Below are 124,957 nucleotides of genomic sequence, written 5' to 3' on the forward strand. Positions count from 1 at the left end.
AACGGTACCAAGATACGTTCTATTTCTGCTCCGTTGACTAAGTTGACACGGAAGAAAGTTAAGTTCCAATGGTTAGATGCTTGTGAGCGAAGCTTTGAGGAGTTGAAGAAAAGATTGACTTCTGCTCTAGTTTTGACTTTGCCAGAGGGAACTGAAGGATTCGTGGTTTACTGTGATGCTTCGGGAATTGGTCTCGGATGTGTCTTAATGCAGCATGGTAAGGTTGTAGCTTATGCATCTCGTCAGCTCAAGGTTCACGAAAAGAATTATCCGACTCATGACTTAGAGTTAGCAGCTGTAGTTTTTGCACTTAAGATATGGCGTCATTATTTGTATGGAGTGCACGTTGATATTTTCACAGATTATAAAAGTTTGCAGTATATCTTCAAGCAAAGGGAGCTAAATCTTAGACAGAGGAGATGGCTCGAATTGCTTAAGGATTATGATGTGGACATTCTTTATCATCCGGGGAAAGCAAATGTTGTAGCTGATGCTCTTAGTCGGTATTCCATGGGAAGTTTAGCCCACGTGGACGTGGATAAGAGAGTTATGACAAAGGAAGTTCACCGTTTGGCCAATCTTGGAGTTCGACTTTTGGACTCCGAGGATGGTGGTGTGGTTGTTCAGAATAGTGTTCTTTCCTCTTTAGTCGTTGAAGTCAAGGAGAAACAATTTAGTGATCCCTATTTATTGCAGCTGAAGGAGGGGATTCACAAGCATAAGACAACGACTTTTGAACAGGGGGGAGATGATGGTACCTTGAGGTACCACGGCAGATTATGTGTCCCAGATGTAGATGGACTCAGAGAGCAAATTATGTCAGAAGCTCACAATTCCAGGTATTCCATTCACCCAGGTTCCACTAAGATGTATCACGATCTCAAAGAGATTTACTGGTGGAACGATATGAAAAAGAATGTGGCTGATTTTGTAGCTAAGTGTCCGAATTGTCAGCAGGTGAAAGCCGAACACCAGAGGTCTGGTGGCTTGGCTCAGAATATTGATATTCCTGTCTGGAAATGGGAAATGATCAATATGGATTTTGTATCAGGTTTACCTCGTTCAGCTAGGAGACATGACTCTATTTGGGTGATCGTTGACCGGCTTTCTAAGTCAGCACACTTTTTGCCAGTCAAGACCACATATTCAGCAGAAGATTATGCCAAGCTGTATGTTAATGAGATTGTCAGATTGCATGGGACACCAGTGTCCATTATTTCAGATCGTGGTGCTCAGTTTACAGCAAACTTTTGGAAATCTTTTCAGAAAGGATTGGGTACCAAGGTGAACCTCAGCACAGCTTTTCATCCACAAACAGATGGCCAGGCAGAGCGTACTATTCAGACTCTGGAGGATATGTTGAGAGCATGTGTCTTGGACTTCAAAGGTAATTGGGATGATCACTTGCCACTCATTGAGTTTTCTTATAATAACAGTTATCATGCTAGTATTGGGATGGCACCATTTGAAGCTCTGTATGGGCGAAGGTGCAGATCACCAATTGGTTGGTTCGAAGTTGGTGAAGCAGAGTTGTTAGGACCAGATTTGGTTTATCAAGCTATGGAGAAAGTCAAGTTGATACAGGAGCGTTTGAAAACAGCTCAGAGTCGCCAGAAGTCTTATACAGATGTGAGACGAAGGGATTTAGAATTTTCAGTTGATGATTGGGTGTTCCTTAAAGTCTCACCCATGAAAGGTGTTATGAGGTTTGGCAAGAAAGGGAAGCTAAGTCCCAAGTATATTGGGCCTTACAGAATTTACGAAAGGTCGGTCTAGTGGCCTATGAACTTGAGCTGCCACAAGACTTGGCTACTGTACATCCTGTGTTTCATGTGTCCATGTTAAGAAAGTGTGTAGGAGACCCATCGTTGGTTGTTCCTACTGATACTATAACAGTTCAGGATGGGTTGACTTATGAGGAGATCCCTATAGCCATTCTTGATCGTCAAGTTCGCAAGTTGAGAACTAAGGAAGTAGCCTCAGTAAAGGTCTTGTGGAGGAGCCAGAAGGTTGAAGAGGCCACATGGGAAGCCGAAAAGGACATGAAATCCAGATATCCGCACTTGTTTGAAGAGCGGGCGGATAGACTTCAAGGTAAATACCTTTAGTTTTCATGTCATGTCCCTTATGTATTCATGCCGCACGTCTCACGTTCAAGTTCATGTATTCACTATTCATGTCCCATGTCATGTTAGGTCTTAAGTTCCACGCTCATGTCAGCTATCCAGTGCCCATGTTCATGCCTCAGTATTCAAGTTTCCATGTAAACATGTCATGTTTCCTTTACATTCATGTAGTCAAGCCATGTCCAGCCATATTCTTAATCATTACCCATCATTCGAGGACGAATGATCCCAAGGGGGAGATATTGTAACACCCCGCATCTGGACTGAGTTTATGCTCATATCATTAGAGTTCTAGTGGAAACACTGAAGGTTTGAGCGTTTGCGAAATGGTTGATAGGCCTATTTCGGGCAGCGATTAACTCCTTGATCCGTTTAGAATCTGGAAGAACTTCCTTGATGAAAGTTGTAGCCCTATTAAATAGCTTTCCAACGGTATATTATGGGGATTAAACGGACATCAGTGCAAAGAGTTATGCCCATTTGACTGGAGCCTGTTCGCTGGAAAATTCGTCTGCGTTACGGTGACGATACGGTCCGTCCTTCGTGTTACGGACCGTAACAGTGAGCCGTAACACAGAGAAAATTTCCAGAACCTCACTGGAAATTTCCTCCAAGATACGGTCCGTCCTTCGTGTTACGGACCGTAACAGTGAGCCGTAACACAGAGAAAATTTCCAGAACCTTACTGGAAATTTTCACCAAGGTACGACACCAAGTTACGGTCCATCCCTTGTGTTACGGGACCGTAACGTGGGGCGTATCTTGGTCCGCAATTACGTTTCGGGTCACCTGACTTCTGGAGGCCATAACCCTATCATAACTTGGGAATTTGGGAAAACTCAAAGAACGAAAGTTGTAGATAATTGGAATACCTTTCCAACCATAGGTTGTGGGTTCACAGGCGACATCGGGATAGGGAGATATGGACGTTTTAAGACAGAAAGGTACCAACCCATTTTCAAGTTGGGTCAACCCATTTCCCTCTTAGTATTTAAGGGAAATGAAAACCCTAGCAGCCTCCATTTCCCTCAAATTTCAGATTTTTAGAGAGAGGAAGTGAGAGATAGGAGAGCTAGAGAGAGAAAGTAGAAAATCAACCAAGTTTAAGGCCCCAAACCCCGAAGCTCGTGAAGGATAAAGTGTAGTACAAGTTGTTGCCGTCATTTTTAAGCTAAAGATCGGACTTAGGGGTGTTGATTTCGTGGTGACTACCCAAAAAGGTAATGTTTCTACTCCCTAATCATTTATAGTTGTGAATTGATGAATTCTTGGGAGAATAATAATTGGGTTAGTTGATGAGAATTATATGAACTATGCTAGAGTTGTTGGATTGTTGATTTGGGATTGTTGTATTCATATGGATGATGAAGAATGATGTTAATTACATCTAATTGAGATTGTAGTATTAGCTAGAAGTAAAAGAATGGGGATTTGGTGAAGAAAACACCATTAATGAGGGTTATAGAGCTTCATGCCCACTAAGTATTTGATAAAATGCTTAGATGAACAAAACATGGATATTGTTGCTAATATGGAATCCCTATGACTTGTATTGCTATAGATTGAAGTTGAAGGGGTTGAAGAACATTGGGATACGCTCAAAAGCGGGAAGTTAAGGTATGTAGAACTTCCATCCACATGTGGGAACCTCTACGTTCTTCCCCATGATCCGTTTCGTAAAATCTATGAAGTTCAAATCCTAGGACATTAAACCCAACATATTGGTAGCCCGTGATTATGTATGTATGTACATGAATCCCGTATATATGTTCGTTATTGTATTCCTAACCTTCCATTACGGACATTAGGAATCCTAGCTTAAATCCATGAATCATGAATTCTTCCTCATGTGTTCTCATTATGTTCATATGAAACTGCATGAGTTATTTTGCAAGTTATAAACATGTTTTCAAGTCAACTACAAATATATGATTATGAACTATGGTATTACTCATAAATCAAGAACATGTTTACAAGCTATTTCATGAAACCATGTTTATAAGTTAATTCGTGAGATCATGATTTCAAGACAAGTACAAGTAAATTCACGAAAGTCATGGGTTTCTTAGCCAACTATATTATATTCATGTTTTTGGGAGTTGCACGAATTACCGAGAAGACTGAGATAGCCTGAAACTATGTAGCCACCATAGGACAAGGATCGCTCCGCCAGTTAGGACGATACCTTAATTTCACACTGAATGGTTCCATCAGGTACGTTATTACCTTATACCCTGGCAAGGTATAGGGGCTCTGCTGGTCCGGCGAGGTACCAGACTCCACGTATCCACGTGGTGATATTATGTGTCGGTTTATGAAATGCTCTCCCTACTTATCATGTTTTACTCATGTCATATATATATATATATGTACTCATGCTCATGCTCATGTTCCTGTCCAAGTTTTCAGTTTCAGTTCTTATCATGTTATCTCATGTTCCATGTTGTTCTTCCGGTTGCTTTACATACCAGTACATTCAATGTGCTGACGTCCCCTATCATTTCCCGGGGGCCTGTATTTCACGATGCAGGTACGGATTTACAGGAGGACGCTTCTGATCATTAGGATTTGTACGTATCAGCGTATTGGTGAGCCCCATCTCATTCGGGGTTTAGACATTGTATTTCTTTAATTAATTATGCATCTAAAGGTATGCTGGGGCCTTGTCCCAGCAAGTATGTTTTCCAGTCAGACTCATGATAGAGGTTTCATAGACTAGACAAGTCAGTTATGTCATGTCAGACATTTGGAGTTGTATAGCCATTTTGGCTCAATCATGTTTAAACAAGTATTTTATTAAGTATTATGACCTACCATGTTTTATAAAGGCTCATCATGCATTCACGTTATATTTCCGCTCATGTATGCATCATGATGATTCAGCAAGTCATGTGGTTCGCTCGGTCACATGCAGTCAGGCACCGAGTGCCGTGTTACGTCCAGGCCATGGTTCGGGGCGTGACAGTATGGCTTAAAACAAGCCCCAAGACAATGGAATGCTAAGTTGACTGAAGCATTGGTAAGAGATCAATTTCAACAGAGTCAATATGATTATTCTCTTTTCTTCACAAAATCTACTGAGGGCATCACTATAGTCCTAATATATATGGATGACATGCTCATCACTGGTGATAGTTTGAAGTTGATTGAAGAAACCAAAACAGCATTACAAAAAGCCTTCAAAATGAAAGACTTAGGTGAGCTGAAATTTTTCCTTGGAATTGAGTTTGCCAGAACTGAACAAGGCATCTTGATGCATCAAAGGAAATATGCCCTAGAAATCATATCTGAAACAGGCCTAAGTGCAGCAAAACCTGCAATTACACCTTTGGACTACAATGTGAAGTTAACATCTAAGGAGTATGATGATTCATAGCTAGCAATGACCAAACTATGATCACTAATAATGAAGAGTTATCTGATCAGAGTACTTATCAGAGGTTGATTGGTAAACTGATATACCTTACAATGACCAGACCTGATATATCATTCAGTGTACAGAATTTAAGTCAGTTCCTACAAAGGCCAAAAGAGTCACACATGGAAGCAACTATTAGGATTGTAAGATACCTTAAGAATCAACCTGGCCAAGGTATCTTACTATCAAGCAAAGAAAACAGCACTATCACAGACTACTGTGATGCAGATTGGGCTGCTTGCCCATTGACAAGAAAATCAGTCTCAAGTTACTTAGTAAAGATGGGTGAATCCCTGATAACTTGGAAAGCTAAGAAGCAGACCACAGTGTCTAGAAGCTCAGCTGAGGCTGAGTATAGAAGCCTTGCCAACACTGTTACTGAGCTGGTATGGATACTAGGATTACTTAAAGAAATTGGCAGGGAAGTTGCAACACCTGTCAAGATATACAGTGACAGCAAAGCTGCATTACAAATAGTAGCAATCCAGTTTACCACGAGAGAACTAAACACATAAAAGTTGATTGTCACTACATAAGAGAGAAGATCTTGCAAGGGTTGATTGCCACATAATACATTTCAACACATGATCAGCCTGCTGATATTCTAACAAAAGGATTGAATCGAGTACAACATGAATACCTTTGTTCCAAGCTAGGATTGTATAACATCTTTGCAATGCCTAGCTTGAGGGGTAGTGTAAAGAAAGGTGTCACATCAGTAAAGGGGCAAAAGAGTCTTTTCACAATTATTGTTAGGAAGTCCAAATTACAGTTAGTTAGTTAAAGTGTCATTAGTTAGTTAGGAGTATAAAGGTGAAGATAACAAACAATTTGTATTCATTCGTTTTTTCCTTGAATAATGAAAGGATCATCTTCTCTTCTCTCATCCGTATATCTTTCTTTCTTTTAGGGATTAATACCCAATAATTCTTCCACAATTACAAATACATTAAAATTAAAGTAACAATCAAAATAAATATTATATTTAAACTAACAATACACTATAATATAACAAACATGCCAACAAGCTTTACTATATTTGCGGGATTATATTTTCATACTCAATGCTCGAACGAAACTCGGATCAAAGAGGGATAAATCCTACAAGATTTTTCTCTTTTAATATAAAATAAGTGATGCTATATAAAATATGATAAACTAATTTCCTATACTCTTCCTCCGATGATGACCACGGAAGGCTCACTAGACTCTTTTTCGGAACCTAAACAGCCGCAAAGCACAGTGTGATTAGTGTAAAATCAAAACTCTAGTTCTTGTAGCCAATAAAGATACAGAACCTATTCACATCAAATCTGCTGAGGTTTGTCCTAATTTCCTAGTACTATTTTTGCTGAAACTCCATTAATCAATCCTTTTTAGCTTTCTTTATAAAACTTCATCAAGATCCAATCTTTTCTTCAAATCCTGTCCTTGTTCCCTCAGATAATATCAATATACAATTTTTCCTAGCTACCCTTTGTTCCTTTCGATTTCATCTATGTTCTTCTCTGCAGCCAGACATTCTTTTTGGTTACTCATCAACTTCAAGATTCAATTTTTATTTGTTACTTAAGGGTAAATCTCAGATCAGAGGTGCGTGAACCCTAATATTAGTTCTCTCCTATTTTTTCACTTTCACTTCCAAATTTAGCTTCTTGTTATTAATTGTATACATGAAGGAATTGAATTCAACAACAGACCCAATTGGGCAAAACTTAATAAAGAGTATAAGCAATGTGTGCTTCTCAGTTTTTGTTTTCTCAGTGCTTATATTTACTATAGTTGCTATCACATATCAACCTCCTGATCCATGGGAATCATCTAGAGCCCTAACTATGGTCTTCACTCAAGTTGAAAATGCCACTTTCAAAGGTGACAATTCTGTCCTCAAAACCGGTGAGGATGTTGATAATGCTCCACCTGTAGGGGCTTTTTCTTTAGTGCCAATAACTGAAGCTTCTATTGAGAAATCTGAAGAGAAGCTGCCAGCTGAGATTCTAAAATCAGGATGTGATGAGAATTTAGTTGTTAATTGTTCAGATCCAAGGGTGTTGATCACCATTGAGAGATTCAATTTGAGGGCTTTCAAGTCCATTGCCTTTTTGGATTATCAAACTCCCGTGAATGGGTCAAAACGCGATGAGTGTGATGTGGCATGGAGGTTTAGAAACAAGAAAGAGAAATCTTGGAGGAAGTACAGGGATTTCAGGAGGTTTAGGATTGGGTTTACTGATGATTGTAGTTACAAAGTAGTTCATGCAGGTCGTTGGCATTCAGGGGTAAATGCACGGCGTCCAAGAATCCGAGTTAACAGAATTGCTCCACCCGTTCGAGACGAGGATATCAATGATACACTTCCAGTCATCGGATCAGATTCAGCTTTTAGAGACGGGAGATACTTATACTATTCTCGTGGTGGTGATTACTGTAAAGGAATGAACCAATATCTATGGAGTTTTTTATGTGCTTTGGGTGAGGCTCAGTACTTGAATCGGACGTTTGTGATGGACTTGAGTGTGTGTTTGGCATCCTCATACACTCAGAGTCATACGGATGAGGAAGGGAAGGACTTTAGATTCTATTTTGATTTTGAGCATTTGAAAGAGGTTGCATCCATTGTCGAGGAAGAAGACTTCATTAAAGATTGGAAGAGATGGGATAAAACTCATAAGAAGAGAATCTCTGTAAGAAAAGTTGCAAACTATAAAGTGTCACCCATGCAACTAAGGAAGGACAAGAGCACAATTATATGGAGGCAGTTTGATGGCCCTGAGCCAGAGAACTATTGGTATCGTGTTTGTGAAGGGCCTGCTGGTAAATACATCCAGAGGCCATGGCACTCTTTATGGAAATCAAAGAGATTGATGAATATAGTTACTGAGATTAGTGGAAGTATGGACTGGGATTATGACGCTGTTCATGTTGTTCGTGGAGAGAAAGCTCAGAATAAGGAGTTATGGCCCAATCTGGATGCTGATACATCTCCAGATTCCCTTGCCACAAAGCTTCAAGGAATGATAACACCTTGGAGGATCTTGTATGTTGCCACAAATGAACCCTTCTATAATTATTTTGATAAACTTAGATCTCACTACAAGGTACATTTGCTTGACGATTACAAGTATTTATGGAGTAATACAAGTGAGTGGTACAATGAAACAACACAACTGAATAGCGGACGCCCTGTTGAATTCGACGGATATATGAGGGTTGAAGTGGACACCGAGGTCCTCTATAGAGCAAAGACTCAGGTGGAGACATTTTATAACTTGACAAAGGACTGTAAGGATGGGATTAACACGTGTTAAACAACTTAAGATATTTACTGCGGTTTATACGTTGATTCAAACATCTTTTTGCCTGTCTTTTTACAATTTATTCAGTTCTGAAGAAGTGCATCCTCCTTTTGTCTCCGAAATCTCACTATTCTTCTATATTTCCTTTTTCATTGTGGAGTCCGTAAGGGCAGGAGATTAAAGTTTTTCTTGTTAGAACAATGATTCAGGAAATGCAGCAGTGAAAAATAAAATTATTTGTCTCCCAAACCTAAAATGAATGAGTTCTTGCAATTACCAGCTTGGGATTCCCAAAAGATGATATTATCTTGGAAAGGGAGCCTAATGTTCATCTTTCATGGAATATATATGTGTATGTATATATGTGTCAAAGTTTCAACTGTATGTTTAGAGTTTAATCTGAAGATAGATGGTATTATCATTGCGAGAATTCTAACGAACTGGTTTACCAGCAGATAACTTTTTCCCTTTACCTACCGTTTTGCTTCAAGTATTATCTTGTGGTGTAACTGTGCCTTCAGGCCCTGAAGTCGTAAGTTTTCCGGATGATTTTTCTAAAATAAGTTCGAGCTGTGGTGGGCATGTCCCAATGGCTTAAGGGGCAGTGCAAAGCTAAGCTTAGAGCCCGTTTGGATTGGCTTACAGCTTAAAGCTGTTTGCAGCTTATAAGCTGAAAAAAATAAGTTGGGGTAGTCCAACTTATTTTTTTTGGCTTATAAGCTGTTTTCAGCTTATAAGCTGCTTTAGATAAACTAAGTCAAATGGGTCCAATTATTTTTTTGAGCTTATTTTAAGCATAAAATGACTTTAAGCTGGCCAGCCAAACACTCAAAAAAGCTGAAAACAACTTATAAGTCAACTTATAAGCCAATCCAAACGGGCTCTTAATCTCATCCTAATTCAGATGAATATATGATCAGTACTAATACAGGCGTCGTGGAATCAACATTTCTTGTTCTTCCAAAACCAAAGTACTTCTCCAGTGTGTTTTCCTTCACTTACATCTCTCATTTGAGGAATACTGACAAAGTGTTTGCAAACAATGCAAAATACAATCTTCAACACTTGGGGGCAATCTGGCTAAGGATCACGAATCATTGTTCTTCCTACCATACTTCTTCCTACTATAAGCAAAAGAAAACTACATTATGCACTATAAATAAGGTCTTTCAAATGCATTATATCTGAATTTAAATCTTTAGCTTAACTTTACAGGTAAATCATCGAGATTTTGTTTTTTCCTGTAACGTTACCATAAACGTTATTTTGCAACGGCCTAAAAGGAGATATGAATATTCAAATTTTGACGCAGCAAGAGAGAGAAAATATTGAAAATGCATGTGAAGGGAACACCTCCATTTTCGTAAAAGCTCCCTGGCTGTTGAAATTGATATGACGCTGTTTCTACCAAAGGGCCTGATGAAGAATTCTTACTACAACTTTGTCAAATGAACAATCATAATATCCATCAATGTCCAAGAGCCCAAACTGTGTCATACAATGCATCTCTTTCACTTACAGATCGCAACTTATTTTTTCTGTTTGAGTTATTTGTAATCTTTCCAGAAAGGATTGCTGGAAACAGTACAATGCTGCAGACACATAAGCATCTCATACAAGAAGCAATCAAGTGTAAGCACTAATAATGCAGCAGCCTCTCCATAATCTTTGATCAAGTAAAAAATAGTCTTCCCCAAATTTTCATCCAAGATTCTTGAAATTTTCATATCCTGGATATTGTACATGATAAGTAATAAAATGTGCGACTGGTGAGAAATCTCTGTAGTCAATAATATATCATCCTGGCTGACCTCCTCAAACCAAGAATGAGCATTAGCAAGGGAGACATCAGTAAAACAGGTATATAGATACAGACATCCTTTCTAATAAACAGCCACTAAAATTTCTTCTAGGAGCGGCAGGGGATGCAGGAGGGTTATAGTTGGTACAGGAGATTACGCTTGCAGTATGCAAGTTTAATCTATAAAGGAAAACATCAAGACCATATTAGAGAATCAGGAGAGATGGGAACAGTTGAGATTCCTGCATCCCAGCAATCACTATGGGCCAGGTCAACTTTGACCTTCCACTTGAGCAGAATCATCTTCTATCTGTTGCAAGCCCAGTACAGTCACCTAAACAGTATATTTACAATAGAATCTCCGGCGGCGGTTGCTTAGGCAAAATGATCTGCCATGGATTTTGGTATGTGATTACACCTGACTTCTTTGAAGCGTTAAAGAGGAAAGGCTAGTTATTTTGAGTAAAGGGATGCATCGATGGCTATGGAACGCCCAGCTGCACACCAATCCAAACACCCACAAGTTAGCTAATTAGTTTAGGAGCTTACAATTAACAGACCTTGTGCATGAAAATTAAAGTAGCAGAAGGGAAATCACTGGCGAAGAAAGTGATGCTATTGTGGATTTTATGAGTGGCATCAAAATCACATCACACCAACTAGAGTTAGGTAGTTCCAACTTCCAAATATTCCTTATTTCACTTTATCATGGATATTGATCTTACGAGCACTAGGCAGCTAGGTCTAATTGCTTCTTGTGTCCAAGTACAAGTGATTCCGCTGGAGCAAAAGCAACAGGAAAGCTTGAACAATAAACATAACTGCCAGCTCTTTGCAGACTGCAGGCATGAAATAGTTCAAGACAGCATACTCTGAAGTAGCATACTATTGGTTGCGGGGGATGGGGTCATGAAATGTTCATTCACTTATGTTAGCTAATAAGAATGGTCACAGTAGAGACACTTTTTCTTTTTTAATTTAAGCAATCAACGGAAACTAAAAGAAGACACAGCAACAACAAGATCTAGAAACCTTGAAGCATAACGTCATGTTGGCAATGTCTGCAATCTTATGTGCTTGTACTTCTGCGTTGTATTGAAGCATTTAGAACTTTCGGAGAAGCCTTTGGATAAGACTTGCTCCAATGCATGTGCTCCTTCCCGTAATGCAGCATCAATCTGCAAGTATAATGTATGAATCTTCAACAACTCAAAGTTGGAATTCCTTCATTGATGTCAATTTTCAAATATATTAGTTTATCAAGCGAAGATCTCTCCAATACTAATGTGGCTTCAGTGTCTGGAGCATGGGTACTTCTAAAACGATGTGGTATTTCCATCTGATATGACATACATTTGACTCTAGGGAACATGTCTACCAAAATTTTGACTGGGTTCAAATATTTTTTCATTGGTTGAATTCTACAAAACATGTCATATGCATGTCTTTGACGTGTTTCAACATGTCTAATGAACTTTTCTTTTTTGCCACAATTAAATTGACAAAAGGAAGATGAAAATTATCCAAATTGATTAAGAAAAATACAAAAGGAAAAAGGTTGATCAAAGATGCGTAAGAACAAAACAACCTATGCCTATCAGAACAGATTGTACATTTGTAATAGTGAACAAATAACTCTATTGATAGCTATTTTATACTGAACATCTACTCTTAAACTTTATCCAAATCATATATAGCAAAAACAGTTGACCTTAATTTATACTCCCTCCGTTTCAATTTGTTTGTGTTAATTACTATTTGGACAGTTAAAGGATATTTTCTTTGACCATAATTTTTTCAAATACTTTCTAAAATATTATGAATTATTAACTACTATAACTTACAGTACTTTTTATGTAGTAGTTTCACGTGTATGACTCTGTTATATCTAATCAACATAAGCTTACTTGACTAGTTTCACGTGTATGAATTTCATGTATATACATCTGTTTACATTATAGTTATGGTCCTTATTTCTGAATAATTTTGGAATTGACTGAGTAATGCCACTAAGCCTCAAAGGGCTACTCAAAATTTGGTAGACACGGAGCATCAACAAGAGATTGAAGAAGATTTGGGAGACAATTCCTTTAAGTATTGCATTGTCAATTTGGCTAGAAAGAAGTCGAAGATGATTTGATCGGAAGAAGGAGATCATAGCTGTTGTGAAGTTCAAATGCGTTCAGAATTTACTGTTCTGGCATAGAGGTTTTTTGGCTGCTGATATGTTGGTTTTTGTGGACTTGCAAGAATCTTTATGCGTGTAACCTTGACAAGTCCAGTTTTCTGTAACTTTTACACTAGCCTCTTAGTACTGATATTTGAATAAAAAAATTTATACCATTGTCAAAAAGATATTCAAGAAAAGCTCGTAGAACAGAAAATAAGACGCCTATACTGTTCTAATACACAATGAGCCGTTCCTGCAAAACTCAGAGGCTGTACAAGTTCATTATACCAGTAAAGAAGTTCAATAACAAGAACAGGAACATTAAAAAGCCAATTTTATGTAAGAACTCAATGAGATAAACTTACTCGTTCTCTTGCAGTTGAATTAAACTTTTGAAGCTTGAATGCTTTGGGATCCATCTGACCAGGAGGTCTTCCAATACCTAGCAAGAGAACTATGTTAAATCTTCTGTACTGAAACTCAAATCGCCAAAAAGAGAACATTTAGGTATTTCAGACTTTCCACAAACCTATCCTTAACCGAGGAAACTCTCGATTTCCACGAAAATGACAAATCATACTCTTCAACCTATAAACACAGAGAACTGGATCATATACAGTTTAACAGCGACTGAAACTGCACAATACATGAAGAGACACAGAAGTCTTCTGGTACTAAATAACTAGCAAAAACATGAAAACCCTGACATAGCAAACTGTGACGGATACTCTATTCACAAGTCAAAAAGAGGTCTGGACGCATGTCATGGTCTTCCGAACAAAATATTATGCTTAGATTCATGTAAGAAATTACTTGATATGTTTTGTTTTAGGTACTTTGACATAGCCATCAATTTTCAATATTTTCATTACAATTCCAGCTATGAACCTATATAGACATTATTAGACAATTCACAGGATTGAAAATGAACAGATGGATAGTTTCAAGGTACAGGATTAGAGGGTTTTTTAAGTAGATTTATATAGAGCAGAATTCTGTTCATACCCGTTATGTCTGTGATGACCTCCCTTGGGGTGAAGACGAAGAATTCCACATGGTAAATCCATGTCATCATGAAACTGGAGAAAAAGACATTTGTTGAAAAGCAATAACAAAACATAATCACCATGTCCAATTAGATCCTTAAAAATATGAACAGCTAGTATATTGTACCGCAACCACGCGATTGAGAGGGAGCTTGTAATATGCTGCAAGTGGGCCAGTCTGGGAAATAGAAAAGGGAGTGCATCAGAGGTATTGATCAGCTTAGATCAAAGTATCAATGAAAAGCACGATACATCTCCATTCCTCATTAAAAACATCAGAAAACATCCCTCATTAAAAACATCAGAAAACATCAAGTAGAAATTTACTGAAGTTTTCACATGTAAACTAGAGTTTGAATGATATAAGTTGAGCAAAGCCATGTGCTATTTTCCATTTTTAAGAGTTCTCAAATAAAAGTTCACTTATTTAAGCAGAGGGAATAATCAGTTTAACTTGTCTGATGAGAGTCTAATAACCTGCCTTGAAAACTAGGGGAAGCAATGGCTGGGCCATGCCCTTAACCTGATTGTAGGGGAACTAAACCTGGATAAAACAACGTAACCACTGACCAGGTTTGCATTTTCATTTAAATGGTGAAAGGTCAATTCTTGACAAATAGCCAAACATGTTGCACAAAGATGATAGATATTTCCATTCAAAAACATGCTCCCTTAGTCCATAGGAAAAGCTAATCCAGTGTGTGCTAAGGTCCTTGAATAATATCATTTTTCCATTTGAATGCTTGCTTATGAATTACCACTACTTTCTGGCAGAACAAGGCTGCTATCTGGGTTGCTTTAGTTCATGGAACAAAAATGACCTGCAATTCACTACCTAACTACATAGACAAATTGCTTGGAAACTTCTTTTAGATTATTTCAGTAATAAAATTACAAGAATCTTAGCTAAAAGATAGTTTTATCTCAATTTTTCAAAGAAACTTACAAAAAATAACAATTAAAAGAACAAATGCACAAGAGTTTTATCAGGTGAGGATAGTTTTGGCAAGAGTTTGGTTAGATAAATCATGAGACAAAGCTACTAATTGGGCTTCCATTTAGTGTCTCTTGTTCACTTTTGACAAAAATCCTACCAATTTGCAATGTCACTGCTGGACTTCCATTCCATGGTAACTATTCGGTGGTCAGAGGCTGACTATAACCAGTAATAACAAACTTCATGCCCTTACTGTTATTGAAACTAACAGAGAAAGCTAATCCAAAATTATTCAAGGTTAACAGAGAGAAATATGAGCGAAGACTTGAAAACAGCAGGGTTAGCATCTTACTTCTCACAGACAAATAGCTGGCACTAGAAGCTTCCAGTAGTAAAAACTTTTTTAGTGATCTACAGCTTCACCGCCCACCATTAACCATTTCCCCCACACAACATATCGCTATATATGGCTGGATGAATATATCTAGAACAGCCAATATAACCACCAATTCAAAGAGAGGAGTTAAGTGTTAACTCTGGGCAATTTATAAACAAGATCAGCTAGATCCTTCTCAGGCGAAATGAAAAATTTACAAGTAACCCCACTTTCACTATGCGACGGAATACAGTCATTTAGAATACCAGTTTTCATTCAGACACATCCTTCTTTAAGATAGAATACAAGCAGCAACCATCATAAGCATAAAAAAGAAAAGCTTTACTACATAAGTTAGAAGTATTTAATTGCTTACAGATTCACCACTCAAATTCATGTAAGTTAGTGGCTTTGCAAGAAGAACTGGAATGCCATTGACAAAACCTGAGAAGTGGTATGTATCAACAAAATTTTAGACAAGAGTATAAACAAGTGAACATGAAGATGTAATTGAACACTTAAAAGGCAGAAATCAAAGTTTAACTAAAGAGACCTTTCCCAAACATAGCTTTACAATGTACTGTCTCCATATGAATTCCTTGCGACTCTGCGAATGCATCAAGCATTTCAAAGCCAACCTATAGTTGAAACAAAATATAAAGCTCTTAATGAAGAACGCTTGAGTGAGATGGAACCCGTAATAGATTAGGTTTATAGCAATGTTTCTAAGAAATTAATTTTAGTCCAGAAATAAAAGTTACATTGTGTCTCGTTCCGCAGTATTTATCCCCAGGATTGCCCAACCCAACAAAGAGCCACGGCCGAGGAGAACAGGTGCAGAAGTTGCGCCTACAAATCCTTCTAAGCACCCCGTTCATCTACAATAAACATCAACAAGGCTAGATAAAGAAAAAGGACAGCACAAACATTTGAGGCGGAATTCGGGATTTTTAGTTTCAGATCATAATAAAAATACTCAAGCACTTCATTATTTCCATAATCCCTCCTATGCAAAAACAAGTTCAATTTAAATTCAAAAACTTTAGCAATGTTAACTGTTTAAGGAACTCACTTAAAATTTAAAAACTTTAGCTATGCAGACATTTATATTATTGAGGAACATAAGAGACAGCTGAATGAGCAAGTTGATTTAAGTTATACTCTGAAAGAGTACAAAAACTATTATCCGTGAGAAGTAGGATTAAAGTCCATGTTAAGTAAAGCCATAAGAAGGTAAAATAAATCCAAGTTCATGGATTAGCTATAGACCCTATTTTGCATGTGCTGTAGGATTAGAACTTGTGCTATTAAAGAAACCTGAAGACAAATTGGGAAGATATAAACATTGGGTGCTGATTTCTTCTGTCTTTTCTTTTAATCAGAAAATAATGGGTGCTGATTTCTGCAATTCATTTTAGCCCCAGTTGCACTCCACTAGTTTAATTTTCTGTTTTACCCACTTGCAGTTTAAATCTAAGCGTCTGCCCATATTTACCCCCTGCTGTTTGTGTACAAATGACATGCATTCCTCGTCCAAGATACCTTCTTGGCTACCCCATCAATCTCACACCCCACCTAAGACAGATTGTTTTGTAATGTCAATTCTCCATTTATAGGTAAGAAATTTCGTTAGAAAAAGAGCATCAAGCAGATGCTAAAAGTTGCAAAGAATTGTCAATTCTCCATTTTCATATCAACCATAGAAAAGAGAAAAAAGAGATATGTAGCATGAAAGTAGCATATGCCCTATGAAATACTGTTATTCTAGTCCAAAACAGACATAGGATTTTCCAGCTTTATGCATTTTTAAATATGAATTAATTTTCTTAATATATGGAAAGTAATATCAATTCAAAAGGGAGGGGAAACTTCAGTATGGAAGTAAGTAGCATATTCTGTCGAAAAGCAAAAGGTTTACCATGTTCATGTTGTTGGCCGTTTATACTAATGTTTTCCCATGGTTTTCAACTATATGTTGACAATTGAAGCAGCGACCTACGAGAACATAATAGGAAAAAACATCTACGTAAGGTGAGTGGTAGAAACCACAAAACTTATTTCGAATACGTAAAATAAAAGAGAATACTAACCAGTTGACAGAAGATTTCAATCGGTCAAATTCCTAATTCGAGGAAGAAATACAGAGACTATAGGAACAAGAGGATGACGGCTACATGAGGTGGTTAAAGTTTAACGGGTCAACCCCAATTATCACATTACGACCCGACCCGCCAGTGTGTCAGTCAGAATAAGTTGGGTCAACATACCCATGATTCAATCTGCAAAACAATAATCCAATGAAATAGAGGCTTTCTAGTCAAAAGAAATGTTTACCATCCCATCCCTTCCATGTAAAGCTCAAATACTCACAGAGCCCGTTTGGATGGGCTTATGCGTATAAGTTAGTTGCTGTTTTCAGCTTATAAGCTGATAAGCTAAGTTAAATGAGTCTAATTATTTTTTTGAATTTATTTTAAGCATAAAATGACTTTAATAAGTTGGTCAGTCAAACACTCAAAAAAACTAAAAACACTTATAAGCCAATCCAAACGGGCTCTATTACTTTCTACCAAGGTTTTGTTTTGAATAATTAAATAAGCATCATTTTTTTCCATGCGAATTTTCTAAGATTTAAACTATGAACCCGTTTGAATTAGCTTATTTTAGATATTTTTAAGTCAATATAATTTTAAAGTACTTTTACGGTGTTTGAATAAGATAAAAAATGCTTTAAATATTTATTTTTAAGCCAAAAGCTAGAAGGCTTATGATTTATACTTATAAGTCATGTGTTATAAGCTCGTCCAAGTAAGCTCTATGTTATCTTTAGCTCCTTTCAATAAAGAAAGAAAATACTCCATCAAATATATTAGAGGTGTGTAAAAACCAGTTGAACCAATAAAAACGCTATTGATTTATCGATATCGGGTTATTGGGTTAACAATTTGTAAACGATTTTGTAATTTTTTTTATTGGGTTATCGGTTCGGTTTTCAATTTTATGGATTTGGTTAATGGTTAAACCGATAACCCAATAAGCTTATATTAAAATTATATTTTTACCCCTAATTATATATTAGTGGCTTTAAATTTTAATTTTTAAATACAAACCCTGTTTCTAAATTACTAACCGTATGCACGCTTATTCTAATTAATTAATATTCTCTTGATTCTCAATTCTCATACGAACTAGGGCTTGCAATGTCTCTGTGCCTTTCTCCTTCACTTCTCAAACGAAACTAGGGCTTGGGAGTTCTATCACTTTTGGATCTTTGAAGTTGCTGGCTTGATGTTGCTGCTTACTGCTTTCTTATGCATTTTCTAGTTTTTGTTTTGCATTTGATGGTTTGTCTTACTGCTTGCGTTTGAAGTTGGCCTTGTTTATGAACGAATGAACTAAGAACTGCCTTTGTTTTGTTTTTGAAAGATTGCAGTGCATTTTATAGTTTTTGTTTTGTAATTTGTGTAGATTTTATGCATGAAGGTGGTGTATATATGAACAAATGAAAACAAGATAAAGCAAAAATAATAAGCGAAGCATTTTCTTATTGGTTAAACCAAAAACCGAACCGTTAAGGACCAAAAAACAATAAACCAAAAACTAATAATGAATATTTTATCGGTTTGATTTTGGTTTGGCGTATTTACAAACCGAAAATCGATAAACCGAACCAATAATTCAAAAAATTAAATCGAACTGACCGATAAGCACTCCCAAAATATATAATGAGAATTAACGAAGCTTATGAAAACACATGAAAATGGTCAGAAGAAGTAGAAACAATATTTGGTTAATTAATTATAGCCCATTTGATTTGGGTCATGTTTTAACTCGTTGCTATAATACAAACTTTTTTGTAGGTCATTTTGAGTTCCATCCATTATGACTCAATAACTCTCTAATTAGTAACATAACCCGTTAAAATTTGAATGGTTTGTGTTGGTTACACAATATTATCAGTTTTACTATTTTTGCCAGATATAAAAGAAAGAAAAACAAGATTAACATGAAGAAGCGAAACATTATATTTATTGAAACGAGCAAATCTCATCAATGAGCTTGAAAGATTTGCCTCCATATGCTTTTGCTTTTATTAAAAAAGACATTAAAATAATTCCTCTCAAAAAAAAAAGAAAAAAAAAACTAAACATCTTTACACCCAAATAACAGCTAATCATCCATATCATGTATTCCTTTTTGCCCCTACCAAACACCTATCATTATTAATAACTATCAATTTTTTATGTCCCTCCCTTTTATATTTGTTTGGGAGGAGAGAGGGTTTTGGGTTGGGTGAGGGGGGGGGGGGGGTTGATAAAATAAGAAGGCAGAATTGGAAATTGGATTTTCAATTCAACCTGATCTAAGTTGTTTGTTTAAAACTAACAAAAGAAAAGAATACGACAAAAACTTCTCTTTCATCAGTGTCTATTGTCTTTCTTTAAAATACTAGATGGCTTATACCCGTACTGCGCACCGACCCAACACTTCGAATTATAGTGTATTTATGTATATATAGTTGTGTTTAGATAGTAATAATATATATATATATATATATATACTATGTCCAAAATACGATTAATATAACATTGTAGTTTGTGTTCCGTATCTAAAACTTTATTTTATTCGGGTTTGCTACGAAAATTTATTAATGTTTTTTAAAAGAGAAGACTTGTTTCAAAGAAAACTATTTTCCTCTCTTTGAGATAAAATAATAGCAATATTTAAGCATCAGTTGATACTTTCAATTTTAATTCGATTAATTTAAAAGTATAAAATACTTATTATTTTTTATCAAATTTTAATTTGGATAATTCTAATTCAAATTATTAAATTAATTTTTCATGTTTGAAACGAAACAAAGTGGAAATTAATTTTCTATTTAAACGAAGAAATGTTATTTTTTAATTTTTGGTAAATTTTCTCAGTTTAACTCATTTTACTTGTCATGTTGTCTTTTGCATGGTTTTTTAAGGTAATGTGAATTAGAATTATAATTTGACTAATTTACCTTATTCATTATTTGATCTTCATTTGATATTAATCTCTTTTCACATTTATGAGAGTAAGAATAAAAATAAAAAAGTAATTAAATTGTATCTTATTTTTTAAATATATATATTTTAAGTATATTTAACACGGACGATGATCTTGCCTCTATAAACCGGCTCTTCTATATAGTAGTAATAGTAAAGTAATACATATAATTTTTTCATCAAATTTTGATTTGGATAATCTAATTCAAATTATTATATTAATTTTATATGTTTAAGATGAAACAAAGTAGAAATTTGATTTTTTATCTAAATGAAGAACTTCTATTTTTTAATTTTTAGTAAATATTTTTTGTTTAACTCATTTTACTTGTCATGTTGTTTTTTACACGATATTTTAAGGAAACGTCAATTAGAATTAGAATTTCACTAATTTACCTTATTAATTATTTGATCTCCATTTAATATTATTTTTTCTTTTATGACATTAATCTCTTTTCACATTTATTAGAGTAAGGAAAAAATGAAAAAGTAATTAAATTCTATCTTATTTAATATATAAGTATTTTAAATATGTTGTTGTACAATAATTTCATTTGCTCCCACTAATGGGTTGATACACATGTGGCAATGAATCCATCATTATTGATTTAATTGTTTGATTTTCTGAGCACTTTTTTTTTACATTGTTTGTTTTTTTAATATGGGATTCATTTTTTATTATTATTAATATTTCTTGATTTTGTTAACATGAGGCCCACGTTTTTTTTCCCGTGAGTTTGGATGTGGTGGGTTCCACTTTTTTCCCCGTGAGTTTGGATATGGGGCCATGGGGATACTTTGGGAATTACATGCATATTGTTTGATTTTTTAGTATATGGGGTGCTCGTTTTTGTTTTTTTTTTTTTAATATTGGGTCCATCTTTTTTTTTTTCATGAGTTTGGAGAGGGTGGGGTCCACTTTTTTTTCATGAGTTTGAGGAGGGTGGGGTCCAGTTTTTTTTTTTTTTTTTTTAAGAGTGACTGTCGACAAAGCATGGGTAAACCGATGCTTCTATATAGTAGAAAAATAGAAATATAATAAAATATTTCTATCTACTTTTTAGAAGAGTTGGTAATATAAAGTATAAAACGTCATTTTTTTGCCCTTAAATAAAAAAGTGAGTGGGACCACAAAGGATTTTTAGTAAAAAATTTTTGTTTAACTCATTTTACATGTCATATTATTTTTTACACGATTTTTTAAGGAAACGTCAATTAGAATTATAATTTCACTAATTTACCTTATTAATTATTTGATCTCCTTTCAATATTATTTTTTCTTTTATGACATTAATCTCTTTTCACATTTATTAGAGTAAGAAAAAAAATGAAAAAGTAATTAAATTCTATCTTATTTTAATATATAAGTATTTTAAGTATGTTGCTGCACAATAATTTCATTTGCTCTCACTAATAGATCGATACTGTCACGACCCAACCCCGTAGGCCGTGACTAGTGTCCGTGCTGGACACCCAAACGTACCCAATAACCCAAACGAGCATATTTGCAGAATATATCAATATAAAAGTCAATTGGTGCTACCAGATATTGCAGGTGAACAGATATAGCACGTGGAAGCCGATAAGGCCGTCACAGATCATAGTAACCCAAAACATATACAGAACCCACATGTATGTCTACAGACCTCTACAGAACACAACAGAATCATAAGACGGGACAGGGCCCCGTCATACCCCTGAATAGCGTACATATATACAATAGCAAAGGACTGTACCAAAATATAGGCTCCGGATAAAAGAGCGCTCCAAAATAGCAGAATATAGTCCTAAGCAGGCGGATCAACAAATCTGTCATCTGAACCTGCGCGACATGAAAACGTAGCCCCCGAAGAAAGGGGGTCAGTACGGAAAATGTACTGAGTATGTAAAGCACGGAACGTAGTAAACAAAGTCATAACCAAAGCAGAAGGTACAGAAAATGAACGAAATATCCAGAATAGCAAAATGCTGATCATAAAGCATAAATAGTGCATGCAGAAAACATATGTCATATCTGGTCCCATTACGGAACAAAATCATGACCGGAACAGAACGTACAGAAAAAAATGAGTATAATATCCAGATTATCAGATGCATATTTCCAGAACATAAAGAGTGTATGCAGAAACATATGCCATATCATATCCGGTCCCCACCAAGGGACTCGGTGAACAGAACGTGGTCGCCACCCCGACACTGGCGCCACAACACAGCATAACTCCAGAGTAGGGAATAACTCCGTAACATATCATATCATATCAGAATGTGCACATGTCGAACATATCAGATGGCCATATCATATCATATCATCATATATCCGAATATGTGTACATGGCACAGCATACTCCACAACCCATGTACATGTATACCTGCCCCCTCACATCAAGGCGCGGCGAACAATGCAGTGGAATAAGCGTGATAACATATCCTGGCCCGGGCTCAGTGTGGGAAACATTGGGGCATCCACGAATGGAGTAGTGAGAAACTAAATGCAATAAAAATACCATATATATTTCTTGAGACTCAATGAGGCATATCGAATGACAAATCAAATTAATGAAATCGGACGGAATCATAGTAAGTGAATTTCGGATGTCATAATGGATTACGGAGGCATAATTTTTCTAAAATCATTTCCAAGTTCCAAAACAATTTACAAGACTTAACGGAATATTTAAAATGATATTTAATTAATAGTTAGAGGAGTAGTTAAAACATTTCCTTTAAAGCTGCTCGTAGACACGTCGTAAACATAAAAGGGTAAAATCGGAAATAGTGGACCCACCTCGGGACAAACGAAGCGGTGGGCTCAAATTACGTATTTAAAGCTTATAAAGTCACCTACGGAGGTTCTGGGGGCATTCCATAATTTTCTAGACAATTTGCGGAAGTTTGCACAATTCTTTCAATAAAACATACTTATAGGGTTCAATTCCATTGAATGAAAAAGGGGTATTTTCAAATGCGGATTCCGATGAGCAGAACGCTTTCCGAGGCTCAAATCCGATCCTAGTACACCTAGGGCATGCCAAAAGAAGAATCGGGATAGCTTTACATACCTTATATGCTCTTTACGCCTTTCCAAATTCGATTCCCGTTTCGCCCAAAATCTGCAATTGGTCACATTTACCAATTCTCAATTTCCAATCTTTAAGTATTCAATCTTTATTCATAATTGCCTACAGAAATTTGGGCAGCATCTCCCCTATACATATAGCATCCCCGAGAATTTAACTCGGCCAAAACAATCAACAACAACCCAACAACAACACCAACAACAACAATCAATATAAGACACAATATGACATAACTAGTCTTCTTTCCGACATAATGCAAGAACTTTCATTCCGACTTCCCATTTCCAAACCAATCTCAATGTTTTCATATTCATTATTAATCTAGATTATCACAATATAATTTGGAAGCATTTCACATCATTTCCACAAAATATTCACAAGATATACAAAATATACAAACTTTCCACCAAAGTCATAATTCATCCAAAACTTCTAATATTCAACCTACATATCCATAACATATTTCCATCTTCCAATTTCATCAACCATAATCATAATTCACATCTTAACAACTTAATTTCCATAATATCGCAAAATCATTCTAAAGTGACATAATCTTCTACATTCCAACTTCAACCAAAATTCATTCAACTTTCATTCCCAATATAATTTTCACCATAACCACAACTAGAATACAACATAAAATTCAACTCATATATGTGTACAACATATATACACTCATGGCTACATATATATATACATACCCACTTTGCAAACTTTCTTATTTCCATAATTTCTACTCATTTCCACATACTACAATATAAACCAACCTTCATAACATAAGAAAAAAGAATTGATTCTTACCTTTTTCTACAAACTTCTTCACTTGAACAAGTTGTCAACTTGAAGAAATAAGTGCTCCTTCTTCCAAAACAACTACACCAAGTTGTAGAGGACACTTAATTTAGTAGGAATTCAACAAGAAAATAATTTTAGAGGCAAGATTTTGAGGGGTGATTTTTCTATGGCCAAACCCGAAATGGCCTTATTTTTGCTCTTCTTTGTGTTTTGTTCTTGGTTCTTGAAGTTTCTAATGAATAAATGATGCATATATGACCCCTTATATTAATTTGGCACATGGAAATTAATCAATTTGGTGGGCTTGGACCAGGTATGGCCGGCCACCCTCTCACCTTGGGCCTAAATTTTTCTTTTCATTTTTTTGGGCCAATTCGGTTGGTCCAGAGTTGGGCCTAGCCCACTGACCTTTCGACCTTAAAACGTCCATATCTCCTTATACCGACGTCACCTGGGAACCCACGACCTATGGTTAGAAAGCTAATTCAATTATATACAACTTCTATTTCTTGGTATTTTTTCAAATTCCAAACTTATAATACCGTTTTTGCCCCTCAAAGTCAGGTCACCCGAAAACGTTTTCTTAAAAATATTCGTTTGGAGGACTTCCACTTTGATTTGGCCCAAGGGTCCTTCTTGAGTTGTGTTTAACTTCACATATATGATTCATATAATTTGTCACATGTCCCAAAAAAAAATCTTGACGTGTGGGCCCCACCTCAACTTACAATTAACCCGACGTTCAAAAATACAGGATGTAACAGATACGCATGTGGCAATGAATCCATCATTATTGATTTAATTGTTTGATTTTATAAGCACTTTTTTTTAACATTGTTTTTTTTTAATATGGGATTCAATTTTTTTTTTATTAATATTGTTTGATTTTGTTAATATAGAGTCCACTTTTTTTTCCCGTGAGTTTGGATGTGGTGGGTTCCACTTTTTTTTTTTTTTTTTTTTTTTTTTTTTAATACTGGTTGGTGTTTAATATGGGGTCATGAAGAACTTCTATTTTTTTATTTTTAGTAAATATTTTTGTTTAACTCATTTTACTTGTCATGTTGTTTTTTAAGGAAAAGTCAATTAGAATTAGAATTTCACTAATTTAGCTTATTAATTATTTGATCTCCATTTAATATTATTTTTTGTTTTATGACATTAATCTCTTTTCACATTTATTAGAGTAAGGAAAAAATGAAAAAGTAATTAAATTCCATCTTATTTTAATATATAAATATTTTAAGTATGTTGCTGTACAATAATTTCATTTACTCCCACTAATGGGTTGATACGCATGTGACAATGAGTCCATTATTATTGATTTAATTGTTTGATTTTCTACGCATTTGTTTTTTAACATTGTTTGTTTTATTAATATGGGATTCACTTTTTTTTTAATTGTTTGTTTTTACTATATATATGGGGCCCACAATTTTTTTTGCTTGATTCTGTTAATATGTGATTCACTTTTTTTTTCCCATGAGTTTGGATGTGGTGGGTTCAACTTTTTTTTTTTTTTTTTTTTAATACTGGTTGGTGTTTAATATGGGCCCACAATTTTTCCTTTAACATTGTTTGTTTTTTAAATATGGGATTCACTTTTTTTTTTAATATTGCTTGATTTTGTTAATATTGGGTCCACTTTTTTTCCCGTGAGTTTGGATGTGGTGGTTTCCACTTTTTTTTTTTTTTTAATACTGGTTGGTGTTTAATATGGGGCCCACAATTGTTTTTAATATTAGTTGTTGTTTAATATATATGGGGCCCATAATTTTTTTTTATGGGCCTGTTTAATATGGAGCCCAAATTTTTTTTTTAAAGGCCCACGATGGACGACGAAAAAGGACCACAACGGACGACGAAAAAGGCACCAACTGGTGCTTAATATTGCTTGATTTTATATGGGGTCCACTTTTTTTTTCCCGTAAGTTTGGATGTGGTGGTTTCCATTTTTTTTAATACTGATTGGTGTTTAAAATGGGGCCCATAATTTTATTTTATTTTATAATTTTTTTATGGGCCTATTTAATATGGGGCCTAAAAATTTTTTTTTTTAAGGGCTCACGATGGACGACGAAAAAGGACCACAGCGGACGACGAAAAAGGCACCAACTGGTGCTTCTAAATAGTAGTAATTTGTTGGTGAAAGAATTCTTTTTAATCTTTTTTAATATAAACATAACCAAATAATAGATAAAGAGATCTTCTAGTAATTTAACAATGGCCTAAAAATCATCATAAAAAAGAAAAAATTGTTTGAAAGGTAAAAGATAATCTCTTATAAGATTGCTAATACATAATGTTATGTTTCTTTCATGTTCTTTGTAATACGAGCCTATTACCTTCCAGCTCAAAACATTTACACGATACAGCTTTTTATAAAGCATGATCTTTATGTCAAATAGTTTACAAATATTGCAAATGAAACAATAACTTTTCTAAGGTCACAAATGATAGGACCAAAAAATACTCTCAATTAATAATGAAACGATCAAAACAAATGTAAACATACAATATTATGCACTCAGTAGTGAAATGCATATATTTAGATTTCGTCCTTAACTTGATCAATTTTTTGCTAATAAAAAAGGTCTTTTTGTTTGTGAACTTATGCTGGAAATTCTTAGTGGTTTGGGATTTTATGAAGGATATCTACCTTTTAAGTACCTTGAAGCGTCTCTATCCTCATAGAAGTCGTCTATTACTCAATGCCTTCCTCTTGCGAAAAAAATCACAACAAGAATCAAATGTTGGTTTGCTAAGCTATTATCCTATGCTGGAAGACTCTAACTTATCAAATTTGTGATATTTGGCAATTAAACCTATTGGACACATATATTCATCCTACCCAAGAGAATCATGATGTTAATTGACAGTGTTTGTAGATCTTTCTTGTGGACCGGTGATGCAACTATATGTTTACCAAAAGTTGCTGGTGGCCAGAATGTTATGAACTTGTGTCTTTGGAATAAAGCTACAATTATAAAGCAACAGTGGGCAGTCTCTGAAAAGAAGGATTACTCGTGGATAAGATGGATCCACATCTATTATACGGAGAATTGTACCGTGAATTCTTGCATTATTCCAGGTTCTGCTACGTGGGCAGTAAGGAAGGCTAGGAAATTCATATTAGAAGCATCTTTTCTCCAGGGTGATCTACAAAATTTGCAACAGTGTCGGTTCATTCAAAATTTTATCAATTAAAAAGATGTATGTTTCAATGATCCCACCTCATTCCATGGCTCCCTAGAAGAATATCACAGCGCTCCATAATGTTCATCCTAGATACAAATTTATAGTATGGTTAGTAATGATGAGAAGGCTAGCTACCGTCGATAGATTGCTTGGGATTAGAATTCAAGTGTCACCTACATGTGTTTTTCGTCATGCCTGATAACGTCCAAATACACTCCTCAAAGAGAAAGTGTGCACGGTCGTATGCAATATATTTACCCAACTATGAGTCGGGGTCGATCCCACAGGGAACAATATGCTAGGCGATTAAGAAAGTAAGGAACTTTCACCAACTAAGCTAAAGCTAAACGATAGATAATATTTTGGTTTTTGTTTGAGAAAATTATAACTAATGCGGAAATGTAAACTAACCTAGAAAGCAAGTAAAATGATCAATGGTCACAAGCATGGATAATAGGAGATTACACTCAAGTAACGATCCAATGTTTTTTACGATTTTACAACTAAGAGCGGGTTTATGTTAATAGATAATGATTTCTAAAATCTCATTGAAAGTCTTCCAACCAAATCAATGAATTTCACTCTAAGCTTTTCCAAGCCTTAGAGTGTGATATTAGGCACAATCAATTTAACCTCAAGTAATTATCCTCTTCCGAGCTCAAGTTATTAGATGGATTTAATGACCCAAATTCTTGTTAACTAATCTTTCCCAACCAAGATTTCCTCTTCCGAGCTCAATCGAAGTAAATGGGTGAGTCCTAGGGTTAGTTAATCCCTTTGGAAACATTCAAGAACGAGATTAATTAAATCAACAAAGACCCACTTCATTAGGAATAAAAATCATTCAATACATAAGCAAAACAAGAGTTTCAATCCAAACTTTAATCAAGAATATTTTCATAAACAAGATTCAAGTCTAGAAATGAAATACTACACACTAAAATATTCAATACAAAACAAGGAATTGAAGAAAGGTTTAAGAATTATCTCATTAAAGTGCTCCAATCTTCTCCTCCAATGGTGTAGGTGAAACCCTAGCCTCCAAAACTTGCAAAATGACCAAAGATGAAAATGATATGTTGCCCTAAGCTTCTCTTTTATGCCCAGATTTTTTCAAGTCCAAACAATGACAAAATAAACCCCAAAGTTTTAGTTTTGCAAATCTGTCCCGTTTTTGCAAAACTGTCCAGTTTTGACAGTTTTGCAAAAATGTCCAGTTTGGCCTCTTTTTGGCTTTCTTTTCACTTGGTTTCTTCCGATCACTTCTAAATCACATAAAACTGGATAGAACACCAATATCTCATAAATCAGCCGAGGTGGCAGCATCTGCGACACAGGATGCGACTCGCGGGTTCCACATGCGAGTCGCATGTGATGTCGCATGTGTTGCATCATTGTCTTATTTTATTTGGCCATTTTCTGTCAACAGATGCTGCACCACCTGCGACTCGCATGCAGTACCTGCGATTCACAGGTGGTGCTCTGGTTCACTTCAGCTATCTTGGTTTGTTTTGCTCTATTTTGTTCCATTTTGGTCCATTTTGTTCTTTTATGCTCTCCGGGCATCTTTTCCTACAAAACAACAAAAATACACAAAAAGTAACAACAAAAGTGCTTAAAGAGTCACAAAAACTTAAGGAATTAGCATCGAATATCGCGTAATTTCACGACTCATCAATGCCGTTGATGAAACACTTAGCCACCTATTTTTTTCAAGTGTGTTACTATCAAAGTCTTGTGGCAGATACTCGATGTGTGGCTAGATTTTCAAATAGTTGTGGGGGGATTGGCAAGAAAAGGTACAATGGATGACAAGCTGGACCAAGAAGAGATCTAGACAGGGGGCTATCATTACTAGTATTTTTACCATGCTAGTTTCTGTTGTACGGAGAGAAATAAACTTGATGAGATCCCAAAGTGGACACTTTCAAGCTGATTGAATCTGCAGAGAAATAGCTTTACATATCCACATAATAGGCAAGGACCTGAAAAAGTGGCAAGCTTTGCTGAACTAGCTTAATTCCATTCCCTAATGTATCACATTGTTGATGTTGCTGTAATTCTGTTCTAGAGGTCTTATGTTGCTTAGATTTATTTAGTGTGTTTTCTGTTTAACTATTTTTGTGAAAGTAGTATGTTGTAGTTAGGTCCCTCGTGTAAGTTGAGTCTGGTTGGCTAGCACTTTTGATTTAAATAAAATCATTTATTCATCAATTTATTTTTAAGCCAAATACAAAAAAAAAAAAAAAAACGCCTTAAAATTGTCAAATGTCGTAACCTCTCAATAAGATAAGCCTGATAAATGCGAAACGTGTGTCTAAAATGTACAAATTAAACTCTTTTGTCTTGCTGGTAAAAAAGTATGAAGATATTGTGTGAATTTCACACGTGATGACGTACAAAACAACAAATCGAATGTGACTTATTGTCAAAAATCAATAAAAATGTTTTAAGCGAAAAAAGAATCTTATTTTTTTCTAACAAATCCCCCACTCACCGTCATCTCCCACAATATATACCCCCCGCCCCCTCACCCACCCCTCATTTTCTTTCAAAATTCCACTCTCACCCACCCTTTTCTTCCCCTAAAATAAATGTTAAAAAGAATGCATAATAGAAACAACAAGTTAAAATAGACGAAAAACGATAAAAAATGACAAAAAATGACCAACTTTATCCATAATTTTACCATATACGGAGTTGACAAAAAATCTTAATTATTTGAATTAACAAATTTAGAGTTTTACTTGACATGTTTCCAAAAAGAAAGTCACAATGAAAAGATGAAGCGGGCACTTAAACTAAAATGGAACAAAAGAAAGATGCTTAACATATGTCGAATGCTACAATTTCGCCAAATCACTACAACATCGCCATCAAATTTGGTGATGAAAGTTGGCATAACATTATTTCTTTTAAACAAAATAATGTTTTTTCACGATCTGTGTCCACTTATTTTTATGCTTTTCAATGGTCACATGAAATTTGAAAAATTTAAAAAGTTAATTGTAGGCTTGTGGGTTTTAAAATGAGGAAGTCAATTATTTTAGTATGAAGGTAAAATTGGTTCAGACGATGGATGTTAGAATAGAAAAGGATGGCGGCAATGATAACGATGACAATTTGAGATAGAGAAAAAAGAAGAGAAAGGGAAAGGGTGAAGAATGATAACAACAATGGTTCGAGGGAATGAGAAGAAGGGAGGTGAAAGGAAAGGGAGGAGGGTGATGGTTAGGAAAGGAGAAAGAGAAAAAAAATTCAAAAGAAAATTTGAACTTACGTTTTTAATTAAATATGATATCATACATTCACAGATTTAAATTGTGCGATAAATAAACACATATTGAGTATAGAAATCAAGTATTGAATAGGGCTAATCTTAATTGAGATGACTAAATAAAAAGTTATAATAACTTTAGGATCTCAAAGTATAAATTATCAAATAGAAATTACCTTAATTGAGATGTCACAATGATAAGTTGTAACAACTTTAGTTGTATAAGTATCAATTTGACCCTAACTTTATCCTTTTTTTTTTTAAATGAAATATTTTTGAATCTTTGATCTCTCCAAAAAGCATAAAAAGGAAGTACTAAGTAGTGGTAAAAATTTTCAAAGGGGTCAAAAACCTTGCAAATTCTCCGGGTCCATCTTGGTGGTGTTCGCCGCTATATATCCATTGCGACACACACATTTAGAGGTGTGTCTGTGTGAGAGAGAAGAGAAGAGCGCCACCACTCCCTTCCATAGCTCTCTCTCGCACAGTCAGATAAACCCTAATCGATGGAGTCAACTAGTCAGTACGAACAAGCTCAACTGGCGGCCATACTGGGTGCCGACCCAGCACCATTCGAGACTCTAATCTCCCATCTCATGTCAACCTCCAACGAGCAACGATCTCAAGCTGAGTCAATCTACAATCTCATCAAACAGAACGATCCCAATTCACTCTCTCTCAAACTCGCTAACCTTCTCACCACTTCTCCACATACTGAGTCCCGTGCTATGTCTGCTATCCTCCTTCGTAAGTTGCTTACTCGCGATGATTCCTTCATTTGGCCTAAACTCACCCAGTCTACTCAGTCTGCTATTAAGTCTCTCCTCCTTACCTGTATCCAACGCGAAGAATCCAAATCCATTATTAAGAAGCTATGTGATACAGTTTCCGAGCTCGCTTCCTCTATTCTCCCCGAAAATCAGTGGCCTGAGATACTGCCCTTCATGTTTCAGTGTGTTACTAGCGATTCACCAAAGTTACAGGAATCTGCATTCTTGATTTTTGCTCAATTAGCACAGTATATTGGTGAGATTTTGGTCCCCTATATAAAGGATTTGCATTCCGTTTTCCTGCAAACGCTGAATAATTCCCCCAATCCTGATGTGAGGATCGCGGCGTTGAGTGCTGTCATCAATTTCATACAGTGTTTATCCAGCTCTAGCGAGAGGGATAGGTTTCAGGATCTATTGCCTGCCATGATGAGGACCTTGACCGAGGCCTTGAACAGTGGTCAAGAGGCTACTGCACAAGAAGCATTGGAATTGTTGATTGAATTAGCCGGGACCGAGCCTAGGTTCTTGAGGAGACAGCTGGTCGATGTCATAGGGGCAATGTTGCAGGTAGCCGAGGCAGAGAGTCTAGAAGAGGGGACCAGACACTTGGCAATTGAATTTGTGATTACGTTGGCCGAGGCCAGGGAACGTGCCCCAGGAATGTTGAGGAAGTTGCCCCAGTTTATTAGTAGGTTGTTTGCTATTTTGATGAAGATGTTGTTAGATGTTGACGATGAAGCTGTTTGGCATAGTGCTGAAGTTGAGCATGAGGATGCAGGGGAAACAAGTAATTATAGTGTAGGGCAGGAGTGTTTGGATAGGTTAGCTATTGCATTGGGCGGTAACACTATTGTTCCTGTTGCTTCAGAGCAGTTGCCTGCTTACTTGGCTGCACCCGAGTGGCAGAAGCACCATGCCGCTCTCATCGCCCTTGCTCAGATTGCTGAAGGTTGCTCGAAGGTACTCATGACAAATTTGTTTCCATTGATTAGTTATGTTAAAGTGTAAGTCTTAATGAACAGGAGCAGCTGAATGATATTTGTGGCGTAAAGCCAAATTTTATTCGAGAGACCTATATATATTAGACACCAAATTTGTTGTAAAAACATATAGTAAAAAAGTTAGAATTGTAAAACGTGATTTTAAAAATTGATAACTTGATGATTGATATTACAATAAATTAATGTGCGAGGTTCTTCGATTTACTTACTTTAATGCTTGAAAGCAGTAGAAGGAATGAAAATCAATGTGCTTTTAAAATTATTTAATACTGCATTATATTGTTTGACAGAATGTAGATGCATAAGAAGAAGAAAATAGCATAAGTACAAATATAAATTTGGAAGACATGAGCTGAAGAAGGAAATGTGGTTTGCCATTAAATTATATATTTTCCTTACACTTAAAGGCTCATTATGCCAATGTCTCCTCCTTTAAGTTGTCCTTTTCCGTAACTACTTCTTTCTTTTTCACAAACTCTTTGTACTTTTTTTACAGGATTTAATATAAGTCATAAAAATAATTAACAATTTTTGGGGGCCTCAAGTTTTGGGGGGCCTAAAGCAATTACTTCATTTGCTTACCCCTTGAGCCGGCCCGGTTAATGAAATGGGCCCGAATATGTACTCCACATTCTGAAAAATATTTATTACCTCGAAGGAGGAAAGAACAGTATTGAGGGTTGAGAAAGGACAAATAGATTCTTATAGCTAACTAGTTGATTGATATTTATTGATGACCTAGTCTTTATGAACTTAAAAACATTTTCACTGTATTTGTTTAGGAGGTTTGCTGCTTTTTTATGCACTCTAATGTAGTTTCAGCTATAAAAAATTATGCTTTGAAGTATTTCTAATGTTGTTTCCAGAAATCTAACCCCTTCTTTAAAAGAAAAAGAGAAGTCAAAGAATAATGTCTTAAATCACACAGTGTTGACCTTGTTCTTCAAAGCCTGCCATTCTTTTTTGGTATGGGTGGAGTATTTGTTCAGTATAACTACTTTTGGTTTGTTGAGCCGTTTCCTGCAGTGGTGCTTGTCCAAGCGTTTAATTCAAATTGCTGGATTGTATACTCAACCAATGTTTGTTTGTTGAACTGAACATTTCTGATTACTTTTCTATGATTTTTAACTAGTTATCTTTGATGACACTGTGCCTTGTTACCTATAACAGGTCATGATTAAGAATTTGGAGCAAGTGGTCAACATGGTTCTCAATTCTTTCCAGGATCCTCATCCTCGAGTGAGGTGGGCAGCTATTAATGCAATTGGCCAGCTGTCAACTGACTTGGGTCCAGATTTGCAAGTTCAATATCATGCCCGTGTATTGCCGGCACTAGCGGCAGCGATGGATGATTTCCAAAGTCCACGAGTACAGGTTTGTCCTGGTGGTATGGTGAACCCATATTAGATGCTGTAGCTTCGTGAAAATGTGTTTTAAACAGTAGCAGAAGATAATGTTACTTTATCCCCCAGCGTATTGGTGTAGTGCTAAGAGCATATCATGTGATGCGTGGGTTAGACACACGCCACGAGTTTGAATCCTTCCACAAACAAAAGCATGGTATTTAAGGGAGAAGGATAGATGGTTGGATCATTATCTATTGAGTGTCGAACCATGTGCTCTCGGGGATTTCCCGGTTATCAGAAAAAAGAAAGAGATATTACTTTAGTATATTTGGTTGACCATTAGCTGATCGTTTTTTTGGTTTGATCAAATTAAGAATGATAGATTTCTTTATTATTTACTCCCTCCGTCCATATTAAATGGTGTTTTTACCTTTTCATTTTGGTCCAAAATAATTGGTGTTTCACCTAATCAAGAAGGTATTAATTGTTTTCTTCCAAATTTATCCCTATTTAGATAAGTTGATTTTTATGTAACCAAGAAACTATAGTAAATAGGTACTATTTGATTAAGGATAAGTTAGTAAAAACACTTCTTACTTTCTAGGAGTGAGAACATTTCTTAAGGGGTGTGCAAGCTAAAAGCACCACTTAATATGGACAGGAGGGAGTAGATGTTAACACACCTGATTAATTAATGAGGATGGTAATTTTTTGCTCAAAACATATATCTTCCTAGATTCAATTTTGGGAAATGTGGATCAATCATTCAACTTTGTGATGTGTATATCTATAGATATGTAGAATGTTAGATTGCTTTTAAAATAAACCTCTTGAGATAATGTAGTTTTTGTCTTGGCTTTTGAGTTTTGGTACACTGCGCTTCCATTTATTAGGATATTTGTTGCTCTAAAGTAACAAGGGTGTTTACGGAACTATATTAAATATTTGGCTCAGATGTATGCAACATCAGCAGTAATTTTTCTTTTTTCCATTTGGGATATTCACAGGCACATGCTGCATCAGCTGTCCTCAATTTCAGCGAGAACTGCACGCCAGAAATTCTGACACCTTATCTAGATGGAATAGTTAGCAAACTTCTTGTACTCCTGCAGGTATGGCATGAGAGAACATATTATAAATTCACTGACTGGTGCAAGAGATTCATGGTTTCTTGTCCTGCTTATTATATCTTCTGATATGCAGAATGGCAAACAAATGGTGCAAGAGGGAGCACTAACTGCTTTGGCTTCTGTAGCTGATTCATCCCAGGTATCATCTTGTTTGCAGTGATTCTGACTCAATAATATCTCGAGTCTACTTTGGAGGATAATGGCTAATGTGATGTTTTAACAGGAGCACTTCCAGAAGTACTATGATGCTGTAATGCCGTATTTGAAAACTATCCTTGTAAATGCAACTGATAAATCTAATCGCATGCTTCGAGCCAAAGCCATGGAGTGCATAAGTTTGGTAGGGATGGCTGTTGGCAAAGATAAATTCAGAGACGATGCAAAGCAGGTCAGTATGAGAATAGAAAGATATAGCTATGGTATACTTCCTGCCAGTGTTCTCCAGTTTTAATTTAATCTATAAGACTATAACCTTCTAGTTTTATATGATTGGACACATCTGGTAGTGCCCTTATAGATATGTGGCTTCATTCGTTTTTTCATCCAAATTGGTCCAATTCTCAAAGCATTATACCGTAGAGCTTATTCTTCAAACTTTGTTGTAATTAAGGTTATGGAAGTGCTTATGTCATTGCAAGGATCACAAATGGAGACAGATGACCCAACTACTAGTTACATGCTACAGGTGTGGGTGCATCCCTTAATCTAAACCTGGGAGCTTCATTTCGACATGATCACAGTATTGTTTTTTCCAACCTGATCACACTACATTATTTGTTACACTGTAGGCTTGGGCCAGACTTTGCAAGTGTTTGGGACAGGATTTCCTTCCATACATGAGTGTGGTCATGCCTCCTTTGCTTCAATCTGCTCAACTAAAGCCTGATGTGACCATATCGTCTGCAGATTCAGACAATGAACTTGATGATTCAGATGACGATAGGTAAACGTTTTAGAATGAAATTTTCCTTCAATTTAATTTGAGAACACTTTTGGCATTCCTCTAAGTTGCGGTAATTGTTTATATTCAATCTTGTATTGGAAGTTGAAAGGGGTGTAGAAGTCAGAATTGGCAAATAGTATGCCATGTGATATTTTTGGGCTTACGGCTTTCTCATGGAAAATTGCTAATTACATCCCCATGCCACTCGATATAGTATGTGCATATTCCCATGTTTAGTATAGTTGCATAGAGGGTTATTCACATCCGTTTGTGATGAGGATGCAGAGTCGCTACAATTCTAAGACGTGATGCTAGTGCTCGCTTCTTTTGCATCAACAACTGACGTTCTCTTATGGAATTCAATAAAACTGTAACCTTTTCTTTCTTTCATGAAGTTTTCATATAGAATAAACTTTGAGGACATAGTCTGCTATGTTAGGACTTTGGTTATGTATGGCCACCATACATTACTTGTCTATGTTTTATGTGATGCAGTATGGAGACCATAACTCTCGGGGATAAAAGGATAGGCATCAAAACAAGTGTCCTAGAGGAGAAGGCTACTGCTTGTAATATGCTATGCTGCTATGCGGACGAGCTAAAGGAGGGTTTCTACCCATGGATTGACCAGGTCGGCATCACTAGTTACTTGCATGTTTTATATGCTATTGAGTGAAATCTTGGATTGCATTTCGAGTTAAATAAGTATGCTAATTCTTGAAACAGGTCGCTCCAACATTAGTCCCGCTTCTGAAATTCTATTTCCATGAGGAAGTCAGGAAAGCTGCGGTTTCAGGTGGATTTCTGTTATGTCTATTTTATTCTCCTCTAGTTATTTTTCTGTAATTTGCAAATTACTGATATTTTACTGTATGTTGGTTATAGCCATGCCAGAGCTGTTGCGGTCTGCCAAACTGGCTGTAGAGAAAGGGATTGCTCAGGGCCGAAACGAGGCCTACGTCAAGCAGTTATCTGACTACATAGTACCAGCTTTGGTGGAAGCTTTGCATAAGGTTGACTTATTTGTTGAGTTGCTGTTAACTTTTTGCCTTTTTTTGGGGGATCGTCTGAAAAATAATGGATTATGGTACTTTAATTTTTGGCTTGCTAGTTAGTAACATTTCTGCTGCTATCCATCACAGGAGCCTGATACTGAAATATGTGCAAGTATGTTGGATGCATTGAATGAGTGCCTACAGGTCAGTTATTTTTAAGTTCTTTTGGGTGCCGGTAACTGTAAGTTCTGTAGAGTTATCGATTTGCTTTCATTAAGCTTTCTTTTTTCCTTTATTAATCAATATGCTAAAATAATTAACTGTTACTGTTTACATTCTCAACAGATCTATGGTTGATATTGTCTTTTTCTTATTTTCTATTTCAGTGACTTTATGAAAATCCTAGAAAGTGAAGTTTCATTCAAATTAGTTAATAATTATCGTTTTGACTGATTGTTTTTACGTAAATAAAATGTAGAAAAGCGGTGTGAACTAGAACAAATAGTGCAGTGGCAATAAATGCGAGGATATTTACTTCCATAATCTCATCTGTTTTTTGTTATGGCCTTTCCATTTTTTTGTATTTCCTTTCCTGGACTGCTTTGAATTGCTCTTCTCGAGCCGAGGGTCTATCGGAAACAAACTCTACCTCCCAAGGTATGGGTAAGGTCTGCGTACACTCTACCCTCCCCAGACCCCACTTTGTGGGATTATACTGGGTATATTGTTGTTGTTAATCTCATCTGTTTTTTTACTTGGTGCTCAGACAGTAAATTAGTTATTGATTGTATATCGTTTTAACCTACTAGTACACTTTTCCCAGAGATCTAAACAAGACAATTAGCAAGGTTTAATTGAGATGTTGTACCTCAAGCAAAAGATAACCACTTCAACTCCTACATAAAGAAGAGGCTTCTGTTCCAGCAGAGCCTTTTTTCAGTAAATCTGGAGTCTACTAGCAGACTAGCAGAAAAGCTGTTGCACTTGGAAACTAAGTTTAGTTTAGTCACAACTAGAAGTGGTGGTAGAGCAGAAGACTTGGTGGAACAGCGATAGTGGACTGTTTTTCTTTGGATTATTTGGAATGGAAATAAATAGAAGGTTATCTGATACACAGATGCATCATTCATTAAAAGATCATCTTCATTCCATATATACTTTTGTTGTAAAGAGAGAACTGCTTGTTTGCAGAGATAGTTAGGTTGATCTGATGAAAGAGTGTGGTTGAACCATCTCAGTCTGTACGTAGATAGTTTTGACACCATTTTGGCGTGTGATTAATGAAAGATTCCGGTTTATCAAGAGAATGATACTAGACTTCCAATATTCCTGTCTATTTGATAGTCTACTTGTATAAACTGAGTTATGGTTTATATGAGTTGGACATAGAGATAGAGTTACCTAGTACCTGTGCTGGTGGGAGGTAGCAGGTATTCCGTGGAATTGGTCGAGGTGCGTGTGATACGCTTACCCGGACACCATGTTATCGGAAAAAATGAGTTGGATTTAAAACATGGGAGAGCCATAACATGTCTTGGGGACAAGTAATTACTAGAGATGCGAATGATTGTTGAACTTGCACTTCAAGGTCCTAATATGTCTTGAAACATATAGTACGATTTTACTGTTACTCCTTTCCAGGCCTTTGATATTTTAATCTTATCATGAATTCTTCTCTGGACTTCAGATATCTGGACCTCTCTTGGATGAAGGTCAGGTCCGAAGCATTGTGGATGAGATAAAGCAGGTCATCACTGCCAGTTCAAGTCGAAAGAGAGAACGAGCAGAGCGAGCAAAAGCTGAAGACTTTGATGCTGAGGAAAGTGAATTGCTCAGGGAGGAAAATGAGCAAGAAGAAGAAGTGTTTGACCAAGTATGTTTAACATAAGATTGTTGCTCAAGAATGAGCGGTGGATCAGTTTATCATTAAACATGTCTTTCATTATCAGGCTTATCCTTTTGAAATTTTTATAGGTTGGTGAAATATTGGGTACACTGATTAAAACATTCAAGGCAGCTTTCTTGCCCTTCTTCGACGAGCTCTCATCATATCTAATGCCTATGTGGGTAAGTCCTGCACGGTTTCTTATGTAACTCTTGCAAATAAGTTCTTTTAATTTGTCATATATCTCATTCTTATTACCTTTCCCACCTGCATCTATTAAGGGTAAGGATAAAACAGCTGAAGAACGGAGAATAGCAATTTGCATCTTTGATGATGTTGCAGAGCAGTGCCGAGAAACGGCGTTAAAGTAGGTCTATTCTGTACATGTTTGTCTTTAATTGGGGGCCTATTATGATATGAATTTAGATGTAACTGTTTCTTCCTTTGCAAACTAGGTATTATGACACATATCTTCCTTTCCTCTTGGAAGCATGCAATGATGAGAGCCCGGATGTCAGACAGGTTTGTACATGCTAAATGGTTGTGGCTTATTTTAGACATTTTGGACATGCTATTTCATTTATCTGAACCCCACTAATGTCATATCCAGGCTGCTGTTTATGGACTTGGTGTATGTGCAGAACATGGTGGTTCTGTTTTCAAGTCTCTAGTGGGAGGTATTGTATGGTGTTGGAAACCTTTCCTTTTTTTTGTCTGGAGCAGTAGGAGGGGGGCAGGTGTAATGTGTTCCTACTTTAACTTCATTTCATTACATTAATTCAGAGGCTCTGTCAAGGCTCAATGTTGTTTTAAGGCATCCAAGTGCTTTGCAACCTGAGAACTTAATGGCATATGATAATGCTGTTTCAGCATTAGGGAAAATTTGCAGTTTTCATCGTGACAGCATTGACTCGGCCCAGGTACTATTTTTGTAAATCCTAAGTTTCCTGACTTCTATTTTGTCAATGTGCGTACAAATTCCACGTTTTTAGCTTGAATTGAATGGCTAAGAGAGCGTTACTATTACATTTTCAAGTGTCAATGTATCTAATCTCATTGGTGATTGGACTGGCACAGGACTTTTTATATGAACAATTCGTATGATTGCCTTTTTGTGATAATGGAAAGCAACTAACTCGATGTTTTATTAATCACATGCTTTATAGTTTCTTGAATGTTACTCACTTATTTTATACAAATGTCTTTGATTTTGCTATAACATATTAGCCTTTGCTTGTTGTAAGAGAACCTTGCAATAACCTTGTTATGGTATCTTCGATTCTCATATCCGATGCTTTTTGGCAGGTTATTCCTGCTTGGCTGAATTGCCTGCCTATAAAAGGTGACCTGATTGAAGCCAAGGTTGTTCACGACCAACTTTGTTCAATGGTTGAAAGGTATTGGACCTGTTTACTGTAACTTGTATCTTGTAACTTAGGATGGTGTCAAAGGCTGGATTAAATGAGCCCTTTTTTGGAGTAGGGGGAGGGGTGGTTTCATGAATAGGTCATGTATATGGCTGATGTAGGTTATCTTCTTTTGGGATATGGCTTGTATACAGAGTTTCCCCAATTGTCAATAATTTTTTTTGAGGAGCATTTAGTGTGTACTCTAACTTGGTTAGGAGTTTATAGCATTCTAATGGAGCTGCAAATACAGTTTTTGTTTGTTGTTACTTTGTTTAGGTTCGATGAAGCTTCTAAACTCATTGAAGATAGCTTCACTCGATTTTTTTTCCTTAGCTGCTCTGGATTCTATTCTAGATGCTACTTACTTAAATATGATGTTTTATTTCACTAGGTAGCCCATCTATTATACAACATGGTTGAAAGCGGACAAAAATAGTTGTTTCCATATTGTTACGTAGGCTTAGCTTGGCCTCTCTCTAACTAAGGATTCAATCCAGGGACACTCGGGACCATTTTTCTAGTAATGTTTAGTTTTATTAAGAGAATATAATAAAGTGGGCTGTTTTAGCTGTCAAGGTCATCTTGCCTGCTGTGACAGCAGTTATTCTAGTGTTCTTCTCTGTGTCAGGTAGCTTGTCTTCTGAGTCTCTATGTTTTAATTCTATTTTCCTGCTTGCAGGTCAGACAGAGAACTTCTGGGTCCCAACAATGAGTACCTTCCAAAAGTTGTTCAAGTTTTTGCTGAGGTTAGCTCTTTCACTACCAGTTTAGGTTGATACTTGCCACCGAAAGGTAGCAGTCTTGAAACAATCCCCAATTCTGAACCAGTAGTTGTGGGATCCAATTGTTCCTTTGAAATTCAAGGATGTGAGCCTTATCTCAGTTTGTTTTGATTCTCTTTTGGATTCTTAGTTTTCCTTGTTTGGGTTGACGGTAGAGCGATGGAAACATCTGCTCCAGAGTCTCTCTTTTGGTACTTAACTGACATTTGTCTTTCACCCTCTTCATCCCCCTTTTTAGATGCTTGATTGAAAATCTCGAATTCATCGAATAATATATATAGACACTGCCATCTTGAAACACGGAATTGCTTTTCTGTAGGTTCTATGTGCCGGTAAGGATCTGGTGACAGAGCAGACTGCTAGTAGGATGATTACTCTGTTGAGGCAGCTTCAGCAAACACTACCACCAGCCACCCTGGCTTCAATATGGTCATCCCTGCAGCCTCAACAGCAGGTAGCACTGCAATCAATGCTATCATCATAATGCTGTGGAAGCTAACGTCTTCTCTCCAATGCAATGAAGCTGCCCGACCTGTAGCTGTGTGTGAATCAAATATTTGATACTCCATTCATTCTCATTAATGTTGTTCATTTGGACTTTGAGTCTGTGCCAGCCTGCTGTTGGTTTTGGCAAAGTATGCGAGCAAAGGTGGAAGTCATTTTTTTGTTTGTTTGTAGAATGTGTATATCAAAAGTTTTGCAGTTGAGTCTTGCTTCAGTAAGGATAGGAGCATCGATGGTCATGGTTTGCGAGAGGTTTTGTTGGTCAAATGTGTAAGGTTCAAGGGTTGTCAGGGTGACGGCTCTTGTCACAGTTTTGGTCCAGTCATCGTCTTGTTTTCTTATACATTTTGATAATTATAAAAGAGTACATTATTTAAATGGTGATTCATTTGTTGCTATGATTGTGATTATTTCATGCCTTTTATCTTTTTGTTTATTCTTTTTAAGGTTTTATGTGAATACTATACTAGTTGTACTCTTTTGAGTTTTAAATCCCTTTCCACTCATTGCGTCGTTGCATCAAATCCTTCGCCTTATTCAGTGCGACTTTAAACGCATTCACCTGTAAAGTTCTGGTTGCTTTCAGAACCTGTGATTCATTTTAGGCTTCTCAACTTTAAATTCTTGCGTTTTCTATCGGAAGCAGCCTCTGTCCCAAACAGGTAGGGAAAGGTTTAGCTTCTCAAATGTAAAATCACTAGGATCCCTTTATTTTACCATTTATACTGAGGTCCCAACGCAGATATTACCATTAGTCCCCTCATTGATAATGTTCTTCAATGTATCTATGGTTGAAGTTAGTGGTGAAGAAGGGACAACCGGAAGAGGGAAATTTATACAACACACATCATATCATGTTATGCTAAAAGTGGGAAGAATCTAAGTATAAAGTTTAATTACTAAAATGTCCCGTAAAAAGCAAAAAGACACTTTTACCCCTCATTTAAACAACATACCTATGATATTTGTAGGGATCTAGTAGCTCGGTTGGTTGGTTACCTGAGCTTTCACCTTGTTGGCGAGCCCCATTTCCCCGTTCCCCTACCCCTATGTAATTAAAAAAAAAAAGTCACCTATGATATTTTTGTACAAAATAGTTAAGTTAGTATCTTTCAATAAATGATAAATGAACTAATTAAAATGGGAATATTGCATGCCGTGAAGTTCATGCATTGTCAATTAAAGCATAGTGTAGTCTATTCACTTTCTTGAAGATTTTCATCTTCCAGTATTTATTGCAAAGGTACCATTTACATGTCTATTCATTGTTTTTGTTTGTGAAGATTAAAAGATTATACCCATATTATTATTTGGGTTGAATTTGTGGGAATTACAGAACATGTGGGAACAGCCTATTTAAAAATTTAATTCACCAAAATATTATTCTTTAAATGCTAAGTGAGCATTTTATTCTTGAGCCAAAAATGACTTTTACTGATTACGTTTTATTATTTTAATTAACCGGCTGAATATAGAGAGTTATTCCCTTGATTTTGTAGACTGTCATTAGTTTTATATGTTTAATTCTCTTAACTATGCAGCCAAGGAATGTTTGTCTCTTTCATCTTTTTCTTATTCAATTGTTTGGATCTCTTTAATGACTTAATACATGTTCCACAACGCTATAACTTCCAAGTATTTAAAAATGTACGTGGTTGAGTTTATATAATCATCAAATTGAATTGAATGAAGCAATAAAAACAAAAGAACCCCCTGATCCTTCAGCTCTCTTCTGTTACAAATTTAGATGACTAATTCCTTTATATATATTGTGGATCAGTTATCATTTCTTTACCTTTTTTGCTCTCAGTAGTTTTTGTTTTTTGGATTTGCTTTGCTCTAACATGTGGACATTTTCTTGAGTTGAGTTTGCTAACTAATTAGTTCTTATTTTTTATCTTAATTTCAGATTTTACTTCGGAATTGTGCACTTTTCACTTCTGAATCACATCATCAGGTACATAACAGATATGCAATTGTAATTTATAACTGTTTTTTCAATTATTGTTTCACAAAAATATAATGTAGTTTGTAGGAAAACGTGATATATGTATGAGATTTTGAGAACTATAAAAGATATAGACTTTAGATACATACACGATTAGTAGTCCTTTGATTTTTTGGCTTTTTACACGTGGTGATAACTTTTTGTTATATTTCGTAATGTGATTATATTATACAATTCAACTAATAATCTTTAGTCAAATTCAGATGAAATGATTCATAATCTTGAATCAAACAAAGAATGCATGTACGTGCAACTATGATTTATATATATATATTAAATTTTTTGATATCATTAGTTATTAATGCAGGTGTAGACCATGAAATTGTCAACAACATACTAACCATCTTAAGAAAGATATATGTTCAAAGTTATGTACAACGTTTACAAAATACTACTTTCATTCGTCAACACCTTCTTGATATGTATGCGAATGTAAAAAGGAGGCTACAATTTCTTAAAGAGAAGACACAAACTTTAAGACGTGAGGCATTTGCAAATATACTAATGTGGCTTATGTTAAGATTTAAAAAATGTGTCGTTGAAATATCAAAAGACAAGGAAAGTGTCACCCAAAATATTTGATATACATAAGAAAAAAGTTATACCAATTCAATTGATTGTGTATAGCCATAAATTAAAGTACTTTCTTTCAAAACTTTAATAACTCATTACTTACATGTTTAATCTTAGCTATTTTATTTTAAAGTAGTTATACCTGTCCAAAAATTAGTATATCTATATGTTCACAAAGTTATATCTTCGTTTCATTTGTCACTTTACCGTGTGAATTATACCCATTTTAATTTTTTAAACCGATTGTTGGTGAAGGATAGTTACATTTTAAAGGTGTGTTAGGTGTCTAATAGCAATAACTTCAATTATTCTATAACTTGGTAAAAGAGGAAAAATTCTCTTGTTGCATTTTGTGACTTTTATTTCTTTTTTTAAAATCACCAAATATACTCTGAAAAGTTATTCCCCCATCTTAATCTATGTAATAGTATTTGATTGCACATAGAATTTATTTATTTTAAAATTTGTGGACTAAAATAAGTTATAAATATTTCATTAGGTGTAAAAATGATCATGACTTACTAGATTATCACTGTATAAAAATGTGGGACGGAATATTTTAAATTATTGTATAGTGATGTAAATTGGGAGAGAAGCAGAAGCGAATACTCACATGGTGGGGGAGGTGTAGCCACTCCAATCAAGTAAGAGAATATTTCTGATTTTGAACTCTTAACTATGTTAATTACAACTGATTTCAGTTTTCCGTTTTCTGTTTGGCACGTGGGTGTGGAGTTCCGAGTTGATGTATTATTATTATGAGAGCTTACAATCCTAAATCCTAACTCATGCTTTTCCTTTATGACTAAGATTTCCTCGGTGCTTTCTCTTTGCTTTCTTCCCTCAAATTAATTAGAAAAAATTACTCCCTTAACTGTCGTTTTAGCTCAAAATCAGCGAAGGTAGTAGTATTTATGGTTTTACAACTCTAATCTGCTTCTCTCTCCCTTTGGTTTCTTAGCCTAAGACTACAAGCTTAAATACAAGAAAGAATTAGTAATTATGGTTCATTTTACTACCCTAACTTTGCTTTTGTCTCTCCATTTGGTTTTATTATGAGCTCACATATAAGTATTATTAATTAGTCTTTATGACTGATCTGAAAAACTCTAAGCTATTATGCCTTTGGATGGGTTTCTCAGCCTCAAGTTTTGTATGTTATTTTGGAGTCAGGACTAGGTTTTCGGAGCTGGTACGCTAAGAAATTCAGAAGCTGTTTTCTATTCACGTGTATGCAGAAAATATGATTCAGAAAATATGATGACATATTGGCGATGGAAAATTATTTTATTTATTTTATTTTTATTGTTTATGATCATCAGGGTTTTGCATGTTGGTTCTGATTGGACCTTAGTAGTGATTTGTGCTTCTTTACAAACAAAAATAAAAAATAGTGATTTGTCCTCATATTGATGATTTGATTCTTGGTTATTATGAGCTCAGATATAAGAAAGGATCAGTTTTGCCCCAGGACTTTTGTCTAGTAATAAGGGCACAACGCATAATGTGCGAGTTAGGCACACGTAATTGGTTCGGACCCAGATACAGACAAAAGCCTGGTATTTAAGGGGAGAAAGGTAGAGGAGCGGACCACTATCCAGTGTATTTTGAACCGTGTGCCGCTGGTTCTCGAAAATTTCTCCATTATTTTTGAAACTCCTTTGTTGCTATTCTTTGTTTGTTTTCTTTGCCCAAGACTTTGTATGGTTCTTAAAAGTTGGGTCGGCTATATGAATCCTCACATTTTCATTTAAGCGCAACTCACATCATTATCATACCAAATAAAATGAAGGTAAACAATAAGTTATATATATAATAGTTCATCCGTCCCAATTTATGTGATGATGTTTGACTGGACACGTAGTTTAAGAAAGAAAGAAAGACTTCTGAAATTTGTGATTTAAAATAAGCTATAGATATTCGTGCTGCTATAAATCATCTAATTAAGGGTAAAATGAGCATTTTTAAGTTAAAGTTTTACGTAAGTATAGAAAAGTGTCATTCTTTTTGAAATTGACTAAAAAGGAAAGAGTGTCACATAAATTGGGACGGACGGAGTAGTAATAATAATAATTTGGAATGGAGTCATTGAAAAAGTTGAGAAGATCACTCAACTAACGAAGTGGGCATACACACTGATTTTGCTTCCTTACCAAGACAAATTAAAGGTCTTCTAAATGTAGTTAGATGGAATCTACCATCCTTTCGAGTCAAGAAGAGAAAAGCAAGTTTGCTAATCTATGAGCCTCCTTGAAATAACAGCTTTATTGCCACTTTGTTTTGGTGTTTGGTTAATAGAATAGGTTTATTTTAGATCTGTTCTATGCAGCCTACGCTGTTGTAAGAAGGTAAGGCTACTTGAGTTCAAATCTTGACTCGTTTGAATTAAAAAAAATAAAAATTGAGAAGGGGGTCTGGTCTCTTAAGCTTCATAATAAATGTATGCTAATGAAGTGGCTATGGAGGAATGGACAAAATGAAGCAGGTTATTGGAAGGAGATAAGTGATGCCAAATGTGGTTCTCTGAACCACTGGAGCCCCAAGCAAACCACAGGTTAACATGGGATGGGTCTATGGAAGCACGTGTTGCTTTCAGAATGACTTCTTTCAAAGTTGGCAATGGTTTTCATGTAAAAGTTTGGAAAAATAGATGGCTTGGACACAAGCACTAAAAGGTTTCATATCCTGGTCTATACCTGTTGCCTACAGTAAGGATTCTTACATTGCTCAAAACAGAGAGAACATCTAGAATACGTGGTTCAGAAGGAATCTTCATGATTGGAAATCAATGACCTAATTGCTCTTCTAGCTACACTGGTTGACTTCACCACTGTAGAACAACGACCAGACAGAATCATATGGGAGAAATCTAAAGAAGTAAAGGAGACAATCAAAGAAAGTGGTCTTATGTGCTCATAGAGTGGGATGCTAGAGGATTGGCCCCGGAAACAAGTTTGGAGGACCAGACTACCACTCAAAGTATCATGCTAAACATAGATACCCCTCAATGAAGCCTGTCTAACACAAGACAATCTCAGTAGAAGGAGCATTGTTCTAGTCAACAGATGCTACATGTGTCAACAGAAGTCATAACGTGCTAACACTATCTGTTTCTGCACTGCCCTATTACTGCTGATATCTGGAATTTTTTCCTTTCTCTTTGGCCTATTTTGGAGCATTCCTAAGTCCATTAGGGAATCGTTTATCAACCAGTCTTTTTGGAGAGTTGACAAAGCCATCAAAAGAATCTGGAGGATGATCCCAACAATCGTTTTTTGGGTGATCTGGAATGAAAGAAATCACAGATGCTTTGATGGAATATCAACTCCTTCACATTCTCTAAAAGCTAGATGTTTAGTTAGCTTGTTCAGCTGGTATTCTTACACTTGTTAATAGTATTGATCTGTTTTTGGACTTTGTTAGCTCCCAAGTTCTTGCATAGGCGGGCAAACTTGTACTAGTGCTAATTTTTTTTCTTTTGTACTGGAGCTAACATGCTGTCTTTATAATTTGGCATCTTCCTGATGCCCCTGCAATGAAATTATCTTTCTTCATAAGATAAACGTCAGCATAGAAAAAAAACAAAAGGGGCAGCCCGGTGCACAAAGCATTCCGCCTTAGCAGGGTCTTGGGAAGGTGCCCCCTCCCCCCCAAAAAAAAAAAAAAAACCACCACCAAGAGGTATGACAGCCTACCCTAATGCAAGCATTAGTGGCTGCTTCAATGGCTCAAACCCGTGACCTATAGGTCACACTGAGACAACTTTACCGTTGCTCCAAGGCTCCCCTTCAAGAAAAACAGTCAGCATACCTCTCCTATTTTGCTTTTTCATCTTTTCTCTTGCATAAGGTTCTAATTATGGAGAATAGTGTGTAGCTCCTGCTTTTCCTATCAAATACAATAAATCCAAACTTTGTTTGCCTCCATGCATTTGGGATGATTTTTTGGTCTCCTTTAACCTCTTCAACTCATTTTTTCTCAAGATTTGTAAATTAGCTCATAGGCCTACTATTTATATCTGTTGTTTCCACACATTGATCTGAGAACATGTTAGAAGAGAACTGAAAATCATCATGTTGAAGTGTGTGACCATCTCATCTAAAAGCTTAAGCTCTTAGAGAGAGCACACTTTTATTTACGTAATTATATTCCCAACACGACACTTCACTTGCGGACCTACTCTGATACCATGTTGAAGTTGTGAACTCTTAGAGAGAGCATACGTTTATTTACTTTCAATACATGATATAGATGTAGTCCTTGAAGAGGGTAACTCAGTGATATTACAAATCTTCCTCCTTAGAACGGTTTTTTTCTCTGTCCCGGAGGCTGAGAAGTTCTTGCACTTAAAATATCAAAATATGCCACTATTTGTTAATGCATTTTGCAAGGTCATTATACATGACGAGTAAGTTATGCTTTTAATTAAGCTCCGAGGCACAATTGTCTAACCAGTTATTCTGCTTATATGACTAAAGCTGTGGGATTATGGGGGCTTTGGTGCTGTCCTGAATTGAGTAGGCTAGGCTGTGTAGTATTTTCCTTTTTGGTTGTGTGTGTGTGTTTTTTATTTTTTTGGTTTGGTGTGTGTGTGGGGGGGTTTGGGGAGGGGACTGGTTTTTTGCTCATTGCTTGTAAGCATAGTCCCTACCCAATAAAAGTAAAGAGAAATTATAACAACACACATTACTGTATCTTGTAAGTTGGAGTTGTCCATGCTCTCTATTCGTTCTGACAGCCAGAGCCTTGATGGCTCTCAAAAGAATCAGGGATATCGATGAAGAATCTTTGATACTACTAAAACTTGTTATGTTTTTATCTCATTTATAGCCCCATATTTTTCTTTTCCCAGTGACTTTTTTCTGTATGACTGCTTATTGGTCTGATTGGTGAATAACTGCTCCCAGTTCCTCTTTTTCAATTTCTCTCTGTGTGTTGAAACACGATATGCTGATTGAAAGTATTTTCTTTTCAAAGTTTGATATTAGGTGCCATTGACTACCTTTGAGATACTGAGTGACGATCCGCAGAAGCACAATGGTGTAGACTACTACAGGGAAATTCCCACAAATCCTGTATTGCAATAACTTTAAGTGTGGTGCCTAAAAAGAAGTCCAGTGGAGATGGAAGAATAACCTCTTCTGAAGATATAGAAATGGTATGCGTTTGATCTTTTTGTTTACCTCTCTAAACAATTTTCTGGTATTACTATAAGAAAAAGGAGAGCTTTTCACACGATTCTGTACAAGTTGTCCAATCTATTGTACGGTTCAATCCTGAACTAGTTGCGGTTTGCGCTATGGATCTTCTATATATTCCATTATGTTCTGGCCCATTTCATTTTCCAATACTAAAGAGTAATTTGTCTTAAAGGGAATGTATTCCAGATGCTCTAGCGTTCAACATGAACACATGATATATGTGAATATACTCCCCTAAGTAATAGAATCCTGGAAGTGGTCTGATAATCAATACCTCAACAATTAGGTTCTATTCACTTGCCAAAAATTCAATCTATTTTGGTTTGTTCACCTTGCTAAGTTTAGGATTAATTAGAGACATGGTGCGCAAACGAACCCTAGTCCTCCCCCCCCGCCAAAAAAAAAAAAAAAGAAGTCCCCCCTCTTACCCCCTCCGCAGCAATTTAGATTTCTCTTTTGCGTAGAATCTGTTTTTGACAAGACCCATCTAAAACGTTGTTTTCTGGAGAGAAAATTGACATGTGCTTTTACGTTTTATTTGTACCTTTATCAATGAAATTGGAGTTTGATCTGATGTCTTTTTTGATAAATTGGAGTATGAACTAATGTTGCCACTTTTTTCTTTTGATTAAGGTATTTCATTAGAAGGCATCAAGGAGATGCAAGGATACAAAAGTACTAATATAAGCCCCACTACAACAGATCATGCTAAGATTAGGGAGCTAACAATGTCCAAACATTGATCGTACTAGTAATAGAAGTTAGGTTTGTCCAACTAAATAAATTAAGCAAACATCTAGTTTTAAGGAAGTGATTTGGAGTTGAGATTCCGTCAAAACATCTTTCGTTTCCTTTCAGTCCACACACACCAAAAGATAACTGCTAGGATCATCAATCATATTTTCTGGATGGTTTTATCAATTCTCCATATGCACCAACTTGTATATGCCTCTTTGATATTCTGTGGCATGACCAAGTGTAGTAAAAAATAGAGATAATAATGGTCGCTTGATTCTGCTGGCACTTATAGCATCTATTCACTTGCTGAAAGACACTTCTATTCCTATGTTAAGCAAGCTTCATTGGAAACAATTATTCCAAGTTTTTCCGATCTCTTCCCCAGTTTCATGCCGGGTGTGATGAATGTTCAAAAGAGTAAAGATTCCATGATTTGTTTTATTGTTGTGTTTCATTGTACGTATTCTTCCCCCCCCCCCCCCACACACACACACACACACACTAGCTAGTAATTCAGGGAAATTAGGTTCTATTCAGACCCTAATGAGAGAATTCGACCTCTCACGCGCACACCCACCCCCTCCCCCCAAATAGTTCCCCTCACTACTCCGTCCACAGCAATTTAGATTTCTCTTTTTTCCAAAAAGGATTTTAATGTCTCTTTGAGAACGCAATCCCCCCCACCCCCACCCCACCCCACCCCACACGCACACACACACCCCTCCTCTGTTATACACATTTTATGAACCCTCTATTAGAAATACCAGATTTTGTGTTCCGCTTTAATTTCCTTATTCTATTTAGGCTAATGCTTGCATTAGGTTAGGTTGTCTACATCACACCCCTTGAGGTGTGGCCCTTCCCTGGACCCCACTAACGCGGGATGCTTTGTGCACCGTGCTGCCCTTTATTCTATTTAGGTTAAGGAAATAGATTTTAGGCTTAACTCAACTCCAAAAGTTAGTTTATGATGTGCGAATCGTTTAAGACCATACAAGGAGACAATTTCATTCTCTCAACCAATGTGGGATATTCTAACACCTTCCCCTTTGCACGCTTGGGGCTGGACATTTGGAGCATGGACAATATAACATGAGGGTACAACGTTGAATAAACCAAAATTATGGATGGGTCTGGCTTTGGTGTGAGGACTGACCAAAACCACCTAGGAAACAGTAACCCGTTCCCTAAACCAATTTTGGACATTCTAACACTTCAGATTGAAGCTTTGGATATAAGACTACTCAAAGGAATTGCATGTGAATGTTCTAAATGGAAGGAAATTGTTTCGGCTACTAAAAAAGTTCCATTGTAAAATACACATTGTAGTTGCAGATAAGAAAATGTGAAATCCTTTTTGAGAAAATGCAAGTGGAATTTGAAAAGCAGAAATAAATTCATAAATTAGACATACCCTAGGTGATGTCATTAATTGGTCAAATGATCATTTGGGTGGGGTTCATTCCAAAAAAGAAAAAACTTATTTCTCTCAGTTATCAATTACTAGAGACCGACTGTTTTAAACAATTTATTATTATTTGATGACAGAGTGCTCCTTAGCTACCCAGCTAACTTGACTGTGTTTTGCCAGGTGTTTCTTTTTCTCAGCCCAACCTTTTCCTTCAATCTGCTTGTTTGTTTAAAATCCTTGTGATCGTGGTCTTTGAATGGAGCAAATGCAAATAACTATATTTCAAGTACACGGATAAGGGTGTTACACTGAGGAAAACTTAGATTCAATCTCATTTGTTACTTAACTGAATTTTGTTCATTGTCATCTTAAATCGGTGTCTAAGTGAAATTACAATCATGATAGGTGCAGAACTGCGGGGGAACATATTTATGAGTTATTGTTGCTTATTTCAGGTGCAAAATCGAATAGAGCTGTGTCTTCGGCATTATATGAGTCGGAAAGAAGCTGTGAACACTCTTTTCATCCAGGACAAGATAGAGCCTAGATTTACTGCACTTGGTATGTTATCTAAATTTCAAGGAATACATTCTTCCTCTATCTTGGCTTCTTATACCATTGAAAAATAGGGAAGTTAGGTTAGGGGTTCTGCGATCTGATAGTTATATAAAATTGGTGTTATTTTTTATTATCAGTATACCTACAAATTTCACAGGTTATGTAATCATCTCTTACTCTATCATTACAATCACTTGCCTGACTTGCAGTTTGGCAGAAACTGGAAGAAGAAAATCAGGAATTTTTCCAGGCATATCACCTGAAACTGATGGTGAAAGAACAAATAATGGAATTCAATAGGTTGCTTGCAGAACAGGTGAAGATGACGCATGAATCTCCGCGTACAATTCCTTCTCTACCTATGAATAATGGGTATCATATTCATGGATGTAGTCAGTTTACAAGGTTGCTATTTGGAAATATTGTTTTTTTTTTTTTTTAAACTACCCTTGAACATCTCAACTCTTTTCTGCTTTAAGATTTTGAATCTCTCCCATAGGTTTAGCATGGTGGATTACTGTTCTCAATTGGAGTGGACAGTTTCTGTTCCTGCTGAAAAATGTCCAACTTGATTTTCTTTTAAATAGACGAATACTAAATATATCCAAGATGTCCATTATGTATATACTTTTTTGCTTATTTTTGCTGCTAGATGTGTTCTATCTAAAATCTGCATTTAAGTAGCTAGTACCCCACTAATGTTTAAATTATTCCCGCCTTACTACAGTTCATCAAAATTTGGCATGCTGTGCTGTAGAAAATGTTGGATATGCTCCAAGACCTGAGCTCATGCATGGGTCAATTCCTACCAGTTTACCCAATTCTCTCAGTAATTGCAGGTCAGCAGTTCTTTCTTGCATGCAAACAACGGATGATATTTCTGCTCAAAGCAGGAAGATTGATGTTGCTCGAAATACTTTGTTGGCCCAATCCTCAAATATGGGGATGAGACGAACAATGGACGGGAAGATTATCAAGGCAGAACCGAACTATGCTAACAATTCTCATTTCACTTTTGGTGCTCATAGCAGTTTCTTGGAGTCACGTTCTGCACTGGGCGATCCATCTTTTCCGTCATTTACTAGTGTGCAATCGAATTCACAGCTTCTCAACAGACCTCTTCCGGATGCCGAAACCACTTCATTTGGATTTTTAGAGGAAATTCCTCAAAATTTTGGTCTCTCAGACCTGTCAACTGACTTTAATAGTTCTGGTACATCTACTTCTCCCCTGCTCTTTGAAACTTTTCCAATCACTTTTTGGACTTTTTGTTTCTGTTTTCCAACTTCTGGGTCTATTCATCTTGATCTCGTTCCACCATGTTCAGATATACTCGAGAGCTACTCTAGGCCTCCCTTTCTAGCAACAGACACAGGCAACTTCCTTCATCCAAATGATAGGGGACAACATCAAGGTCAGACTGCCGGCATTACATTTATTGTTTTTAATTTTGTAATTAATGCTATATGTCTCTCGGAAACAGCCATCCTACCTTGGTAGGAGTAAGGTCTGCGTACATTCTACCCTCCCCAGACCCCAAGATGTGGGATTTCACTGGGTTGTTGTTGTTGTTGTTGTTGTTGTCTTGTTTTCAGGAGGCAGAGAGAGGTTAACCACTGTATCTGACAGCTTGCAGTATGAAGGTTTTGCTGGGGATTGATTCTATTGGTAGCTTGGTACCCTCTTTTCATCTCTTCGAATTCATTCATTAAATTTACTTTTGGATCTCAGCCTGCATGAAAGCCCCACTGATCTGTTGTATGATGCCCTTGCTATCCAGTGGGGTTTGCATACACTTCTGTTTCCTGAAGAATGAATAGCTGAGCTTTATCATTTCTCCTCTTACGGTTTAGTTCTGTTGGTGTAACCATATGGGAAGAGAATGTGTTCAGTCTTGAAATATTGATACTTCATATTTAAAGTTTCTTTTTCTTTAATATTTGGTTCTTTGGGTTTGTTAGTAAATTAGTCTAAATTGAAGATACAAAGTAACTAATATCTAACTTAGGAAATTATGGTTTTTCTAGGAAAATCATCTGCAAGCCTTCACACACTCAAAAATCAGGTTGAAAGTAGACGTCATAGGAATCTACTATAGCTAAATTATACAAACAACCATGTAATCATCCACGACCCTAATGTCCAATATGCTAGCGTTGCTTCCATGGAATATCCATTTTCCCCCTAATTTATGATGTTTTTTTTTTTTGTACAAGTTTTATAGAGGAGCTATGGACAGAACTGTGAAAAAGAAGCCAAATAAGAAAAAAATTATGGGGTATAATGTTTTTTTTTTTAATCAAGTAAAAGTATTTCATTCATAGACAAGGCCATAACCGGCCGTATACCAAGTGGTATACCAAAAGGTAAAGACTCTACAAAACCATATGATTCTCTACAAAATCCCCCCAATCGTCTATACAGCAGGGGACTTTCTGAGTGCACCTCAACTGGTAGAAGCTCAGGCTACTCCTCAACTGGTAGAAGCTTGACTCTACTTCGAAAGCTCCCCTATTTCTCTCTCTCTCCAAGGGATATAACAGTTACCTCATCTAAGAGCTTAAGCTGTTAAGAGTGATCAAACTTTTATTTAACTTATGTTTTCACATGCCCCTTCACGTGCGGGCCTAACATGTGGAAATTCTTTTGATAATGGGTGGCGATGAGACTGGAAATCAGGACCTCTGCCTGCTCCGATATCATGTTGCAGTGTGTGACCATCTCATCTAAGAGCTCGGTCATAAGGTTTTAGAAGAGATGGTCACACGCTTCAACATTTGTAAACATCGGATTTTTAAGTGATAAAACAAGAAGGTTGAAGTAACTTACATGTAATGAATGACTAAAATTAGGCTGCAAAAGCCACAAATATAAAGAACACTACCTATGTTACATGATACTAACAGAATTAGGTCGGTCTGAACAGAATATTCATTACATTCATAGATGATTAAAGAGATCCCTTGGAATTTTCTTTTGGGGTTGTCTGATTTTTTCTCCTTTTTTTTTTTTTTTTTTTTTTTGGGTTAGGTGAGGGGGAGGGAGTGGAGATACTACTTCAGCAGTACTTTCTAGGATTCTCTGATATTTCAATAATGTGCGACTTCTCTATAATTTTGACTCTTTTTTATGTTGTTGCTGCAGATCCAGCCTTACACGTTCAGGACAATAAGCATTGTGAATGCATCTGAAGTAGTTCAGGATTTTATACTTTCTGGTGTTGGTTGAGATTTTCGTTCAAAATGATTAGTTTCACGAGAAATGTTGTACAAAGGTGAATGTGATTTAGCAGGTTGAACTTTAGCAAGTGATAGTGTAGTATAGATATCATCAAATTGCCCATTACAGTCTTAGTTATGACTTGATTATGAGGTTTTTGCTTTCATTGTTTTGATGATGAAGGTAATGTATAGTCATAAAGCGCACTTACTGCATTCTCTTATTTGCTTCTTATGATGAGAATGAAGTTTGGTCGTTGTATCGTCTGGAATCCATCAGTCAGTGGCCTATTAAATGTTCCCAAAACAAATTTAACGACTTACACGAAGAAAACTGATGTGAATAAATTGTTTCCTGGGTATCTGTAGGGTTGACAGTCAATTTTTTTTGGTTGAATTTAATTATGAAGTCAGTAGTCATCAGGTAATGTCACGTTAGAAGTAGATGATCCTTCTGCGTTGTCTATATATCAGGGGGATACTATGTGTAAATTTTCAATGTGAGAATAGGTGTCTGTACCTTTTTAATATGAGATTAGGTGCCCTTTGGTCTGTTTTGGATTAGTGTAATTTGACATTCACTCATGTTTGATGGTACCTCTGCCTGTTTACTCTCCTATCCGAGAAAACTACCCACCAAGATCACCCCTTGATACTTCATGATCAAGAATTGAGTTTTTCGGGTTTCACAGTTGTCGAGTCAAGAATCATGTATTTTTCTTTGTTTAACATCTACAAGTTACTTGATCAAGTATCACAATGTAGAGATCATACGATATTATGAACAATCACTGTTCAGAATAGTTGGTAATATTCAGACATGAATGCAAAGGAATGTCAAATTACAATGTAGACAACTGATATGAGAAGTTATACAAATAGCCAAAAACAACAAAAACATATGCAAGGCACTAGGCCAACACTGCCTTCAAAGATGTTGGTCTACATCAATATTCTTCACCGTCTTCCTCGTCATCAACTCCTTCAGCACCAACTTCCTCGTAATCTTTTTCAAGTGCAGCTAAATCTTCACGGGCCTCTGAAAACTCTCCCTCTTCCATGCCTTCTCCAACATACCAGTGGACAAATGCCCTCTTAGCATACATGAGATCAAATTTGTGGTCAATGCGTGAGAACACCTCAGCAACTGCAGTATTGTTACTGATCATGCAAACAGCTCGTTGCACCTTGGCAAGATCACCCCCAGGTACTACTGTTGGAGGCTGATAGTTTATTCCACATTTGAAACCAGTTGGGCACCTGCTCAAAATCCCAAAACCAAAAAATTTATGATCTGGTGTCATCCACATTAGAAAGTGTTATGTAGTTTGTTCAATCAAGAAAGGCGCATGCTTGCAACTAGTGCAAAATACTTACCAGTCAACAAACTGAACCGTCCTCTTCGTTTTAATAGTAGCCACAGCAGCATTGACATCCTTGGGAACAACATCTCCACGGTACATCAGGCAGCAAGCCATATATTTTCCATGCCTTGGGTCACATTTAGCCATCATGCTTGAGGGCTCAAAAACTGCATTTGTTATCTCAGGTACAGATAATTGCTCATGGTATGCCTTTTCAGCCGAGATCACAGGGGCATATGATGAAAGCATAAAATGGATGCGCGGATATGGTACCAGGTTTGTCTGGAATTCAGTAATGTCCACATTGATGGCTCCATCAAACCGCAAGGAAGTGGTCAACGACGATATGATTTGAGAGATCAGTCGGTTCAAATTAGTATATGTAGGCCTCTCAATGTCGAGGGATCTCCTACAGATATCATAAATGGCTTCGTTGTCCAACATCACAACCACATCAGTGTGTTCTAGAAGGGAATGAGTTGAAAGAACACTGTTATAAGGCTCTACAACAGCAGTGGATACCTGAAATTAACAATAAGACCAAACAGTTAGCCGTAATGCCATTATCATGAAAGCTACTAGATAACAACCTATATGGATAAGTATCATCTAAAAATTAAGTCTAAACCTTGTCCTTTATTGCAATACTAAAACAAATGCACTAGTGCTTTGCTAAAACATGACTATGTCTATGCACCTGGGGAGAAGGATAGATAGTAAACCCAAGCTTCGACTTTTTTCCATAATCCACAGATAGGCGTTCCAGCAACAATGACCCCAATCCAGAACCAGTACCACCACCAACAGCATTAAACACCAAGAATCCTTGCAAACCTGTGCAGTTATCAGCCAATTTCCTTACTCGATCAAGGCAAAGATCGACAATCTCCTTCCCAACTGTGAAGAAAGTTGAATAAACCAAAAATTAGGTACATTAACAAAAGTAAATGAAGGAATGGCTCCAGAGTTGTCTGAAGTAGCTACCAGTATAATGGCCTCTGGCAAAATTATTTGCAGCATCTTCCTTTCCTGAAATGAGCTGCTCGGGATGGAAAAGCTGGCGATAAGTGCCAGTTCTAACCTCATCAATAACAGTGGGTTCAAGATCAACAAATATAGCTCTTGGGACATGCTTCCCAGCACCGGTTTCGCTAAAGAAGGTGTTGAAAGCATCATGTGCTGCACCTGGTGTGGTGTCACTGCAAGAAAACAAACGAGTTCAGGATCATAAAATTGATTCTCTGTCACTATTATCATTACCAGGAAAACATTGAGAATAAAGAAAACCATAAAAGATGGATAAAAGAAACCAAATACGTGACAAATGAAATGAGCAATACCATTTATCAATCCCAAAATCGTTAGGTCACGTAAATAATTTCCCTATACCCATTCACAAACCGTCCAAAGGACAAAGCCAAATAATTGTTATCACAAATTACATATTAGAAAAGACAAGATACACCCTCTAGTCTGTAGAGAGAAGGTAGAATACATAATATTCATGGAATATATTTCATAAAGAGGTAAAAGAAAAGCGTTGGGGAATTCATACCTAGGCATCATGCCATCAGGCTGGATGCCATGTTCAAGGCAATAAAGCTCCCAGCATGAATTGCCGACCTGAATACCAGCTTGACCTATGTGTATGCTTATTATTTCTCTCATCCTTCCTTCCTTCACAATCACCCTTTTCTCGATCTAGGTTTGGTTTGTGATTGCGAGGAACAACTCTCTCTCTTTGGTCCTTTTTTATGCATTATTATCGATAAATATACATACATATAAGGTGTGTTTGGAATCCGCAAGTTGGCCCGCCATTTGGTTGCCAGCCTTTTCACGGGCCCTTTCTGCCGCCCATATTCTTTTTACCCCTTCTTATATTTTCCACTTCAATCTATTATTTACCTCTATTTAATAATTAGCCCACCGGTTCGGTTTCTCCATAACTTGTAGTATTCACTTCTTTCTGGAATAAGTTTCCGCTTTTTTTTTTTTTTTTTTTTTTCAAATTCAATTTGGAATTGGATTCCGAAATTTGAAAAACAACTCTAACCTTCTTTTCCAACTCACTTTTTTTACTTTTGAAAAATTCTGATTTTTGATTTTTATTAAAATAACTCTATCTTTATATATTAAAGAATAACTAGTTACTAGTATTCTTGATTTTTTAGTACTAAGCATGCACTCTCTATAATATTTGCTCGGAGGTTTTTTTTCTTGACCCATGATATAATTAATGGCTTAATTATTCACTGGACTACTTGGCATTCATAATTAAACATTTATCCAGAAAAGAAAATTAGATTTTCTTATTAAATCTTAGTCTCAACAAGAGAAGCACCCTTAACTTTGAGATCACTCTACCCCGACTGGTCCATCACCTGTAGCTCGTGCGCAAAAATGTCTTGTGAATCTTTCCTTGCTTGTTAAAGAACTTTGGAAAAGATTATGTAGTTGATCCCGTCTTGTGATTGATTTTAGCGTGAGTAAACCATTCATGTCTTTCTTGTTCCATTAGCTAGGAGATAATTTGAAAATTTTCTCATTTCTTCATGTCAAAGACTAGAAGCTCAGAATATGATTTTTTTTTTTTTTTTTACATTCTTTTCTTATGAGGTCGTGTACAACCCTTTACCGCACAAGCATGAACCCCTAGTTAATTATGTGAAAGTAAGCCGTCTCTGGATAGCCCATTTGCATCTTTTTCTACCTAAATGGAAAAATAAATACAACTAGCTAGAAATATGGGATGATTTTCATCTTTTAATAGTATATTATCCTTTTTTACAACGTATTGTTAATTACGTAAGAGAAAAAGAGCAACTTAGTCGCTAAAATCATTATTTGAGGCACACCGTGCTGAATTTTCTTTTACTCTATCTATTAATTATGTGAGATAAAAAAAAAGTATTAATGGTTTGCCAGACCTCGTTACAATTTTTTAACCTAAAAACGGTGCAGAATAATTGTACAATAAAAATGAGATGATTTGAAGCTTTTAATTTTATTCCTTTTGTTTGTCTTTGTACAACTCTCATTCACACAAATTTATTTTACATATGTACGTCGTGAATTGTTTTAGAAAGCAACTACACTATTAGTATTAAGGTGTGCAGGTCTAAAATTAATTCGGTACAGCTCTCATGCATTTAGAATGTAGTGTAATTATCATTAGTTTTATGGTAAATTTTGCTTATTCCAAAACCGGGTAAAGTTATGTTAACACTTAAGTGATATTATTTGTTAGAAAAACTGATCAGTTAACGTTCGAAATTCGAAGTACGTAGGTCATACAATCTAGAAAATAAAGTGATACTTGCCAAAGAAGGATGCAAATTGAGAGGGGTAGAAACGAACTTATGTGAAAAAATTGTCGACCATGGTGTACATGCCACTAGAGAGGTCCGTGTTGCTGCACTGGACTTTATCGGTTGTTTAGTCGGTGGCGAAGTTAAGAATTTTTTAAGAGTGTTTAAACATTTAATGTATATCTATGTCTTTTTTGACTTATATACACAATATTATTTTCAATATGCACAATATAACTTTCTGACGAAGGTGTTCAACTGACCATCATTAGATCATCTCATTCCTAAAGAGCAGATGTAGGAACTCAACACTCCCCGCACGTCCAGACCAGCCAATTGGAGCGTGGATAATATAAATATAATATGGTATGAGGTAATTAAAATTACATCATTTTTTTTTTGGTACGAGGTAATAAAAATTCGTATCAGTCTTATTCTTTAGCTAGCTAGTTATTCATTGTTAATTTGTGTATCTATTTAATTAGAACAATTCCCATGATACAATGATTTCTAATTAGGGCATGGTACAACATTTAGGAAATAAAGATTATTTTGATATGTTCTACCCGTAATGGTAGAAAATCATCATATAAACTTGGAATAAGATACACTTCTAGTTGGGGACAAACAGCTCAACACAACATGCAGGACAATGGTGCAAGTCAAGCAAATGTAGATGGAACAAAGATAGAAAAAAATTAGTATATAATAGTAGTAAGAAGATAGTGTTATATAAAAATATATAGACGATCAGTGGAAAATGAAAGAAAAGCAGGTGTGCCAACTCAGACGAGGGCCTTTAAATAATGGCGGTCCTAGTTGTTCATATACAACTTCATATTGATTGATCTGTTGCCTGTCGTTGGACAAACAAAATATAAATTCACATTTACTGGAAATTGACAATATATATTATTTAGTAGGCAATTTCACTTATTATATTCCTTTCAATCGCCCATAAAGGAATATTACATATCATCACTATTGCACTAGTGCTCGTGTTTAATCAGTTCATGCAGATTGGTGGCTATAAACTAATAGTCTTATTAATAAAGAAAAGTTGATTTGGACCAAAAACAGAAAAAAAAAAAAAAAAAAAAAAAGAAGAAGAAGAAGATAAGTTGATAATTTAAACCAAATTACGTCAGGTTGTGAATTAACTTCCTCTTTGCTTTTATAAATATTCCAAAGCGCTCTTTTATTATTCATTGAGATATATACAAGGATTTAACTACTTCCTTGCACGCAGAACAATGCTCGAAATGCTTCAAGATTGTAGAAAGAAGATATAGTTAATTCTATTAATGGGAAAATTTTTTACATTTTTACAATTAATGATGTCTACAAGTACTTCAAAACTGATGCTGAAACTTCAATCGATTTTTCAGCCATATGGAGGACACTCCATCATGCTAAACTATAACCCATCCAACAGGGCATCCCTAACACCTATTTCTATTCTTTTCATCTATTCCTTTTTTTTGTTAACCCTCATTTACATTTACTTAATCCTATTTTCTTACAACATCTACTCATGTACAGCGTGTTTGATCCCCGAGAACCCTCTTCGAGACCACGTTTAATGGACCTTCTTCCTTCTATTGGCAGAGACTTCCAGCCCCCCCACCATACATGAATGAGATTAGCGACCATGGACGACTTCCTGAGAATAAGGTAGAGCTTGCAAAGGACAGAACATCCTTTCTCATTTTTCTATGCCTGCTAAAGGTAGAGAGGGAAAAAATTAAGTATACTTACCGAAACAAATATCCAAGATTAGACAGAATCTTAAGAGGAGATTGTAAGAAGTTAGATGAAGGAACTTACCGAGCATTTCTTATGTAAATTTACCACTCAATAAGCTCTTAGACAGATATGAATGATCGGGGATGGTCCACGCAGAATCTCTTTAGAGATGCTCAAGTAGTAATCAAACCCAAACCAAATGGGTCCTCACAATGCAAAACTATAAAGTTTCAAGACTTATCGAAGCTTTGGTAAATACAGAGAGAACAAAAGGCGCCTCTTCACCAGGATGTATTGTAGTGGGCACTATTGTGTAACCCTTTGGATCAGGATCTAGGACCATCTCACACGATATTTCTCGAGAATTTACGTAGTCTGTCCCACCAACAGATTCATGCAAATAGATGTTATATGCAGCACGTCTACCACGAGTTTTCAGTATCCTCATCCCAATGTAGAACATCATTGAATCATGGCTTGACTGATAATTCCTGAAACCAGCTGTTGTCCTTGAGAAGCTCACACCCTAAAATAACATTCTGGTTAGTCTATTTGATCAACAAGAGATAATAATAATAATGTCAATAAGTAATAATTCTGTCCCAGGTTAATCACAATAGGGCACCTGAGTTAAGGTGATAAAAACGTGAATCGGCAAGGAAGCATCAGGACCACTTGCTCTTAGTCGATATTGGGGGTTCTGATGCCATGTGTCATAATCCTGGCAGCCTCCAGCACTGTAACCTCTCCATTGACCATGGATTGAGTAGCGCATTTCTGGTGGGTAGACACGACAAACATATATAGACCTAAAATGTATCTGGAAATCTTGCCAGGACATCCAGAAAATCCCATCGTTTGCCTGTTTTAAAAAAATAAATAAATTAGGGTCAACCCGTAAAAAGCTGTATAAGCATAATCCTTCACTTCTTTTCTTGATGAACATCACAATGTGGTAAACCTAAGGAAACAGTGGGGAGCCATTTTGCACGCAGAACCGGATAAGGGGTAAGGGATTGTTGTAAGAGGGGATTATGAACAATGTCTTTCATTTGGCACATTAGATTCTTTTTTTTTTTTTTTAATCAAGGATTTATTCATCAACAATGAGAAAACTCCCATATACAAGAGGTATACCAAAAAAGTAGAGAGCCTATGAACATAAATGGTCCTCCGCAAAAAATAACCAATCCTCAATACAAATAGGAAACCTCATGGGTGCACCAAAACAAAATTATAGGTAAGATACTATTCTTCAAATGTACAAAATCAAGTTCGTTTCCTTCAAAAGCTCTCATATTTCACTCTATCTCCAACTACCCATAAAAGAGTTAATGGAGCAACATCCCACGCCATGTTTCTCCTCTTCCATCTTCTAAATACCCAGCTGAATGGAACGCCCTTCGCTGTTCCGCTCATGGTCCAAGATTCCATCATTGATCCCATTCAGCCCAGTCTAGCGTTTGATATGCCACTATTGAGATTTCTTGTGCCACAGTATCTCAAGGAATCTTCTACTATAATGGAGGGAGGCAACGAAATTAAAGTTCACGACACAGTGAAACAGCAGTTTGCTAAGTAGTGTAGCAATGAGAGATTTAGGGAGACAATTATTTTTGCCTGAAAGGAAAAATATATAATATTGGAAAGAGAAGGATCTGAATAAAATGGAATAACTACTGTAGAGGATTCATATTGGCACCACAAATATTTGGGAATAACGCATAGTCGGTTGCTTGACTGAGTGCTTGGGGAGAGAAGGGAAACCTGAAGGAGACACGGAGGGTAAGTAGTTTTACAGCATCATCTTTTATCCCGAGAGGAAGACATGATGCAGGAGGTCATGGGATTCTTGCAGTGACACAGGAGAGGAGAACATGGGCTTGAAATTGGACTGGAAGGGGGACGAGAGAAAGGATATAGTAAGGGGAAGGAAGAAGAGCAATGTCAGGCTTGCTATGTAAGGAAACGGGAGTAGCTAGGTCGCGCAGTAAAGGAAGATTGTGTGGGGTCATGCAAAGGAAGAGATTAGGAAGGTGCGCTACCAAGAGTAACAGAGTACGATTGAACAACAATTGGGAATGATAATTCCGCCTCTCCACCCCCCAAATAAGCTGGGGTCTCTCGATAAATTATCAGGAGTTATTAACTCCGGAGATATTCCAAAAGTGGAATTTAGGAAGGAAAATCAGTATCCTTCCTTAAACTCTGGCTTTTAACCAAAGAATTCATTAGGTAAAATCAAAGTCAATGCCAAAAAACAGTAACTTGGAAAAGGAGGGAGGGGGAGCAACCTGTGGCACGTGCTTAAGCTTGTATCTCATCCTGTCGGTCCATTCAGGTGATGGATCCGACCAAGGGCCATTCCATTCAACTTCATTTGCCCATGGATTCCGGATCTGAACAAGCTTGTGGCCATCAACTTCTCGTACCTGAGCAGTAAATCATGCAAAAGATGATCGCGTGACTGAATTTTTCTTCGCTGGTTATAAGTCATAAGATATAAGGATTGGATTTCTACCTGTAATATCGAGTAGGCATGACCTTGGACAATACCACTGGAAGAGATATGTACATCTGAACCTGAAGGGCTACCAGCACCTAGTAGGAAACCCTCTTGTTTGAAGCGCAGCAGCTGAGACCAGAGTCTTCCACTTGCAAGATCAATCTGTGCTTCAGCACTTCTCATGTCAATCTCCTCACCAGCACCTCCAGTGAGGTCTACAAGAGCATCTTGCACAAGTCCACCCTCTAATGCCTCATATGAGCCATGAAGCTTCGCATAAGCTTTTTCTAACAAGGAGACCCACATTTCATTACCCTTCCTACTGGTGGCAAATGCTGGTTTACCAGGTGACTCGCATGGAATCCAATCATCTACCACAACAGGGACCCATTCCCCCTATAATAAATACAGCCACAGGATTAACTTGATTTAATGATCTATTACAGAAAAGGCAATCATATTTTGCTTCTCACAGGAACCAGCACATAAAACCTATGTTACTCGGACTCTTCATTTTCGGTGCTGCACCGTGTCGACACGACACGGGTGTGGGATCCGTACCCTATCTGGTCAACCGATTTTGGATACTTTGACCAAAATCGACGTAGAAATTCTGGACAGATTCAATGATTTCTTTAATCAAAACTAAAGCTAAGGTGAAATTGAAGAAAATGGAATACCTTGTATATAAAAATTTCTATGTCACTTTGTTTCCTTTTATCTCCTGTGGGGATTCTCCTCTTCATCAATATTTTTTCCTCAAGTTTTCCACATAATATTCCATAATTTAGGCTTTATAACTCTATTTTTAGATATTTGAATTTTTTTAGCCAAATCCCCGCACCCATATCCATAACTGGATCCGTATCCCCGAATCTTAAAATTTAGATCACGAAGGATCCGACATCTAGATCCGCACCCATATTGGACACCCGCACCCGAGTCCGAGTAACTTATCATAAAACTACTAAGATCCTCTCATCAGTTCAGAATACAACTTCAAGGAGATTAATATAGAAAGACAGCATTATTCCATCTGGAAATTTAATCGAGCATGACTGTGACGTCAACATGCCAAGTACAAAATTCAGTGGAAAATACTGTACATGGATTCATTAAAGTCATGACTCTGGAAATAGTTGTGCTTTTCCCCAAGCCCAGCAGCAGTAATAAATAAAAGTTGCAGTATTGCTGATTAGTTACATACTTGCAATTCTAAGGAGGGAAAAATGATTTTTCATGTAGGTGTACAATGTATAAAAAGTAAGGAAAAAGGAAATTTAGGGCAATGACCAGATTGAGTCCCATATCCAGAATTATGCTCAGGAAGGATCACTCTGGATCCAGGAAAAGAAGAAGGCAAAAAATTTAGTCCTTGTCATCCTAATTGACTGACGAAGTTTTTAATTTTTTCCCCAAAAAAGCAAAGGAAGAGGTTAAAATTCCAAAACACCATAATACTGACTAACAAAAGAATCAAACTGTTTAACCCTCAGGGGTTGGCCTGGTGGTAATTGGCTTGAGCCTTGGGGTTTGCTCCCTTTCAAGGTCTCAAGTTCGAAACCCACTGGGTGCAAACAATTTCTGAGGGTCATCGGACTGGGGTAAAACCCTGAATTACCCGTGGTGCACTTGCGGGAAACTCCTTGCCGAGGGCCTGTGCACCCCCGGGATTAGTCGGGGCTCAAAGAGACCCGGACACCCGGTGCTTAATAAAAAAAAAAAGAATCAAACGTAGATGACATAAATTAACTCAAAGGGGAAGCATGAATATGAGCACTTTGGTTCACCTTCTACATCACCTTTTGTGGCAGAAACTGCACCAAAAGGACCCTATGTCCATAAATTATATCCTAAGCAAACCAGTAAAATAGAGCCAATTTGGAAAGATCTAGATTCTATCAGAGAAAATGCCAATACGCGCACACTATTTGGTGCAGATGTTTACTGATCTTGGAATAATTCATGATCTACTAGAGAGAGCAGCAAATTAATGCAAAAGTCCTTCATGCATCTGATGGACAGTGTGGAAGGAGAGAAATGGAAGATGCTTTGAAGATAAATCCAATTCCATCCAAAAATTTAAATAGAATTGTATTATATCTTGATTTTCTTGGTGTAAACAACAATGTATAGAAGATCTAGATCAAATTGTAGATTTTTTAGGAGCTCTGTAACTTTTTGGAGATAGCCAGCATATCCTTAATGCCGAGGAATACAAATTTACCAGTTTGAAAAAAGGAAAAAAAAATAAAAAATTAATGAAGAAGTCCAATGTCTCCCACTCTCCACTTCCAAATGTTCTCTTTCTTTTTTCTTCTGATGATTTACCCCTCCATAATCATAGTGGCTAGTGGTTCATCTCTATCAATTCATAGATCCTAAATTTTGAACACAGGAAATGTATTGCTTCCAAGGTGTTGCTCTAATGTTCCTTTCCGTTCACAGTTCTAGAGACACATTAAAAAACTTATTTGATCAATTGAAAAAATTCAGCATGTTCATGTCTGGTGGGCACTAAGATGATTCAATTCCCTTTTGAATAACATATTGCAGGCACAAGTAACTATACAAATAAAGAGCCTAACCTGAATGCAGAAGCGAACTGTATATATTCCTTCTTGATTGTATTCTGGTGTAATTATGACTTCTGATATTCGTGAAACCTCCGTTAGCACAGCAACAGCACTTAGAAACCAACAATCACCCAGTCGTCCCTGATTAAATAGTACAACATCACAGTGAGCAACTGGATCTCTAAAGACAATTCTAGCTACCAACTTGAGGCCTACCTCCCCAAAAAAGCAAAAGAAAAGGGGAGGCAGGAAGGGATAATTTGAGCAAACAGTATGAAGCAAGAGTAGCACAACCTGACAAACATCTGAAGAATTTGCTACTCCAGAAAATAAGCATGGGTGAGAATCCAGATGCTTCTCTTTCACTATATCAGTAGGCCTCATCCATTCAGAAACAACCTGGGATGAACTAATATCAACTAATGTACCACACATCATAATTGAACCTAGAGAACCAGACGACCAATATAACTATGAGCAAAGCGCTGCCGATGGACTCACCTGCAATTTAGATGGGGGATTGTCGGGATCCATAAATAATGAGCGGTCAATGGGAGGAAACTCTTGATCAGTAAAGTGTGATTCTCCTCTTGCTAAGAGAGCCTCCTTCACAGCCATTTCCACTGAGAGCATGTGTTGATTGATTTCCTTCTGTGTATCTACTCGAGGCTTCCTCAACCTTCGAGTAAAAGAATCCACGTCCAACACAACCCCATCACGTTCTGACCTTCTCTTCCTCCCACTTGAATACTGCCCATCCCAATCTACATCATCTCTGTCATAAAGATCTACATCCGCAGGATCACTGTCCCACCCATCAACCTAAGCAAGAAGAACCAAGTAGCAACCATGAGACAAATTCCAAAAGACAAGCAACTTTCCTTTTATGTTTGCCTGATATGTTGAATTAGCAACAGCGAACTATCAATCAACTCCACCAATCCTGTTTCTTAAAGAATTTGATAGTAAGATCTCCTTAAAATATCTAGAACTTGAGCATCTACAAAATAAAAGGACAAAGACCTACGGACCATTTTATCTACAAATGACTACTATTAGATGTATTGCTGGAAACAAATCATTTGAACTAAAAAACACAGACCCTAGTTGGAGAATCTGCCCATTGCCAATTATCATCCGGCAGATCAATCATGTTGTACTCAGCAGAACCCATAGCCGCAGGAAGAGCCGCAATCTCATCTTCTGTCAAGCACCTTCCCCAAAGAAATACATCCATTATGAGCACCTTTGATTCAGCTCCTTCACTATCGGATCTCCCAAATGAATCAACATCAATAGGTGGCCTTATGCCCACCCAAACATCCGTTCCCAGCTCCCATATGCAACCAGCCACTCTTAGTGGTAGCCCCGTCTGGTAGCCATCAAAATTTCCATCTAGGTAGCAAGTTGCTTCACCCAATTCAGCATCAATTGTCAATGTTATGATATGCCACCTGCAAAATAATGCATTTACATATGAGACACCCATCTGATTTCACTCAAGACTCAAGAATGAAGTGGACAGGCAAGAAATAAGACAGACGCCTCTATTTTTATTTTAGGGAATTGTTTCTTGCATATTTGACATCATCTTGGTGTGGGCTAATAAAATTTACATTGATTTATCAGAAAAGAAGAACAAGACAGAAGTCCTAAGCAACTACAGCAACCATGTTTACACAGCAATTCACAAGAAACAAAGAGGAAAAGCTCACACACCTTCCATCTGCTATACTGGTGGCACTTATACTCCACTCCTTTACAGTAGTCTGCTTGTCAGTTTTAGTAATTAATCTAAGCCCAACTTGTCCTGCTTCAATGCCTTGCTCAGCGCCAGCCACAAGAAATTCCCAGCAAATATTCTTCTGGAATTCCGTGCCGAACAAACAAACAGGTCCAGATTCAGGCTGGACCATTACAGCAAGCGAACAGCTAATTTTTTGACGTTGACATACAGTGGGATCAATCTGACCGCACTGTCTGCCACTAGTGGTGGGTTCATCATCAAGTATACACACAGCACCAGCAAGTCCAGTCTACAACAGAATATTTAAAAGCAGGAAAATCAACATACAGGAATTTGGGTTAAGTAGCTATCAAAAAACAACTGTGGATAACCTTGTGATTGCTTTGATGGATCATCATAAAAAGAGTAACAGGAAGAAGATAAATTCAGTTTCAGACCTATTCTAGCAGATACTAGAGGGGGTTTCATAACTTATGGTGGTAAGCGCAGACTAGAGTTCTGGAGGTTTCTCTTGTCATTTTCTTCCGTTATTATCACATGTCAGGTTATTTCCCATTTCAATATATGTAATGTATCTCATAGAAGCTCCAAGGACTCACTGTGGATAAGTATATATAGTTTCGAAATGCAATGATGCCTCGCTTTGATACTTATTTTAGACATGTTATGCATTTGGGCCTTTGCATGGGTATTTGATGTTTTTTATTAAAGTAACTGAATGATGGCAAAGGGCCGCCCAACACATGTTTTACTGATGGTTATTACGACAGAGTTAGGGCCCTTGGCGGGTGCTAGGAACAGGCGGGCGCCGGTCACAGCTCCCTAGTTTAGGTCGTGACAAACTTGGTTAAGGCATAAGGTAGGATTTCAGCATCATATTTCGTGCTGTCAGTTGCGCTTTAAATAGAGGGTAGGGATGACCTGAAGTGCTCGACGAGATAGTTGAGCAGCACGAATACGACGTGCAATGCTTGAAACTCTTTCCCGTGCAAAAGAGTCATCAAGAACAGAATCTCCTCCCACTGCACGGACTGCAGCTGCCATCGCCGCTGCCTCTCTATTCCCAGCATTAGGAATAGATGATATTAGCGACGCCTCTATTTCCTTCCATTTACGCTCCTCCTTCTCAAGGAGAGCTTTCCTCCTTTCTTTACCCCTTCCTTCCTCTTCACGTCTCTGCATCAGGATTTCCTCTTCCATCTCCTTCTCCCTCATATAACTGCAAGCACCAATTAAACAAAATTTAGGAGAGCTCTAACTCTCATAAGTGCACCAGAATTACCAGAACGGTTCTGAGAATACGTTTACCTCTCCTGTATGATTTCAAATCGTCTACGATCTTCTGGGAGCCATTTTTTTATGTCTTTGGCACTAAGATCCGAGAACCCTATGCTGTCAAGGAAAAGTCGGAGACGAACCTCATCCTGGCAAAGCACGCTATGTTCAGGATAAGGGGGAAAAAGAAAAGAGAAAAACGAGAAGAAGAAAATAGAGAAGCTTAAAAGCAGACAAGTAGTTTGTAACGTATAATTACCTGTACCCTCTCAGCTTTAGCCGTCAAACCAAGCAAAAGAAGCAAGTAACCACCAAACTTGTCCCACATGTAAACCCATTCAGTATCAATTGCTTCCTCTAAAGCCAGAATTCGAGCATGAGCACACATTTCTCTTCGGTGACCTACATCACTAGTTGCTTCATGCCTCAGTGTCCTATGTCTTAATCTGCAGAAAATTGACCCAGCGGCCAGTTCTTCATTTCTGAGACGATCTCTTAATTTCATGACATCAGCTCGTGGAAGCACAAAATTGCCTCCCCTATCCCTCATCATTGTTGGATCACCAACCAATAGAGCAGCTGAGCTAGCCGACCTCTGGGGGGCAGAGTATGTTCCAGATAAAGCATTTCTGGTCTGAGCAACCATTAACAGAATTGAGATTCAATGAGAAAATCAATAATAAAACAAGAAGTTTATCTAGAATTTAGAGGTAGAAGAGTCAGAAGACACCAATCACCATTGAAGTTTCATGATTTCTATCATTATTACTCTCAAGACCAATTTAAACTATCACCAAAACAAGCGAACCTTGTGTTAATGCTTATATACCATTAAGCACATCGAAGTTCATGTAGTGTCTAGACGATATTAACGTCTCTCTATATGCAGACCTCTTTGGATGCATTGGGGCCATTTGACATTTATAATTGGAACCAACCAGATAGCACAAAATTTTAATGAGAAATAATTGATAACTAAAATACAATATGAATGGAATGAAAAACCTGTAAAGCACTGACGCATTCAAGCAAGATAAGAAAGAACAATCCCAGAACACCTATCAAACTGAAATACATAACACGTCGATGACATGAATAACGGTACAAAAGGGAAAGCAAATTAGAGATTTAGAATTTTAAAATCGCAAACAAAAAATAGAAATCACCAATATTTCCAAGATTTAGGTTCAAATAGTACATCATTCTAACAGCAACATATTATTTTTAAGCCAGTATAGGGCTTCCACATCCAATTTTTATGAAGGTGGGGCCATTGCGATAAGTCACTCACCACTTAAGTGGCAAAACGTTATTTGTTTCCATTGCAAACAAGGATCACCTTCAGATAGGTTGAGACAGTAAACGACAGTTGAAACAAAGAACACTAAGTAATAACCTAGGAGCAAAAACAAGCAATGAAAGAGCTGCCAGCTGTAATAAAAAGTGATCGTACCTTCGTGGCAGATCGAGCAATTGCCTGGACTGTGGTTTCTTTGCTAAGAAAATGAACAGCATCTTCCACCATCTAATTTTAGATAAAATGTTAGAAAGTAAAGCAGAATATTTTAGGAAGTAGTTCAAGCAGAAGTGTTTTTTGTTTTTGATAATAAACTTTTTAATGAGATTTCAAGCACAGGTTTTTTATGAAAACTCATCTCCATAGTTATCACATTGACTATAGTGTAGAGAGTTCATGATAAAGACACCAAATACACAAAAAGAGGAAGTCTATATAGCTCAATCGAATATCTATTCCAAGATACACAAGCAAACCTCAAGTGTTAAACATGGACGAGAGACAGCAAAGCCAAAGGCCACAACGAGTGTAATTGCTGATATAGCCGCACCAGCAAATGGTGGATAAATTTTCAAACTGGCAACCACACCCCAGCCCTCAATAGCCAACGCGATGCCATAGAGCACAAGAAATGCAGCACTGTCAACAAATGATTTCAGGTAGAATTAGATGTCAAGTCATGCAACTTCAGATAGAAACTTGAACGATGAAATGCTTATAAATAAAATTACATAGGAAAGGAACTGGTTTACCTCTAAAGTTAAAGAGTTGACAATTTACTTTAACTATGCATTTCAAGCTGCTATACACACTGTAAATCTTAAACAAATAGAGGAAATTGACAAACCTGACATTTTTGCCAGAGTCCGCGTGAGCATCATAAACATAAACAGGCAACACCCTTGGGGAATAAACTACTATAGGAGGTGAAAGAAGGACCTGAAAGAAAAGGGTGTTGGGAACAAAAGACGATTACAAGCAAGCAAGACAACAAGCTAATCAACAAACGATAAACATATATAACACGCTTGGGACAATTGCTCCTTTTATCCCTCAGTCATTAGTTATTATGGTTCGTCCTTTTGATAACTCACTAAGCATAGTTAACCTTGAATTAATAGAAATGTGTGTCTTTGGTACCTTAATTGAAAATATTTAATATTTAGATTAATCATAGAACTGTGTTACTTCAAATAGTTCAATAATTAATAATTTGTCAAATTTGTGGACTCACAAGCAGATGGATCAAAAGTGTACATTTCAATTAATTGAATGTCAAATATGCTTAGCCAGATATCACATGGATCAAAATCAGAATTTGTCAATATACTAGGGCCTAAAAGCACAAATTTCTCTAACACGCTTAAATACTTCATTTGTCGCTATTAAGTATAACTTACTGTTAATGCCCTTCCAGCTACCAGAAAAAGAAACGAGAAATAACCAACAGATGCACCCACAAAAGCCTTATCTGAAACAGAAACAAGCATTTGACATCAATTATCAAGAACCACGATATGATACATCAGATTAAACTATCTGAGCATCTTAAGACAGGAGAAGCGTATTTACCCTGAAACCATCCCACAAGAAATGCTGCTAGAGCTAAAAGGAATGCAAGAAAACAAACAAGTAACATTTGTATCCTTGTCAAATAAAAATTATTTGACGCCCAATAGTGAATAACACCAATAGCTAGAACAAGCAGGAGAAGAACCAGAAGGAATGCAGCCCCTATCTGTTGAAACACAAAGGAAAAAGAAAAACATACAAACAATGTCAAATAACTGTTTTGAACACGGAAACTACAGCACATGGGATGATCACTTACCGCCCAGGGTTTAATTGTAACTATAATAGCTGAAATGGCTCCAAGCAAAAGAAGAAGACCAATGATTATGAACATATAAGCACCTCGAGAGAGCTTCCAATTGTCGTCTTTCCTGAAAACGTTACAGATATTATGATTCTGAAAAAAAACACTGATCATCTATAAGACAGCATTTCTAAAAATGCATCAGCAGTTTCTAAATAAATATCACATACCACTTGAACAAACCGGCACCAAGAGACAATACTGCTGGAATGCATATCAATGGAAGCAAAGAAGCGAGGAAATCAGCTTTTGTTGGAATCTGGTCGGTTCTAGAGCCAACAACTTCAAAGTAGGATACGCTACAAAAGGCCACAATAACAGCTTCGAAGATGAAAGACAAGAAATTATTAGTGAAAGGCTCGTCATAGAGAATGAACTACCAAAAAAGAAATTGCAAACCAGTAGTGTATTTTGTAGTTTAAGAAAGGGAAGAGGAGAGATTAAAGTGGAAGGATTACCTGCGAATATGGCAATACAAATAGCCGATGAGACAGAAAACCGATAAGTTGCGAACCAGGATATAATTGGCAGCACACCAGTAACTACCAAAGCAATTGCAGAAGCCATTGCCCAGCCAAGGTAAACAGATGATGCATAAGGAGATGTAACACCATTCCGACCACCAGTCCACCCCGTATAATCTAAATCATCCAAAGGCTTTGCAGACACTATTGCTCCAAGAGCTAAAATGGACCCAGCAAATAAGGAGATGGACATGAAAAGAACAACACCCTGGAAACAGAATTGGCAATTATGATTCTTATAGCAAGTCATAGAAGAATGTATAAGCGTGAATCCTTTGCAAGTAATGTCACATCCCTCATATAGATGAGGTCCTAGAGAGGAAAGGTGCAATAAAAAGAAATCCTATCAACTACAATGCCTACACATACGAGAGTCTTTTGGTTCTTACATCAACAACCAGTGATGTAATGAGAAAGTTAGGGAATTGACTTCAACGATAGAAATACATCTCCTCAAGCATGAAAGTGTACAGCTCACTGCTCAGTCAATCAAACACCACAATTCAAACTAGTTGAAGTTGGAGTTTGACAGACAACAAAAAATTGATCGGCAAATGTAATGCTTTAAAAAAAATAAGAAAAAGCGATCCAAATAAACAGCGAAAGTGCGGAGGACCAGAGCGATATTAACAGTATACAAATAGGAAAAAATTACGAAACACACTAACCTCTTTCATCCCCAATGTTAGATGGCTTCCTGCACGGCCTGCATTCTCAGCTCTTGAAGACCAAAACTGGTACCCATTACGAATCCATATAGGAATTGCAATAGATAGGCACGCTACCATTAAGGGTACTGTCAATGATAATCCCAGAAGAACTGATGATTTGCTGCAAAGACATTAAGACAACTGAACTATCAACCAAAAGTTTTTAAGGAAAGAACATATTACATAATTAAGGATGTAAAAGATCCCGAATCCAGCCAAGAGCATATCATGTTGCCTGGTGCCAAGGATTTAACCAACTAAACAAGGCAATGATCAAGCATTCAAGAAACAGAAACCAGTAGAAGATATAGATGTGGTATTTAATATACAAATAAGAGATAAAACATACATAAGGAATAGATCATTGTAACAACCCAACCCCTGGTTTGGAGATTTTACGCTCCTTTTCATGTTTTGAGACTTCCTACAGGTTGATATTATGTTTTGGGGACTTGCTGGCATGTTTGCATTGGACCCGAGGGGCTCGGGTGTATTTCAGCGCACCTGGATTATTTCTGCTGGTGCAAGCTTTACCGCGAGAAGCAAGTCTCGTGAGTAACCTTCGCGGTCGTGTGGCCTTGGTCATAGTCGTGTAGGCATGTCCTGGAAATGCTTCGCCATTGCGTAAGTCACGGTCGCGATTGCGTAGCGATAGAGCATCAGGTATAAACATCAGGTTTTCAGGACAGCATGTTATTTTCTTCCATTTTTGGAGCTTGGGGGCTTAGATTGAGGCGATTTTGGACGGGGTCATCTCCTACATCTTGAGGGTACGAGTAAGTAATCTACACTTGACTTCGGTGATATCTTGATTATCCATGGATTTTTTAACACCTAAACGCGGATTAAAGAGGTGAAATTGGGCGTTCTAGACCTTAACTCAAGGAAGTGTATTTTGGTGATTTAATACCAAATTGAACTCGGATTGGAAATCTAATTATGAATTTGGACTCGGAAGGTTATGGGTAACATGAAAATATATTAAATTTTAGATTTTGCGCGGGGGGCTCAAGTTTGGCCTTTTTGTTCACTTTTGGTCCAATCTCAATTCATATTGCATTGTGGGTATTGTTCTCGTTTATCCTTGTAGAATACACTTTTGAGTAAGTTGGGCGTATTCAAAGGCTGTTAGTGGTGGTTAAGAGGCTTCGGACCGAGGTAACTTATGATTTTGGTTTCCATGGGGAATTTTTCCCAACTAAATGATAATTGAAACCTACATATATGGGGGTAACATATAGGGGAGGTGATGAGCACTTGTGTGGGTAACGGCTAACATGTTGAGGTAAATAGTAGTCATGTTGTTTTCTTCTATGATTCTTGACTATTAGATACAAGATTTTCTGAGTATGCTTTACAGCTTAAGAGCATATTGTTAGTTTCGATTCACATGCTACGATTTTCCATCTCGAATGTTTCATGTACTTCATACTACATAGGTTGCATAGATTCCTTTCATGCACTGTTTATATGACATTGACTGCATATGCGATTCATGCTTATTTCCCGAGATATGTAGATGAGTTTAAGGACTTAGGTGTTAGTGATTATGATATGTGTGTTGATGAGTCTACGGACTTGAGTGCGAGCGGTTATGAGATATGTAGTGGATACTCTGATACGGACTGAGGCTATGGCACGACGAGACATTCCGTGTGGATTGATATGATTATGGCACGATGGAACACTCTGTGCGGATTGATATCGTTAAGGCACGATGAGACATTCCGTGCGGCACATGGACAACACAGTTGCCCCCCATGTGCCATTGTTCGAGCAACCCTAGCCGGACAGTTTGTGCATGGTTGTGTTGGAGGTACTGATATTTGAGAATCAGCATCATGTGCATTTGATTCATTGACTTATATCTTATCATTATAAATGTTGTTTTTGGTGCATTCTTTACGTGCAATATTTGACCTGTTGAGATAGTGCTCTATCTATGCATATCACTACATATGCGGTATTTGTGCATAAATTACTATCTTGATTTCATTGATTTTTTTTTTTAATAACCGTGGTGTCTGGGCGCGCACCTCAACTTTCCAAGGGATACCTGCCACCTCCCAACAGCAACAGGTGCCAGGTAACTCTGTTCACCGAGGCTAGAACATAACGGGAAGAAATCACCTAATGTATTGTTTCTGCGGGGAATTGAAGACCTCGCGATGTTCAACCCACTTCATTGACCACACCATTAGGTGTTGATTTGATTGATTTACTTGTACTTTTATTTCCTTCTGTTAATCAACATATTAACTGTTCAGGTAAAGATAAGTGTTTTGAAAGTCAACCCTCACCACTAACTTGTTAGGGTCAGTTAGTGATAATTATTGAGCATACGTTAATTTTGTGCTCATGCTACACTTGCTAAACCTTTACGTACAGGTTTGAGTTGAACTGTTGCGGTATTCGTGGAAGAGCATAGGAGATCATACCAGCATTCTAGAGTTGAGTTGCCATTTAGTTCTTGGAAGCTTAGAATCTTTTGTTGTTTTCCAAACAAATTTTGTACCTTTCATACCCAAGTTCTTGCGGGTTGTAGTGAAAGTTCCACTAGTTCTTGATATCGTGGTTACTTTTAGATTGGCTCGCATGATGGGTAGAGTTAGGTGCCGTCATGTCTTAGGAGATTTGAGTCGTGACAATCACAAACTGGACTTGGTGTGTCTTAAGGAAGCTTCTTCACACTATTCTAAATGTTTGCAATGAGTTCCCTTTGATAGAATATATGCAATATATGTTGCTCTCGAAACTTAAGTGAGATTGAAACTTAAAAGTTTATAATAAAGAAGGATTTACCTCAAGAATGAAAGCAGCAGACCAACACAAGTGCTCAGCATCCAAGCGATAAAGCCATACTGCAAGAACATAGCAAATTTTAGCCAAAAAAATAAGAGTGGAAACACTGAGCATCTAATTCAAGGAGATGACAGGTCAGATTGCCTTCTGAAGGTACTCTGCTAAAGTGCATCTCAAGTTTTATAGTGCTACGCTGGTAAATCCATCAAAAAGAAAATTGGATGTCCACTAGTTAATAATGGTAAATCCATCATTAAGTAAAAAGTGGATGTCCACTGGTCAGACAGCTATACTAGAGAGGACATATTTATGTGCACAGAGATAAAGGTCACTGTAAGAACATGAAGTATTATGTTAGACGTTAGAATATCTGAAGTGCTAAGTTCTTAAGTGAGATATTGTCCCATATTAGACAAATATCATATGTTTCTTGTGTTTGATAACTATAAACGTGAGGAATCATCAATTGTCAAATTATCAAAGCATCTCTTCTCTTCTTCTTTTTTTAATTCTTTTTTTTTTTAACTGGTACTATAAACATCTCGTCTTCTCTTATTTCACCTGACCTCTTTCAGGAATAACATCAGCTGACCTTGAACATTTATTTGAAGCTATACCCATAATTCAATTATTTATGCTACTACCTGATGTTCCTTGCACTTCGATTATCGTATTGATTTGTGGTAGTTCTGCTCCTTTTTACAGACTGCTTTATCATGCTTTTTAAAGTATTTTGACATGTCTTATTTGTTTCCGTTATTTCTTTTTTCGTACTACTTTGAACTGCTTGTTCTTGTGCCGAGGGTCTACCGGAAACAGCCTCTCTACCTCCCAAGGTAGGGTAAAGTCTGTGTACACTCTACCCTCCCCAAACCTCACTTTGGGATTTCACTGGGTATGTTGTTGTACCCATAATTCAATTGCTTAACAGGTCCAAGCAGAACCTACCACGTTAACTGGATTCAAAAGATTGGCTGGCACAAAAACCTTTGGTCTGGGTTCTAGCGGCCTTATCATTCTTGTGCAATGAAAACCATAGAACAAAACATTGGCCCTCACATCACAGGTGAACACATAAAGAATTAAGGTGAATATTTAGAATGCAAGAGAGAGAGAGACAGAGAGAGAGAGAGAGAGAGAGAGAGAGAGAGAGAGACAGAGAGAGAGAGGAGCCGGACTAGTGCTGAAACCCCAGTACCTAAAGAAAATCACTCTTGCAGAAGAAAAGAGGCTGAGCCACAAACTTAATACCATAGAAACCAACGTAGATAGCATCAAAATATACAAGAGCTTTGAAAATCGACATCAACGAACATTAGAACACTGCACGGAGACAACAATACACTTGAAAACAAGATCTCCAGGCAAATAAGTGATGAAATGACAAAGTATCAGCAGTAACAATGACGTAAAGTTATCACAACCAAAACCTCAACTAGCAACAACATACTTAGTGGAAAAACAAATAGAAACAGATACTCGTAGGCAAAGAACCAAAAATAAGTACCTTCCGGGGTTTTGAAGTCATGGATAAATCTTCAGCTTGCAAAGACCGAAGGAAGGCCAAAATAGAACAGACAACAGGAGACAAAAGGAGAACCGCGATGCCAAATTCAAACTGCAGACAATCGTTAACCAAATTTTGTTAGAAAATGGAAAATACAACTATGTGGAGTATATTTTAGCTGCATCGTACTCCAAGTACACTATAAACTAAACTTTTAAAGTACCAATGCATTTCTTACCTGTTGGTGTGTAGCATTTAAAAGTTTTATTGTATTTGGTCGGAAGATAGCCACAATGACGGTTTCAAGTATGAACACTAAACTGAAAAGAAGCCATGCTCGCTCTGGAGTTCCTGCTATATGATGCAACATTACTCTACAACGTTGAAGCCACCTTCCCAGTCCTTGGAGTCTAAGTTCTTCCGAGAATGAAATTTGATTAGGCAACACATTGTCAACATCGTTTGAATCAGTGACAGGAGGGTTATTGTCACGATGTTCTCGATCAGCGTCCAAACTACTTCTCTGCAACAAGGCTAGAATCATTGGGTCCAGTCCATTCTCCTTCAGCATCACAGCAAAATTAGGATCAAGCCCTTTATCTTGCAACAAATTAGCTAATTCACGATCTCTGTGTCTTCCTTTCCTCTTTAACATAGATGTAATCCTGGGATCACTCAACTTTTCTTGAAATGCAAGTGCCAAATTCAAGTCCAATATCTGTTGATTTGCAGAAGTGGATGTACTAGAATCACCGCCTTGGCTTTCAAGGCCACTACTAGAACATACAACCAATGAACTATTATGCTCTAAATTTCTGTCAACATAAGACGATCCTACTTCAGGCTCTTGAACTACTGAACGACAGGAACTACTACGCAGAGCTAAACTTGGCCTTCCACTGTCTATGCTCTTATCACTATTAATCCCCTCAATGTTATGCCAGGTACTGCCATCACCAGTGCAAGGCACAGTTGCATTACCAAGATGACCAGCATCAGCACTACTACTGCGTTTCACACTCGAGCCACAACCCTCAGAAGAGCTTGCAGAGCTATTTTGGTCTTTTCTACGGAAACCTTCTCGAAGGCGGATAACTGTGCTCTGTAAGGCATCTCGCCTAGCAGCTAATGGGTCTGTAACTGATAAATGCCGTGAAACAGCAGCGCCCAACAGCACAGATGCTACAACTGCATAACTAATACAATGTCCAAGGTACCTGAAATGAAGTTGTTGCAGTAAAAGATTAAAAGTTCTATTCTATCAATTATATTAAAAAGGATGCATTTGCCCACAAGTATAAGAAGACTTGATTAAGGAAGGAAATTAATTAGCAAAGGTCAACAACAAACCAGTAATGAACTCCAAAACAGATCAGGAACACCCGAGATGTACCAGCAACAAAAAGTACAACGACTCGACTTTTCAGAAGTCGAAAGCCATACAAGCATGCTCCCAAGTTCCAATCTGATTAGAATGAAAAGCTAGTGAATTCATTACTTACCACAAAGAAATTAGAAATTATTTCCCATTACGGAATCAGAAAAGGAGAAAGATATACGCAGGAAATGAACTACCAAGGATTATCACAGCAGCTGATGTTGTAGCCCCAAGCCAGTTTGATTCCTTTGCTGTCAGACCATACAGGATAGAATACACAAGAAGTACTACAAGTGAACCAACATAGAGAAGTCCAAGATGCAGAGCCCTGCAGAGCCCAAGTTCAGCATGACGATGATTAAATTATTGGTTTCAGAGAATATGTTGAGAACATAGTTCTGGAAATATGATGAGCAGTATAGATGAGAACCTACTGATCACATGATATAACAGGATAATGTTCTAAACTAAAGTAGCATTTAATTTTATTTGATTAACAGTGGATTTTAGATCTACTCTATTTACCAGAGAGCGTGTTATTCTCTCAGAGTTAGTATTCCTTCTATTCAAAGAGATTTGAGTTACACCAATTGTTTAGTTAAGACCTTGGCCTGTCTTCATATTCTTCCATCAGTTATAACAATAATGTTGTCCCCCTCCTCCCCCTCCCCCCCCTCCTCCCCAAAACCAAAAAAAAAAAAAAAGAGAAGTTGTCGTATCAGTCATCATGTCCTTTTATATAGAGCCAACAAGAATGACTCATATTCATGAATTCCTTTGATGAGATGGGGAAAGAGTGTCTTCTTTGTTTTGGTATGTTTGGAGCATCCTAAAGAGTAAGGAGGTCTCGGTCTCGATAATTTCATGTCTGAAACCTTTTAGATGGTCGGATATGTTTGCAGTGGTTCATGGAAGTTGTGTACAAACATTGTTATAACATAATTACAACAACAAAACAATAACAATATACCTAGTATAATCGCAAGTGTGGAGTTTGGGGAGGGTACGATGTACGTACACAAACCTTACTCCTACCTTTGTTGGGTAGAGAGGCTGTTTTAGATAGACCCCCGAAATTGTTATAACATAATTAAGTAAGCAAAATGGAGCTCTCTCTAACGGCTTAACCTTTTAGATGCCACAGTAACACAAAACGTGATATTACTGCAGGCAGAGGTCCTAGGTTTACCCTCGTTATCAAAAAAGAAAAAAAAAATCCACGTATTTGGCTCATTGAAAAGAATTAAGCCCGCACGTGAGCACCATAAAACGAACATAATTAAGTAAATAAATGTATGCTCTCTCTAGCCGCTCAAGCATTTAGATGAGATAGTCATAAAATATAAGGATCTAAAAATTGATTACAGAGAAGATGTCAATCATCTTCTTTTGGATTGCACCTTCGCTTCACAGCTTTGGAATCATTTCTTAAATATTACCGGATCAGCTGAACAATTCCATAATCAACAATGAACTTATTACAGTGTTGGCACATGAAGGGCCTAAGGAAACAACATGTGTAGGTCCAGAACTCCATCCCAGCAGCGATCTGGTGGTCCATATGGAGGGGGAAGAGTGTGTGTTGCGGGCGGGCGGGGCGGGGGAGGGGTGGTGGTGGGAGGAGTTGAGAACAAAAAAGAATCTGTAATAAATGACAAATGCAAATGTGGCTACAGTTAATGATAGAGGCCATGATTGATTCTTTGTAAACATTACATGACATGTAATGCTGCTTTATTTTTGCCGTAAATGCCTACCAGCATTCTCTTGTTGCTGGAAATCCAATAAATTATCCTACTTATGAGGGGGTTAATCATAAGATTTAAAAGCTCCCAGAAGAGAGAGAATTATAATACAAAAAAAAACAATAGCTACAATGAAGCAGCATGACTTTATAGCAAGCTATGTATAGCTTACCTTCTAGATTGTCGAGGATATAACTCATTGGGATCAGGTGGCTCTTGCAAGCAAGCAACGGGACCCACTTCAATACAATCAGAATAAGCAAATTTATATGCCCTCCGTACGTACTCATCAACATCTAAACCGTTACCTGCCAGGATTGGTAGAACGAGAATTTTGAAAGGAGAAAAAACACAAGGAGAACAAGAATTCTGTAGAGATTTCAATGGACCCCTGAATGGGAAACAATAACCAACAAAATTCTCTAAATATCTGTCCTACGTTGAGCCAGAAGATTAGATCAAAGATGCTCACGACAAGTTGCTGATCAACCTTCACAAAACACATATAGAAATCATGACAAAGAAACACATCATCATACCATTGAAGACCATCCTGCAAATAAATAGCATATTAATTGCCAGGGAGATTGCCGACACACCAAAAAAGAACCCTGAAGGTGAGTATCTTTCAGAAGCCCTAGCACCAGCTGTGACATACACAGCACAAAGTTCATATGCGCAAAGCAATCCAACAGCTAGTAAGAGGAGAACAGCTACAGCCCCTGCAGCATACATAACATGACAATTCAAATGTGAAGTGAAGGGTGTGAAAGAACTTCAAGATAAGCAAGAAAACAGATGTAAAAGAAGCTTCTTTCTCTTTTTTCAGCTATAGATCCATACATAAGGACTTCTACTTAGTCCTTATATACAAAAGCAATGACCATAGCAACAACAACAACAACAACATACCTAGGGTGATCCTACAAGTGGGGTTTGGGGAGGGTGGAGTGTACGCATACCTAACCCCTTGTGTGGGGTAGAGAAGTTGTTTTCGATAGACAAAACAATGACCATAGTGTTAAATTTTAATTGCTAAAATTATCATCCTTTTTTTGAGAAGAAAAAAAAATTATCATCCTTTAACAAGAAATCATCCGTGTTCTGGCTTAAACTTTACTAAAAGGTAAAAGATTCTAAGATCATAATAAATTCATCTATAAAGCACAGAGGCCAAATTTAAATGCACATATTCGAGTAGTATATCAATCCAACAGTAACACCAGTAGCGGGAAACTTGAGCACAGAAGGATGCTGCTGTGGGATGTCACATGAGTTAGCAGCTTCATAGAGCACATTTTACAAATACTCCCTCCGTCCCAAATTAAGTGTCTTAGTTTGACTAGAACCCGCAAGGGTGGCTCAGTTGGTTGAGCATGGGGCTTCCATAATGGAGGTCTCAAATTCGAAACCCCCTGTCTATGACGGCAGGAGATTTGCCTTGTGGGTTGAGCTCATCGCACAAGGCTTGCCTAGTGCTGGTTATCTCACATGTGTGGCTTGCGGGCTATTACATAGGAGCGGAGTTTACCCTGTGCGCACCTGAAGGATAGCCGCTGCGGGTTCCCACACAAAAAAGTGTTTTAGTTTGACTAGATACAGAGTTTAAATAAAGAGAGGCTTTTGCATCTTCTGGTCATAAATTAAAGATTTGTATAATGACTTTTGAATCGTGTGGTTATAAATTTGTCATGTAGGATGTTTGAATTGTCAACTTACTAAATATAGAAAGAGACACTTTTTTTTTAAAAGAAAGAGACACTGTTTTGGACAAACCAAAAAAGAAAGTAAGACACTTAAATTAGGACGGAGGGAGTACAAGAAATGGAATCAAATAACAACCATATGAATACTCGGTGACACAAGAGTTCAACATCTAAGGAAGGTCTGTTTCCATCTCTCCAGACTGGTGAGCAGTGTAATCGTTCATGAGTTAAAATATGATTTGTAATCGTAGTATTACTCTTATAGTTTCTTGTCCTTCGATTTCGGCTACCTTATGTTGTTTCTTGTATTTTGATTATCGTATTAATTTGTAATAGCTACTGCTTTTTTTTTCATACTGCCTTATCATTCTTTTATAATTTATAGTATTTTGCCATGACATTCTATACTGCTTTGAGTTGCTTGTCCTTGTGCCGAGGGTCTATTGGAAACCGCCTCTTTACCTCCCAAGGTAGAGGTACTCTACCCTCCCCAGACCCCACTCTGTAGTGTAGGATTTTACTGGGTATATTGTTGTTGTTGCTGATGGGCAGACATTGCTAAGAGAATTCAAAGATTTGCTTTTTTTGTTTACAAGGTGAATAATTTTATTAATAATTGGGGGAAATGCCGTATACAAGCTGTAACAACCCGGTTTATTTTATTACTTTTTCAAAGTGGACTTTGGAATTATTCCTTTGATTGTAGTTCACTAACTTTCATAGATTACACATCGAAGTGGGTAACTAGAGGATGAAGTTGTGGGCCAAGCTCTCACTACATAAGATGGTATGATAATTGATAATTAGTCGGACCTTCGTGGCTATTTAAGGTGTAGTTAATGGGCCAAGCCCAACATTTACTTGTTCGCATCTAAAGAAGGGTAGGACTGGGCAAGCCCAACATTTACTTGTTCGCATCTAAAGAAGGGTAGGACAAATGTTTGGAAACATGGAAATCATATTTCTAACTTAAAAAAAGAAAGGAAGGGGCGGAAAAGAGAGGAAAGGCGGCATCTCAGCAGTAGCACGGTGAAGAACGCTTCAAGTATTGAAAATTTTGGTCCATAATTTAAGTGGTATTGTAAATATACCTTGTCAAGTATTAGGGATTAGAATAAGAATATGATGAATCATTGATGAGGTAATAAAAGGGGCAAATCATGGGGCAATCATTGCTTAATTAGTGAAGACTTGGAATGTGATTTTTATTGATTCTCTCACATCGGTTGTGGATGGGTTACTTGGTCTCCTTATATAGTCTTGGACAATCCTCCCCTCATGAGCTAGCTTTTGGAGTTGAGTTAGGCCCAAGATCCGTTCATTACATGGTATCAAAGTCAGGCCCACCCAATTTTTGTTTAACCTGATGCTGGGCCCCATCTTATATTGTCCATGCTCAAGATGTTTAGTCTTGGGCATGCAGGGGGGGTTGATTCTCCAACATCGGTTGTAGATGAGTTACTTGGTCTCCTTATATGGTCTTAGACAATCTTCCCTTCATGATCTGGCTTTTGAGGTTGAGTTAGGCCCAAGATCCATTCTTTACAATTTCAAATAGACTCAATTCATGTAATAGTTGTTGATTCAACTTCAATATTATCGGCCCCTTCTTATATGAAGGTGCATTAATTTCTATTCTTTGGAATGTGAATATTAATATATTGGTATGATACTGAATCATTAAGTTGGTATTGGGATATGTTTTCACCTTTAAATTCATGGGTTAAGGTATAGAACGTTGAGATTTAGTTACAACAACAACAACATACCCAGTTGAATCCCACTGTGGGGCTGGGGAGAGTAAAATGTACGCAGACCTTACTCCTACCTTGGAAAGTAAGGCTATTTCCGAAAGACCCTCGACTCAAAAGAAATTGAGATTTAGTTATAAGCTTGAAATTTAGGTTACATGAGATTTGACCCATGAATTGACCTCAAGATTGAAACTTGATTATAAATATGGACTCTTAACATTTATGGGTAACAGGTCTGCGTACACTCTACCCCTCCCCAGACCCCACTATGTGAAATTTCACTGGGTATGTTGTTGAGCTTACTTGTACCGCGAATCCAGGTAAGGAAAGATCTTAACTTCTGAATGTCGCTTTTCTGAGTTTGACCTTTGCTTGCATATTTATTTTCGACTATTCTTGCGCATGTGTGAAGCGAGTATGTGCTAACAGACTTGTTAATGTCATAATTCCTTTACTCTTCTGAGATTTGGTGGTGATATCTTCAAGATACGCTATAGTTTGAATGTTACTTGTATTGTATAATTATTTATGGCTATTTAGCCTTGTGGTGTATTTACTTGATTTCACATGTTGTCCTCAGATGTATAATTTTTGCTACTATCGGTTGTTTCTTGTACTACGGTTATCATATTCTTTTGTTGTAGTTATTGTCCCTTTTGCAGAATGCTTTGTCATGCTTTCCTTAGTATTTGCCATGGCTTTCTTTGAGCCTAAGGACTAGCGGAAATAGCCTCTCTACCTACTAAGGTAGGGGTCAGGTCAATGTACATACTACCCTTTCCAGACCCCACTTATGGGACTACACTGTATGTTCTTGTCCTCAAGCGTATAAGACGGTTTGGCTAGAGCCACCCTCTTCATCCCGATGAGACTCCGCATAAGACGTCGGACCATAGCCACCCTTCGAAGCCGAAATGGTAAGACGATTAGGCCAAAGTTACCCCCGACAGTATTGTTGTGTATTACAGAAATATGCCAGTTAGCATTTTTTTTTTTGATGAAGTAATTGTTATCATTAGCATCAGGCATCAAAAGGATGCATATTATCATCTCATCTTTCTTGACGTGACTTGTATCTCTCTTCTGGTGAGCGGATCTAGACCTTACTTGGTCTTTGTGACTAACCCCATCCGCTACACATGCAGTTGTTTTAGCCGACACTTCGGTTAACGAGTGAGTCTGACACTGAGTCCTTACCATCTTTGAGGTAAGCCATCCGCCAGATCCACAGAGGCCACCCGTCTATCTATCTTCCTATTTTCTTAGGTTTAGTGGGATTTGCACACCCAACATCAGATACTTGTCCTGATTCTTATAGATGCTTTGGACTCGATTTGTTGGGTTGTTGAGATATTTCCTCTTTGACTATTTCCACTGACTATGTTATCTATGACATGGGTTATTTGAGACTCCATCATATTTTTTTGGGTGATGTTTGCTATTCTTTCCTGTTGTTTGGTTCTCCCAACGAATAATAGGATTGTTGGGTGTCAGTCATAGCTAAGGGGTAATTTGGGTCACGACACAAGCAGTATACCAAAAAACCTACATTAACATATGGTTCTCAACAAAAGAAACCCAATCTTCTATACAAATAGGGATCTCATGGGAACACCAAAAGAAAACTAGAAACAAAAGATTTCTTTGCAGTTTAGTAGTATACTGTTTAATCCCTTCAAACGCCCTCCTATTTCTCTTTTTCCAAATAACCCACATATTTGCTAAAGGGGCAACGTTACATGTCCTTGGACTTCTCTTTCCCTCCTGTAAGCCCAGCTATACAACGCCTTCTTCACCGCGCTCAGTTTCATCCATTGCAACCCAAACCAGTTGAGAATCACCCTCCAAAATCGATTAACCCTATAGGAAATGATCATTTACACATAAGAATTCCATCGTCCAGATAACTCTCATTGATGTCAACCACGCAAAGAAACACACCTTCAAATCCCCACGAACCCATATAGAGCAATCAGAGAAAATAACTTCCAACTCTCCTTATTGTTTAAATTGGTAACCTTGTATTCCTCGGCATTTAGGGTATGATGGCAACCTCCAAAGAAAATACATTCATCTCTCCTTAATAAACTCTTGTAGCAAGATTTAAGAGTGAATAAACCATTTCTACTATCTCTCCGTCTCCATACATCCAATCTATTGTCCGGTATACCCTGCCCATACAAGATAGTATCGGTATTTTGGTTCTTTTTATCTAAATACAAAACATTGTACCGAATACTGAAATTTTTGGTTTTAGCTCGATAATTCAGTATATACCAAATTATGCACCCCTCTATTGGAACGAGAGCAACAGTCGAATTTTCAAAGGACAAGAGAGTTCCCTACTAAAAGTCATTGTCTCCTTTTAATTTCTTTTTGGTGTAATTTGGATATGTAATATTATTATGGCGAGAAATTCAAATACACAAGAAGCATATTAAGAAGTAGAGAATCTACAAGGATGCTCTTCCCGTCTAATGTCAACTTATCAAGAATTCTCTTCCCACTAAGACGGTAATAAACAAATTTCAATCATTTCAGATCCCAAAATATGTAGCAACCAAACCTCAATAAGTCTGAGTAATGTGTTGATGAATCCTGAAATCATAAATCTGCTCAATTTGATTATATCCAAGTGTACAAGATCACCGACAAAGAAATTTGACTTACAGATCAAAATCAGTTGTGAATCCCCGAAGTTAACTAATTTCTATTTTCTCAACCGGGATGATGGTAATTGAATAGTTAAAAAACATAAAATAAGTGTCTTCGCCCATGCCAGTTCCGACAGAAAAATTTCTTAATCTTAGACATATGATGGTAGATGAAATATTATGTAAATGTATATGTGTGTGTGTGTAACCAACATGATTGAGTGCATTCTTTTTCTTCCTCATAGAAAAATAGGTTTTTTCTCCCAGCAGTAAAGAAGTAATACATACTTGAACTTTGCCACTGAGTTCTCCACCAAAGCATTATTGAGTAGAATGCCAAAAGCAGAGAACTTCCAGCCATTATTACAGCTAGACCAACTATATCTCGCCCCAATATCAACATTAACCAGCATCCCCATGTAACAAGCACCACAACCGGAGAGATCACAATTATCCATGCAGACAGCGACAAGAAACTACATATAATTCCCAGCTGGGGCCCTTGTAAGAATCCCGGCCATTTTCGAGCAAAGATCCAACTGTAAGAGCAAAAAATAGAGATATTAGCAACAAAGGAGCACATTTTTCATCCATAAAAGGCAATTCATATATCTGAACAGATACATGAACTATAATGTATGGTATAGAAGTAGCTAGACAGATCTGTCAAATCAAACAAATAAAAAAACAAATATAGTTGGACAGCAAAATTGGGTGAATAGACAGTCTCATGGATGAGGTACCAAAGGCAATCAAAGAAAACACCAATCACTGCCGTTAAACCAGCATATCTTTGTTTTGAAGCCTTTAATATGTAGTACTGTTATTAGAAAGTGTCATAGGTCACATCCCATGTAAAACAGAGTATAGAATGATGCCCGAGATACTAAATCAAAAAAGTTTATGGCCACAGAGGTCCTCTAGAACTATACATACAGCAATGGATACATATATTCCTTTAGAAGGGTAAGACCTCAGGCTAATTTTGTTAACCAATTAAAATAAAAGACCAGAATTAAAAGGATTTTCCTCTGAACTGAACGGGAATATCTAGATATGTGAAACACCTTTTAGAGTTATTTCTCTAACAAGGGATTGGACACTTTGGAAAAGACAGAATGAATGCTACCTTACAATAAAGTTTCTCACAATGACCAATAATAAGGTAACTTAAATTACTCACAGAGTACGTAACTCATATTAAGCCTATGAGGTTGCAAACCCAACAAGTGTCACGTGACATAACTGCGAACTTGTGGTTTAGAATTTCTCAAAATATTTAGGCGACAGCATGGGAAGCCTATTGATTGCAAAGTGCTAATGTGGAGCATAAAAGTAAAGTTGATGTAGCTTGAACTTCAACTTCTCCAGCGCCACAAATGGATACATATTTGGACTTGAGACTGACCAGAGATAGACTTAGGAACGCAAAAACAGGGGAGACACTGTAAGCGTCTATTACATTAAAAAGATTGTAGGGCAGCATGTAAAACAAATGCCAAGGTTCAAAAGCAGCAGATGCAAGTCCTATTATTCATCTCAAATCACTATAATATTGTCCACGAGGGGATTTCCTGAAAGCCGAGGCATGGGAGTAACAACTTGCAGACCTCCAGCATAAGTGTGCAGGATTACCTTAACAACCTGTATTATGGGCTAGATAGACTGCCCGGTGAATTAATCAAGATGTTTGTAAGCTAGTTAGGGAACCAGAGTTATAGAATAAATATTGTCTACATCTAAAAACCAGGAACTATTAAAAATATTTTGGGGTTCTAAATGTTAGGCATTCATCTTCGCTTAGCAGGTACGTGCTCTTTGATACCCACTTTTGCACATTCACAAAAAAATATTGTATATGTGTTCTAATTATTTTCTCTCCTCTTCTAGGTTCTAGGTGGCATTATTATTCCTCCTCGCCGGTTCTCTCCTGGTGCTGCAGTTTTAGCTACAAAGCGCCAAAAAAAAAAAAATAGAAATACAGTTTTCTACAGCACTAAGAACCGCATAGATGACCTTCATTACTCACATTTGAGCCACATTTAAAATAAGCAGAAAGATAAACTTCTGCGAGTGCCAGGATGCGCAGTTGGATGCTTACTATATAGTATATGAAAAAAAAAAAAGGAATAAGAAAGACATATCACAAATGAAGCAAATTACCTATAAATCCGCCATGGGCGCCAATTAACAGCCCAAAGTATAGCAAAAGAAGCAGAACCCAGCACAGAGAAAAGGGTCCCCGAAATCACACATGCCAACATCAATTCATGCTCATTTCCTTCCATTTTCCTCCTTTCTCTGTCAACTGCATCCAATAATTCCGTTCATGCATTCAGCTAAAATGATGAAGAAGCAAAGTTGAACGTTTTACATACCTCAACAGAAGCCTCCAAAACTAACACTGATACATTCCCACACAGAATTCATCTTCCAAAAACTAGGGTTTGGCAGACCATAGTAAAGAGTACAGCTACGATTTCTTCCTTGTGCCCAAAAATTACCAATCTATCTTGTCATGTGGGTCAAAATTGTTGAAGAAAAATCAAAACCCTAACAAGTCTTCTTGGAGAGAAGAGTAAAGGTTCAAGGGAGTGTGGATATAAAATTCTGAAACGTCAGTGGTTGTAAATAATAAAATAACAGCTGGGTTTTTTGTCTTATAAGATTATTTCCTGGCTCGCTTATGCTGCGAGGGTAATATCACGTACCAATCCTGTTTTCCTTCTGCGTGCGCGTGATATCACTTGATGTGTTTCGAGAGTGGGAGGGAAATTATTTTCCGGACAGGAGTGTGAGATTATTCTCTAACTTGCTTGAGGATAAAAAGACATGCTTTGCTAGTTAAGAATTTCTCCAAAGTATTTTTCTACTATATGCATGATTAATAACTATTAGTATTACTTAAACTATTTATGTGCAATTACTTCGCTTTTCTTTATTTTATTTAGGGTAAAAATCCGTTGAGGAGAAAAATGGAAGCACCTTTACGCCGTAGTTAGACTGAAGGCAATTGAAAAAAATATTCTTCTTTTAGGGGGGCAATTAATTGGTATATAGCTCACATATGCAAATATTATGATTTATTTAATCAGTTGGGATCAAATTCACAAAAAATTAAAACGTCAAGACTAAAGTAATGTAGCTGAGATTATCGAACTAAATTTATTCTCCTAGTAATAGGTGAATGATTATTAAGACTAGTAGTGATTACTCAAACACTTAGGATGCGAGAAATAAAACTAAGTTATTTTCAATTCCATTAAAGACCTAGGATTGTGTATTAAATGGTTTAATTCCATTAGAGCTTTATAAAGTAAATAAGATTACATGTACACAATTGATTAGTGGCCAAAGTAAACTGAGCACTGCCTTTCATCCTCAAACTGACGGGCAAGCAGAGAGGACTATTCAAACTTTGGAGGATATGTTGCGTGCTTGTGCAATCGATTTTGGAGGAAGTTGGGATGAACACCTACCTTTGGTGGAATTCGCTTACAATAATAGCTATCAAGCTAGTATTCAGATGGCTCCTTATGAGGCTCTTTATGGGAGGCGTTGTCGGTCCCCAATTGGTTGGTTTGAACCAACAGAAGTAGAGTTGTTGGGTCCTGATTCAATTCATGAGGCGATCGAAAAGGTAAATCTTATTGTTCAACGACTAAAGACCGCTCAGAGTCGACAAAAGTCTTATACGGACACAAGGCGTAGGGAATTGGAATTTGCTGTTGGTGACAAGGTCTTCTTGAAGGTGTCACCTATGAAGGGGGTAATGCGATTTGGTAGGAAGGGCAAGCTTAGTCCTCGCTACATTGGTCCTTATGAGATTATTAGGAGAGTTGGGAAGGTAGCTTATGAGTTGAAGTTACCGGCTGAGATGTCCATGGTTCATCCGGTGTTTCACATTTCGATGTTGAGGTTATATAAACCTGACCCTTCTCATGTGTTGAACTATGAAGAGGTTGAGATTGATGAATCCTTGTCTTATGAAGAAGAGCCAGTTCAGATTTTGGATCGCCAAGTTAGAAGGTTGAGAACAAAGGACGTTGCATCAGTTAAAGTGTTGTGGCGAAATCATAATACTGAGGAAGCTACTTGGGAGGCGGAAGAGGACATGAAGGAGAGATATCCTCACTTGTTCCCTATTTCAGGTATGAGTTAAGTTTTGAGTTATTAGTGCGCAAGGCGATTGTGTTAATAAAATTCGTGTTGGTTAATTACATTCCTAAAATACTATCCTCATTCGAGGACGAATGATCTTAAGGGGGGATAATGTAACACCCCGTAAATTTGAACTAGGTGTGAATATGTAAAAATCAAGTGTTAAAATTATATTTTATCTATATGAATCCATTCTTGATGAATTCGGGTGGAGGATGGTCGTTTTGAAGTCAAACCAACTAGTGAAGTTCTTGAGGGCTCTTAAATTCGCCTAAGTTTTGGTAGGTCTGTCTTCTGGTCGATTTTCGTGAAAATTTGTTGAGAATTTGGAAAAACTTCCTCAATGAAAGTTGCAGGGCTTTGAAATAGCTTTCCAACGGTATATTATGGGGGTCAAACGGACATCTGTGCAAAGAGTTATGCCTGTTTTACTAAAGTCTGTCCGCATTGGAAATTTGGTCTGCGTTACGCCCACGTTACGGGCCGTAACACGCGTTACGGGCCGTAACTTGGGGCCGTAATGTCCCAAAAATTTCCAGAACCTCACTGGAAATTTGGCCAGTGTTACGCTCCAAGTTACGGGCCGTAACACGTGTTACGGACCGTCCCTTAGGGCGTAACACAGGTGAAAACAGTACGTTTTCGGCTGATCTGACTCCGGGAGGCCATAACCCCATTATTTATTGGGAATTTGGGAAAACTCAAAGAACGAAAGTTGTAGATAATTGAAATACCTTTCCAACCATAGGTCGTGGGCCGCCATGTGACATCGGGATGAGGAGATATGGGTGTTTTAAGACAGGAAGGTCAAGTTGTTGGCCCAACCCAATTCAAAACCGGGTCAGGCCCATTTCCCTTGGTATTTAAGGGAAATGTTCAGCCCTAGCAGTCACATTTCCCCCACCAAACCTTCAGATTTTTAGAGAGAGAGAGAAAGTGGTGAATCAATCAAGTTCGAGGCCCCGAATCCCGAGGCTCGTGAAGGATAAAGTGTAGAACAAGTTGTTGCCGTCGTTCTAAGCTAAAAATTGAACTTGGGGGAGGTTGTTTTCGTGGTGGATGCTAATATAAGGTATGTCTAAGTTTTAATGATGTTTTTATCCTTACCATTAATAGATTTGACGGGTTAGAATAGAGAAAATGGCATTGAAAGTTCGGTTATAATTTTTGGATACCAAATGACTTGGGGACTGTTTTGGTATGATTAAATGGATAGTATTAGTTGGATATTGATATGAAATAATTGTGATATTGTTGTGGTTGTTGTTGATAAGTTGTTGTTCTTGAATTTGGAAGAATAAATTTTATTTAAGATCCTTTAATGAATGAAAGGAAAAACAATCTTTCCATGTTCCTTGAACTCTAATTCATGTCTAAATGGTGGTTAATGTGTGTGAGGGGACAAACCCACATTAAACCTAGTTTGTAATAAATCCTATATATGTATAAGATATTAATAATGTTTTCCTCTATGAGGGATATTTAATAATGCTAGTTAATTGTTGTCAATGACCTTCTTATTAGTGAATTGGGACATGACAATCTTTGTAAAGAAGTTGTACGTTTCAAAAATATTGCTTGGAATGACTTATCCTTTCGGCATGCATAATGAACTTTAAGTTTATTGATGGTGTGACTACTTTGAGACGAATTGTGAATCGGCTTCTATGCCATGGACTTTGTTGTTGTGTTTGCCTTGCTATTCGGGAGGATGAGTAGCCACTATGGATCCTAGTGTATTAATTGCCTTGCCATTCGGGAGGAAGAGTGGCCACTTCCGGGTTTGCTACCTGGGGTGCATTAATTGCCTTGCCATTCGGGAGGAAGAGTGGCCACTTCCGGGTTTGCTACCTGGGGTGCATTAATTGCCTTGCTATTCGGGAGGAAGAGTAGTCACCGTGAATCCATATTCCGGTGTATTGCGCAGTGTGCCTTGCTATTCGGGAGGAAGAGTAGCCACCGTGAATTCATATTCCGGTGTAATACGTAGTGTTGTTGATATTGAGTTGGGCTTATATGGGCGGTTGTGATATCCATCTTTATTATGGAACTAAGCATAATTGAAACTGGAAATTTTGAAATGGCTTTATAAATTGTGCAATAGGTGATATTAAGAATCATAAAGTGAAATGACAGTTTTTATACTATCTTTTCGGAACTGATTTCTTTATGTATTATTATATTTTATTTTTATATTATTTATTGTCCCCGAGGCACTCACTGAGTACGAAGTACTCAGGCATACCATTGTTGTTTTTTATGGTATGTTAGGTAACGGAGGAGAGCAGGTTCTTGGTACTTCAAGCGCTCAGAAAGGACTTGTTGTTGCTGCTGATTTGGTGAGCCCACACGTTCATTCGTGGGACACCCTTTTATTTTGTTCATTTATTATTAGTTTTGGGCTGCGTCCCGATGAGTCAAGCTATTACTTCTTTATCCTAGAAGCTTCCTAGTATACATTCTTGTGGGTAGTTGTTGAGTTTTGTTAACTCTTGGGCGTTTGTCACATTTTGATTAACTTTTATGATATTAAAGACTTCCGCTGATTTAATTCATGAAGTGTTACAATTAATTTATAAACATGTTGGAGGCGAATGTTGAACCTGGCGGGTTCAAGTATTATTATTGTGTTGTTTAGGTCCTTCCGATGTTGTTCATGACGTCGGATGCCGGTCACGTCTAGGGTGGGTTTTGGGGCGTGACAGTTCGGTTGTCCAAATTTCGCGTCAATGCATGACAGCGATTGATAAACTGTGACGACACTCTCGTCGGGTGCTTGCTTGTGTACTATCTCAACACTTCAGACATTCTTTGAAACGTTATCTGTCTAAGGCATGGCAACGATTCAGTAACCATAACCGCGGTTGAAATCCAAATGTTGTTCATGTTTTTTAAATGTGTTTGTTTGAAAGCAGGTCATAGTTGATGATTTGTGGCCACGATTGAGGTTTTTCTTCCAACAGCTACAGTTCAAGTTCATTTCGCCGATATTTTAGAACCCTTGTTCAAAAGACTCCGTAAGTTTCTTAATGTATCTTGGATTAATTATGACTATAATTTTAAAATATTGTATGAATGCAATTATAGAAGTCCATTTGGAGTTAAGGACACCTTCAAGACGTGTCAACAGGCATATGAGACGTCATATAACTAATTGTAGATGTTGGAGAGACTTGGAAATGAGAAGAACGAAGAAAATTAACATTTTTGGACTTAGGGAAGGGTTGCGTGTTGCAGCCATCAGCACCGCGTTCATGAAAAAACTATCAATACCAGAAAATCCACAATTTCAAACATGGTTCCGATGGTATTGAAACATCATTGAGCTCCTCGGGTCCCACCCAGAGCATGCCAACAAGTCCAAAAAATAATATACATATGTGAAGCCTCAAGTCATGTAATAAGACGTAAATATAATAATAAAAAATAAAAAAAAGGGTGGGGGAGTTGAGTTGTTACATCCAAATCTAGAAGACTCAAGAACCTTGCGTGCGTCTAAATCGCACACTATGATTGCATGCACAGTCCTGTATGTTGCAGCAATTTTGACCCAAGTTAATCTAAAGCCCAAGTTTTAACCCTTACACATAAACGTTGATTATATCACATTTTCCAATGGGAAAGGAGAGGGAAACAAGTAGAGGTACGTATGACAAAATATAATAGAGTAGTTACATAACTTTGTCATTTTTATTTTCTTTCACGTAAGTAATTCGTTCTACAATTTATTTACCAGTTTGAGTAGATAATTACATTCACTTTTCTTTGGAGTAGACCGTGGAAGAAGTTTGGTATTTTTGGGTTGGAGTAATTCTTTCTATTCTCTTTAATCATGTTGTTCCGTTATATATTTCTGTGTTATTATGTTGTGCTATGGTTATAGGATAGATTCTATAATTTATGGATTGATGAACCTAATTATGAATTAAATCAATATAATTGTTCTTGTGTTGAACTTAAGAGCTATTATTCTTGTTTTCCTACATATACCTAATTTGTATACCTTTATCGTTATTTTTCTACTTATACAACTGGGAATTGGAGAGAAAAAGGGAGATTTTAGTAAGAGATATGAAGTAAACAAAAAAGTTAAGATGTAAATTACAGAAGAAACGCATGCAGTTTTATTTCATGGATTCAATTTTCCCCTTTTCCGTGCTTCTTTATTTTTGTTTTTTGTCTTTTAACTTATTTTTAGTTTTAAACAACGACGACCGCAAATATCTTGATTGAAAAACAAAGTAACAACAATGATAGTTTTGCCTCAAAGACAAACAAAGTAACTCCTTTTAAGTTTATCTCAATCCAATATTGCATAAATAAAACAAGAGGAAAGTTATCAATTCAAACTAAACTACTTCATGGAAGAAAATATATGTTAGAATATTACACGTACAATAGAAAAATCATATAAAAATTGTTAAGAAATTTGACCTATTTGATGGCTTTTCGGATATCAGAGATGAAAATTTATTCTGTCAATTCAAGCCGCGCGGGCACGTGCACTAGTAGAGAAGTAATTGACAGGCAACTTAGTTGAGGCCGAGCAGTAATATAGTTGTCTACAACAAGATTAGGCTAATTAAAATACATCTTAACAACAAACTGGGTTACGAAAGAATATTACAACAAGCCGAAAAGGTGATTCAGTTAAGTAGGTGTTGAGATTATAACCTGAGGGTATTCACGACAACACATATTAATTATCCATAGTTATGAAGATTAATGACCTCGATTATCTTTATATTATTGATTACTATCCAATCAATTAAATTAGTCTTAATTAACAATCAACTCTTCATTTATTTGATTTAGGTTAAGAAGGTAACAACCCCTGATTACATTTTGCTCCCTGGGGTTCGACACTTGGAATACTTTCATTTACTATATGATAGTTTGAGTAGTCTCATTCCCCTTAAATAATGGGTATTATACACCTATATAATGGGTTAATCCCTCTAAGAATATTCTTATAGTTTAAAATGACCAACCAATTTAAGCGATAAATTAACAACAAAAATTAAATATTTTCGACAATCTTACAAAAGATTACTGTTATATCCCGTATTTTTGCACGTTGGATTATTCGTAAGCTAATCAACATAAGTTCAAGGACAAGATTATTTTGAGACAAAGACTTTTCAATCCCGATTTTAATAGTGCACTGTCACGACCCAACCCCGTGGGCCGCGACTGGTGCCCTACTTGGACACCCAAACAGACATACATACCGAATCGTCATATTATAGCTGGACTCAGACTTCATATTCATCATTTTAAACAGAGCTAAAAACAAATATTATCTTACGCGATTGCGTGTACAAAATATCATATCAGAACCAAAAAGGGGCGGCGGAATATACATCGCCGAATATATGCACATATACCAATATACAGGCCATTCTGGCCGTATCCAAATCTGATAGGTTGGCGGAATATACATCGCCAGATACATACACGTATACAGACAAATGGGCCGTTTTGGCCATAATAGCAACCTGAACCGCGCTAAGACGCAGATCATACACAAACAAACCCACACATGACCCATGACCCACATATATGACTACAGGCCTCTACAAATCATAACGAAATCATATGACGGGACAGGGCCCCGCCGTACCCCAAATAGTCAAATATACAGAGACATATACATCATGAAGATATGTACCAACATATGGGCTCCGAATCAAAAGGAGCACTCTGTGATAGCAGAATATGTGGCCTACACTGGCGGATCACGAACCTCTGTACCTGCGGGCATGAAATGCAGCCCCCCGAAGAAAGGGGGTCAGTACGAAAGATGTACTGAGTATGTAAAGCATAGAGTACAGAAATCCAAACCACAACTGAAGTGAAGGTACAGAGAGAAAATACCGAATCAGTATATCAAAGTCTGTGCTGAAAGCATATGTATATATATATATATCATGCAAATGAAAATCATGCATAAGGCTCAGGAACGTGGTCACCACTCCGACGCTGGTGCCACACACAATATACTCCAGAAGGTTTCAAATCTCCGTACCACCCCGAACATATCGTATCATCATACGCATTACATCATCAAACATATCATAAGCCATATCACAGCATAACTCCATAAACGGTACCCGGCCCTATGGCGAGGTCTCGGGAACCGTAACACAGCATACTGCCGAATTTATCATAGTGCGCACGATTACAAAACCGGCCCGGGAACCGGCGAACGATATCATAGTAATAGGCACGAGCAGAGTAGTGCGGAAACCATATGCATATACACAATTTGATTCCAACACTCGACAGATAAGTGCACACACACATATATATATATATATATATATATATATATAGTGAGGTCAGAAGGTTCAAAATAAGTATCGAGTCTGTCAGAATTAGTATACAAAAATATGAGCCTTTAAATTTACAAAACTTTCGAAAAATACTTCATAAGCCATTTTCTGAAAATTTAGTGTCGTTCACATTTGGGAGTTTTCAAATAACTTATGGAGCAAATCAAACGGAGCCTTAAATTCATAGACAAAAGTCCTCTTTTTATATCATACCAAAATAGCTCAAGTAAGGCAAACGAAGAAAATCTCGGGACTAGCGGGCCCACCTCGGGTCAAGTCGTGGTGGCGGATGTAAATTACGAACATTAGACTCTATGGAGTCATCCAAGGAAGTTTCAAGGGGATTCGGTTACACTTATGAAATTTACGAATGTTTGATCCTTTTCCAACTAAACATGAGAATTGTAGTTCAATTATATTGAATGAATAGTACCCAAATTCTGACTCGGGTTTCTAAGAATAGAATTACTTCCGAGGTTCAAATCTCAACTTAGTATAACTAAGACATGCCAAAAGAAGATGAGGGATAACTTTACATACCTTTTCCGCCTCCTATACGTCTCCAAAGTCAAGTCCCAAATTCGCCAAGATCTACAATTTGGTCACATTTACCAATTGTGAGCTATAACTTCCAAGAATTCAACTTAAATTCATATTTGCCTACCGAAATTTCGGCAGCACCTCCCCTATAAATTCAACATCCTGAGAATTTGCTCAGCCAAAAATATCAACAACAACAACACCACAATACCAACAATCATCAACAATCATCACAAAATACATTATAACATAATTTCTTCTTCCTTTCTACATAAGGCAACAATTTCCATTTCCAACTTCACACTTTCAAACTAATACCAACATTTTCATATTCATTAACTAATTCAAGATTGTTCAAACACAATTTGGAGGCATTCCATATCATTCTACAAATTATTTGCAAAACATACAAAAATTCCACCAAAATCATAATTCATCCAAAACCTCCATTCTTCGACATAAATGTTCATAACACATTTTTGTCTCCCAAATTCATCAACAACAACCACGATTGTACCTTAACAATTTCATTCCCGTAATTACATAATCTAGAATATCATCACATACTTTCCGACAACAACTTAACCACAAATTCTTCATGCCAACTAAAACTAGGATTCTTCCATTTGCATTAAAAGGCCATTACAACATAATTATCATACTAAACAATTCAATCCATCTTCCTTCACAAAAAAAATACCACACGGCCACAACACACACACACACACACGGCTCACACACCACACACAACATCTCCATATTTTTGATTAGATTCTACTCACTATAACAATATAAATTTTCCATAAGAAAAGGGTAGAATTCTTACCTTTTCCAATTTCTCCACTTGATAAAAAAAGTACTTTCTTGCCTCGAAATTTATATCCCGTTGAAGAGGGTCTTGAGCTTAGTAGGAATACTAGAAATTTATGATTTTTGGATCAAAGTTGATGGGCAAAAATATTTCTTTCTTTCTCCACTATGGCCGAACCCCCCCCCCCCCCCCCCCTCCCATTTTTTTTTGTTGCTCTCAATTTCTCTCTCTCTTTCTTGAAGGTTCTTGAATGTTGAATGATAAAAGATGATGGGTCCTCACTTATATTTGCTAATTTTTAACCTCCACATGGGCCTTGGGCCATACCCATGGCCGGCCACCACCCCAATATTGGGCCTCAATTTATTTCATTTTTTTCCTAGCCCATTTACTTTGCTTAGTATTTGTAATTCCCGAAACTAATTCCCAAAATTCCCAATTTTGCCCTTAGCCTTCCTCAATATTTTCGCATCAATAATTTCCATGGACAACCTACATATTAAATAAAATCAAAATATGGCCTTATTTCTTACTAGTCAAAATTATTTCGAATTTTCCGAATGTGCAAAATTACGGGATATAACATGCACGACTTGCACATTAATTACAATTAGTGTAGAAACATTAATGAAGATTAGGGATTAATTAACCATGACCAGATTTTTAAGTGAGAATTAATGATTAATTAACTTAATTAGACCACTAAGTGGGCACCACTAAAACGTGGCTGAATTTGATTGGAGCAAGATGATGACATGCTAATGGGACACATGCCAAGTGGGCTGGCCACATGTCAACAAGGCTGGCTGCCAATATATATGTTGTGATGACTAAGGCTTTTATACATAATCATCTTCACACTTCATTTGAAAGAAATACACCACCAACCAGCCATGGCAGCTCACAGCCATGGCAGTTCACGGCCAACTCCAAAAATGAAAAAGGAAGAGAATTATAACTCCATAAAAGTGTTCTAAACGTTCCAAGGAGGCAGCAAGTTAGGATTTAAATCGAGGAAGAAGAAGTGGTGCAATTCGTGCAAGTGATTGTAGGATCTGTCCTAACTTATTTGAGGTAAGATTTCTTCTTCTTATGGTGTAATTGAAATAGATGATGTTGTAATTGAGAGATTAACTCTTATTAAGTGGAATTGGAAGTAAGAAAATTGCATGATTATTGTTGGCGTTGTAAGTGGGCAGAATTTGAATTGTTCTAATTAGATTGGGTTTGATTGTTGTTGTTGTTATTATTGTTATGGATTATGTGTTAAAAATGAAGGAGTCTTGATAATTAAAGTTGTAGTTGTTTTTATGAGATTGTTGAGACATGAATAGGATTAGATGTTCATGAGGCTGTTGGGTTGTTCTTGTTGAGTTGAAGGATTAAAAGTGTGGTTATAAGTATGTATATGTGTTGTTGTCATGTTGTTGTTGATATGACTCCTAAATTTGAAAGAAAGAAGTGTATAAGGTATCGTATACGAAGCGTATGTTGGTCTGTTTGGTGTGTAATCTTAGATGTTGATGATTTGGGTTGAAAAAGGATTAATAGAGATTATTGGGTTGTTGTCGTTGTTGTTGGTCTTGTTGATTGAGTAGTGGTTGTTGAATATTAGGGGAAATGCTGTCCATTTCATTTTCGAACTGAATTATCATTGACGTACATGATATACTAAAGCCCTCTAAAGTTGTGTACGTATTCCTATGGTTATAGGTTTGGCATACTAATTGTGAAAAGTTCGTGATTAAGTTGAGTTCCTTGGACGACGTAAGGTATGTAAAGCTATCCCTTCTTTCTTTTTAGCATGATCTATGTGATACAAACAGACGATGAATGTATAAACTCCAAAGAAACTCTTATTCTTAGAGACACTAGGATGACTAATGTTCTTGATTTCCAGAACCTATTTCATTATGTCTTGATACGTGTTTATGATTCTTGAAGTTCTATTTGATATAATCCATAGTGACATTCGAGGGGTACTTGACATGATTGGTGTCTTTGATACTCAAGTATTAGTTCATTCTACTTATTCTATTGAGTCTCAGATGATGATTTAGTTTGCATATTGCTGCTCACTACTCTGCTCGTGCATGCCGTTAATACATCTTTCATCGAGTCCCGGGCCGAGTATGTTTTCATGCACAGTTTCACTGCATTGTTCACCGAGTCCCTCACTAGAGGGACGGATACGTATATATATATATATATATATATATATATATATGATATGATTATGGTACCGAGTCCCATGATGGGCCGGGTATGATATGTGATATTGACATGCATGATTCTCATCTCATAAGGCACAAGTGCATGGGTATCTTTGATTATCATACGTGCCTCCTGTAATATTTTATTCAGTTATGATTGTCTTAATTGTATTTCATGCTTTATATACTCAGTACATATCCCGTACGGACCCCCTTTCTTTGGGGGGCTGCGTTTCATGCCCGCAGGTACAAACACTCAGTTTGGCGATCCTCCAGCCTAGGACTTCTGCTCAGTTGTTTGGAGAGTTCCATTGTTCCGGAGCCTAGATTATTTTGGTACAGATCTTTTGATGTATACTTATACATATCTAGGGGTACGGCTGTCACGCCCCGAACCTGGGCCTGGACGTAACACGGCACCCGGTGCCTGACTGCATGTGACCGAGCGAACCATCTGGCTGGCTGAATCAACATGTGATACCAAAACATGACTAATTTATAAAATAAAACTAACACATGCTGATTAACTAAAAGTCTCACTGAAATATCATAATGCGGAAATACTTAGACAATCTGAAATATATGTGACAGTAGCCTACATGGCTAAACCAAAACGATTTAACAACTGCCAACAAGGCTATCATAATAAATATCTGACTGTCTGAACTGTGTCTATGAAGCCTCTAAGAGTACTGAATGATAGAGCTGTCTATAAACTGAAATAACTGGGTAGCTGACAACGCCCCGAAGGAATGTGGGGCTCACCAGTAGCTGATACTTGCACTCCTAATTAGCTGGGTCGTCAACCTGTGTATCGTTACCTGCATCGCGAGATGCAGGCCCCCAAGCAATAAAAAGGGACATCAGTACATTTGAATTGTACTGGTATATAAAGCAACTGAAGCAATAAAAATACTGGAACTGAAACTGAAAACTGAAACTGAACTAAACAGGAAAGCAAGAAGCTGAAGTACTCCCTATTCTGGATGAAGAATCACCTGTAAAACTGTAAATATAACTGTGGCCTAGGGCCCAAATAATGTGCACAAAAACTGTGGCCTCTGGCCCAAGCAATACGTATGCATAAACTGTGGCCTAGGGCCCAAAAGTACAGATACAGGTGTTCAACATTAACAATTTACAAAATTGATTCTGGCTATAGCTGATAGCATGATAACTGCTTCTGATTATGGGACTCTTGCAAATAACTGGTTATACACTGACTGAGACTCATGTGATAATAATGCATAAGTCTATAAAGATTAAGTGCTGAGTTCATGATGTTCAAAGTGACAACCATGAACGAATTCTGTAACTGCAACCCTAGAAGATAACAGTTCTATATCATATCATGAAACTAGGCTAAACTATGTTCTGAGTCAAATTTCTGACAAGCATGAAGAATGAGGCATAGGGAGAATCATGAATATTCCCTAACGTAGATAGTTAGCCTCACATACCTTAATTCCAGCCTTTGAGCGTAATACAATGTTCGTCAACCCTCTCAACTTTGATCTATATCAATACAAGTTAAAGGGATTCTATATTAGCAATAATATTCATGCTTTGGTCATCTAAGCATTTTATCAAACACTTAGTGGGCATGAAGCTCTACAACCTTCATTAATGGTGTTTTCTTCACCCAATCCCCATTCTATGACTTCTAGGTGATTGTACAATCTTAATTAGATGTAATTAACATCATTCTTCATCACCCATATGAATACAACAATCCCAAGTCAACAATCCAAAAACCCTAGCATAGTTCATATAATTTTCTTTATCAAACCCATTTACTATTCTCCCAAGAACTTATCAACACTTTAATCATCATGAAACATCATAAAACTTACCTTAGTTATTGTAGGAATAATCCTTGAGTTGAAAAGCTTCACTTGAACAAAACCCTAGTTCCACCTTCTATGGAATTTCTTGACTTGAATGGATTTGATGTGTTTCTCACACTTAGTTTTGTGAATTAATGAAGTGGATCTTTAGTTTCACTTGGATTCTTGCATATGAAGTGTTTGGATGGCTCTAGAGAACCCTTGAGTTGTGTAAGAGAAATGGGAATGAAAAAAAAATGATTTTGGGTCTCTTATTAATATCTTAAAATCTGACCCATCGGGCAATTCTACGCCCATTTTTACGGACCGTCAAAATGGTCCGTAAAACTACCCAGCAAAAATTGAGTTTCTGTGACCATTTTACGCTGGCCTGAGTCAATTTGACGGACCGTATAATTGTTTTACGGACCGTCAAAATGAACCGTAAAACTGCCCAGCAAAACATGGTCTTCTATGACCATTTTACGGACCGTATAACTGTTTTACGGACCGTCAAAATTTATACGGACCGTAAAAATGAAGCGTAAAACTGCCCAGCAAAATGTGACCCTCTGTGACCATTTGACGGACCGTATAAATGTTATACGGACCGTCAAATATTCTACGGACCGTCAAATGGTCCGTCAAAATTCTTCTGCTCGGACAGTCTGTCGTATAATGGGCATAACTTTTTGCACAGATGTCCGATTGAGGCCCGTAATATACCGTTGGAAAGATATTTCAAGGGGCTACAACTTTCAACAAGGAATTTTTCCCAAATTCAAAATTAATAGAGGGGTTATGGTCGTTGGAAGTAAGACCTTCCAAAAACTCGTTTGAAAACACGCCCCGTAGAGTGGCTTCCAACTTTTCTTTGCCCAAAGACATTTCTTATGACTTAATTGGTTTTCAAAACACTTCCTATAATCCTCATCTTGGTTCCATTATATTATCATCTTATAGTCAAACTTTAGTCCGAAGTTACGAGGTGTTACAACGGCGGGGCCCTGTCCCGTCATATTTCACTTTTATACTCTTAGAGGTCTGTAGACATATGTGGGTTGTGAGTAGGTTTTGGTCAGCTGTGTCGACATAGTTTGTTTTAGACATTCCCGTATATAGTGGCAGCCTTTTCGGCTTACGTATTGTGTTATGCTTTGATCAGCTGTGACTCCTCAGGAGACAGGTCTATGATGATATGTGGCATTGTGAATCTATAGTTGCTTTTATAAGTTTCATTCCGTCCTTAGTTTCAGTTTGACTATATCTATCAGGTTCGTATACGAGTGTCTAGCTCGGACACTAGTCATGACCCATGGGATTGGATCGTGACAATTACAATGTACTTTATGCACTTAATTATATTCTTCAGGACTGTAGTACCACTAAGACCGTTAGGTGAATAGAAAATAGTTCTTTACCACCTAATAATTCACGAACTTGATAACCATATTAAATGTTTTAAAAGAAGAACATATTTTAGTCATCATCCAATGTGTGATTTTTAGACCAGTTATCATACTCTTTATTTTTATTATAGTACTTAGTTTGTTGAACTATGTTATAGTCTTAAATGGTAGTAGAAAAAAATAATCATAACGTGCAGTGCATTCTTTGTCTGAGAATATATAATTATTTAGCTGCAAATTTAGAGGTTAGCATTTTGTTTCGTGATAGTAATAAATAGTTAAGTTAATATGAAAATTTTACTAAGTTCCCCATAAAAGAAAAAATAATAATAAAAATAACTACAAAAGACATTAATGAAAAAACATGCTTTTATCTTGAACAAGTCTATTTATATGTCACATTTTTGCAGGATTTTCGATGAAAGAAAAAACAAGATACTTTAATTTATTACGTTAATTGATAAGGAGAAATTGAAACTATATAGTGTCCTTAGAACATTTCTCAAATTCTATAAAGAATAAGTCAAGGTCCGAAAACGAGAATTAGAATGCGAGGAAAAGGGAGGCAGAAAAGTGAGAAACAAAAGGAGAAGCAAAACACAATTAGAGGAAACGCAATAATGGGGGCAAGCATAAAAAGTGAGCCACAGATATCATTACGGGAGTTAATGAATGGTTCCAAGAGAAGAAATTTTTGCTATAAAAGGTCTCAGGGAGATGGGTAAGAATGCAAGCTCTAGCAGGAAGGAGAAGAAGACATTCCCCTCTTCTTCTTAGTAAAAAAAAAATATATATAATAAAATTCCCAAAAAAATATCTAAGAAAATTCCAAAAAAAAAAAGTGAGATTTGGAATTGTGAAGAGAGAGAGAGAGAGGAGGCATGGAGAGAGCCAGTGTGAAAATTGTGGCTTTGCTACTTTGCCTCTCCATTGGAGCTATAGTGGTGAAAGCTGAGGACCCTTACCTCTTCTTCGAGTGGAATGTCACCTATGGAACAATTGCTCCGTTGGGTGTCCCCCAACAAGGAATCCTTATCAACGGACAGCTTCCAGGGCCCAGGATCAATTGCACATCAAATAATAACATTGTTGTCAATGTCTATAATAACCTGGATGAGCCTTTGCTCCTTACTTGGAATGGTATCCAACAGAGGAAGAACTCGTGGCAGGATGGTACCCCAGGAACCATGTGCCCCATCATGCCTGGCACAAACTTTACATACCATTTCCAAGTGAAGGACCAAATTGGTAGCTTCTTCTACTTCCCTACCACAGGCTTGCACCGTGCAGCCGGTGGCTTTGGTGCCCTCGATGTCCATAGTCGTAACCTTATTCCCGTTCCCTTTGACAAACCCGCCGATGAGTACAATGTCTTTTTGGGCGATTGGTATAATAAGGGACATAAAACCTTAAAGAAGATCTTAGATGGAGGACGCACCGTTGGGAGGCCCGATGGAATTCACATTAATGGAAAGTCCAACAAGGTTGGTGACAAAGCAACAGAGCCACTATTCACCATGGAGCCTGGCAAGACCTACAGGTACAGGATGTGCAATGTTGGCATGAGAACCTCAATTAATGTCAGGATCCAAGGCCATGCCATGAAACTGGTAGAGATGGAGGGATCCCATACCGTGCAGAATATCTATGACTCTCTTGACATCCACGTTGGTCAGTGTCTTTCGGTCTTGGTCACTGCTGATCAGGAGCCTAAGGACTATTACATGGTTGTTTCCAGCAGGTTTTTGAAGCAGGCCATCTCCTCCGTAGCTATCCTTCGTTATGCAAATGGTAAGGGTGCGGCATCATCCGAGCTACCAGCACCTCCACCGAATAACACTGAAGGTATTGCATGGTCCATGAACCAATTCCGCTCATTCAGATGGAACCTCACAGCTAGCGCTGCCCGTCCCAACCCGCAGGGATCCTACCACTACGGAAAAATCAACATCACTCGCACCATCAAGATCGTCAACTCCAGGAGCCAAGTAGGCGGCAAGCTTCGATTCAGCTTGAACGGTATCTCCCATATGGATGCTGACACACCATTCAAGTTAGTTGAATTCTTTGGAGTCCCTGAAAAGACATTCAAGTATGATCTGATGGCTGATGAGCCCCCAAGTGACTTGAGCAAAGTGACCATTGTCCCGAATGTAAAGAATGCTACCTTCCGTAACTTCGTGGAGATTATCTTTGAGAACCAAGAGAAGACTATCCAGACTTATCACTTGGATGGGTATTCCTTTTTTGCTGTGGCCATCGAGCCCGGGAAGTGGAGTCCTGAGAAGAGGAAGAACTACAACTTAGTGGACGCAGTGAGCAGACATAGCATCCAAGTCTATCCAAACTCGTGGGCAGCTGTGATGACAACCTTGGACAATGCAGGAATGTGGAACTTGCGATCAGAGATGTGGGAGAGGTTCTACTTAGGACAACAATTATACTTTAGCATCCTCTCCCCTTCACGCTCCTTAAGGGATGAGTATAACCTTCCAGACAATCAACCTCTTTGTGGTATTGTCAAGAGTATGCCCATGCCAGCTCCATACACACCATAGAGTGTAATATGATAATTAATTAGCATCAGAGAGGAGGGATGGAAAGAAATGAGCTTGAATTCTTAAATTGATGCACTTGTCTTCCTTTCAAAATATAATAAGACAAGAAGATTAAAAAAAAAAAAAAAGGTTTTGTACTGTTTCTCTCCCTTCTCCACAATTTAGTTTGACGAATGAAATTAATGTTCTTTTCTTTTAAAATTGGATATTCGATTGCTTCTTTCATTCTTTCCCTTTACCTCTTTATTTTTTTTAGTTAATTATCCAATATCGTTTTAATTAATTATGACATGCATGAAGCTATTTGAACCTGCATGCATTTATTAACTCACCTGTAAGTCCGATTTCTCAAAAACTTATTTAAAGCTTTATATTCAGATTGCTTGAACTGCTCAACACTTTATTCCTCTTTTTTTGTTGTTGACGTATTGTCGTGTTTATTATAGTTTTAAATCTCAAGCCAACTAAAAAGTAAAAAAAAAAAAACATTAAAGATGGAGTTTCTTTGCACATCGCCAAAATAAAATGTTACTTTGCAAGCAAAAGAAAAGAGAAACATTAAAATGTTTGGTGGTTCATTCTTGATTAAGATGTGTGCAGTTTTATTTATTTAATCAATAGATGGCCCAGGGAATTCTTATTCACGAGTTAAGCAATTACAAGTAGTTTTATTTATATATACAAATCAGTGTTTAAAAAGGTAGGGGCGTAAGGCGGGGCGTTTTACATATGCCTCGGTGAGGGATAAGCCCTGAGGCACGGGGCGTAAGCCTCATGGGTATTTAATTTTTTGTATTTCATAAAATAATATAATTATAATAAATATTTTTAAATAGGTAAAATTACATAAAAAATAAAAGAAAAGTATATATATATATATATATATATATATATATATATATATATATATATATATATATATATATATATATATATATATATATATATAACCTTACAAGTATAAACAATACAATGAAATAAAAGCTATTATGAAATGCAAATCAACTCTAACATCTTAACTTTCAAACAATGAAAAATCACAATTTGTTAAAACAATATTACTATCATTCTATTCATTGTATCTACGTATAAACAACTTTATCAGTATTATAATTGAAACGTAACTCCTTCATGAATAAAAATAAAATTACTTTCAAATAGAGAAATAATAAAATATGATAATTTGATACATAGGACAAAAGACCAATGACAAGTGAAAATTCACAATTCGGTTATGTATTCTTAAAAGAAATATTAAGTGATATTCACCCTCACGATGTTCTCATATAGTAAATATGTAATACTACGACGTGTTATTTGAGTTATACCCAATCTTCTTATTTCGGTAAATGAAAAATTATTAAGTATCAATCATTTGTTAAAGAATTATGAGGGTCAACGGTTTTAATTAAAGAATTTAACATATAATTATGTAAGAACTGTTAGGCGAGCCCCGAGCGTTGGGCGTTAGGCGTGTTTAGGGCGTACAGTCGGGCGCTTAGGGCGTAAGCCTCGCAGGAATTAAGCCCCGCACGTGAGCCCTGGGGCATTTTGCTAGTGCCCCGCCCCGGGGCGAGCCCCAGAACTACCTTTTAAAACACTGATATAAATCACATAAATACAACTAATAACGTGTCAAGTTATAAAGTAACATTTAAAAAATTCAAATTTGTGAATACGATCACTACAAGAAAGTGTATAATTAGCAACAATGTTTTCCCAACAACAGTGATATTGTTGGCAAATACCAAGAAATGGCAACAACTTCATTTAATTGTTGTTATAACATAAAACTTTTAGCCACAAGTTTTTTCTTGTTGGGATATATGTGAATCTTGTTGCCAAAATATTATGGCCAAAATAATTAATTTAAAATAAAATTGAATTGGCAACAATATACTTTCGTTGTTGCCAAAAATAACTACATTGTTGGTAAAACTCTTACTTTTGTCAACAGCTTATTTGCTTAGTTGCATAAAATTATTTAATTATTTCTCATTCTTTTAGCCAAAAATTAAGGCGGCAAAACGTCCCACCTTTCCCCCTTTTTGGCCGAACCTTTCCCTCTTTTATCGCAAAACTACCGTAACACTTCAACGGTTTAGCTCCGAAGAATCAGCCGATCAATCCTCAACCGAATTAGGGCTTGAAAAGTAAGTTCCCCGCCACCTCTCCCTCTAATTTCAGTAGTTTCGATTTTGAGATTTTGATTTCTCATAAACATACACATAATTTGTTAGATTTGCTATTATTTTGGTATGAATTTATTCTTCAGTTTCCCAAATCAAACGATGCGTCGCTGGAGAAAGAACTTCATTAGTTGACGGTCAAATCTAAGAATTCAAATATATCAAAATAATTATTTGCAATTTTATCGCTTAAAAGACTGTAGTGGTTTGCTTTAATGTATTGATCGACTGATAAAAAACGGTTCGGACTTCTAAGGATTTTTTTTTATAGTTCAATGCGACAAAGAGAAAAAATGCCGAGAATAAAACACGTCAGGAGAATCTTATCGAGCAAGAAAGAGAATCGTTTCTGAGAGATTTGTAGCCAAAATTGGACGAAGATGTCGATTTCGAGCTATTTCTTTAGGTAATATTTCACTATGTGGAAAACATGGATGTCACGACCTAACCCACCATGACTGGCACCCAACTAAATCCTAGTGGGTGAACCAACACACAAGATCTCTATTCATTCAAGTCTGATTTTATATTAAACATGTCAAACGATTGTACTCATTCACGCATCAAAATAGACTAAGTAAGTCATGCCATAAAATACTAAAACAAGTGCTGAAGTCTAACTATTACAAATTCCCCAAAATCCGAAAGTCATCGTATTGGACTCTAAGCTAAAAACATGTCTAAGAATCTAAAGTTTAACAATTTAGTAATCCATAATGTCCAGAGTACTAAAGGACATCATAGCAAGAAGATCTTCGGGCGGCCTGGAATGGGAAAAAGCTCACCTTAAATCTGTCAACAATTATCCTCCACGCTAGATGTGAGGATGAGCAACGGTCTCCGTATCAAAATCTGCACTCAAAGAATGCAGCAAGGTAGTATCTGTACAAACACTATATACCGGTAGATATCATAGGCCGACTAAGATTAGTATCATATATATTTCGTAAAATCAATAGAATAATACACGCTAGTCAACAGTCAGGAACGTCAGTAAATCACAGCAATTCAACCAAGAACAATCACAATCAATCACCAAGATGTTAAGCATCACAATCACGTAAGTCAGCAACGGAAGCAAATTTACCACAATAACCATACGCACTGTACATACATGTTAGTTGATGTCTTAGCTCAATAGTCATGACCTGCAAGGGACCCATGGTGTCCATGTACCACTCGTTTCAAAATACTCCTCAGACCCGAGTGCAAACCTCCGCTCCGAAACCTCGAACGCGGGACAAATTAATGTACCTGTCGTTTTCGGAACTATCCTCGGACCATGAGCCCATAATCTAGGTCACATGTGTGCCTTTTCATACATCTTACATAAAAGTGTTTCTTACCTTTCAGTATTAATACTCAACTCATCATTTCATGTCACAATACCATTGAGAAGATTAGATTAGCTTCTCATCACAACACATCCACTGCAGATTCAATCACACAGGAATAATGGCACGAAGCCTACACAAACACTCAAATCGCATTCACATAAGAGTTTAGCCACATAGTGTTGTGCATGAAAACTAAACATGCTTTGTCCTAAGGAAATCACAAGCATTCAATCAACTAACCAAAGTCTAACTCAAGTAAACCGTAACCTACCTCAAAGTAGAGCTGGAACAATGCCTATCACTCTGCTACAACCTTTCCTTTCCTCAAAGCCTCAATACGTTCGCGGTCTAAAAATAGAAGGCTCAATGAGTCACATTGCTCAATTTGCAAATACCAAGGCAAGAAATACCCTTCCCTCTCCCCATTGTAAGCGTGGATGATTTTCTAGGTGATAAACAACCTATTAAATCCCCTAATATTCATAAACCATCAATTTATACCACATTCTATCAAACATTCCCATTACAAACAATTTTCTATGGCAAAGACACCATTTTTATAGAACCCTATGTCTCAATCACTTAGTTTACTATTCTAAATGTTCAATTTATGACAAATAACAACTAATAAATCCATTTAAATGATAAATATGCGTTAATAATCCCAACCCATCAAGTTTAGAAGGTTTATTGATATTCTAGGGTTCCTACTTCACTTTCACCATTAAAGACCCATGAAGATAATTACAATAACGGAGGGAATGGAATGGTAGAATGGAAAGCAAAGAGACTACTTACCTCTCAAGGTTAACTTGCCCTATCTTGAAAATCCTCTCTAGGTGTTTGTGGGAAAGTGTGTTGGTGTGTTATGAATGAAAATATAAAACTAAGGCATTAAAAACCCGATTCTGCCTTCCCGTCGACAGTTGCGGCAGTCCCTACGTCACTGCAGCGGTCACTACGCCGCTTCAGCGGTCCCGTTATAGAGGCCAAGCCACCGCTATAGCGGACCCAAGATAAATCCGCTCACCGCTATAGCGGTCACCACCCCGCTATAGCGGCATCACCGTAGCAGGCAATGGCCCGCCACAGCGGCCCCAAGAGAAAAGCGATCAGCCCACCGCGCGCTGCAGCGGTACTTTCACCGCCACAGCGGTGCATTTTGGGCAGTGAGCTCGATTTTCTGTCCAGTTTTCCCCCTATCACCCCTTATTTCATCCAAGGCTTCAAGAACATAACACAAAACATGCATACATACAAAAAGACGCCCTATGAATCCACCCGCAGCCTCAGAATTCTCAATGGAGTCCTAAATTCCCATAATGACCGGAAGGTTCGTTACAATGGAGCTTTGTGAAAATTGTTCTATTTATTAAAATTGATTTTAGTTAATGTTGCGGTTCGCTTTTATGCGGGTTAAGCCATAAAAGTTACTACGAGATTGTTGGTGCTCTAATTGGATTTTATATTTTTAAGAGTCGCTACCTAATTTATTCAGAAAAGGAAAATTAGGAAAACTGAGTTTAAAGAGTTTTTCCGACCGAGAAAAAGTCTTTTTGGACCAGAGTTCGAGGTAAGGGTTATGGTGATCCCCCAGAGAAGGTTTGAAGTACCCTGGTATTAAGGATCCGTAGAGTACAATTGACCTACGAGATTCACTGTAATGTTTATTTATTTGTTTATGTGTCAAAATTTTCTGCAAAATATAGCATTCTTATGTTTATCATCTCCCCTTTAGAAAAAATCCGGCAAAAAATTCCCTTATAAATAATGGGGTTTGGTTGAAAAAATCCGTGTAAGTGTTCAACCCATTTCGTCCGAACTAGGACACATTTGGAATTGCTCCTGAATAGAGTCGCTACTATTTTAGTCCTAACGAAATGTGCTTAGTACTTACGGGTTTTATATACTTTATGGAAAAATATGGAGTATATTCCCGTTTGATAAATATACATATATATAAGTACATTTTTATTAAGTCCATTTTCAGTGAAGCCCAATATGTCCTCACTATACTCCACATAACCAGATCCGTCCAGCCTCAAACTAGGTCCAAAGTCAAACTCGGCCCAAGCTATTTCAGTCCACAAATATCACGATTTTAGCCCAAGAAAGGCTAACTTCAAAATGTCATTTTTTATCCATGTAAAATCTCAATTTTCAATTTCGGCCCATAGGTAAAGTCCATTTATTAGCCCAAACTCATTAAGTCTAAAGTTTTCAAATACGCCACCAGTTTTCCCAATGAAACATTGTCCAGAAAACGTATTCTTTCAAAGGATAAAAAAATGATTGATTTGGTCCTGTTTTTTTTAGAGGACTTCCAGGTCCAATACTCTTTTATCTCAAATATTTATCACAGAGCGGGTCATTATTTTCTTTTATGAAAAAAGGGCTTGAATCTATTTTAGTTCCCAAATGATTTTTGCTCATACAAATTTATGGACGACTCTATCATTGAAGAGAAACGTGAGTTCCATTTTTAAAAAGGTCAGCTCGTTGTTCCTGCCCCAAACTCGTGATATTTGAGAAATATTCCTCTTAGACATCAATTATGGGAAACTGAACTTTGTGACATCTTGAACTTATTTTATCTTGGTTACCTAAATTAAACTAGGTGACAATCCTAATTCTATATCCACCAAGGTTTTCGCTAATAATAAGGTTCATATTTTTACAAAATCATACAAATAAATTAGACCAAAAGGGGAGGAAAAGGATCACTTTACTAATGGGCTACCCGGCCCATGAGTGATATTTTCACCCATAGCTGGACCTTCAAACAATATTTGCTTCCCTTTTCCAAACATGAACCGGACTCGATCAGAAAATGGGCTTGGGCCTCAGCCCAAACTTTGTATTGGCGGTGCAATAGACCAGAAATGCAAGAAAGTGTTCCACATAGAGCAGATAAAAATTAATACCATGTATACACATTAGGCAGGCAGGGAGCATAACAAATGATGAATTGATCAACCAAAACCAATCTTCAAATGAAACTTATTCTAATAGATTCAACTACATCTCATACATCTCATAAATGCAAAATGAAGCGAGTTCAACAATAACGAAGTTATGGGTATTCATCACCAGCCTGTTTGTGATGGACATGTTGATTTTTAGGGCATTCATACTCCGACGACAGGATTCCAAATAACTCGTGTGTTAATATCCACCGAAAGTGAAAAAAATTATGAATTCGAGTTTCTGGCTCATAAATGTACAATGAAGCGAGTTCAACAATAACGAAGTCATGGGTATTCATCACCAGCCTGTTTGTGATGGACATGTCAATTTTTAGGGCATTCAAACTCCGACGATAGGATTCCAAATAACTCGTGTGCTAATACCCACCGAAAGTGTAAAAAATCATGAATTTGGGTTTATGGCTCATAAATGCAATATCAAGCGAGTTCAATAATAACGAAGTCATGGGTATTCATCACCAGCCTGTTTGTGATGGACATGTCAATTTTTAGGGCATTCAAACTCCGACAGGATTCCAAATAACTCGTGTGCTAATACCCACCGAAAGTAAAAAAAATCATGAATTTGGGTTTGTGGCTCATAAATGCAAAATGAATCGAGTTCAAGATTAACGAAGTTATGGGTATTCATCACCAGCCTGTTTGTGATGGACATGTCTATTTTTAGGGCATTCATACTCTGACGACAGGATTCCAAATAACTCGTGTTTTAATACCCACCGAAAGATAAAAAAATCATGAATTTGGGTTTGTGGCTCATAAATGCAAAATGAAGCGAGTTAAACAATAAAAAAGTCATGGGTATTCATCACGAGCCTGTTTGTGATGGACATGTCGATTTTTAGGGCATTCATACTCCGACGACAGGATTCCAAATAACTCGTGTGTTAATACCCACCGAAAGTGAAAAAAATCATGAATTCGAGTTTCTGGCTCATAAATGCAAAATGAACCGAGTTCGACAATAACGAAGTCATGGGTATTCATCACCAGCCTGTTTGTGATGGACATGTCAATTTTTAGGGCATTCAAACTCCGACGACAGGATTCCATATAACTCGTGTGCTAAGACCCACCGAAAGTGCAAAAAATCATGAATTTGGGTTTGTGGCTCATAAATGCAATATGAAGCGAGTTCAACAATAACGAAGTCATGGGTATTCATCACCAGCCTGTTTGTGATGGACATGTTGATTTTTAGGGAATTCACACTCCGACGACAGGATTCCCAATAACCCGTGTGCTAATACCTACCGAAAATGAAAAAAATCATGAATTTTGGTTTCTGGCTCATAAATGCAAAATGAAGCGAGTTCAACAATAACGAAGTCATGGGTATTCATCACCAGCCTGCTTGTGATGGACATGTTGATTATTAGGGCATTCTCACTCCGACGACAGGATTCCAAATAACCCGTGTGCTAATACCCACCGAAAGTGCAAAAAATCACGAATTTGGGTTTGTGGCTCATAAATGCAAAATGAAGCGAGTTCAACAATAACGAAGTTATGGGTATTCATCACCAGCCTGTTTGTGATGGACATGTCGATTTTTAGGGCAATCGCTTTCCGACGACACGATTCCCAAAAACCCGTGTGCTAATACCCACCGAAAGTGCAAAAAATCATAACTTTGGGTTTCTGGCTCATAAATGCAATATGAAGCGAGTTCAAATATAACGAAGTCAAGGGTATTCATCACCAGCCTGTTTGTGATGGACATGCCAATTTTTAGGGCATTCAAACTCCGACGACAGGATTCCGAATAACTCGTGTGCTAATACCCACCGAAAGTGCAAAAAATCATGAATTTGGGTTTGTGGCTCATAAATGTAATATGAAGCGAATTCAACAATAACGAAATCATGGGTATTCATCCCAAGTCTGTTTGTGATGGACATGTTGATTTTTAGGGCATTCACACTCCGACGACAGGATTCCCAATAACCCGTGTGCTAATACCTACCAAAAGTGAAAAAAATCATGAATTTGGGTTTCTGGCTCATAAATGAAAAATGAATCGAGTTCAACAATAACGAAGTCATGGGTATTCATCACCAGCCTGTTTGTGATGGACATGTCTATTATTAGGGCATTCACACTCCGACGACAGGATAACAAATAACCCGTGTGCTAATACCCACCGAAAGTGCAAAAAATTATGAATTTGGGTTTCTGGCTCATAAATGCAAAATAAAGCGAGTTCAACAATAAAAAAGTCATGGGTAGTCATCCCAAGCCTGTTTGTGATGGACATGATGATTTTTAGGGCATTAAAACTCCGACGACAGGATTCCAAATAACTCGTGTGTTAAATCCCACCGAAAGTGCAAAAAATCATGAATTTGGGTTTGTGGCTCATAAATGCAATATGAAGCGAGTTCAACAATAACGAAGTCATGGGTATTCATCACCAGCCTGTTATTGATGGACATGTTGATTTTTAGGGAATTCGTACTCTAACGACAAGATTCCCAATAACCCGTGTGCTTACACCCACAGAAAGTGCAAAAAATCATAACTTTGGGTTTCTGGCTCATAAATGCAAAATGAAGCGAGTTCAACAACAACGAAGTGATGGGTATTCATCACCAGCCTGCTTGTGATGGATATGTCAATTTTTAGGGAATTCACAATCCGACGACAGGATTTCAAATAACTCGTGTGCTAATACCCACCGAAAGTGCAAAAAATCATAACTTTGGGTTTATGGCTCATAAATGCAAAATGAAGCGAGTTCAACAATAACGAAGTTATGGGTATTCATCACCAGCCTGTTTGTGATGGACATGCCGATTTTTTGGGCATTCAGACTCTGACGACAGGATTCCAAATAACCCGTGTGCTAATACCCACCGAAAGTGCAAAAAATCATGAATTTGGGTTTCTGGCTCATAAATGCAAAATGAAGCGAGTTCAACAATAACGAAGTCATGGGTATTCATCCCCAGCCTGTTTGTGATGGACATGTCAATTTTAGGGCATTCAAACACTGACGACAGGATCCCAAATAACTTGTGTGCTAATACCCACCGAAAGTGCAAAAAATCATGAATTTGGGTTTTGTGGCTCATAAATGCAATATGAAGCGAGTTCAACAATAACGAAGTCATGGACATTCATCACCAGCCTGTTATTGATGGACATGTTGATTTTTAGGGCATTCGCACTCTGACGACAGGATTCTCAATAACCCGTGTGCTAATACCCACCGAAAGTGCAAAAAATCATAACTTTGGGTTTCTGGCTCATAAATGCAAAATGAAGCGAGTTCAACAATAACGAAGTTATGGGTATTCATCACCAGCCTGTTTGTGATGGATATGTTGATTTTTAGGGCATTCACAATCCGACGACAGGATTCCAAATAACTCGTGTGCTAATACCCTCCGAAAGTGCAAAAAATCATGAATTTGGGTTTGTGGCTCATCATTGCAATATGAAGCGAGTTAAACAACAAAAAAGTCATGGGTATTCATCACCAGCCTGTTATTGATGTACATGCGGATTTTTAGGGCATTTGCACTCCAACGACAAGAATTCCAATGACCCGTGTGCTAATACCCACCGAAAGTGCAAAAAATCATAACTTTGGGTTTTTGGATCATATATGCAAAATGAAGCGAGTTCAACAATAATGAAGTTATGGGTATTCATCACCAGCCTGTTTGTGATGGACATGTCGATTTTTTGGGTATTCACACTCCGACGACAGGATTCCAAATTACTCGTGTTCTTATACCCACCGAAAGTGCAAAAAATCATGAATTTGGGTTTGTGGCTCATAAATGCAATATGAAGCGAGTTCAACAATAACGAAGTCATGGGTATTCATCACCAGCCTGTTTGTGATGGACATGTCAATTTTTAGGGCATTCAAATGTGAGGACCCACAGCTGGGCGCTGACCATGCTGTGAACCTCTGGGTATCTGACCCCATAACTGACTGCTGTGGCATCTGCGCCCTGCTGACTAGTCATGACATACTCAAGTATTGTATGAGCAAGAGACACAGACAATTCGATATACACTGCAGCGGCTGGTATCGAACCCGTGACCTCTCCCCTTTTGTCCTCCCAAAGGAGATGAATCTCACCAATACGCTGCAGCTCAGCTGTGGGTCCTCACATCAAACTCCGACGACAGGATTCCGAATAACTCGTGTGCTAATACCCACCGAAAGTGCAAAAAATCATGAATTTGGGTTTGTGGCTCATAAATGTAATATGAAGCGAATTCAACAATAACGAAGTCATGGGTATTCATCCCAAGCCTGTTTGTGATGGACATGTTGATTTTTAGGGCATTCACACTCCGACGACAGGATTCCCAATAACCCGTGTGCTAATACCTACCAAAAGTGAAAAAAATCATGAATTTGGGTTTCTGGCTCATAAATGCAAAATGAAGCGAGTTCAACAATAACGAAGTCATGGGTATTCATCACCAGCCTGTTTGTGATGGACATGTCGATTATTAGGGCATTCACACTCCGACGACAGGATTACAAATAACCCGTGTGCTAATACCCACCGAAAGTGCAAAAAATTATGAATTTGGGTTTCTGGCTCATAAATGCAAAATAAAGCGAGTTCAACAATAAAAAAGTCATGGGTAGTCATCCCAAGCCTGTTTGTGATGGACATGATGATTTTTAGGGCATTCAAACTCCGACGACAGGATTCCCAATAACACGTGTCCTTATACCCACCGAAAGTGAAAAAAATCATGAATTTGGGTTTCTGGCTCATAACTGCAAAATGAAGCGAGTTCAACAATAACGAAGTCATGGGCATTCATTACCAGCCTGTTTGTGATGGACATGTTGATTTTTAAGGCATTCACACTTCGACGATAGGATTACAAATAACCCGTGTGCTAATACCCACCGAAAGTGCAAAAAATCATGAATTTGGGTTTCTGGCACATAAATGCAAAATGAAGCGAGTTCAACAATAACGAAGTCATAGGTATTTATCCCCAGCCTGTTTGTGATGGACATGTTGATTTTTAGGTCATTCAGACTCCGACGACAGGATTCCAAATAACCCGTGCGCTAATACCCACCGAAAGTAAGAAAAATCATGAATTTGGGTTTCTGGCTCATAAATGCAAAATGAAGCGAGTTCAACAATAACGAAGTTATGGGTATTCATCACCAGCCTGTTTGTCATGGACATGTCAATTTTTAGGGCATTCAAACTCCGACGACAGGATTCCAAATAACTCGTGTTCTTATACCCACCGAAAGTGCAAAAAATCATGAATTTGGGTTTGTGGCTCATAAATGTAATATGAAGCGAGTTCAACAATAACGAAGTCATGGGTATTCATCACCAGCCTGTTTGTGATGGACATGTCAATTTTTAGGGCATTCAAACTCCGACGACGGGATTCCGAATAACTCATGTGCTAATACCCACCGAAAGTGCAAATAATCATGAATTTGGGTTTGTGGCTCATAAATGTAATATGAAGCGAATTCAACAATAACGAAGTCATGGGTATTCATACCAAGCCTGTTTGTGATGGACATGTTGATTTTTAGGGCATTCACACTCCGACGACAGGATTCCCAATAACCTGTGTGCTAATACCTACCAAAAGTGAAACAAATCATGAATTTGGGTTTCTGGCACATAAATGCAAAATGAAGCGAGTTCAACAATAACGAAGTCATGGGTATTCATCACCAGCCTGTTTGTGATGGACATGTCGATTATTAGGGCATTCACACTCCGACGACAGGATTACAAATAACCCGCGTGCTAATACCCACCGAAAGTGCAAAAAATTATGAATTTGGGTTTCTGGCTCATAAATGCAAAATAAAGCGAGTTCAACAATAAAAAAGTCATGGGTAGTCATCCCAAGCCTGTTTGTGATGGACATGATGATTGTTTGGACATTCACACTCCGACGACAGGATTCCAAATTACTCGTGTTCTTATACCCACCGAAAGTGCAAAAAATCATGAATTTGGGTTTGTGGCATATAAATGCAAAATGAAGCGAGTTCAACAATAACGAAGTCATAGGTATTTATCCCCAGCCTGTTTGTGATGGACATGTTGATTTTTAGGTCATTCAGACTCCGACGACAGGATTCCAAATAACCCGTGCGCTAATACCCACCGAAAGTAAGAAAAATCATGAATTTGGGTTTCTGGCTCATAAATGCAAAATGAAGCGAGTTCAACAATAACGAAGTTATGGGTATTCATCACCAGCCTGTTTGTCATGGACATGTCAATTTTTAGGGCATTCAAACTCCGACGACAGGATTCCAAATAACCCGTGTGCTAATACCCACCGAAAGTGAAAATAATCATGAATTTAGGTTTCTGGCTCATAAGTGCAAAATGAAGCGAGTTCAACAATAACGAAGTCATGGGTATTCATCCCCAGCCTGTTTGTGATGGACATGATTGATTTTAGGGCATTCGCACTCTGACGACAGGATTCCCAATAACCCTGTGCTAATTACCCACCGAAGTGCAAAAATCATGAACTTTGGGTTTCTGGCTCATAAATGCCAAATTGAAGCGAGTTCAATAATAAAAAAGTCATGGGTAGTCATCCCAAGCCTTTGTGTGATGGACATGATGATTTTTTGGGCATTCACACTCCGACGACAGGATTCCAAATTACTCGTGTTCTTATACCCACCGAAAGTGCAAAAAATCATGAATTTGGGTTTGTGGCTCATAAATGCAATATGAAGCGAGTTCAACAATAACGAAGTCATGGGTATTCATCACCAGCCTGTTTGTGATGGACATGTCAATTTTTAGGGCATTCAAACTCCGACGACAGTATTCCGAATAACTCGTGTGCTAATACCCACCGAAAGTGCAAAAAATCAATGTTTTATGTTTGTGGCTCATAAATGTAATATGAAGCGAATTCAACAATAACGAAGTCATGGGTATTCATCCCAAGCCTGTTTGTGATGGACATGTTGATTTTTCACACTTGGGATTACAAATAACCATTCACATTTGGGTTTCTGGCACTCCGACGACAGTCATAGGTATTTCCATGTTGATTTTTAATTCAGACTCGTGTTCTTATACCCACCGAAAGTAAGAAAAATCGTGAATTTGGGTTTCTGGCTCATAAATGCAAAATGAAGCGAGCTCCAAATAACCCGTGTGCATAATTTGGGTTTCTGGCTCATAAATGCAAAATAAAGCGAGTTCAACAATAAAAATGTCATGGGTAGTCATCCCAAGCCTGTTTGTGATGGACATGATGATTTTTTGGGCATTCACACTCCGACGACAGGATTCCAAATTACTCGTGTTCTTATACCCACCGAAAGTGCAAAAAATCATGAATTTGGGTTTGTGGCTCATAAATGCAATATGAAGCGAGTTCAACAATAACGAAGTCATGGGTATTCATTACCAACCTGTTTGTGATGGACATACTGATTTTTAAGGCATTCACACTCCCACGACAGGATTACGAATAACTCGTGTGCTTTAACCCACCGAAAGTGCAAAAAATCATGAACGTGGGTTTCTGGCTCATAGATGCAAAATGAAGCGAGTTCAACAATAACGAAGTCATGGGCATTCATCACCAGCCTGTTATTGATGCACATGTTGATATTTAGGGCAAAAAATCATGAATTTGGGTTTGTGGCTCATAAATGCAATATGAAGCGAGTTCAACAATAATGAAGTCATGGGTATTCATCACGAGCCTGTTTGTGATGGACATGTCAATTTTTAGGGCATTCAAACTCCGACGACAGGATTCCGAATAACTCGTGTGCTAATACCCACCGAAAGTGCAATAAATCATGAATTTGGGTTTGTGGGTCATAAATGTAATATGAAGCGAATTCAACAATAACGAAGTCATGGGTATTCATCCCAAGCCTGTTTGTGATGGACATGTTTATTTTTAGGGCATTCACACTCCGACGACAGGATTCCCAATAACACGTGTGCTAATACCTACCAAAAGTGAAAAATATCATGAATTTGGGTTTCTGGCTCATAAATGAAAAATGAAGCGAGTTCAACAATAACGAAGTCATGGGTATTCATCACCAAGCCTGTTTGTGATGGACATGTTGATTTTTAGGGCATTCACACTCCGATGACAGGATTCACAATAACCCGTGTGTTAATACCTACCGAAAGTGAAAGAAATCATGAATTTGGGTTTCTGGCTCATAAATACAAAATGAAGCGAGTTCAACAGTAACGAAGTCATGGGTATTCATCACCAGCCTGTTTGTGATAGACATGTCGATTATTAGGGCATTCACACTCCGACGACAGGATTACAAATAACCCGTGTGCTAATACCCACCAAAAGTGCAAAAAATTATGAATTTGGGTTTCTGGCTCATAAATGCAAAATAAAGCGAGTTCAACAATAAAAAAGTCATGGGTAGTCATCCCAAGCCTGTTTGTGATGGACATGATGATTTTTAGGGCATTCAAACTCCGACGACAGGATTCCCAATAACACGTGTCCTTATACCCACCGAAAGTTCATGAATTTGGGTTTCTGGCTCATAACTGCAAAATGAAGCGAGTTCAAGTAACGAAGTCATGGGAATTCATTACCAGCGACATGTTGATTTTTAAGGCATTCACCCATCCGATAGGATTACAACCCGTGTGCTAAGTGCACATGAATTTGGGTTTGCATAAATGCAAAATGAAGCGAGTTCAACAATAACGAAGTCATAGGTATTTATCCCCAGCCTGTTTGTGATGGACATGTTGATTTTTAGGTCATTCAGACTCCGACGACAGGATTCGAAATAACCCGTGCGCTAATACCCACCGAAAGTAAGAAAAATCATGAATTTGGGTTTCTGGCTCATAAATGCAAAATGAAGCGAGTTCAACAATAACGAAGTTATGGGTATTCATCACCAGCCTGTTTGTCATGGACATGTCAATTTTTAGGGCATTCAAACTCCGATGACAGGATTCCAAATAACTCGTGTTCTTATACCCACCGAAAGTGCAAAAAATCATGAATTTGGGTTTGTGGCTCATAAATGCAATATGAAGCGAGTTCAACAATAACGAAGTCATGGGTATTCATCACCAGCCTGTTTGTGATAGACATGTCGATTATTAGGGCATTCACACTCCGACGACAGGATTACAAATAACCCGTGTGCTAATACCCACCAAAAGTGCAAAAAATTATGAATTTGGTTTCTGGCTCATAAATGCAAAATAAAGCGAGTTCAACAATAACAACGTCATGGGTAGTCATCCCAAGCCTGTTTGTGATGGACATGATGATTTTTACGGCATTCAAACTCCGACGATAGGATTCCCAATAACACGTGTCCTTATACCCACCGAAAGTGAAAAAAATCATGAATTTGGGTTTCTGGCTCATAACTGCAAAATGAAGCGAGTTCAACAATAACGAAGTCATGGGCATTCATTACCAGCCTGTTTGTGATGGACATGTTGATTTTTAAGGCATTCACCCTTCGACGATAGAATTACGAATAACCCGTGTGCTAATACCCACCGAAAGTGCAAGAAATCATGAATTTGGGTTTCTGGCACATAAATGCAAAATGAAGCGAGTTCAACAATAACGAAGTCATAGGTATTTATCCCCAGCCTGTTTGTGATGGACATGTTGATTTTTAGGTCATTCAGACTCCGACGACAGGATTCCAAATAACCCGTGCGCTAATACCCACCGAAAGTAAGAAAAATCATGAATTTGGGTTTCTGGCTCATAAATGCAAAATGAAGCGAGTTCAACAATAACGAAGTTATGGGTATTCATCACCAGCCTGTTTGTCATGGACATGTTGATTTTTAGGGCATTCGCACTCTGACGACAGGATTCCCAATAACCCGTGTGCTAATACCGACCTTAAGTGCAAAAAATCATGAATTTGGGTTTGTGGCTCATAAATGTAATATGAAGCGAGTTAAACAATAACGAAGTTATGGGTATTCATCACCAGCCTGTTTGTGATGGACATGCTGATTTTTAGGGCATTCACAATCCGACGACAGGATTCCCAATAACCCGTGTGCTAATACCCACCTTAAGTGAAAAAAATCATGAATTTGGGTTTCTGGCTCATAAATGCAAAATGAAGCGAGTTCAACAATAACGAAGTCATGGGTATTCATCACCAGCCTGTTTGTGATGGACATGTCGATTATTAGGGCATTCACACTCCGACGACAGGATTACAAATAACCCGTGTGCTAATACCCACCGAAAGTGCAAAAAATTATGAATTTGGGTTTCTGGCTCATAAATGCAAAATAAAGCGAGTTCAATAATAAAAAAGTCATGGGTAGTCATCCCAAGCCTTTGTGTGATGGACATGATGATTTTTTGGGCATTCACACTCCGACGACAGGATTCCAAATTACTCGTGTTCTTATACCCACCGAAAGTGCAAAAAATCATGAATTTGGGTTTGTGGCTCATAAATGCAATATGAAGCGAGTTCAACAATAACGAAGTCATGGGTATTCATCACCAGCCTATTTGTGATGGACATGTCAATTATTAGGGCATTCAAACTCCGACGATAGTATTCCGAATAACTCGTGTGCTAATAACCACCGAAAGTGCAAAAAATCATGAATTTGGGTTTGTGGGTCATAAATGTAATATGAAGCGAATTCAACAATAACGAAGTCATGGGTATTCATCCCCAGCCTGTTTGTGATGGACATGTTGATTTTTAGGGCATTCACACTCCGACGACAGGATTCCCAATAACCCGTGTGCTAATACCTACCAAAAGTGAAAAAAATCATGAATTTGGGTTTCTGGCTCATAAATGCAAAATGAAGCGAGTTCAACAATAACGAAGTCATGGGTATTCATCACCAGCTTGTTTGTGATGGACATGTCGATTATTAGGGCATTCACACTCCGACGACAGGATTACAAATAACTCGTGTGCTAATACCCACCGAAAGTGCAAAAAATTATGAATTTGGGTTTCTGGCTCATAAATGCAAAATAAAGCGAGTTCAACAATAAAAAAGTCATGGGTAGTCATACCAAGCCTGTTTGTGATGGACATGATGATTTTTAGGGCATTCAAAC

At 37.3% G+C, this 124,957-nt stretch overlaps 8 protein-coding genes and 1 long non-coding RNA gene across 17 annotated transcripts; 5 read left to right on the plus strand and 4 right to left on the minus strand.

The window, feature by feature from the left end:
- Nucleotides 1-5,519: 5,519 nt before the first annotated feature.
- LOC132602010 (uncharacterized mitochondrial protein AtMg00810-like) lies at nt 5,520-6,059 on the plus strand. Its single transcript, XM_060315042.1, has one exon. It carries the CDS (start codon nt 5,520-5,522, stop codon nt 6,057-6,059), a length of 540 nt encoding a protein of 179 aa, XP_060171025.1.
- Nucleotides 6,060-6,705: 646 nt separating this feature from the next.
- LOC132604635 (uncharacterized) lies at nt 6,706-8,962 on the plus strand. Its single transcript, XM_060318229.1, has one exon. The coding sequence runs from the start codon at nt 7,218-7,220 to the stop codon at nt 8,850-8,852; it is 1,635 nt and encodes a 544-aa protein (XP_060174212.1). The 5' UTR covers nt 6,706-7,217; the 3' UTR covers nt 8,853-8,962.
- A 1,428-nt stretch (nt 8,963-10,390) lies between these two features.
- Nucleotides 10,391-17,487, minus strand: LOC132604636 (peptidyl-tRNA hydrolase, mitochondrial-like). 2 transcript variants are annotated; one of them, XM_060318230.1, is made up of 11 exons: nt 17,261-17,485; nt 17,089-17,165; nt 15,932-16,048; nt 15,724-15,808; nt 15,547-15,614; nt 13,985-14,035; nt 13,817-13,890; nt 13,341-13,399; nt 13,177-13,253; nt 11,674-11,819; nt 10,391-11,138 (listed from the first exon to the last, which is right to left on the minus strand). In XM_060318230.1, exons 2-10 carry the CDS (start codon nt 17,095-17,097, stop codon nt 11,688-11,690), a joined length of 672 nt encoding a protein of 223 aa, XP_060174213.1. In that variant the 5' UTR covers nt 17,098-17,165; nt 17,261-17,485; the 3' UTR covers nt 10,391-11,138; nt 11,674-11,687. The 2 variants fall into 2 exon arrangements, with proteins under 2 accessions (XP_060174213.1, XP_060174214.1); XM_060318231.1 differs by lacking the exon at nt 17,089-17,165 and having other exon boundaries at nt 17,261-17,487.
- Nucleotides 17,488-30,897: 13,410 nt separating this feature from the next.
- Nucleotides 30,898-41,722, plus strand: LOC132604637 (uncharacterized). Its single transcript, XM_060318232.1, has 20 exons — nt 30,898-32,289; nt 33,501-33,704; nt 34,684-34,788; nt 34,880-34,945; nt 35,030-35,194; nt 35,417-35,491; nt 35,595-35,749; nt 36,245-36,380; nt 36,476-36,545; nt 36,635-36,762; nt 36,892-36,948; nt 38,432-38,617; nt 38,719-38,811; nt 38,911-38,996; nt 39,085-39,151; nt 39,240-39,306; nt 39,413-39,549; nt 39,935-40,026; nt 40,718-40,784; nt 41,140-41,722. The coding sequence occupies exons 1-20, from the start codon at nt 31,063-31,065 to the stop codon at nt 41,302-41,304; spliced, it is 3,348 nt and encodes a 1,115-aa protein (XP_060174215.1). The 5' UTR covers nt 30,898-31,062; the 3' UTR covers nt 41,305-41,722.
- Nucleotides 41,723-44,391: 2,669 nt separating this feature from the next.
- LOC132604640 (uncharacterized) lies at nt 44,392-55,293 on the plus strand. Of its 7 annotated transcripts, none has more exons than XM_060318238.1 (8): nt 44,392-44,549; nt 48,883-49,063; nt 51,711-51,816; nt 52,023-52,154; nt 52,541-53,026; nt 53,141-53,227; nt 53,409-53,489; nt 54,958-55,293. In XM_060318238.1, the coding sequence occupies exons 2-7, from the start codon at nt 49,061-49,063 to the stop codon at nt 53,471-53,473; spliced, it is 879 nt and encodes a 292-aa protein (XP_060174221.1). In that variant the 5' UTR covers nt 44,392-44,549; nt 48,883-49,060; the 3' UTR covers nt 53,474-53,489; nt 54,958-55,293. The 7 variants fall into 7 exon arrangements, with proteins under 7 accessions (XP_060174221.1, XP_060174222.1, XP_060174223.1 ...); XM_060318239.1 differs by having other exon boundaries at nt 53,409-53,481; XM_060318240.1 differs by lacking the exons at nt 53,409-53,489; nt 54,958-55,293 and having other exon boundaries at nt 52,023-52,218; nt 52,653-53,026; nt 53,141-53,401.
- Nucleotides 55,294-55,809: 516 nt separating this feature from the next.
- On the minus strand, nt 55,810-58,204 carry LOC132604638 (tubulin alpha-5 chain). Its single transcript, XM_060318233.1, has 5 exons — nt 57,951-58,204; nt 57,380-57,594; nt 57,093-57,292; nt 56,409-56,917; nt 55,810-56,291 (listed from the first exon to the last, which is right to left on the minus strand). The coding sequence occupies exons 1-5, from the start codon at nt 58,061-58,063 to the stop codon at nt 55,979-55,981; spliced, it is 1,350 nt and encodes a 449-aa protein (XP_060174216.1). The 5' UTR covers nt 58,064-58,204; the 3' UTR covers nt 55,810-55,978.
- Nucleotides 58,205-60,979: 2,775 nt separating this feature from the next.
- LOC132604641 (calpain-type cysteine protease DEK1) lies at nt 60,980-90,126 on the minus strand. 2 transcript variants are annotated; one of them, XM_060318242.1, is made up of 32 exons: nt 89,888-90,126; nt 89,673-89,817; nt 87,798-88,048; nt 81,935-82,117; nt 81,568-81,703; nt 79,848-79,978; nt 79,623-79,737; nt 78,511-79,489; nt 78,273-78,383; nt 76,766-76,824; nt 73,922-74,084; nt 73,188-73,461; nt 72,900-73,050; nt 72,685-72,796; nt 72,426-72,591; nt 72,254-72,324; nt 71,701-71,792; nt 71,330-71,492; nt 71,010-71,081; nt 69,816-70,190; nt 69,590-69,705; nt 69,203-69,500; nt 68,254-68,570; nt 67,637-67,988; nt 67,036-67,356; nt 66,829-66,933; nt 66,547-66,675; nt 63,974-64,354; nt 63,747-63,884; nt 62,078-62,314; nt 61,534-61,978; nt 60,980-61,425 (listed from the first exon to the last, which is right to left on the minus strand). In XM_060318242.1, exons 2-31 carry the CDS (start codon nt 89,795-89,797, stop codon nt 61,673-61,675), a joined length of 6,429 nt encoding a protein of 2,142 aa, XP_060174225.1. In that variant the 5' UTR covers nt 89,798-89,817; nt 89,888-90,126; the 3' UTR covers nt 60,980-61,425; nt 61,534-61,672. The 2 variants fall into 2 exon arrangements, with proteins under 2 accessions (XP_060174225.1, XP_060174224.1); XM_060318241.1 differs by having other exon boundaries at nt 60,980-61,428.
- Nucleotides 90,127-96,925: 6,799 nt separating this feature from the next.
- Nucleotides 96,926-99,524, minus strand: LOC132602720 (uncharacterized). The gene is made up of 3 exons (XR_009567871.1): nt 99,372-99,524; nt 98,546-98,596; nt 96,926-97,424 (listed from the first exon to the last, which is right to left on the minus strand). It is a non-coding gene; the product is annotated as an uncharacterized LOC132602720 (long non-coding RNA).
- Nucleotides 99,525-105,535: 6,011 nt separating this feature from the next.
- LOC132604642 (L-ascorbate oxidase homolog) lies at nt 105,536-107,563 on the plus strand. The gene has a single exon (XM_060318243.1). The coding sequence runs from the start codon at nt 105,686-105,688 to the stop codon at nt 107,360-107,362; it is 1,677 nt and encodes a 558-aa protein (XP_060174226.1). The 5' UTR covers nt 105,536-105,685; the 3' UTR covers nt 107,363-107,563.
- The last annotated feature ends 17,394 nt before the right edge of the window (nt 107,564-124,957 follow it).

The sequence above is a fragment of the Lycium barbarum genome, chromosome 7 (genome assembly GCF_019175385.1).
Source record: "Lycium barbarum isolate Lr01 chromosome 7, ASM1917538v2, whole genome shotgun sequence".
Taxonomy (NCBI): domain Eukaryota; kingdom Viridiplantae; phylum Streptophyta; class Magnoliopsida; order Solanales; family Solanaceae; genus Lycium; species Lycium barbarum.

Coding starts and splice junctions, on each gene's coding strand:
- LOC132602010 (XM_060315042.1), top strand. CDS start 5,520: ATGATCACTAATAATGAAGAGTTATCTGATCAGAGTACTTATCAGAGG.
- LOC132604635 (XM_060318229.1), top strand. CDS start 7,218: ATGAAGGAATTGAATTCAACAACAGACCCAATTGGGCAAAACTTAATA.
- LOC132604636 (XM_060318230.1), bottom strand. Junction 13,400..13,816: donor GGTCATCACAGACATAACGG/GTATGAACAGAA, acceptor CTGTGTTTATAG/GTTGAAGAGTATGATTTGTC. Junction 11,820..13,176: donor ATTCAACTGCAAGAGAACGA/GTAAGTTTATCT, acceptor TTATACTTGCAG/ATTGATGCTGCATTACGGGA.
- LOC132604637 (XM_060318232.1), top strand. CDS start 31,063: ATGGAGTCAACTAGTCAGTACGAACAAGCTCAACTGGCGGCCATACTG. Junction 35,195..35,416: donor TCAGAGACGATGCAAAGCAG/GTCAGTATGAGA, acceptor GTTGTAATTAAG/GTTATGGAAGTGCTTATGTC. Junction 38,618..38,718: donor AAGAAGAAGTGTTTGACCAA/GTATGTTTAACA, acceptor AAATTTTTATAG/GTTGGTGAAATATTGGGTAC.
- LOC132604640 (XM_060318234.1), top strand. Junction 51,817..52,022: donor GCCTAGATTTACTGCACTTG/GTATGTTATCTA, acceptor CCTGACTTGCAG/TTTGGCAGAAACTGGAAGAA. Junction 53,027..53,140: donor AACTGACTTTAATAGTTCTG/GTACATCTACTT, acceptor CACCATGTTCAG/ATATACTCGAGAGCTACTCT.
- LOC132604638 (XM_060318233.1), bottom strand. CDS start 58,063: ATGAGAGAAATAATAAGCATACACATAGGTCAAGCTGGTATTCAGGTC. Junction 57,595..57,950: donor CCTGATGGCATGATGCCTAG/GTATGAATTCCC, acceptor GTTTTCTTGCAG/TGACACCACACCAGGTGCAG. Junction 56,292..56,408: donor ACGGTTCAGTTTGTTGACTG/GTAAGTATTTTG, acceptor GATTTTGAGCAG/GTGCCCAACTGGTTTCAAAT.
- LOC132604641 (XM_060318242.1), bottom strand. CDS start 89,797: ATGGAAGGAAATGAGCATGAATTGATGTTGGCATGTGTGATTTCGGGG. Junction 73,462..73,921: donor TAACATTGGGGATGAAAGAG/GTTAGTGTGTTT, acceptor TTCTGTTTCCAG/GGTGTTGTTCTTTTCATGTC. Junction 73,051..73,187: donor TTGTATTGCCATATTCGCAG/GTAATCCTTCCA, acceptor TCATCTTCGAAG/CTGTTATTGTGGCCTTTTGT.
- LOC132604642 (XM_060318243.1), top strand. CDS start 105,686: ATGGAGAGAGCCAGTGTGAAAATTGTGGCTTTGCTACTTTGCCTCTCC.